This window comes from Crinia signifera, chromosome 4, assembly GCF_055691185.1.
Source record: "Crinia signifera chromosome 4, ASM5569118v1, whole genome shotgun sequence".
Taxonomy (NCBI): domain Eukaryota; kingdom Metazoa; phylum Chordata; class Amphibia; order Anura; family Myobatrachidae; genus Crinia; species Crinia signifera.
The window spans coordinates 102,887,071-103,031,249 of NC_139220.1; the positions used below are offsets into that span (position 1 = coordinate 102,887,071).

Below are 144,179 nucleotides of genomic sequence, written 5' to 3' on the forward strand. Positions count from 1 at the left end.
GATGATGTGTTTGGCCCCTTCAAGCCAATGACGCCACTCCTCGAAAGCCCACTTAATGGCCAACAATTCACGATTCCCGACATCATAGTTCCTTTCGGCAGTGGAGAACTTGCGGGAGAAGAAGGCGCAAGGATGAATCTTCTGATCATGAAGGTCCTTCTGGGAAAGGACCGCTCCAGCCCCTACATCCGAGGCGTCAACCTCCACAAGAAAAGGAACTCTGGGGTCTGGGTGATGTAAGACGGGAGCCGAACAAAAGGCTTTCTTTACCTTATGAAAGGATTCGATGGCCTGTGGGGACCAAACTTCCGGATTGGCTCCTTTGCGAGTCAACTCTACAATGGGGGCGACAATGTCAGAAAACGAACGGATGAATCTCCGATAATAATTAGAGAATCCTAAAAATCTCTGGATAGCCTTAAGGTTGGTAGGACGAGCCCAGGCCATGATGGCCTGAACCTTACTGGGGTCCATGAAAAAACCCTTGGGAGAGATGACATAACCCAGAAATGAGACTTGAGAGATTTCGAATTCGCACTTTTCGAGTTTGGCGTATAGTTGATTCTCACGCAATTTCTGAAGGATCAAGCGGACGTGTTGCCGATGTTCAGGAAGTGACTTGGAAAAAATCAAAATGTCGTCTAAGTAAACCACAGCAAATACCCCCAGGTAGGGCCGGAGAACCTCATTGATAAAATCCTGAAAGACTGCAGGAGCATTGGCCAAGCCAAACGGCATTACAAGGTACTCGTAGTGGCCTGAATGCGTATTAAAGGCAGTCTTCCACTCATCACCTTTTCTAATCCTGATGAGGTTATATGCTCCTCTAAGGTCGATCTTGGAAAAAACTACCGCCTCCCGGATTTGGTCGAACAAGACAGAGATGAGTGGTAACGGATAGGAATTTTTTATGGTAATTTTGTTCAAGGCCCGAAAGTCTATACAGGGACGTAAAGATCCATCTTTTTTTTTCAACAAAAAAAACCCCTGCGCCTACGGGAGACTTAGAAGGACGAATGAATCCTTTTTCAAGACTCTCATTAATGTATGAATCCATGGCCTGGGATTCAGGTGCGGAGAGGGCATAAAGGCGTCCCTTGGGCAATCTGGCATTGGGGACTAGGTCTATGGCACAATCGAAGGGACAGTGAGGGGGCAACGTATCTGCTTCTTTCTTGGAAAACACATCGGCAAAGTCTCTGTAGGGTAAAGGTATGGGAGACAAAACAGGAAGAACAAGACGAAGAGGAAGGGAGAGACAATGGTCAGAACAGGAGGGGCCCCAACGTGTGATTTCTCCTGTGGTCCAATCAATACTGGGATTGTGCTTCCTAAGCCATGGTAACCCCAGGACGAGTGGCGTGAGAGGACAGTGAAACAAAAAAAAGGAAATCTCTTCCGAATGAAGAGCCCCCACCGAAAGCTGAAGAGAAGGAGTGCATGCGGTAACACTGCCGTTGGAGAGTGACTGACCATCAAGGCCACAAACCGACAAAGAATTGACCAAGGGAATGGGCTCGAGCCCCAACGAATGAAGCAGACTCTTGTCAATAAAATTGCCGGCTGCGCCGCAATCAACAAAGGCAGTGGTATCGACGGTACAGTTATTACAGGAGACAGAAACCTGAATAATTATCGAGTCTAGGGGAGAAAAACAAGATAGGCCCAAGTGAGTTTCCCCAACCACACTTAGGCCCTGTCTTTTCCCGCCTTCAACGGGCAGACAACCGCACGGTGACCCTGGCCTCCACAATACAGGCAGAGACCCTTCAGCCTCCTGCGATTTTTTTCTGCAGCTGACAAACGCGTAGCCCCAATCTGCATGGGTTCGTCACCAGCACTCTCCGAGGTTTCCCCTAGTGAAGATGAGGGAAATATCCCGGACTCCCTCTCCCTCTGGCGTTCCCGGAACCTCCGATCTACCTTGATGGCTAATTCCATAATTTCATCAAGGGAGGTCGGGGTAGGGTAGTGAACTAATGCATCTTTCAACGTTTCAGAAAGACCAATTCTAAACTGGCTGCGGAGTGCTGGGTCATTCCAACCAGAATCAATGGCCCACCTCCTAAATTGGGTACAATAAGCCTCTGCGTTACCCTGACCCTGCCGTAGTGCCCTCAGGTTGGCTTCGGCTGAGGCAGCACGGTCCGGGTCGTCGTAAAGTAACCCCATGGCAGAAAAAAAAGCATTCACAGAGGTAAGGGCCTCAGACCCTGCGGGAAGGCCGAAAGCCCAGGTCTGTGGGTCCCCCTGTAACAAGGAGATAACCATTCCCACCCACTGGGATTCCAAGCCGGAGGAGACCGGGCGGAGTTTAAAGTAAAGCTTGCAAGATTCCCTAAAGTTAAAAAACTGGGAACGCTCCCCGGAAAACCGGTCCGGGAGACTCAACTTGGGTTCGGGGTTTCTGGATGAGGATAAGACCCCTTGCACCCGTTCCTCTTGTGAGTTCACCCGGAGAGTCAATTTCTGGAGCTCTTGTGTCAGAGTATGCATCTGTCCCGCCAAAGCGTGACTAGCGGCCTGCTGGGCCGGATCCATGACAGCTGACTGAAAGCTAGGTGAAGTATGGGCCGGCTATAATGTTAGGGACACGGGAGATCTCGCCAACCCTAACTCCGTTGTCACCTCTTGGAGTTGGCGGATGCGTGCTAAGCTAACCTTCACCAATAATAGCCGCGTTCGTGGGAGCCCGTTAGTCAGGCTCCCACCCCGATGCCACCTGGTCTTACTAGTGACAACGCAGCCGCCAAGGCCCGAGGTAAACAAGGGGAAAGCTAACTAACAACAAGAGGCGAGAACTACCCTGCCCTACGGAGGAGGGTGCTAGTGGATAACACACAAAGCTGGAACCCCCTAGGCAAACGCTGTTGGCAGCGGGTGAAACAATACACAGTAGCCAAACTGACAGGTGTAACAATACACAAGGTGCTGACACAATAAGAACTGCTGACGGGTGTAACAATACACAGTATGCTGACACAATAAGAACTGCTGACGGGTGTAACAATACACAGTATGTTGACACAATAAGAACTGCTGACGGGTGTAACAATACACAGTATGATGACGCAATAAGAAAATAGTAGTACTGAGACCAAGAGTGGGAATCTCCCAACTTATCTGGAAACAGGAGGATCTGCAGGCAGGAGCAGGACAAGAATCCTGGAAGCAGCTGGGACCAGGTCACTGGAACGAGAGCCAACGCAGGGTAGGAGCCTGGAACCGGGAACACTCTAGACACCAGGTCAAGAACTATAGCCGGCGTCTGAGTGTCCCGGCCAGGCAGTTTAAATAGCGCGCCAAGCATTATTCAGATGCTGCGTGCGGCGTGGTATCCACCCCTTCCTCCCTGCGGCCGCCAGGCGTCCCCCGTCGCCTTGGCAACCGCTGCGGCAGGGGAGGAAGGGGTTGCATCCGGGCTGCCTGACGCCCGTCACCGTCCGCCGGAAGCTCCCGGCTGGTGACGCGACGGCGTCGTGGTAACCCAGCAACCGCTGGGACGGAACTAGTGGAGACTGCCGGGCGAGCGGAGGCGCTGCCCGTGCAGCTCCTAACATGGTCATTCTGAAGTTACTGTGCCTGGGATTGGTTTAAAATCCCGGCGGTCGGAATCCCGGCCGTCAAAATCCTGACATGCTCTTAGAAGCACCCATGCGAAGCGCAGAAAAATTGAGGCAGTGTCAAAAGTGGAGCCCTCAACAGTACTCAGAGCCTGATTCATGTTTGCACTGTACACATGCTACACAGTAGACTGTAGTACATGCTTAGGCTATAGTATTGCTAACCCTTGCAAAGTAATTTCACATCTGCTTACAGATACATAGCCTATACGCAATGGCGAGGAACATAGACTGCTTGGGCAACATGCAAAAGCAGCTAGTGTACCCTGTACAAAAAATTTCACCCAAATCTAAATCTCTCTGCACATTACATCTGCCCCACCTGCTGTGCAACATGATCACCAGACAATAATGACTTATGAATTTGGGAATTTTTACTTTATTGTATGCCTGATGTGTTGGCCGTATTTTCTGTGTAAGAGAGCTGATTGGCATTTTTGGTCACAGATCAAGTACAAGTGGAAGAATTCAGTGTACATCGCAAAGCAACATGCAAGCGCAAGCATTTAGATCAGGCATGTCCAATGTTGGCCCTCCAGATGTTGTGAAACTACACATCCCAGCATGCTTTGCCACAGTTTTGCTATTAGAGAATGCTACAACTATTGCAAAGCATGCTGGGATGTGTAGTTTCACAACATCTGGAGGGCCAACGTTGGACATGCCTGATTTAGATGTTCCCACTGCAGTAGGAGTGAGCGCTGCTGTTACCTGGCCTGGGAAGGAGATGATGTCCCCAGCTGTAAGGAAACCTCATATTCACCTATTTGGTCTAATGTTACAAATGTATTAGAAAAATATATACATCTCAGCTAGAGGCGCAATCATTTTCCAGAGACATATGTTATTTACATAAGCCTTGTGCACATTTTGTATGTAAAACCCATAATATTTCTACACTCTTTGTGGGCCTTACATTCAGAACTGGTGCCCTGGCGCAGGAAGGCTTCCCCTTGCTTATATTCTCCATCTTGCAACTGCTCCTGAGGCAGGTGAGCTGTGATGTGAGAATAAAGCCACCTGGAAGTGAGGAGAGATCCGCTATTGTGGAATGTACAGTATCACTGCGTCATTAGCATAATGCAACTGAACAATAAAGCAACATAAATCACAAATTCACTATGTCATGGACTGAGCTCTCATTCCGAAGCTACTGGGCCTTTCTATAATACTTTTATGTGTTGTCACTTCCACAGATTCCAGTAGATGACCCATCCACAGAACCACCCCCTGCGAAGTGCAGAAAAATTGAGGCTGTGTCAAAAGAGGAGCCCTCAACAGTGACATATAATAACATTACTACGGAGGAAGACATTCATGAAGTAAGGGTTAAGTGAAAATTAGAGTTTTTTGGCAATTGTAGTATACTGTCCAAACCAGGATGGCATTACAGAAATTAGCATTGCCAATTAAAGCAATAGTATCTATATCATTTTAGCATTTAAAATGATTTTATTTTATTGTCATACCAGCCGGTGTAAAATTGTTATTTGCTTATATGTGATTTGTGTCTATTTAATAAATTGTTTCAATTCCAGCCATCAACAATGACCTATAACATTAATAAAGTAAGTGTGTTAAGTGAAAATTAGAGTTTTTTGGCAATCATAGTATATACTGGTCAAACCAAGACTGCCTTAAAGAGATTCGCACTGACAATTAACCCCTTCAGTGGTGTTTTTTTGGGGGGTAACGCTCCCCACTGGGCGAGTGTTTTAGGGGGAGCAGAGCACTACCGAAGCTGGACAGCGCTGCTGAGGACTACATCAGCCGCTGCCCTGCCCCTCGGCAACCCGGCGTGACGTTGCAGCACATTGCACACTGCCATCAGCTCAGCGGCACTGCCCAGCGCTAAGCAGCGGCAATCCTAAGAGTTTTCCGGGTTTGCTAGTCTGACCACTGAAGTATAGCCAGGAAAATTTTGGTTAAAGAAGAAGTGTCTATATAATTTTAGTATTAATAAGGATTTTATGTTATTGTCATACCAGCCAGTGTAATATTGTTATTTATATGCTGATATGTGATTTGTGTCTTTTTAATAAATTGTTTCAATTCCATTAGCGCTCTTTTCAGTTTTTGAGTATTGGTCATTCTGGCTGGGATTGGTTTGAAATCCCGGCGGTCGAAATCCCGGTGGTCGGAATCCCGGCGGTCAAAATCCCGATGCCGGAATCCCAACCGCCGAAATCCCGACAAGGGGGGGTGATCCACGCTCGCAGCGGACCCGGTGCCTCGCTACGTTCGGCACACTTATTTATTCTACCTCTATGGGTGTCAGGATTTTGACCCCTGGGATTTCGACCGCCGGGATTTCAACTGCATCCCCTGTGCCTTTCTAAAATACATTTATGTGTTGTCACTTCCACAGATTGCAGTTATTGATCCGCCTAGAAAACTAGCCACTCTGAAGTGCAAAAACACAGTAGATTGCCCGCCCACAGAAGCACCCACTGCGAAGCTCAGAAAAATTGAGACAGTGTCAAAAGTGGAGCCCTCAACAGTGACATACAATGAAGTTGATATGAAGGAAGACATTATTAAAGTAAGTGCGTTAAGTGAAAATTTTAGTTTTTTGCAATCATAGTACACTGTCCAAACCAGGACTGCATTAAATAAATTAGCACTTCCAATTAACCCCTTCAGTGGTGTTTTTTTTTTAGGTAGTGCTCCCCACTGGGCAAGTTTTTTTAGGGGGAGCGCTCCCAGGGCCGGGCAGTGTCAAAACAGGAGCCATCAACATTTACATACAATGATGTTGATATGGAAGATAACAATAGTGAAGATGACTTCCTCAGTGTCCAAAGAGGAGCCATCAACATTGACCTATAATGGCATTGATATTAGGGTGGCCAATCCCGGGATCGGGATCGGCGGGATCCCGGGATTTGGCCCCCAAAACGCCGGGATTTCAATCCCGGGATTGGAATTTCCAATCCCGGGATTTCGGGATTAAACTGCGCATGCGCAGTTTAATGCCGGGCAGCGTCTGAGCACTCAGACGCTGCCCGGCTTCTCCCATACCCCGCAGTGCGCAGCGTGACGAGGTCACGCTGCGAGGTCACGCCCGCACATCCACGGCTGCCCGCCCAGCGCTCCCGGCCAAATGCCCGCCCACCCACCCAGCGCTGACGGACGGCCGGCCGGCCAAATGCACTCACGGCCGGCAAAGCGCTCACCGGCGCCCAGCGCTCCCTGCCACCCGCCCAGCGCTCGGGCGCCCCGAGGTGACCGCCCACCCACCCAGCGCTCGGGCGCCCCGGGGTGATTGCAGGTATTTACCGGATTCCCAGCAGTCAGGGGGACTCCAGTACTGTATCTCTCTCCTCCTCTGTGTGCTCCCCATGTGCCCCCACAATTAGGGAAGCCAATCCCGGGATCCCGGGAATCCCGGGATTGAGCATTTTTCAATCCCGAATCCCGGGATTGAAAAAATGCCCCGGGATTGGCATCCCTAATTGATATGAAGGAAGACATTAATAAAGTACCGTATATATACTCGAGTATAAGTCGACCCAAATATAAGCCGAGGAACCTAATTTTACAAAAAAAAAAAACTGGTAAAACTTATTGACTCAAGTGGGACCCTCACTTGAGTATAAGCCGAGGTGGACTTTTTCAGCATAAAAATGTTCTGAAAAAGTAGGCTTATACTCGAGCATATATGGTAAGTGTGTTAAGTGAACATTTGAGTTTTTGGCAATTATAGTATATACTGTTCAAACTAGGACTGCATTAAAGAAATTCACACTGCCACTTAACCCCTTCAGTGGTGTTTTTTTTTAGGTAACGCTCCCAACTGGGTGAGTTTTTTTAGGGGGGCACTCCCGGGGCCGGGCAGGGCTGCTGAGGACTACGTCAGCCTGGCAACCTGGGGTGACGTTGCAGCACATTGCACACTGTCACAAAGCCAGGCAAGACGGGACAGGGGGGGAGGGCACACTCGGCTGAGCAGCGGAAGCCATACGGCGCTGAAGCTGAGTTCAGCCATCAGCTAACGGCGCTAACCAGTGGCAATCCCAAGAATTTTCCTGGCTTGCCAGTCTGGGCACTGAAGCATAGCCTGGAAAAGTCTCGGGATTACCACTGAAAGGGTTAAAACAGAAGTGTCTATATAATTTTAGTATTAATGATTTTATTTTATTGTCATTCCAGCCGATTTTGTTATATATTGTTATTTATGTGTTTATATGTGATTTGTGACATTTTATATAAATTGCTTCAATTCTATTAGCGCTCTTTTTTTAGTTTTTGAGTATTGGTCATTCTGAAGTTACTGGGCCTTTCTAAAATACGTTTATGTGTTGTCACTTCCACAGATTCCAGTAATTGATCCATGTACAAAAATACCCAATCTGAAGCGCAAAAACACAGTAGTTGACCTGCTCTTAGAAGCACCCACTGTGAAGCTCCGAAAAATTGAGGCAGTGTCAAAACAGGAGCCATCAACATTTACATACAATGATGTTGATATGGATGATAACAATAGTAAAGATGACTTCCCCATGGACCTGTTTTAACGAACTAAAACAGCCTGCCGGCTGACTAAAGTTCTATATAGACGGGTTTGCGTCTAAATTTTAGTCAGCCGGCAGGAGCCCTGGACCAGCCCCGGAACCAAGGCACCGGACCGGACCCAGGGACCTACCGACGGGCCCAAGATAGGTAAGTATCAGTATGTATTGGCTTTGGATGTATTAAAGTTTTATTTTTCGTGTGTGTCAGTGTGTTTATTTGACTATTTTTATTACTGTGGAACTACAAGTGCCAGCGGGCCCTTTAATGCCCCGCATGCTGGGACTTGTCGCTCTCCAAGTCTCAGCATGCGGGGGAGGCTTGCTGGGACTCATAGTTCCACAGTAAAAGACAATAGTTTTTATTCTATTTTTTTTTACACTTCAATAAGCCTGGTGACCACCGCACAAGGTCAGCGGGGACAGCACCAGGCTTCAGCCTGGTGAGGTAAGTCCTGGAGGGGGGGACCCCTTTATTGGGGGGGTCCCCACTTCCCCAGGACCCCTGACCAGGCTGACCGGTCAGGGGCTGAATGCTTTGGCCGGGGGGACTTGTATAAACAGTCTCCCCCGGCTGTGGCATTACCCTGCTGGCTGGTTTGGCCTGGGGCTGGTTCTTAAAATACGGGAGACCCCTAGTCATTTTGTCCCCCGTATTTTGGGAACCAGCCCTGGACCTGGAGCCTGGGGCTGGTTTTAGAAAATCAGCGAAGCCCTATTTGTCGGGTTTCCTGATTTTTTAATATGTGTTTTTTTTTAATGGGTAAAAGGGTGACTAAAATGTAGACGCATAACCCGTCTATATAGAAGTTTAGTCACCCTGCCGGCTTCTTAAAATTTAGACGCAAACCCGTCTATATGTGCTGTAGGTGAGATCATGCAGCCCATGGGCGTTCCAGCTTTGGCAGTATAGTTGCAAGGACGGCCAGCATATCGATCGAACGTGCGTACACACTGCACTTTTGTTCCGATATAGGGCCGTCCTGTCGGATGAAAATTAAACAGCAAAGAACCTTCGACCGACCGAGTATGGACAGACAAGACCATTTTTTGCCGTTTATCGCTCGTACGGGACGACGTACACACCTATACAATTGAACGGCCGTCCGACCCAGAATGGAAGAACGGCCCGACGATTGTATATATGTGTACCCAGCTTAAGCGTCAAGAGAAAAATTAGTGTCCCAAATAAACATCTAGGGACAAGTTATATACATTTGCGACTGGGGCTCAAGCCAGGTCTTGCGAAAGAACATAGTTTCATCATAAATAAATATTTCATAGTGTTAAGGAACCCTGTGTTGAGTTATCATTATTCCTCTTCTCCGGATGTGAACTATTTTTAGTAATCTACTTAATGTCTGCTCTTTATATAATACAGAATTGATAAAATGTATATATATATATATATATATATATTCCTGCGGTGGTGCGGCACTCAAGTAACAGGTCACACAGCAGGGTTACCAAAACATTTCAGTTCCTGTATTTGAACTTATGTTTTCTATTAATTTAAATATAATTTAACTATTTAAACTCTAGTATTGCCCACATTTAATAAGGACCTATCGGATTATAGAGGATGTGAGGTCACTCACTCACACACTATAAATAGAGAAACGGCCCATAGCCTAGCATTCAGATTGCTAACACTGCACAGGAAGGAGCTCCAGTTTAAAGGTAAAACAGCCCAATTGCCTATTTTCATTTGAGTTAAAAAGCCTTGCATCTGGATCTGCATCTTTATATCATTGGCTGTTATGTTTTTTGCAGCTTTAAAAAGTTTTTAATATAGATTTTTATTTGATTTACTAACAATACTAATAAACATATGCCCCTTTCCCACTGCAGGCTTTACACAGTAAAATTTTTTAGCCTTTTTAAATGGCTAGAGCTGCAGTGGGAAAGCTCCAGGTTGCTTTACACGGGTAACAAATACCGGTATTTGTTAACCGGGTAAAAAGCAGTGTTTTTACCGTGTAAGAGCCGTTTTTTCGGCAGTGGGAAAGGGGTAGCCCTTTACCCGTTAAAAAAAAACCGGCATGGGGTCCCCCCCCACTGCCGTAACCAGCACCAGGCTGAAGGAGCCGGGGCTGGTATTAAAAAAATCAGGAAACCCGACAATAGCGGCCAATCAGGAGCCGCTAGGCCGCAAGGCGGCCAATAGCGGCATTCGGGAGGTGGAGCCGCACGATGTACACAAACACCGTGCGGCTCCCTGCTGTCCGGGCTGGTTTCGCGTTCTCGGTTTGTTTTTTTGCAAAGACCCTTACCTGGACTACGTCGCGCTGGGACAGGTGAGTATGGTTTCCTTCCATAGGTTCCCACATGGATTTCTTCGGACTCCGGACCGCCGACGCCGTCGCCGACAGGGATGCCGACATGGATACAGACGCCGACACGGACCAGGACATCAGGACCAGGGCTACCTACGGGCTCAAGATAGGTAAGTATCAGTATGTATGTGTTATGTATGTATTACACTTTTATTTTTCACGTGAGTCAGTGTGTTTATTGTACTATTTCTTTTACTGTGGAACTACAAGACCCAGCGGGCCCTTTAATGCCCCGCAGGCTGGAACTTGTGGTTCTCCAAGTCCCAGCTTGCGGGGGAGGCTTGCTGGGACTCATAGTTCACCAGTAAAAGACAATAGTTTTTATTCTATTTTTTACACCATTCCATCAGCCCGATGCCCACCGCCCAGGGGCATCGGGGACAGCACCAGGCTTCAGCATGATGATTACTATTTTGAACTAAAATGTAAAAATGAAGAATGTGCTTTGTGTAATGTATACAAAGTACTGTATATTATGATTTTATATTGACTACAATTTTTACGTTCATAGATTTGTTGTACAATCCCCTGATGAAGTCACTGGTGACGAAACGCGTTGGTATTCTCTGTATTGTTGACATCTGAAGAAAACTTTTAATAAACACATCTTGTGGTGATGAACGTCTTTTCTTAAGGTGCTTATACACTAGTACAGGGGTTCTCAAACTACTTGCTCTGGAACCCCGTCAGATAATAAAAAATATTACAGGACCCCAGCAAGTTACCACAGAATGGTCGCCACATGTGTGGTCAGTGAAGTGAAGTACCCGCTATTGTGACAGGGAGGCAGTGGGTAATGAGGAGATGGAAAAGGGGGAAAGGGGGATGGAAGAAGGAAGCAGAGGATGTTTACTTAATGAGTTATCCCCTGTCCGCCCCTTTACAGACACATTAATCTGATGGTCAGCAACATGGAGTCGTGACCCCATTCTGAGGTGGTCAGGACCCACTTTGGGGTCAGGACCCACAGTTTGAGAACCACTGCACTAGTAAGATTTATCTTCAGATCTGACTAGTTGGAACAAAAACATGGGGCCTTATTTTGGTTCATTCTTTCTGACAAAATCCTTCTTAGATGGGCAAAACCATGTGCACTGCAGGTGGGGCAGATGTAACATGTGCAGAGAGAATTAGATTTGGGTGTGGTTTTACTTCAAAGTGAGATCTATATTGCAGTGTACAAATAAAGCAGTCAGTATTTTCCCTGCACAGAAACAAAATTACTCACCCAAATCTAATTCTCTCTGCACAAGTAACATCTGCCCCCCTGCAGTGCACATGGTTTTGTCCATCTAAGAAGGATTTTGTCAGAAAGAATGAACCAAAATAAGGCCCATGGTTATGGATGAGTGACAGTTTGTCAGTTTTCCAGGATCTCCAAGGTAATGGTCAACTGTCATTTTCTCTCATCCATAACCAAGATTTTGTTCCAACCAGCCAGATCTGAAGATAAATCTGTGTGTGTATGGCCACCTCTACTTTGCTGGAGATTATGAACAATCCCTGTAAATCTTGTAATATTTAACTATTTGTTTAGGCGCCAGATCACTATTGGGTCATAGATAGATATATATATATATATATATATATATATATATATCCCTGTTTTATCCCTTAGTAAGCTAAGCTAGACGTTCAAAATATAATCAGAACTCAACACAGGATTGATGCTGTCGCGCTTTTCTCAGTGAGCTGTCTCAAGGCCTTGAGAAAGCTCACTGCGAAACACGCAAACTGTACACAGTATGCCAGATGAGGTTGTACCAATGACCTATACAGTGGCATTATTTCTTCTTTCTTTCTGTTTCTGATTCCTCTCCCTATGCAACCAAGCTTCTTCATTCTGCATTGCTTAGCTTCAGTGGTGCGCCAAATCTCTGCCCTCCAGTCACGGCAGTCCGCAGCATGCTACATAGCGACGGCAGATGCCTGCATTGATTTGACTGCGGCACATAGACTGAGACACGCTGTGGTTCACACTACACCCTGAACAACATGACATACAGGCTCCAGCTGTACGGCAGCGGTCGACCTGAGCTGATTACTTACACAGGGTAGATAGGACGATTCCTACCCCTGGTGTCCGTAAGCTTAATAGGACATAGCGCCTTAGCCTATATCCTACATTTGTCCTTCACCACTGCCAGGACATTGCCCGCACCTAGTCTCCCTGTTCATTATTATTTATCTGATTGGAGATGATAACTAGGGACACGGATCCCACAGTAGCACACATCATACACATAATCATCTCCAACAAAGCACAGCCTGACCACTGGATACACTGTAATCCATTGGCAGTGTGTGTAACAAGTGTAACATATGACTAAAAACACAGATAAATATACACTTCGGCGCTACTCAGCAGAATTTTTAACAGTATGTCTTGTCTTGCTGGACTCTATTCCTCCTGGTTTTCCTATTGTATGCAACGTCTTAAGGAAGGAAACGTCTATAGGAAAACCAGGAGGAATAGAGTCCAGCAAGACAAGACATAGGCCCTTATTCTGGTTGGTGCGGCCAGAGCCGCACACGGGGCTCCGGCCGCACAAACCAATCCCCGCCCACCCTACGGATCGCCACGGCCGTCCGTACACGGACGGCTGGCGATCCGCATAAAAATGGTGGAGGCGTACGCCTCCACCATGGTGGGAGCTGCCCCCTGCATTCGATGGTCGTCGACCATCGAAGGCAGGTCCGCACGCCCCGGCAGCTCCCGCAAGCTGAGACCACACGGACAATCGTCCGTGTGGTAGCTTGTATGGGGGCTGAAAGCTGACATCCGGCGACGTCAGCTTTCCGCCCCCATGAGTTGCGTCATGCCCTCATTACCATGCATACGCCCCGCGTTTGCATGGGAACGCCCATGAAACGCGGGGCGTACACATAGGGAAATGAGGGCATGAAGCCTCTCACGCCCCTATACGCCCCCTTTGCGGCGGACGAAATACGTCTGCGGCGAAGGGGGCTGCACATGCGCAGATTGACCTCTGCGCATGTGCAGAAGAAAAACATCGGCGGTACGGCCGCACGCGGGCCGTACCGTCCGAATTAGAATAAGGGCCATACTGTTAAAAATTCTGCTGAGTAGCGCCGAAGTGTATATTTATCTGTGTTTTTTGAACGTGTACTCGAGGGGAGCTAGTGCCCCACAAATATACCCACGGCTGCAACTCTTGGCGCCGCCAACCTCTCTATACCTTTCTATTTCCTGTAACATATGACTGTTTACATCAGTGATTCTTTCATTTTCATGCACCACGCATTCTTTAAGTCTTTAATTGTATTAAAAGACCAGAGACGCATGAACCCCGCCACGTCAGGATTGTTATATCCTTTTTAGATTTGTCTTTTCACATCTTTATATGTTAAGTGTTTGCTTTTATATTCTGAAAGTATTTTAATTTGACAAATTAATAAAAGTTACATTTTATTAGCTTTTCTTTGTGCACCGCCGATAGACTTTTTCTCTCTTTTCCCCTGAATTGTCTCCTCTATTGTCTAGTAGTAACACACCTTAACATTATATGGACCTGAGTCCTCATGTTTACAAAGAGGTAATTTGAATAACTGACACCAATCATATATTTCCAGTGCGACCGACAATTTTCTTCCTAGGTATACACTGTACTGTTAAAGTCGAGTTGCACACACGCCATTTTAGGATAGTATGGCCGCCATTTTGGTTCGCAGAGTTGCGCTAATAAAGTATACATACCCGAGTCTGTGTGACAAAGTGGACCAGAAGCGCAGCCATACTATTACACATAAATTCATAATACCATACTTACACCAAATAAAATATAGTTAATTAAAGGTTTAGAGCACTACACATAGTTTAATCAGCATTACATACTTCTGTCTGTATAATGTTTAGTATCGTTATGTTCCGTTTCTCATGCGCAGCACTCCGGTCGTTGCGAATACTTCGCAACTCACATGGTCCGATAATTACGGACAAAATCCATATTTCAAGGATGTTTTCTGCTAAACTGTGTGAGACAAAGGAATCCAGTTATAACCGGTTCCTGTTGCTGTTTACGACCCCCGACGACGATGCCAACACACAAAGGACACCAAAGTACACTCCACCTGCACCAATCCAAATCAAGTGTAATACTTTGCTCCAATCACTGAGGACTGGACATTCTAACCCCTGACCAATTGCAAACGGCCTTTGACCTCCCCCTTCTGACCCTATAAGATAGCTAACCCTGGGCTGCCTCGGTCACTTTGGCATTGCTGTTATCCCCTCACCATTGAGCCGGGCTATAGTTCTATTTGAATATAATGAGCTCCGACCGGACTGCGCTGCGCTATTCCATGACGGTAACATTTGTATTCCAGTTTCTGTGTAAATGTGGCTGATTATATTTATATCTGTTTCTGTTCCTCTGTTAGTGTTTTAAAGTATACTTATTATTGTTAGATAAATGTATCACGTGTTATCCTGTATTTTCTTCTTTCTGTAATCCCCTTTTGTCCGCTAGGGACTAAATACACTATTTGGGAGGATCTATCTCCTCACTTGTTATATCGTGGTCTCGTCTATTATTCGCATCTAGCGATAACGTACATTACGGACCATGGGGCAGATGTATGATCCGTCGATATGGGGGAGAAGGGGTATTAGCGCACGTTATGTGCGCTGATACCGCTTCTCCCCCATGTATGAAGCAGCCAGCGTGTGGTAATGGACAGGGGCGCTATGCGCCCCTGTCCATATCGGCGCTGCTATCAAAATGATAGCAGGCCGAATGTATGAACGGTCAGCATCGCTGACCGTTCCGCACGAAGCCTGCTTTGGCTTCGCCAGCATCAGGCTGGCGAAGCCCTATCTAAACAGCAGGGACAGCGCTGTCCCTGCTGTCAGCTGTGGGCTGCGCTGGGGATCTCGCGTGAACAGCGAGATCCCGCGCATGCCCAGTGCGGCCGGCCGGGGGACAGGAGATAGCGCATCAGTATTAACTGATGCGCTATCTCCAGAAAGGGACATCGCTGAAGGGGGGAGTTAACGCTCCCCCGCTTCGGCAGACAAGATGTTAATACATCTTGTCGATGTCCCTTCCTGCTTCGCCTCGCTATTGAGGCGAAGCAGGAAGTATCATAGCGGCGCGATAAGCGCTGCTATGATACATCTGCCCCATTGTCCTTAAAAGGTATTCGCAGATTAGAGACTAAGTACTGCAAAGGGATCTTCTATTACTGCATTGATTCAAGCGTGTACAATACACGGTAAAGGTACGCTACGCTTTGTTCACACGTAGCTAGGAATAAAGGGTATGCAAGTTACGGAATGAGTACGTAAACTGCACATTTCACTTATTGTTCTTTGGCTATATAATTATCAACATTGATAGTAACCACACGTGTGAGTGATATATAATTGTCAGGGGATTTGGGAGGGGGGTTTCTAGGGGGTCACGCTGGATAGGAGGCGACATAGTTATTGAGCAGTCAATGTCTCAGCTGGACACTGACTGCCTCAGCAGGAGGGAGAAGAGGGCCCAGGGCGGCTTGCCTGGCAGAATGGATGTGTTGTGACAGTGGCCTGGCAGCCACTCAGGAGCCACCTCTGCTGCTTCTGATTGGCTGCCAGGCTGTGAGCTCCAAATGGCTGGTGACCCAGTGCAAGATTTCAAATAGCTGCTGACCCCCTTTGAAGACAGCTAGAAAAGCCCACAGCTCTCTGCCCGGCTGTCACACTGGATCAATTCTGCTGCTGTGCACTGCTATAAAGACTAGCCAGGCAGCGCACGGCTCTTCATGTCCAGCTGTCATTTTAAAATGTGTGTGCCGGCGGTCTAATGGGTGGTCCGGTGCACCCCCGGACCACCCCTTAGATTCGCCTATGAAAGACTCTACCACAAAATTATCACTATTACCAAAGAGCGCCTGTAGATACTATATACTGTAGTCCTTGTATTTTCTGTATTTCCTGTAGGGAAATTACTCCTTTTACTTTACTTCTTTCTCCATATATCAGTTGAATGTCCATATAAAGGGATAAGAAAAGGAAAGAGGATATGGTGTAGTAGTCCTTAATAATTGAAAAAATTATATTGCAGAGGGTACTGTGTAGTGGTTGTACCGTACTCACACATAGGTGGAGTAAATACTACATATAGCGGTATCTTTTATAACGGGTAGGATGTTCTAGACTAGATGCGTACAGTACTCACACTTCAAAAAATTGGATTACTCTCATAAAGGTATCTTTTCTGTACACATACGTTATATATATTTTTTAAATAAATTGCGGATATCACCAAACAATCAGACACGGCCCCGCCTGCAGCACTGTCACATGGTGGTTTCCACTTCACTCACACATCCAGGCCACTGCTATAAAGACAGCCAGGCAGCCCGCCACTCTCTGCCCGGCTGTCAAATTGCTTCCTTTCTGCCAGGCTGGTGGCTGTCACCACGAGCCTATCTCTCCTGTGACAATGAGTATGAAACCCTCTTGGCAGAGCATAAAACCCGTTGGATTAGGTTGGATAATATGCGTGATAACTTGGGTCAGTCTGGTAGCCAAGACCTTTGCAAGGATCTTGATATCTGCAAGTAATAAGAAACAAGATGATACAGTATGATTGGATGACACAGCACTGCGGTAAGAAGCCTATAGGCTTCTATAGGGAATCATCAGCAAAATCTGGAAATTCCCTCCACATCGCTGACCAGGTGGAGGGGCATTGGATAATATGGAAATGCGGTAAAAACCCTGACAACAGGGTATTTACTGCATTTCTGTTTTAGAGCATCTCGCCCAATGTGAGGGAAGAATGATCAGAAATACCCCAACTCTCATATTTGGAGTGACACACCCTACATAGCATATTTTGTGTAATGAGGGCCAAATCTATTCTGGAGAATGAAGACTGGGAATGGGAAAAGCATGAGTATTGTCTATCGGTGGGATGTTTAAACTGCCATCTACTAAACCCAATGCTGTCACTATACATGCAAAAAGGGTATGACTTTGGTTGCTAAAGCAGAGGTTTCATAGATATACCGTCTAGAGTGGGATCAAGCAAATTATTAAAATCCCCAAGTAACTAGTGGAGGCCCCTGGGGAAGATGTCATAAACTCAGAAACCTTTTTTAGCACAAAGGGAGAATAAGGAGGTGGGATGTAGATTACCAAAAGGAGTATAGGGATGGAGTGTATGAGGAACATAATAAACACATATCTATCCCACAGGTCTGTCTGGACTGCGTCTAGGGAAAATGAGACAGATTTCTTAATAAGAACAGACACCCACTGGATGAGGAGGTATGGGTAGAGTGGTAGGCCCAACCTACCCAGGGCTTCTTTAGTGAGAGAACCTTACTACCCTTAAGATGAGTCTCCACGAGACAGATGACAGATAATTTTTTCATTAAGGCCTCTCACATTTCATGATAGAAAACGAAGTGAACCCATTGAAAAGTAAATAGCTATAGAGTAAGGGCATCCTAGTCAGCCAATAACAAGACCATTTCCAGATATAACAATCCAACCATCCATAGACAATGAAAGAGAACCACACAGGTACAATACATAAAATAAAACAAAAACAGAGCATAATACATAAAAAAATGTAAATCCCAACTCTCCCACGCCATATACCATTACCCAACTGTGGCATAGCTAGAGCCTGAAAAATAGTGATGTAAACTCTAAATAGGGTAAATTACCAAGAAAACATTAGCTATCTAACCCAACAGGGGACAACAAAGAATTGTATGGCAATTAGGCTGGTAAGCTCCCCAATGTAAAAAAAAAAATATAGTTATAGCCTCCTGGAGGGACCAAAATATAGTACAGGTGGAACATATGTATGTAGCCATAGCAATCCCCACTATAAAGATAGTAAAATAACACTAAGAAAGTGGAATAGGTAGGGGAAAAAAATAAAAAATACACAAAAACCCACTATGACTATACCACAGTTATAATTGTTTATAAAGGCAAAGCAGTGAATACAATCCTGAAAATCAAGAATCAATGAAATTGCACACAAATACAGTAGAGCATTGAAAACAAAGAAAGAAAGGATAAGGATAACTACATGGCAATATAAAACAAACAACAAGAAGTGTGCAAATACTCATCAAAAGATGCAACAGGAGAACATGTGGAATTACTCAGGTGCAAGGGCGTGCCACTGCGGTCTGGGTCTGTCAAGCCAGGCCGCCGCCTCTTGTGGTGTCTTTCCATTAGCAACCACCCTCAGCTTTGATGGAAAGAGCATAGAGTAGGAAATATTTAGTTCTCGCAGCCTCCTTTTTATTTATTTTGATGGGAACAAATTCAAAGTCTGGGAATATTGAAATTGGAGATCCATTCCACTTGAGTGGACCTTTGTTGCGGGTCTGAAGATTGTATCACAATCTCGGTAATGCAAGAATATGGCAATAAAGGTACGTGGTGAGAGCCAGATGGGAGCTGGCGCATAGGGATCCTATGCACATGTTCCATGGCAAAGTGGGCTGAAAATATCTCAGATCCAAAAAAACTAAGAAAGCCACTTCTCCAGTAATTGTTCCAGGACACTGCCCTCCTCTATTTCGGGCAAGCCCACAAAACTAATATTGTTGCGCAGACGGCATCCCTCCATATCCGTCAAATTTTATGGACTCCTTGGAGCATCGAGGATTCTTTGAATGGTTCAATTGGGGGGACTCACGCTGTGGGTCTTCAGGAGGTTTAGATTGCGGGGGCGGTTTCCTGGAGAACCTCTCCAGTTTTGCCGCTGTTGCAGCTTGGTGATGGTGTTTCCCCCATTATATCGGCAAAAATCAACAGAACGGGAAGGGAGCACACAAGTGCAAATCAAATGCAGGCCTGTAGTGACCAGTTATAGTATACAGAGGCAGGAGTCAGACTGAGAAAGGTCAGAGTTCTAGGAAAGGCAGGATGCAAATACTCAATAAATTTGAGGCAGGTAGATAATGCAATATGCAGGCAAAAGCTGAAATGTACCTTGTCCTTATGAGCCAATAGGTAGGTCACCCCAGCAGGGCAGAGACAGGATGAAAGATGGCCACCAGATTGGTATACATTGGCCTAGGGCAGGTGTTGGGTTAAGCTATGCCTCCAAGCACCTCCGAGCAAAATGGTGGCTCACGTGTCACTGGTTAGTTAGCAGGCTGCAGCGCTACCCTCAGCCAATGCACCAGAATGGGGCCAGTATAGAGAGGAAGGGGGCACCAGATGCTCCAAGCGGTCCACCACCAGAGGAGCTGGTAATACCCCAGGAGGGCACCACAGGATGGGTAATCAGGAGGTTGGAAGGAGGAGAGCTAAGCCCAATGCATGCTACTCCATGCCGGTCTTGGCCCTGCCCTATTTGGGTAATTAGACTAGCTTGGTATGTTATGCATACGCGTCATCCGATCTGACCATTATCCATAGTAGGCCAATTCCACTCCTCAAGACTTCACCTGCTGCACATAACCGCATAAGCCTGGAGCAAATGGCCTAAAATAGCAGTTTGGAATCACAATGAAGGTAAATTGTTGTTCACTCTTATAACTGCTCCACTGTCGAGGCATAAATACTCCTCTATACTTTAGGCCAAATATCTATTATATATATATACTATTAATTCTACTATACATATGTAAATAATAAATTCCATTAAAGTTTCATAAATTAGGTATTTTTATTGTTGTTCATTAAAAGACAAAGAACAAATATACAAATACAATTATATAATGTCCCCTCTGTGGCTTGGCAAGCTGTGATCTGCAGCATTCTTTATGACATATTCAGAATGTTGGTACCACAGATGCATTTTTAGAGCTTTTCTGTGATTAATTATTTTCTCAAACATTCCAAACCAATTTCATCCATTAGATGTGGAAATCTATATTTAACAACTGAAACCTCATGCATTGCTCTCCAATGCCTTAAACATAATAGACGCCCTGTATAAAAGCTGCAATATGTGCTCATCTAAACTATTATCCTGTGTTTTAGGTTGACACAAGGCATATATCAATTACTCATTTATCTATGCTATTAGTGGTGTTAAAACGGGGCTGCAAGGGATGCAGACTGAACCCAGATGTCATCCTTCCAGAGGGCAACACCACAATGCCAACTCCTACTGCAGCCATCAGATCTGCTCGCTAGACTGCATCTTCTCACAGCCTTCCAAACAGGTTAATGCCACCCCACCGAAAGCACAACCCCCCCCCCCCCCTGCATGTGTAATAATCTGGAAAGTATATTAATTCCCCTTTCCTTTTTTTCTAGCAGGTAAGTGTATTAACTTTAGGAATGTCCATGGCAATGTTTCTTTCTTTTATATATCAGGTATGTTATTTTACAAGTTAAAACATTAAAAGGTGTATGTAATAAACATTACATTAATACAGTAACAAAGATAGTTACGATTATGATAGACACAAAACACAGAAATAAGACAATTTTATTAAATTGGAGCTGGAACGAAGCATCTCATCCCTGGGAGTTTCTTTCTTCAGGCTGTCTGTAACAAATCTTAATTTACTTGCAAACTTGTATCTTATCTAATAATGAACAAGATATGTATATATAGATATTCAACATCGATATACTTTTACCATTTTCACATGACATCAAAATGACAATATTATCAGTATTATATGATAAAATACTTATTTATTATTGCGCAATAATATACCTGCTGCAGCTATAAACTTTTACTTAGTCTCTCTATTTATTAGGTAGTGACTATAACCAAAGTGTCTATTTTAGTTTTGTAGATTGGAGTCCCACACTGAGTATCCTGGCAATGGGCTTACTGTATTTGTAATCCACAAGTGAAAGTGAATCAGGTAATAATTGCTGGCTTTCTCACAATGGCCCTTATTCTGAATCGTGCGGTACGGCCCGCGTGCGGCCGTACCGATGATGTTTTCAGTCTGCACATGCGCAGAGGTCAATCTGCGCATGTGCAGCCCAATTCGCCGCAGACGTAGTTCGTCCGCCGCAAAGGGGGCGTATAGGGGCGTGAGGGGCTTCATACCCTCATTTCCCTATGCATACGCCCCGCGTTTCATGGGCGTTCCCATGCAAACGCGGGGCGTATGCATGCTAATGAGGGTATGACGCCAGTGATGGGGGCGGGAAGCTGACGTCGCCGGATGTCAGCTCTCAGCCCCCATACAAGCTATCACACGGACGATTGTCCGTGTGGTCTCAGCTTGCGGGACCTGGTGGGGCGTGCGGCCCTGCCTTCGATGGTCGCCGACCATCGAATGCAGGGGGCAGCTCCCACCATGGTGGAGGCGTACGCCCCACCATTTTCTTGCGGATCGCCAGCCGTCCGTGTACGGACGGCCGTGGCGATCCGTATCGTGGGCGGGGATTGGTTTGTGCGGCCGGAGCACCGTGTGCGGCTCCGGCCGCACAGATCTGAATAAGGGCCAATGTAACAAAACTGTAACAACACTGTAACAACACTGTATATATCCTCTCTCCACTTTTCTTCATATCCTTTGCCTAAGCGTGTAACGCACTGTAGCATGAAGCAAACTGTATAAAGTCTTTACACCATATTGCTTGTTACAGTCACTATTTCTCCAACAAATAATATTAGTCAGGGAAAATGATGACTTATCTCCTTCTGATGAGGAACCAAATAAATGTCTGCCTGTTGTACAGTTATCATCTGAGGTAAATGCAGTCTCTGTGTTACCCATGCATTATGGTGTTCGCGTCTTTTTACCTTCCTGGGATAGTACATCTTTCATTATATACATTTGGGTGAGAGAAGAGCGTATTACAGCCTTTCTGAGGTAAAATGTCTGTTTTCTGTCTGCGGCTGTGCATAAATAGAGCAGACTTTAGCTATCTGAGGTAAAATGTCTTTAAAATGTATACAGCTGTGTAGGTAATTATAGGAACACCTCTTTTCTGGACTGGTACAGGTATGTATGTATTTTGGTGCTGGACTCAACACACCTCTCCTTTTATCATTTACAGTCCGACAGGTCACAGCGAAAACTTGAGAGGGAATCCCAGCAACTGATGAGCCATTGCTGCATACCCCCAGTAAGTATAATGGTGCCCATACACGGTCCGTTAAACGGATCCGTTTGGGTCTTAATTAGCATGCATCGTATCGGATCGCATGCCTAGTGCATGCCTAGTGCATGCAATGCGATCCGATACGATGTTTAGCTAGTACAAAAAGTATGTGCAGCACATACTTTTTGTACCGTACTATGGCCCTTATTCTGATCGGTGCGGATATTCCCGCTTGCGTACGGCCCGCCGATGTTTATCGTCTGCGCATGTGCAGAGGTCACTCTGCGCATGTGCAGGCGATTTCGCCGCATGGATTCTTTATACGCCGCACAGGGGGCGTAGAGGGGCGTGAGGGGCTACTTAGCCTCATTACCCTATGCATACGCCCCGCGTTTCATGGGCGTTCCCATGCAAACGCGGGGCGTATGCATGGTAATGAGGCCGTGACGCGTGGGTACGGGGCGGGCATCTGACATCGCCGGATGTCAGCTGCCCGCCCCCATACATGATTTCACACGGACAAGTGTCCGTGTGGTCTTGTGTTGCGGGACCTGGTGGAGCGTGCGGCCCTGCATTCGATGTTCGACGACCATCGAATGCAGGGGCAGCTCCCAAGACGGAGGAGGCGTATCCCCGTCCAATTTCATGCGGATCGCCACATATCCGCGTACGGACGGCAGGTGGCGATCCGTATGGAAGGCGGGGATTCGCCTGCACGGTTGCGGCCGCATATTCTGATCGGGCCGCACCGATCAGAATAAGGGCCTATGTGATGCGCGGGAGCGCGCATCGCATAGTACAAAACGGACGGTCCGAGAACGGACCGTCTATGGGTACCTTAAGCATCCTCTGTGCTCCCACTGTCTGCAGCACTTTCTCCCTGGACTTCTCCCTACAGACTGCACTGCCCAACTGTTGCTCACTCTCCTTCTGACACTGGTCGTGTGACATGCTACTGACTGTTTTATTTGCCCAGCTGCCGAGGCTGCTGGGAATTATTCACCACTGTAAACAAATTCACTATAGCCTGCTTTATCATGACAGGTATAACAGGTTATTACACATGAATCTCTGTGCAGGGATGCAAATGTATGTGTATGTGTACACACCTGTCCACATACTTGCCATCAAATTACTTCTTCTCCTCTGCCCAGCACTCGCAGCCACAGCGTGATTCAGGAGTCACTCGGCAGCTGCACGGATTGCCCCCATCCCGGGAAGAAATCGGCCTGTCCGCGTACCCATGGGGACGCCCAGTATTTTAATGGGGACATGAATAAAATGCTGGTCGTGCCCATGGGCAAGCCCCATATCCGCCACCGTATGCCCCTGCCCCGATGTTTGTAAACGTCTATGCAAGACGCCAAAGCTGTACACAAAGGTGAGCTGCACATGCGCACAATAGACCATGCACGTGCACAGCCCCCAAAACATCGGGACAGGGCCGAACTAGCTATATAGCAAGTGAATCAGAATGACCCCCTTTGTGCTATGTTATTTTGACTATATAGTCAAAATTGCTAGTGCAAATCGCACCATGTGTCCACAGCATTGGAGATACAAATTCATAAAAGATGGACCGCCATATCCAGGGCCAGGATCTCAGGTCTATAGTTGCTTTCCTAAAGCTTTGTGGAGACATACTGGGGGAAATTTACGAATGAAATAGGCGTATTGGTATAAAAGAATATGCCTGTTTTATGCATATTTGTATTTTCGGCATTTAATATGCCGAAAATATCTCAGTTCGTATTCGTATTCATGGCACATTCTTATTCCTATTTACAAATATGAATCTATACGCCATTAAAAGAATACGACTAGAAATCACCATTCATTCGAATGGCGATTCCTAATTTACTAAGCAGCCGTATGTAACATACGGATGCTAATTGCTGGTAATTAGTGGGATACGGCCGCTAATTGCCAGTAAACTATGCCTGGAAAATACACTTCATTTCCAGGCGTATTTGGCAGAAGCCTGCACGGATCATTCAGATCCGTGCAGGCTTCAGTGTAAAAAGATCATTTTTAAAAATGGAGTGGTGTCCCCCCACCCACGGCCATAACCAACCCCAGGCTCAAAGGGGCAGATGTATTAAGCCTTAACAAGAGATAAATCCAAGGGTGATAAAGAGAGATCAACGTCCAGCCAATCAGCTCCTTACTGACTTTTTTTTTCAAACACAGCCTGTAACATGGCAGTTAGCAGGTGATTGGCTGGATGTTTATCTCTCTTTATCAGCTTTGCATTTATCTCTTGTTAAGGCTTATTACATCTGCCCCAAAGAGCCAGTCCTGGTTTAAAAAAATCAAGGAACAAAACAAATAGAGGTTCCCCATATTTTTTAAAACCAGCACCAGGCCCAAGGGCCGGTCCTGGTTCCCAAAATACACAGGACAAAACGAGTAGGGGCCCCTTGTATTTTGTGAACCAGCACCAGGCCCAACCAGCCAAAGCATTAACCCCCTAACCGGTCAGCCTGGACAGGGATCCTGGGGAAGTGGGGTGAATCCCCTGCACCCTCTACATTTTTATTTACATTTGTATATACTTATCCCGGACCCTGCTACCGCAGGCCGGGTGGGAACAGAGAATGAAGGAGGAAAGCAGAGTTTCAGAATCCAGAAGCGGCGCTGGCGGTGTGTGGCTGACTGATTGTAATTATACAGCCTATCAGACGCACACCCCAGTGCCACTACAGCAGGCACCTTACAGCAGGCGGATTGGTGGCTGCTGCCGAAGCAGGAAGGGAGGTATAGAGGCTACTACACAAGGGAGCCAGAGGAGCAGGGAGAGAGAGGCTGCGCTGCAGGGGAAAGGCAGAGAAGTAGAGAGAGGCTGCTGCAGGAGGAGCAGGAAGAAGAGAGAGGGAGAAGGTGCTGTGTGGGGAGGGAGGCTGCTGCAAGGGAGGAGGCGATCTGGCCTGTAGGACTGCTGAGGGCTGCTGGTGAGGCTGCAGTAATGATTGATACATAGCTGCTGGGTCCTCCACATCGTGGCCAAATCCCTGTTACAGTCTTGAGCCTCTGCGGAAACTGCCTAGTAAATTGCTGTTTAGATTATAGTGCTCAGTCTATTTATCTGTCCGTCTGTACCCCATCCTGTCCTTCCACACGACTATGTCCCCTCCCATCCATCTACCCACCCATCTATGCCCCTCCCGTTCATCTGTCTATGCTCCTTTCATCTTCTCTTTCTTTACCTCCTCCTGTCTATTCCTCTGTCTATGGTTCTTTTGTCAGTCTGTCTCTCCATGCCTCCTGCTGTCCCTACTTCTTTGCCCTGTCCACCTTTATATGCTCCTTCCTTCCATCTATGCCCCTTCTAATCTGTCCATTTACGCTATCTCCTATCCATCTGTCTATGCTTCTTCCAACCGTCTATGCTCCCTCCCATCCATTCATCTATGCTCCCTCCCATCTATCATCTATGCTCCCTCCCATCTATAATCTATGCTCCCTCCCATCTATCATCTATGCTCCCTCCCATCTATCATCTATGCTCCCTCCCATCTATCCATCTATGCTCTTTCCCGCCCATTCATCTATGCTCCCTTCCATCTATCATCTATGCTCCCTTCCATCTATCATCTATGCTCCCTCCCATCTATCATCTATGCTCCCTCCCATCCATTCATCTATGCTCCCTCCCATCCATCCATCTATGCTCTTTCCCACCCATTCATCTATGCTCCCTCCCATCTATCATCTATGCTCCCTTCCATCTATCATCTATGCTCCCTTCCATCTATCATCTATGCTCCCTCCCATCCATTCATCTATGCTCCCTCCCATCCGTCTATGTTCCTTCCATCCGTCTCTGCTCTTTCCATCTGTCTATGCTCCCTCCCTCCCATCCATCCATCCATCCATCCATCTATCTATTCCGTCAGTCCATGCCCCCTCCTACCTGTCCATGTATGAAAGAAAGAAGGTATTTTCATCCATCTGTCTATGCCCCTCCAGTTTGTCTGTCTATGCTTTAATATGATACTCTATCATCCATATGTCCATATATGCCCCCCATCTATCTCACCATCTATGCCTCAACCCCCTGCCACCTTTATCCCTCTCTCTTTCTCTTGTTCCTCTAGTTCTCTCTCACTAACACTGTCTCTCTTTCTCTCATTCCCTCCTTTTCCATGTAAACACTCTCTATTTTACTCTCTTTCTCTTTTACATGCTCCCACCTCTCCCTCTCTTGTAGTGATAAAGGTTGGGGGGGGGCTTTTAAAAATTTGCTATGGGGCCCGCAAACTTCTAGTTACGCCCCTGGCCAGTCGTATCCATTCATATTAAGAATACGATAGTAAATTTCCCCCACTGTGCACATGGGCTGCCCATGGATATGCAGTAACCGCACTGGAAGGAAGTCACAGCCATTCTGTCAGTGCTAGTTTGCATCTGTCAAGGGACTTACAGGATAATTACTGCCCGTCTGCATGTTTATGTCTCCAGCTTACAGGATCATCTGTTAAATGTAGATTCAGTCTAAAAGAATCTATTGTAATTGTTCCCATCTCAAGATACACAGAGATCAATTCATATTTGATATTGTTGAATTCAATATCACAGGACCCCATAAGGAAAGGGGGATTTCTTAATGAGATTGATTTTGAAACCGTTTGTCTGCGTATGCCATTCTCTCCATTTACAGCAGACATTCCTAGGATTCCATGTTCTCAGACATGCTGTTTAGTATGCCGCCCTCTCTGCCTTGTAACCTCGCTGAGAACCTTGGTAACAACATTATTATCAAACCTAGAAGACATAATAAAGCTAGTATTAAAAGAGCTCATGTGTACTAGCATAGCAGATAGAAAGCCGATGACCTTACAGCTTGCATTCCCCTCGCCCTGGCTTGTAGCAGATGCAAAAGAGAATTTCCAGGTTAGGTCCTTGAGACAGACAGACTGCTCATTATATTCACCACTCCAATTGTTTTTCCTCAGAATAGGTTTATGAGCTGCTAGCTATCCTCAGTGCCCGAGAAGCCTGTTCTTCCACACATGCTCCTCTTAAGGTTTTGTTTTATAAAGAGCAAAAATTGTGGCAGCAAACTGTACTAAATAATATTTTCTAGTATTAACATTTGTTCAAATTAAATAAAATAGATTGCCACAGTAATCTATCAATCTACAGTATATCGAACAATAGGTAGGAAGCATCATGTAGCCTTTCTGGAAATGTTTTTGTAATACCCTACATTGTGCTGTTGCCAAAATCTTCTACATCAGGGTTTTGTCTCATTGTAAAAAAAATAACAAACTAAAAAACAATTAACCTCTTCAGTGGTGGCGTTTTTGTAAGGTAGCGTTCCCCACTGGGCGAGTTTTTTGGGGAGAGCGCTACCTAAAAAAAAAACACCACACTGTGTGTAGGGTCCAGGCAGCGCCACTGAACACTATGTCAGCTGCTGCCCAGCCCTACGCCTCGGCCCTGCATGCGGCAACCCGGCTTGTCATAAGCCGGCGCCGCAGGCTGTAATACCTGCCAGGGGGCAGGGTGAGGCGGAGACACGGTGGAGGAGAGGGAGCCGGCCATAAACACTGGCAATCCCGAGAATTTTCCAGGCTTGCCAGTCTGGGCATTAAGGAGTAGCCCAGAAAATTCTCGGGATTACCAGTGAAGGGGTTAAAACAGAAATGAAAATATGTCTCACACTTTTTCCCCCATCAAGACACACACACACACAAAAAACACACTAGGTTGACACCAAAAGGTCAACATACACTATAAAAAAGGTCGACACAAACCAAAGACAAACATATGAAAAGGTTGACATGGTTTTTTTCACATTTTTTTCCTAGTCAATGTGACACCTGAGCATGTGGAGGTCCAATTAATGTACGGCTTCACTGGCCATGCTTCCAGTCAGGTGCATTGGTCTGCTACCGTTCGGCACACTTTATCATTCCCAATAGGAGTCCATGTGGATGGTAAACCTAAAAAAAATGTTTTAAAAATCCTGAAAACTTTTGTTGACCTTTTCATAGGTTGACCATAGTCATGTTAACCTATTGCTTGTGGGGACCTTTTGACCATGTTGACCATACTGTACATATGTCAACACTACATTGTCAACAGTGGCGTAATTGTAATGGGTGCATTGTGATCAATGCACACGGGCCGCTGAGTCCAAGGGGACCCACAGTGCACGACCTGCGCCCATTTTTCCAATACCCACCCTCTGGAGTCCAACGACAGGAGTGCTGACAAAATTACTGAAATATAGCGTGGCGGCCATTTTTCTAACAATCTGCACATGCGCAGTGGCGTCTAAGCGCTCTACTGATCAGATCCTACTACAGATAGCTGCTCTCGGCAGAGAGGTGGGGCCTGGCCGGAGGAGGCCGCACACGGGATTTCTCCTCTATTAAAACGCTTCCTGGTTGTCAACCTATTGGGCAGATGTACTTAGCTTGAAAAGTGATAAAATGGAGAGTGATAAACCACCAGCCAATCAGATCCTACCTGTCATGTCACAGGCTGTGTTTGAAAAATGACAGGTAGTAGCTGATTGGTTGGGGGTTAATCACTCACCATTTTATCACTTTTGAAGGCTCAGTACATCTTGACTTAGACATTGTCTGTCAGCCATCTGGATACCGTACACACCAAAGTCAGTGTAGAGTGAGACTGACTTATATTTGCGGGCTTCCGGCCAAACACAGGCCGGATGGCTGATGCCATGTGACATCAGCCACCCGCCCCGGCACATCTCCTCCCACCCGCAATCCCATGGGAACGCCAACCGTTTTCATGAGGAAGCCCATGAAATGCTGGGCGTTCCCATGGGCGACACCCGATTCTGCTGCCCCAAGCCCCCGGCCCAGATCGGCGACTGTGCAAGTCACCAAGTCCATTGGCCCATAAATCATTATGCACGTGCGCAGATTGCCCGTGCGAAAGTAAATCAACCAAAATGACCCCCAAGTGCCCTGAGGCAGACAGACAGAAAGGATCACTGACCACTGGCGAATCTAGAAATGTGCTAATGGGTGGTCCCAATTGCAACTACTGCTGCAGAAGGGCAGGGACCCTCGCGCACGCCAAAAAGGGGACATGTTTCACTGAACGGGTGTTTTAGCAGGGATGCCCTATATATAATTCATTTTTTCCACCCCCGCCTTATAAAATATATTTGATTATAATAACCCCTTCCCCCACCCCCCATACTTTTATAAACGAATCTCTGCAGGTCCTGGTCTCCGCAGCTCCAAGCGCCGGCGTCTTGTCCGCAGAAATTATATCAGTACATGCCGCTGCCAGGAATCTGCCGCCTGCAGGGAACCCTACAGAAGCTCTGCAGCATGGTGATGGGGTTGGGGCAGCGCTTGTGTCATCACAGCGCGGATGTGCTGAGAGACAAACTGTACTGTGCCTTGCTGTGCCGCAGCTAACACTCGCTCCGGCCAGCACACCTTGGGCCTTATTCTAGTTCACTCTTTCTGACAAACTCCTTCTTAGATGGACAAAACCATGTGCACTGCAGGGGGCAGATGTAAAATGTGCAGAGAGAATTAGATTTGGGTGAGTTATTTTGTTTCTGTGCAGAGTAAATACTGGCTGCTTTATTTTTACACTGCAATATAGATCTCACTTTGAAGTAAAACCCCACCCAAATCTAATTCTCTCTGCACAAGTAACATCTGCCCCCCTGCAGTGCACATGGTTTTGTCCATCTAAGAAGGATTTTGTCAGAAAGAGTGAACTAGAATAAGGCCCCTTGCGAGCAGGCGGTTCAGACCTCAGAAGTATGTCATGCCCTACCATCCACTAGGGCATGGTGGGAGAATAAAATAGTGTGCCGAGCGTACCGTGGCACCGTGCCTGATGCATTGCAAACGCATCAAGCGATGCGAGGGGATGCGGTGCACTTTAAACTGTGTCCATGTCGACTGTGTTGGCATTAAAAAACTGTGAAAAAACCCATGTCGACATTTTGACTGTCGACCTAGACATTGTCGACTAATGACCTGTCGAACTAATGACCTTTCGACCTAGAACCATGTCGACCTTTTCCCATGTCGAACTAGACCATGTCAACCTTTTCTCATGGAGAAGGCAGCCATAGCCAGGGGAGAAGGCAGCAATAGCCAGGGGAGAATGCAGCTATAGCCAGGGGAGAAGGCAGCCAAAGCCAGGGGAGAAGGCAGCCATAGCCAGGGGAGAAGGCAGCCATAGCCAGGGGAGAAGGCAGCCATAGCCAGGGGAGAAGGCAGCCATAGTCAGGGGAGAAGGCACCTATGGCTGGGAAACGGTCATCTGTCAGATCACACTTAGGTCGACAGTCATTAGGTCGACCCCGGAAGGTCGAATGGCCCCAAGGTCGACAGGGTTAAAGGTCGACATGTCTTAAGGTCGACATGACTTAAGGTCGACATGGGTTTAGGTCGACAGTCATTAGGTCGACATGAGTTTTCACTGTTTTTTGAGCCGACATGTGCCGACAGGCGGTATTTCATGCCCTACCATCCACTAGGGCGTGCTGGGAGAATAATATTGTGCCGAGCATAGCACGGCACCGTGCCCAAAGCATTGCGAGCGAAGCGAGCAATGCAAGGGCTGCGGTTCAACTCCAACTGTGTCCATGTCGACTGTGTCGACATTCGGGTAAAAAAACAATGAGCCAATGACAGGGGAGAGGGCAGACATAACCAGTGGAGAAGGCAGCTATAGCCAGGGGGAAGGGCAACCATAGTCAGGAACCGCAGTAATCTGTGTATTTTCTATCATTTCCCCTCTGTACTGGAGGATCCCTGCTCTCATTAATACCATTCACTGTTGTCCATGGCACATGGTGGTTTATAAGCAGAAACGTATCCTCCAAACACACACAACACATACAGAGAACGGCTTTCTCTTTTCTTATACATGCTTGCATATTTGAATGTGTTAGTTGATTATAACATTGTGATGTATTAATAAATATGATATGGTATGATTGCCCTTATTGATTGGTACCTATTATGTGTTGTATACCGTGTGTGTTATTTGGGATATGTTCTTCTGAATTAATTGGTTTCTAGTATTTACTATATATCTTGCAGGGTTTTAGGAAATGTTCCTCAATTGTATAAAGGTTTCTGGATTTCGTGGCTGTTTTCCGATAATTTATACCAGTTGGTTATACTGTCCTCCATGTAACCGACTACCCCTCAGAGGCCTAAACAACATGCATGATACTATTAAATGAGAAATTCTATCTCTGAATGTGACAAATTATTTGTCTTTAATAATAATTAGGTTAAGTTATTACTATTCATAGAACATCAAAAAGTGCCCCAATAATGTTGCTTTCTTGGGTTGGGTTAACCCTGTAGCCTTCATTATGCTAATGGTGCTATTTAATTTATAAAAGTTTTTCTGAGAATCCGGTCTATAGCGATGTTGAAGAGCATGGTCTATATTATGCAATCTTGCCTGACACCAGTTGAGATTGGGAATGGTTGGCCCACACACTTAACTTGGTTTAATTAATTGTTGTAGAGCGCATGAAGCACCTTAATAGTGCCCATACACTTATGTTCCAACGGATGTCCCATCGCATTCAATCACATCTTATGGCGCAAAATGTGCCCTCTTTCCGCACCCGATGTCTGCGACGGCACATCGGGTGCTGGAAGAGGGCGGGCGGCGGAGTAGCGTAGTGCTGTGAAGTAGTGCTGGAGGGTGGCGGGGGTCAGCGTTTAAAAAAAAAAAGTACACTCTGTGGACCTCTGCTCAGAGGGTCGCCCAGTGTTTTAAACTGGTTTTTTTTTTGTCATATACTGCCGCCACTGACCCCCACCTCCCGGCTAGCTCTCCTTCACAGCACCACGCTACTCCAACGGTTGATGCCAGTGCTCCTTCTCCCCGGAAGCGATCCCTTTGCCTCCCATCCACTAATTGGCACACTATTCTATTCTCCCTCCACGCCCTAGTGGATTGAAGGGCATGAAATCCTGCCTGTTGCCACAAAAAAAAATGTGAACAACCCATGTCGACTTTTTGAAGGTTGATCTTGCCCACGTCAACCTAATGACCCTGTCGACCTAAAGCCATGTTGATATTTTGAAGGTGTCGAGCTTCAGTGGTTGACCTAATGAATGCCAACCTTCCTTAGGTCTACCTAGTGACGTATATCAGGCAGACAACAGGTTGACATGCTCAAAAGGTCGACATGACAATGGTTGACAGATGTCGATATGGACACAAAAACCCAAGAAAAACGAATGTTGTCCTTTTCATATGTCGTCTATTTCCATGACATTTTGCTTGTGTCGACCTAGGGCATGTCCACATTTTCTTTGTCAACCAATAGTGGTCGACAGTCATTGTTAAGGTCCACTTAATGATCCACACCTGTCCCTAAGTGGGTTTACTCTCCTCCTGTTTTTAAAGCTTTTCTTGGGTGGGTGCTTTTCCATATTTCAACTTTTTATTTGCTCGTCTAATTTCAACTTAAGTTTTCAGGCCTGGGAAATATAATTGGCGCTTAAAGTGCAAGAGGAATGGAATGGATTTGCAGAATAATCATTGTAATCTAAACAAGTAGACTTCTCACACATACAGTACATGGTTTGCATTAATACAGTTCAGTCCTTGGAGGGATAGAATTGTAATGATCCAAGCGTCATCCTGGCAGCTCTTTCTGATTTAGGAGTTGCCTGTAACTATGCCTTTGATTACTAATAACTTTCAGGAGGAAAATGTGGATCCATAAACATAATGCACAATCATTCTGTATCCAGTAATAATTACATTGTGTCTTTTATATTGTGAAATTTGACCCCGTGTTTCTCTCACCAGTGGCTGGGGAAAACACAAGATTTCCAGTGGGAGGGCGGAAGGAGTTTCCAATTGGTTGATATCCAAAATGGTCATCTGCGGATCAATGTGATGCAACAGTGTAATGGTTAGCACAGTACTGAGATCATTGGTTTGATTCCCACCATGGCCCTAACTGTGTGGAGTTTGTATATTCTCCCCGCACCTTTGTGGGTTTCCTACCATATTCCAAAAATATACTGGTAGGTTATTGGCTCCCAACAAAATGAACCCTAGAATTAATGTGTGTGTACATGTAATAGGGAATATAGATTGTAAGTTCTACTAGGGGAAGGCCTGATTTGAATGTTTCAATATTCTCTGTAAAATGTGCGCTCTATAAATAACTGGTAATGATAAGAATGTGATGTGATGTGAAGGTTCTTTTTGGTGATATAGTCAGGTGCTGTTTTACTATACACCCCTTATTTTGCTATAGTTAACAATGCCAGTAAAAGAAGCCTTGGTACTTGTTTCCTAGCACGGCCACACCGATTTGCATCGGGGTGGTCGTGTCGGAAAAATTGCGTCGGTCGCATGCGACCAAATCGCATGCGATGCGACCGACCCGATTTTTAAATTGAATCAAATGTGAATAGGGTCCCTGGGACCCTATTTTACATTGGATTGAATGTAAAATATTCCCCAGACCCCCAATTTTACCCCCTCAACGTCGCCACCCCACGATTGACGCCAACCCGAAGCGTGGCGAGCGCAGCGAGCCCGCGAGGGGCAGCGGTGCGCGTCCTCCGACCTTTTCATACCCCTACTATCCACGTCGGCGTGGAGTTGAGAATATAAAGTGTGGCGAGCGCAGCGAGCCCCCGAGCCCGAAGCGTGATGAGCGCAGCGCGCCCCGCGAGGGGACGCGTATAACTTCACAGGTAAAAGCGTCCGCTCGCCACGCTTCGGGCTCGGTGGCTCGCTACACTTTATATTCTCAACTCCACGCCGATGTGGATAGTAGGGGTATGAAAAGGTCGCACCGCGGCCCCTCGCGGGCTTGATGCGCTCGCCACGCTTCGGGTTGGCGTCAATAGTGGGGTGACGATGGGGCCATATACAATGTGAAATGGGTCATATTGGCCCATTTCACATTGTTTCCTATGTGAGATGGACTTGATTAAGTCCATCTCAACTTGTGCCATTATAATGGCACAAGACCGACGCGATGCTCCCGATTTCTATGTTAAAAAATATTTTAACATTGAAGCCTATGGCAAAATCGCGGGCATCGCGTCGGGGGCTATGTTAATGGCCGCGACCGACGCGATGCCCCCGATTTTGCCTTTGACGGTAAAATGGACCTGGTTTCAAAGGAAATCGGGTCCATCGCGGGCATCGTGTACCTTAAATTTAAGGTACACGATGCCCGCGATTGTGGCCGTTCTAGGAAACAAGTACCGAAGCCTTCAGTAATATCAGGTTTTTTATCAGTTCGACCAGTACATAAGCAGATCCAGAAAAAAATGACCGGGAGCTGGGAGAGAGAAGGTCCCAGAGGCTGCGGGAGAGATGTTGTGATGGGACCCAGAAGCTGCGGGAGAGCGAGGGATGCGACTCTGAGTACAGTCCTCTCCTGTCCCGAAAAATCACAGGGGTTGCACTTGCCTGTGTGCCCCTCCTTGCAACTGAACCAATGTTTCACATAGTATAAACTGGTAAACTTCTACTGTAAATGTATTGATGTCCGAGTGGTATTTACTCCATTTTCTGGACCAGGGTCTTAAAACTGAAAGAATTTCACTTGTTTAAAAGGCATAGATGAAAGTCCCATATTTGCACATTCACCCACATCTCAAGCTGTCAATCTTTTCTCCATTTTGTTCAGCTTTCCCCACTCCTATTATGTACTTTTTAGTGGACAGGTGGAGTGGCCCTGCACCCACTAGTCGAGCAGAGCCTGCTGATTGGTCTTGGGGGAAGAATTAACATGCATGCTATAGTTGTATGATTGGAGTTGGTCTGGGCATTCTTCATACCCTTCATATTTGGGACTTTGGGGGTTATGCTGGTCCATTCGCATTGACAGTACAGTGCATGGGGACTGATGTTTGGCGCATGCGCAGCCGCATTTCTGCGCATGTGCATACACTGGTTGCACGTGGCCACGGCAAACAGACTGTTTGTTGGGTGCACATACCCAACATTGCAAGTGTGGGGCGTTGGGCGGCAGCGGATAGTCGTATTCCCATGAAAACCCTGGGTGTTTCCATGGCAATTTCCTGGTGACTTGGGCGGGCAGCTGACATCACCGGATGTCAGCTGCCCGCGCACTTCCTTCTGAATGCCCACGCACATCTAAAAGGTACATCAGAGTAACCTTAGATGTGTGTGTGCCTTCCACATCATTGATGTGGGTGTTCCCCCACATACTGTGAATGGATGTTTATGTAAAACATCCATACGCAGCCAGAGCAAGCGTACGCAGCATGCGAGAGAGAGAGGGGGGGGGGGGGTGAATGCCAGAATAAGGTCCTTTACGTAGGGTTTAGGTTTCTGGATGATTTGATATCCTGATTGTTCAGTGTTGCAGAGTTTTGCAGTACCATGATATTGTTCTCTATATAGCACCTTTCATTTCTTTTCATAGGTAAATGTTTTCATCATTGTACAAATGTTTTATTCTGAAAGAAAAAAGTATACATTTTGGTAATATAAACCTTAGCGTGTTGATTTCTGTATAATGACATATGAGGGTGATGAGTTGGCTGTTTGGAGGGCTACCAGTTATCATTGGCTAAACAGAGAGTTTGTCAAACAGGATCACATTATTTTATCGTTATGATAAACGGAGTGCACTAGTTTATACTAATTGAACTAATTATATATTTAGTAACTCCGTTTTAGTTGTATTATTACTTTGATGCCACAGTACTTTGCTGCTTTGTATTCATGGCATGGTGTTGTAGCATTTCCACATGTCCTAAACGTTGGATTTGGTATTGCCTGTTCAGAAAATGTACTTAGCAATGTGCTCCGATCATCGGGCGAAATGTGACACTGCTGTACAGAACCATGTAAAAAATGAATAGAATCCAACAAGTAGATCACACGGATATCTTTGCCCATCAATGAAGAAGCATTTATTAATAAGCATTACATTAGAGCAGAGTGAATGAAGTGAGATCTTGAAGATACAATTAAGCGATTCACAGCACATCATTCAGGTGAGATTTTGCATCATCATTACAATGGTGTAAACCGTTGGTTCTCAACATCGGTCCTCAGGACTCCCCAACACTTTGCATTTTTTCAGGTCTCCACATAAAAACAAAGGTAAATTAATTAGCTCCACCTGTGATCTTATAAAATGTGTCAGTGAATAATGAGTGCACCTGCCATGTGACCTGGAAAACGTGCAATGTTGGGGGTACTTGAGGATCGAGGTTGAGAACCACTGGTATAAACATTCCTATTGAAGCACAGTCACACAGGTGCGTACAGACCTCTGAAGAATACCTCACTGAAATGGATTTATCAGAAGAAACAATTATATTATGGGTAGTATCCAATGATGGCGGTGAGGGGGTTAAATAGTGGGGATGGCAGAAAACCAGCGATCCTCGCTGTTTATCCCCGTCACCGGCTGCTCACCCTATTCTATGTTCCGGGGAAATCCTTGCCATCACAGAACAGCGAGGATTCCCCCAAACAGCGAGAGCCGCGGCTAATGCAGGGAGCCTGCTGCATTTAGCCGCGGGTCTCGGTGCTTCTGGCATACCCCGGCATAGAATACTACCCTATTTCTTCGGTGTTATACGTAGGGATGCACCAAGTGCACAGGATTCAATCTATAGATGCTGCTGGAAACAAATGGAACATGGAACTGAATATATAAATTAAACAGGAAGGCCAAATAATTGTATCTGTAATTTTAGCTCCCTTAAGTATGCACCAAGGTCATAGGAAATCCAATAGCTGTATCCCAAGGACTCGCCTAAAGCTAAAACTTTTCATTTACATGGTCGTTGTGAATTCATTTTACAAGCGGTACAGCGAAGGTTCACTGGCTGCATTAGTTCTGCTTATAAAGTACACAGATTTGTAGAGATAATGGACTCGGTAACACAGAATAAAGGTCACAGCACTGGGAACGCTTCTATTACAGTGCTAGCGGGCCATAGACCTCAGTAGAATCAGTTATCCGTGGGTCTTTAGTCATAGTAGACATGTGGTGTGACTGCCCTGACCACACTGCTTTTAGAGCTGATGCAAACCCACTGTGTGAGCAAGTGCGGTGCATCCCTACTAACAGCATCTATTGTACAATGAGGGGACATCCAACTGTGGAACCCTAAGGCCTCTAGCTGTGCTAAGCCATACTGAAGGCAGCTCTATACAGTTACCTCAGTCTATGCGAATTGCTTTTCTGCCTGGCATCATGAAAATGTAACAGGTGTCCTCCATATATAATGTACATACTTTATATATCTATATACAAAAAGGTCAAATCAAAATAGTATTTTGTGTACATATATTGTAAACTGCGCCTATGTAAACGTCCCCCTCTATAGGATCGCCTTCAGCATCAATTTGTTTACCTCATAACTTGTAAACTATCTGAAGATCTCCGCTAAGTATGTAAACGTTCCAACTCTCAGTCATGATCCCATCTGGCTCATGCCTTGTTTACCTGCCTCAGCTGAGGTACTCTATGGAGTGTAAATATGAGCTCTGTCTTATAATACAAGCACTGACTTCTTTTTCTTCAAAATACTGAATTAAAAAGAGAAAACTAACAAAAAAAAATTACAAAAACAACCGAGACTAAAATATAGGCGGCATATACGCCTGGTACAAGTGACGGTGTTGTCTTCTGCTTCAAAGTGTCAGTGCTCATGGCAACCAAAGACATTTTTTTATACATTTTTCATGACCAGTCATCTAGTACAAAACTATTGTCAACTATGTGGAGATTCCATATAACTTTTGTTCTTTTATCCTCTTAAAAAAAATCCAAAATATAACATATCAGAAACACAATAGATTGTAGGATGTAAGCCTCATCTATTGAATAACTGAATAGCACCTGAAGTTATAATGAAGTCACATTTCAGTTGCAAGCTGAAATGTAATAGAACACAATATCCCGACAGTTTGGGCAGTTTGAAACACATAACGGAATTATGTATCGGGCCACCAATAAGCTGGATGACACAGAGGCTCCTCTGTTCGGTTGCTCCATGCAGGCTGCAGGCAGCTGTGGTGTGGATGAGGTGTGCAGGTCTGTGAGGTTGTGCAGGTGGGGAGGCTGCTCAGACGTTGGAGAAGGCATGGGTCTTGCAAAGAGGCTTATCTTTTTTGGAGTAAAACGTCTTGCCTTCAAGGTTAATCTGGCAGATCTAAATAAAGCATGGGAGAGAGTCAGTTTGTATAGCCATACACTAGAAATGTATCTCACAGGTAGGGAAAGAAGCATCAAGACACATAAATAACTGTAGCAACAGAAGATGTGTTCTTCAGCATTCACCAACTGAGAGTATTGGCATTGAAGTAGGAATATGTAACGCTTTACACTCAATAATTGCACTGAATATAGCAAAATAAAGTTCTTGCAGTAGAAGAGTAAAGCTGCACTGACCGCACACACAAAGCAGGTGTCATGCCAGCTGAATCCCAGAGCTTCTAAGAAACGATCACCAGCATCAATCTTAAAATCGCAACCACGGCACTTGGTACCAAACATCTTCTCATAATCTGTGATACAGAACAGCCATTTGCAAAGAACCAGGACTATTACATAGCCTCAGTTATACTATATAGGTATGTGACCATGTCAGCATTCTGTGCCCTTCTTACCTCTTTCACAGTACGGCTGCCCCTCCTCCATATAAAAGGCACGGTTACGAATGGGTGTCTTACAGAAAGCACAGGTAAAACACTGGACATGCCATGTCATCTTCAAAGCGTGCATTATCTCCTGGGAAAAGGACAAAGAGTCAGCGCACAGTAGGACATGTCGCACAGAGAATACAATACAGGCGCTCAAGTCAAAGAACAAGCAAGTAAAAAGGCAAATCACAGAAAGACAACCAGTATACACTGCTACCCACAGATTAAGCAGATCACTGGTTACCCAGACAGCAACACAAACACACACACACACACACACACACACGCACGCACACACGCACACACACACACACACACACACACACACACACACACACTGGGGTTAGTAAAAAAAAAAAAAACTTTCTAAAATGTCTCATTTTTAAATGTACCTTTTTGTAATGTATCTTTTCTGCTCATCTTCAAGCTATATATAGTACAGTACATTATGCATATTCACTAATATATAGACACTATATACATACACCTATGTTATATATATATATATACATATATATATACATACATACATACATACACACACACACACACACACACACACACAGCTCACTCATGCCATGTCGACCTTTTGGCTGTCGACCTAATGCATGTGTCAACCTAATGACCCTGTTGACCTAATCCCATGTCAACTTTCAGGCATGTCAACCTTGATGCATGACGATGTTCAGTGGTCAATCTTCCCCTTGTCGACCCTATGACCCGTACCCAATACATCTGTCCCTCTGTGTGGTATATTGAGGTTAGATGTAGAAGGACACATCTGTAATACAACAAATCTCTATCTCAGACATGCAGATGCTAGGGCAGCATTTGGCGTAAAGGATTAGGAATCCATGGATCCATCCTGCCTTGTGTGGAGAATGTTTGCCACACATTCGGTCCCTTAAGATCAAATGAGCATTGTTTGAAATGTCCCCGTCTAGAAGGAGTGTTGTTTCTAACCATGTGCATTCTTTTATAACAATCATCTTCTCATGTTCCCTAGCTATTTCCAGCACAGTGACCGATTATCGATGAACAGCGCATGCGTATAGGCCGCAATGCACGTGTGCGATGCCTGCTACATTCTACCTTTCGCTAGCTGTTGGAAAGGTGAGTGACAGGAACTAGGCATCCGGGGTGATAACTGGCCACTAAGTGGGAGTGCAAAGAAAAATGCTGGGTGTCCCTAGGAAACCGCAGGCGTGCCCAAGCATTTAAGGGGCGTGTGTGTGACATCAGCTCCAGGACGGATATGCCTGTATTCATCACAGCCACTGAGTAAGTACCTGGATACTTCTAGCTTGCGATGACTGGTGCCCAGTGGGAAAATCATTTGATGGTGAGCAGCTTGCAATGGGAGTTGGACATTTTCACATGGCTGCAAATTCGTCACTAGCACATTCATTGGCAGGGCAAGATTTCACTCTAGCAGGGCCGCTGCTAATTCACTCAGCAATGATCTGGTTTGAATCGGGCCCGATGTTAAGCAGAACAAGTCATCTCATGCTGCTTAAACAAACAGGACAATAAGCTTTGTGTATACAAGTGGTCACCACAATGACCAATGTGTTGATTGTGATGACCACTTGTCTACACAAGACTCATTGTCCTGTCAAAAGCCAATAGGGTACAATCGGGATGTGGTGGAACAGGAAGGGGCAGAATGAACATGCAGCCAACAGGCTTGATGCTGAATCTCTGGCCTAGTCTAGCTCCTAGTACTAGAATGCGGCATTCAACAAAGTTTTACTTAATATTTTATATGGCATTTGGATTCAATGGAGGAAAGGAGTGAATATTGCAATAAATACAAGGCCACCCTTAGAAACAGATTTATACACTTATCCTGTTATATATATTGTGTATTAGGGTGTGTATATTAGTTTGTGATGTCTGTGTGTAAAGGCGTTTAAATAAACAAGCAGGATATATACTGTAAGTGATGCCCTAATAAAGGCCAGCTCCTATTGCGTCAGCACTTGGCTCTGCAGATGCACAGAATGGAACAATATATATATACACTTACCCCTGTAATCTTCTTTTTACACTTTGCACAATTGGGGGCAAACCGGACATCATAGCAGAGTGGGCAGAATATGGATCCCTTCTCCTCGAAGAACCCTCCTTCCTCCAGCACTTTGCGGCACTGTGAACATGTAAACTCCTCGGGGTGATAGTAGCGCCCCAGTGCCAGCAGGTACCGCCCTCTGTTGAGACACAATGCCACACAGCACATAAACTACAGTTATGCTTCATAATGGACAGTAACACATTACTGGGGGCAATAGTGGTTTCAGTAATGAATTGAAACTACTGTCCCCCCCTCTATGTACTGGCTGATGATGATACTGATGGAATAGAAATCACCACACACAGGAAAGCTTTAGGCATAGCAGGCTGTGCCTTTGATCTGCAGCACACTCACCGGATGACTTTGTTGCACTGAGAACAGATTGGAGTCTTGTCCCCAGTGGAGGCGGGCTGAGCTGCCTGCAGAATGGAACTGCGGTTCTGGGCAGGAGTGGGGGTCGCGGGCTGACTGTGCTTAGTCATTACAGTGGTAGTTTTATCAGGAGCATAGCGCTCAGCAAAGGAAGGATCTGTGGTCCAAGGAGGGCGAACTGCAGGCCCAGATATAGGCGGAGGAGGTGCTGGGAAATCAGTGTAATCTGAAAAAGGTAATAACAGAGCTTAAAGCCACACTGACTTCTAACAACATGCAGAACAACTCCTACCCCTTATATACCGATGGCAACTTACAGTACATCCATGCTCACATTACGTTATTTCATGTATTAACAATGAACCATTTTAATTAGCAAATTACACTATACAATATTCTGCAAAATGTTACAAATATTGCAATACAGGCCACCTAGCCCACCATCATCTAGGCACATAGTGTGTATAGCGTGATGAATACAAATGGGAGGATGTGTATTTGCCATGAAAGTATCTGTGCAGGCCTCGGTCTTGTATTCCTTGGAAACTTGTGAGATGTGACCACTTTAGCATATTTTGCTGTAGTCTCAATGCTATCTTGTAGCCACATTTTGCTGGGTGGCGGGGCGGGATGTGGCTGCTGAATATTTTGAAATGAGTGGCCGGACCCTGCTTGGCTGAGAGAATTCTCTCAGCCAATCAGTGATCTCCCATCTAAGCCAATCAACGTCTGGCCAGTCATTTAAAAATATTCAGCAGCCGCATCCCGCCCCGCCGCCTGTCAAAATGCTGCTTCAAGCTCCCAGCCGCCGACACTGCTCGGACGGACCCCGCTGCTTGCCACTAGGAGCCCACCCTATGCTGCCCACCCCCGCTGCACGGGGAGGGAGGACCCAGGTCGGGTGGACGGATGGCCAGCAAGTCTGACCACCAGTTCAGGTCTGATTCGCACGGGACCACACATCGGACCTGAGGGGACATCAAACTGATCCGATTTGGGCCGATTTCACAGCCCGATTAATTGGAAACGGTCCAAATTGGCTCAGTGTATGGGCACCTTAAGATGCCCTCTTCTACCACCCCCTCCCCCCCAGCACCCCAGATCCGCCAGTGGACTCAGGCCCAACATGAGCAGAAGTAAAGCAGCAGCTTACACGCTGCAATCTCTTTCCTATGTGTGATAGCAAATGGCCATGAGAAAGCTATGAGCAATTCCTTGGCAAGTGTGTGCTAGATTTCATGGACAGAGCAGGAGTAGATAGCAGGATACAGAGGGTGCATAGTTAGGGGCCGGAGTGAATGTCTCTTTTAACTCTAACAAGTCTAATCTATTGCAAAACTCAACCATTACGCAGTCTTCAGGTTGTGTCCTATACCCAATACTGGGACTCATTTTATGCTTGTACTGCCACCAAGGAAATGGCTTTCTATGTGCTCTACCAGCAATGAAGAAAGCATGCTCGTAATTAATTGAAGTCTGATCCCTTTAAATATGATGTAGTCTAAGATTTATGTCAAATAATTCTACTTGAAAAAAAGCAGGGAGGCAATCAAGAACACTGAAAAAGAGAAGGCTCATTAATAGTTAAATAGAAGTATATAAGATTTCCGAAGTACAAATATATGTGTCACTCTGCACTACCCCTGGCACTGGCTGATGTCGGCATCCTGACAGTAATGCTGTTATTGAGTACTGTGATATCTCTGTAATTGTAACTCATGTCTCAGAGGAATTTCACCTCTGCCTGGCATCTGGATGGTGCCTACAGCTGTAACTGCAGCACTGCTTGCATACAGGATAGCTAATGGTATATCTAGATGCTGGCTTCAGTACAAACTGACAAGATATTGCCTACCAGGCGTTCTTTATAATATGTTAACTCTGTGTTAACCCAGTGCTGGGGCCTACACGTGGCGAGATTTCAGGGCATTTTCTAAGCGATCTGACTAGATGTCCCTACATCGCTCCGTATGGTGGGGCCATAGTGGGATGCGTATCGTAATCGCCCAGTGATTAATATCCTGTATTCTTAGCACACATCGCTGACACATTGCTGTGAAGTGCTGTGTGCTGAGCGATCTTACTGAGCAAAAGGACACATGATAGGTGCCCCTTAAGTAGGATGAAGTATTTCTATTGACTGATCAAAATGCACCAATTTGTGTGTTGTATATGGTGTCCCAGGAGGTTCAAAAGGTGTCTGATTGAAAGTCTAGATTGAAGTCTCAAATTCCCAGGACCCAACACAGTTCATGTTTTCCAGGTCCCCTGTTCATTCATTACGGACTGACACATTTTAAAATCCACAGGAGGAGCTAATTATTTCACTTGATTCTTTGAGGAGACCTGCAAAACATGTGTGGGGTCCTGGGGACCGACTTTGAGAACATGTGAACTATAGTGATTGTGCTACCTCCTTTGGCAATCAGTAAAAACATATGCGCGAGGCCTGCACTTTGAACCTGATGACACAGCCCCAACGCAAAATTGGCGGTCCGGGGAAAATCGTCGAAGTTGACGAGAGCCTGTTCGTGCAGAGAAAGAACCATGTTGGACGGATGCTGCCTCAGCAGTGGATATTCGGAGGCATTTGCAGGGAGACCAGTACAAAGACGTGATGCCAGTACCCTGATGGCCGCTATCGAGAGGCACATTGAACCAGGGACACACATCTACTCGAATTGCCGGCGTGCCTACAATACAGAGCAGCTGGAGCTGGCAGGGTACCACCATGCTCAGATGAACCACCGGTACAACTTTGTGGATCCGGAGACTGGGGTTCACACCCAGAACATCGAGAGCCTTTGGGGATCCTGCAAGTGGCGCATCAAACGCCAAAGGGGCACTGCGCGCCATCATCTCGACTCCTACTTGCAGGAGTTCATATGGAGAAAGACTGTGGGCGCAGAAAACACATTTGGACGTATCCTCCATGCACTAAACCTGCTCCCCCAGGCTGAGAAAGGCGACTGCGCAGAGGCAGAGACAAGTGCATCCACTTCGGATGCTGTGTCTGCCAATGCAATTTCTGAAGAATGACTGATTTATTATTTTCTTTTCTCACGATTAATTGATTTTATTCTTATTTGTTAATGTGATCTTTTCTCCTTTATTATTAACTAAAATCCAGTTAACAGTTAACACTTGTTGTCATTACCGTCTCAATGGATTATATGGCAGGTGTGAATGTGTTCCTGAAACACCCTCACTATCCACGTCATCCCGAAGCGTGGCGGGCGCAGCGAGCCCTGCGAGGGGACGCGTTATGCGTCCTTCACACCTGTTCATACCCCAACTATACACATCTGCATTGAGTCGATTTTAAAAAGTGTGGCGAGCGCAGCCAGCCACCGAGCCTGAAGCGTGGCGAGCGCAGCGAATCCCACGAGGGGACGCAGATTACTTCACATGTTCCACGTTCTATCGCGGGGCTCGCCACACTTTATAAAATCAACTCCACGCCGACATGGATAGTGGGGGTATGAACAGGTCGGGAGGACGCGTAACGTGTCCGTTCGCCAAGCTTCGGGATGATGTGGATAGTGGGGGTTTAAAAATGCCTCCTTTATTGTGCATAGGACGCACTTGCGTCCGCATACCCCCTTTATGCATGAGGCGCACATGCTAATAATTACTGAGACGCAGGAGCGTATGAGACGCAGGTGCGTCTCAGACAGCTGGAGCGCCTCTCCACCGGCGCCTGCATGATCTCCTCTCCGCCGGCGTCCGCCAGCGCAGGGGATCTGGCGGTTACCAGCGCTGTGTGAGAGGCGCTCACTACACTTGGCATGGACCCCGGGGACATGGATGTCGTGGAGTGACTACGCTAACTATGCTAGGCAGCTCTTGGGCAGCCACGGAGTGACTACGCTAGGCAGCGTAGCTAGCCTACGCCTGCATACGTATGCTAATTGGGTGCCCAGCTAATACACAAGCACCCAACTCACTCCCCTTCACTTGCTGGTTTCCTTTGGCGAGGTGGAAACAGCGAATGTGGCCATTAAAGAGGCGGGGCTCACCACAAAATGCAGCAAACTCACTGCATTTGCAGCAAACCTTGATGGCCTCTAACGGCAAGGATTCTGGCCAAACATTGAACGGCGAGGGGGTTTGACGGCGTAGAAAACACCCTCACAGCGGCCTTAAATACCTCCTTTAGTGATAGTGCTGTATAGCTGTTTGTAATAGATGCATCCTGCAGCAGTAGGGATCCGACCTGCCACCTACTATGCAGCATTGGATCGCTCACTCACCAAGCCATCCGTCGCAGAGCCCACAAAGATCCCTGGCCTCTTCCATACTCCTAAACAACGGTGACATGCCACCCCTAAATGGCCTCAGACTGTCAATCACAGATTCTGTCTATCGTTTTTCCAACTTCACCACTCGTCTGTTTTAGGAGGTTTAATAAATCTTCCCCTAAGTCGTGGTTAAAGTCTCACCCCAAATGGTGACCTAATGCAGTGGTTCTCAACCTCGGTCCACAAGGACCCCCCAACAGCGCATGTTTTGCAGGTCACCTGTGGTGATATAGCTTTCTTATCACTTAACCTGTTCAACACAGGTGATGGCAATCACACATTAGGAGGGAAGTCCAGGAGCAGAGCATTGTGTCCCTCCTGGAGAGGGTCATGTTGGGAGTTATGCCTAATGCACTGCACAGCTGTTGGTACAGAAAGAACATAACCTATCTGCATATTTGGGTGTGGATTGTATGGTCGACCTCGACCCTAGGTCGTGCTGCCTGTCAACAGGGTTCTATTTCGACAGGTGTCTAGGTCGACATGGGTTAGGTCGACAGGGTACGAGGTCGACATGGGGTTTTTCACAGTTTTTTTTTTTACCCGAATGTCAACACAGTTAACATGGACACCATTGGAAGTCAACCACAGCCCCTCACTTCACTCGCAATGCTGCGGGCACTATTTTATTCTCCCACCATGCCCTAGTGGAGGGCAGGGCATGAAAAACTGCCTGTCGGCACACAAAAAACAGTGAAAAGACCCATGTCGACCTTGCAACTTGTCGACCTAACCCATGTCGACCTCCCACCCTGTCGACCTAACCCATGTCGACCTAGACACCTGTCGACCTTCATCCATGTCGACCTAGAACCCGGTCGACCTGGTTGCCTGTTGACCCAACGGTGTCGACCTAAGTCAGATCGACAATATGACCGTATCCCATATATTTAGCATAGTAGTTTATAAAACCCTCTCCTACAGCAGCTCCAGCAATGATGCAGTTTCTTAGAGCAATGCGGAGACGTGTACTTGATGTACAGAACTATTAAGGGTTATCTCCAGGGTGTCACCAAGCCACTAGAACTTGCATATTATGGGGATTTCATCAGTATTGTAGTAATTGCGAATCAAAGACAAATGTCACATGTGGGAGAGGCTGCAGCAGATGGAACAGAATGAATAGATTTAGTAGAGGATGTGGACATAGTAATTAATGTGCATTTCTGACAAATAGCAGTGCTCACTCATTACTCTGGGCCTGATTAAAGGGCAGAGCCTAAACAGAGAACTAGAATGAGACCCTGTTGGCTGTAGGTAGGGTACATGCATCCGTATGGTGGGAAATGTTACTTCTGTCAGAAACAAATATGTTTCTTATTATCTTTACTCATTTCTTCTAACAAACATTTTAGAGACTATGGGCTAGATGCACTAAGCTTCAAAAGTGATAAAATGGAGAGTGATAAACACCCAGCCAATCAGCTCCTGTCTGACAGTTTTCAAACATGTCTGTGACATGGCAGGTAGGAGCTGATTGGCTGGCTGTTTATCACTCTCCATTTTATCACTTTTGAAGCTTAGAGAACCTGGCCCTAAGATAAAGCGAAGCAGATATTTGGCCACTGGACAGGGTTCTCCCACCTAGAAAGCCATTAGTAGCTGCCTCTCCTGAAACATGAAAATAATCCTCACATAGAATACTTCCCTAACACACGGCACAGATAGAGACTGAGCTCAGCCACTTACCCTGGCCAGGGTCCGACATCATAGTGCTCCTCTCTTGCCTGTCAGGGGGTAAAGATCCAAGGTTAATAATGCATTATGTAATTAAGGTAAAAGGCCATTTCATGTTGCATGGAAATCAGAATAATATACTTAATACTGTAAGATGAATAAATATTGGCATAATGTGTGCTTCTGCTAGCACAGGGGCTGATTCAGACCTGTTTGCACAGGTTCAAATTCGTCAATGCACATGTGCAGGTTGCCTTAGGCTAAGTTTCAGTTCCAGGGTGGTGGGCGTGCCCATACAAATGCTTGGTGCACCCCAGCGAATGCAGGCGTTCCTCTGCCTGCCCTGGGAGGGCAGATGATGTCAGTGCGCAACCCAAAATAGTGTCGATCCTTGCAGCTGCCGCGCGACTCCTGGGTCACACGGCGCCTGCCAGCACCGGGCACAGTAGGAGAAAATATTTGATTGTAAGTAACCATGGAATGATTTCTCCTGTGTGCGGCTGCATGCAAACTCGTACACATCTGCTCGCATCCCTGCACAGGGATTCGCATGGCTGGGGGCGTGCATTCAGCAGGGTGGTGTTAACCTGCTTGCTAAGCTGCGAAAAAACAGGCAGCCTAACGAGCAGTTCTGAATCGGGCCCAAAGGGCCTTTCTTTACATAGAGGGCTACTTATCATGGCGATTACCCCATTTTCAGCCATTTCTAGAAGAAATGGGGTTATCACCGGTACACCACATAATTTACAAGGCATATTGTAAATTGGGGCAGACTAGATGGGCCAAGTGGTTTTTATGGCTGCCGTCAAATTCTATATCATGGAGCATCACAGATTTCCACAGTGGCACCTCTTTTTGGTGGGCATTGAATGTATTAAGCAATGAAAACGTCTTCTTGAGTTTTCCTGCAAATGCGTGACCTTTGTCTTGCATATTATGAAGTAGGAAAAAGCAGTGGATATACAGTCACTAGGTCTACAATAACAGGTAGACACCACTAGGTCGACATGCATGAAGGTCGATATGACCAAATGTCGACATTGGGTTAGGTCGACACAGTCATTAGGTTAACATGGGGAAGGTCAACAGTCAAAAGATCAACATGGGGAATGCGGTGCACTTCATCATGTGTCCATGTCAACTGTGTCGTCATTCGGGTAAAAAAACCTGTGACAAACCCCATGTCGACCCTTTGACTGTCTACCTAATGCTTGTGTCAACCTAATGACCTGTCGACCTTGTCCCATGTTGACCTTTCAGCATGTTAACCTAGTGGTGTCGACCTAATGACGGTTGGCCATATGATCCATTCCCTGTCTGTATTGAGAGACGTACTTAACCAGTGTCTGAGACTCCAGTCCAACATACATTCAGTATCGCCTGATAGACTCTTCACTGATCTACAGCACTACAGTGTTATTTTGGCATAACGGCACACAACACTGCTTCATAATTCATATAGAACATATATTGCTCATCACTGTCAATCAGCATCGAGCAATAGTCCATGGAAATAAAATCTGACTTCATAACTGATCAATATAATCTGTGTATGGGATGTCTATTTCTGTGTGAATTGACATTTACCTTTTACGGCAAAAAGCAAAGAACAATATAGGTTTAATAAAGAAAAAAAAAGGAAAAAAACCTTCAGGCCTGGCTTGAAATCAAGTGGCTATTACTGCAGATTGTGAGCCAAGGGAAAGCATAGCCATACACCCCCTGCACCAGCAGACATCTGTCACCAGCCACAGTAAGAGCAGAAATCGCATTAGACTGTGCTATGTCTTGGAGCTCAGTCATTACATGTATTAAAGGCACGTATTGCTCTATTTGAGGTAGAACATAATACAGTACCCCAGATCTTCCGTCTATGCCTTTAAATACATAAAACACTACTATAGTATCTTGAACTGTATAGATCTGACATAATCCTGCCCTCCATCCCACTACGTGATTGCTGAAGCACTGCAATTTCAGTGAATTTATGTAGGTTGGGACAGGTCACACTGCTGAGATCAGCATGTTCCTGCAGAATACTAAGTTATATCGACATTGAGAGAATAGTTACTCTAGTCTAAGCCAATCATTCATCAGCAGGCTATACAGGAATCTATCAAAAGTGCAGCTGTATACGTGGGTTTAAAATCCAGGCCACATTATAAACTGTTTTTGCTAAATTGCATCCACTGTGTGGTGGTTTTAAGCAATGTAAACCTCATGTCATCATCTATTTACTGTATATGTCTAGTGTCCTTTTGTGTGTCTCCGAAAAACTGCCATCTGTTGGCAGCTAGTGAAACTACATCTCTTTCTCTCTCACACATGCACAAATACAGAGGCAATCACAAAGTAGCAGACTAGCTTTCGAAGCATTAGCTTCGAGTGGCCTTACTAGTAGATTATAAGAAACCGCTAGGTTGTAACCAGAAAACTCTCTGGGGTAAATTTACTTAAATGGGAGTTGTAAATTGGGATTTTGCCCAATCAAAATCTACTTCGTATTTATCTAGAACCTTATAGAAGATAATAGATAGAATCGGATTGGTTGCCCATAGCAACATCACATATTCAATAGAACTCCCATCTTAGTAAATAAATCCCTAAGTGCCTAATATAGATTGTTTAATGTATACATTACATCAGTTTGGTTACGCTGCTTATGCACAGAATTTATAACCCCTATGATCAGGGATAGATTACATTTGTGCGGGTCAGTAATGATATGCAGATAGTTGACATCACATCCTTTGTGAGGAATCCTATATTTGGTGTCATACAAATGATAGATATTTATATATACTGTAGTATTAAGCACCTGATTCAGATTCACATGCAATTTTCATGGCGTTGAGCTATTTTTCTGGATACGGTGTGTGTGAGAGAATTCTGAAAAACTGGCACATCACATGCGGTACCTCGGGGTTATGCTGGTCCGTTTGCATGAACCGTATGCTTGCACGGGGTCCGATGTTTGGCTATGCGCTGCTGCATTTCTGCGCATGTACATATGCTGGGTACGTGTGGCCAGGGTGAACAGACTGTTCACTGGGTGCACGCACCCAACATTGTGGGAAGAGGGAGTGGGTGGATAGACACACTCATGGGAACGGCCAGTGTTTCAAAATTGTCTGTTGATGTGGACACCGGGGCCGGGCAGCTGACATCCCCGGATGTCAGTTGCCCGCCCACTTCCTTCTGAATGCCCACGCACAGCTAAGGATACCTCAGAGTAACCTTAGATGTGCATGTGACTTTCACGTCATTCGATAGTGGTGACCATCGAATGATGTTACATGTGCCATATTCCTGGGGGTATTGTATAACCTCTACGGGTGTTGGTATTCCAACGGTCATTTCTCTGACATCGGAATCCCGACTGGCAGGAGCCTGACAATGGTGCGAGTGCATTTAAGCCCCTTGTGGGCTCGCTGCGCTTGCCACTCTGTGGACTCTGTGACTCGCCACCTATTCTATTCTCCCTCTATGGGGGTTTGTGCACAAGGGAAAATAGGGTACTTGTGTAGTTTCACGGCGCCAGCATGGCTACTTCCGGGTTCTATGGGTTCTACGCTCGCCACAAAGTATGTTAAAAAAAGTAACTTAACTCCATGCCAACATGGATAGTTCATACCTCCACTATCCATGTTGGCATGGAGTTGATTTTAAATAGCATGGCAAGCGTAGCGAGCCACCGAGCCCGCAGCATGGGCGAGCGAAACGAGCCCCGCAAGGGGACTCAGACGCACAGCGCCATGCTGGTACCGAAAATAGCCCCTGTAAGTTGGAGAAACAACTGTCATAAGTTATCATTGCATCGCAATCGCAGGAAAAAGTCATGTGATGTAATGCTTTTCATGGGATCCATCACATTCATTTGTTGGAATTGCGTGAAATGTGCTCATACCGCACTAGTGGATGGGGCCTTAAGATACCAGCCCAAGTGGCCACTTTTTTACTATCAACTAAGAAAATAAAAACCCACATGCATCTTGCATTTTTTCTTGTGACTTCTGTTTGATACATTGCCGGATATGTATAATGGGCATAATTAAGGTACCAGCGGTCCTCAGCGTATTTGCACCGGGACCACTGTTTTCACTGTGCGCAAGCATTTATGCTAATATTCACATGTGCAGGGCTGCTGTGCGGACACCTTTGGCAACTTGTACAGTTGCCCAAGCCTTCAAACAGGGATGGGCGGGATGGAGGCGGTCAGGGGGATGGCGCATGGGAACGCCTAGGTTTTTATGGGCATTCCCATGGGTACGAGTATAGGCCGATGCCTGCTGGGGGCGGGACGTCAGCTTCCAGTCCCTTTCTCAGAGCCGCACGCCGTAAATATAGGTCAGTCAAGGGATAGGAAGCATCGAATGATTTTGCCTCGTACCTACCTTGCGAATGGATGTTATGCTGTAAATACATTTGCAATGCGGCGGGGATGTCCGCACAGTGTAGGGGATGGTTAACGTTAGATGACTCACTAAGCAGCGAATTTACGCAGTTTAGCAAGTCAAAATGAATCAGGCCCACATGGCATTGCGGTTTCTACATTGCAGTTCTGAAAAATAATAATCTCAGTGTTTACTTTGATAAACTGCACTTTAAAAACAAGCAAAACAAGAAACATTTAAGATTGGATTGTGGCAAAAAATGCTCCTGGATATGTCCCACCTACAGATTTTTCTACTGTGCGTAACGGTGTAATATATCCAGGCTAGGGTTTGTTTCGGTTCTGAAAAGCCATCTGCTCTGGAGGTATACATCTTGATCCCCAGTGCAGACACATCAGAGCACAGGTTTACACTATGCTCTGGTTTTGTTAAACTGCAAATTCCATTTGATGTCAAACTCAAAATGCACATGTAAATACGCACCAATAACATGCATTGATATGGGAAACTAGTGCCAAGGTCGTCCTTGTGTACTGCAGAACAGCGCCACCTTGGGTTCAGGGGAGAGGCAGAAATGCAGGCTGCTGCATAGATTTTGCTTTACATACATGCTGATTCAACAATTCCTTTGTCTGGGGTGCAGCAACACTGTTATCAAGTGCAGATCTCCCTTAGGTCCTCACAGAATGTTTGTACACAGCTAGAATAGCTACACTGCTTGAAAGGGGCATACACGCAGTGCAATTTTGACTAAACTTTCCTTACGATTTTGACTACCGGTATATAGTCAAAATTGTAAGAAAAGTTAGTCTAAATCACACATTGTTAAGGGGTTTGCTATACCGATGCATGGCCACGCAAGGTCGTTATCATAAGTAAAAATCGACAGTGCAGTCTATCTTTACTATGGAGCGGATCATTTAGGAGGGCCATGCTGCAGAATACCCCCCCTTCCCCCCCCCCCCGCACCCAATTGGCAAGTATGCATGCACTGGTCGATACCGGCATCCTGCCGTGTCCTTGTGGCCACCAATATCTGCAGCTGCATGGATCACTTTGTGAGTATCCCACTTATATTAAGTGGGTACATGACAAAACTGATTAGTAATATAAATGATATCTTACGAGACAAAGAATCAGATAGCAATGAACTGGCACACCAGAGATTGTAGTAATATAAATGATATCTTACGAGACAAAGAATCAGATAGCAATGAACTGGCACACCAGAGATTGCATATTCAGTAGTATGAATGAAGACTGAAAATTGCTTAAATGCACAATAATAATGTAACATTATTATTATTATTATTATAGTTTATTTATATGGTGCCACAAGGGTTCCGTAGTGCCTGACAATACATAGATGAGCAAAAAACATATAACGAATGGCAGTACAAGACAATTTAGGACAAGTACGTGGTAAATAAGGATAGTTACATCAGGGGACAAGACACTGAAGCAATCATCAGGGTGGCAGAGATGTATATATTCTAAGAAAGGTACATGAGGAGAGAGGGCCCTGCTCGTGAGATCTTACATTCTAAAGGGAGCAGTGAGCATACATAGACTGTTAGGATGAAAGATGGTTGGGCTTTATGAGGGAGGGTGGGAAGATGATCAGTTCAGTGTTACACATTTTAAGTATAAGAAAGCGCTGGATCGTCCAAGAATAGATAGCAGATACAAAGTTGGAAATTAGTGAGGATAGAGGGAGAAAGATCAGGAAAGGAGAGGTAGTGGGGAGTATTATCAGCATAAAAGTGATATTTGAAGTCGAGTGAGAGAATGAGGAGGGAGAGAGAGAGAGAGAGAGAGAGAAGAAGAGGACCAAGAACAGAACCTTGGGAGACACCTACTGACATTGGAAGTGCAGGACAGGTGGAGGCATTAAAAAGGTACAGCTGGGTATTTTCAAGACTGACAGTGCAAATACAAGCATTAATGGTTACAGTGAATGTAATACCGCGTCCCCTCGCATGTGAATGCAATGCTTCGGGCACGGTGCATCGCTACCCTCGGCACACTATTTTATTCTCCCCCCACGCCCTAGTGGATGGTAGGGCATGAAATACCGCCTGTAGGCACATGTTGTGTTGAAATGGACACTGAAATGTACAACTGCGTCCCCTCGCATGGCTCGCTACGCTCACCATGCTTCGGGCACGGTACCTCGCCCTGGTTAGGGGTCCTCCTCAAACAATCCATAACATTATATTTGTGCTGCTGGTGGCATTGATACAGTACCTTGGCGCATGCACATTTAAAGTAAACGGATTCATACAGGGAAAGCAACCATTTTGTGTGGCCATATATTTTCATCCTATCAAAGAACATCAAAGGGACTTTGGGAGTGTGTGCAGGTCTATGTGGTGTCATGACGCCATATGGTAGTCACACAATGCTCCTCCTCTTGGAATGTTTTGGACTGCCAATATATCTTTATGGGTCCCCTAGGACCTCCTGAGCCCTAGGCAGGTGCCAAGGTTGCCTTCTGGAAAATTCTCCTTTGGCTGACAGGTGTGTGCCACCAGTTTAGGTGACAGACTGCATGCCACAATTTATTTTTAGAAAAAAAAAACAGTACAAAGAACAAACCAGCTTCTTGTTTCCATAAGAGCAGTGTTAAATCCACTTCTGTTAATCCATTTGAAATTGCTCATGTTAGTGGCCCCGCCTAATATACAGTATAGCATGTAGGCAATGACATCATGTAGGGTCTAGATATTGTGTCCCTTCTTTCTGGAAGGGTGGGGGTTAATTGACCATCAGCCTGCATCCTAATCAACCGACATCTGTGCAACATCTGTTGGGCTTCTGGACAGGAGGAGTGTGGGGGCAGACAAGATTACCTCTTAGCAGGAGAATCTGAACACAAAGGCTTGAGCTCTCAGCTGCCCTGGGCAGTACATAGAAAGGAGAATTATTTGTCACTGCTGGATCTTGTACAGAGCCAAAGCTTAACCCCTTAAACCTTTATTTGGCATAGGTACTTGGGAACAGGCGGCCACACACCAAGTGCGATAATAAGCTGGAAGAAATGTTGTAAAGCAATGGATGCCACAGGTAGCATAGGGTTAAATAGCTTCCCACCTGAGATTTCTTAATACATTTCCAATTATACATCTAAAAGACTAACTGTAAACGCACAATGACTAGTTTCATACTAAGCACAGCGCAAGCTGTTTGTCAGCATTGTTAGCTATTGAAATACCCACTGTTAAAGATAAGTCACCATTTCAGTTCAACATATAGAACATTTTTTTTGTGTGAATCTCACTCTCAAATGCCAGCAATTTGTCTGCTACATTGCAATGCCCATATAGAACTTGCTTTCATCAAAAACCACAGGGGCATAATAATAGAACTTATACCAAATATACATGTGCCAAATACATTACTCACTATGCAGTGATGAAACTAGTTACCAAAGATGATCTTCCAATAGTCTGCAGGACTCCAAGGTCATTAATGTTAATGAATTGTCCTTTGACAATGCATAGGATAGTACTCCATAGGCATAACATTCCCAAGCAACAGCTGGTACCTGTTGCGTTGTGTATTTTAGAAGCTATTATGATACACTAGCTATTCCCGCTCGAAGCAAAAGCTTTGAAAGTTAGTCTGCTACCTTGTGATTGCCTCTGTGTTTCTGTATGTGTAAAAGAGAAAGATTCACTTGCTGCCAGCAGATGCTGCAGACAATTGCTCTGCTTGCTCCATATCTATATTTCCATATATTATTTCAGATGTTATGTATTTGTGCTATAAAGAATATTTTTCAATGTTCTGATCTTGTTAGAAGATCCTATTCGGTATATAATTATAGCCCCCTTTTTTCTTTCTGTATCACCCATAGTTGTACCCCTGATGAAGTCGTTTTTGATGAAACAGTTTAGATAGCTTGCGGGTCAATATTTAACTGACCCCTCTTTACTCTCTGTTTCCACCTCACTGGGTCTATTCAGCGAGGTGAAAATGGTGAGTGCAGCCGTCAAAACAACGAGGTTCACCGCTATATACAGTGGTCTTGCTGCATTTGCTGTAAACCTCGCTGTTCCGGGATTTCCCCAGAACGTTGAACATGGCGGGCAGCTGGGGAGTGACTGGATGGCGAGGATGCCTTTTCCTTGCCAAAAAAGCCATCCTCACCATCCAAACACCCCTCCCTGAGCAGCATTGTATACAGCCCTATGTATAGAGGGTTATAGACCTCATTTATGAGTTGGCTGTAAAGCGGTACTTTTGTATGTGAGCAAATTAAGTTGCACACATAAAATACACTAGCACATTAAGATAATCTATCATAGTGCACACTGATGTTTCCAAAAGAAAGATGAGGTTTATGGATGCACCAACATTCTGATTCCTCCCATAAAAGTCACCTGTAAGTTGTAACCCAACAAAATCCGCATAAGAAACGGGATAGAGTTGTATCAGCACACCCTCACTGGTATGCACTTGTACATGACTGCTACTGGCCTAGCTCCTAATGTGCATGGGGCCAGAAATGGAGAAACTATATAGCATGCTGTACAGAACATGCATTGGCAACGTGCTTCTGCACTCACATGCACCTGGGCACGCTGTGCTGTGACATTCCATATGTGCACACAATGCTGGTATGATGGCGTGAGGTAGGAAATAGGATGTGCTTGCGTCTTTACTGTACTGACTCCGTTATGTGCTACAACAGAGAAAAGCTTAGTCACAGAAGCACTGCAAATTGTGCGCACGTCATATTCCTCTTTCATTGTGAGACAATGTGATTGAAAGGAGTGATAATCGAGAGATACAAGTGCAGGCGCTAGAAGCATTTCGAACACTCTCATTTATTTATACACAGACCCAGGTGACTTTTTATATTTTTAACGTTAAGGGAAACAACATGTTAATTTTACGTCATTTTAAGGATTTCATACAGTAAGACTTGAGCTGTGTACACATGCATTGGATTTTTCCCTGTTTTCTATTCAATTTTGCTTATAGAAGCAAAATCTAATAGAAACCTAATCGAAAATCGAAAGGTTTTTAGGACACTTTCGACTGGCATTCGATTCGATGCGCGCTCCCGTTTTCTCTATATTGAAAAGAAAAATAGACTGTGCAGGCAAGGAAATATTGAATACAATCTATTAAATCGAATGTGTACACTGTGAAACTGATATCAAATTGAATGTAAAAGTACAGATCTAATGGAAAGATCTAATGCCAGATCTAATAGAAAATCTAATCTAACATCGAATCTAAAGCAAATCAAAGTGTGTGTACACATCTACAAATACACTGTATTAGGTAAATGTGTTCAGCTTTAGACTCACATCCTACTTTCTCAACACCATGGGAATATACCAGGAAGCCGTGTAAATTATAAGTATACTTCCTGGATCACCAGGTATCCTGTGCAGATGTAGAATACACTACTCTTATGTGAGACATCCACAAAGAGGACCACAAGAAAATCATAGATTTGAGTCAGTTCTGTTCATATTTCAGCCATCATACCTCCCAAAACTGGAGGGTAAGCCGACGTGTACAGGTGAGGTGGCCTAGCCAAGGAGTGGCAGCAAATTGAACGGACATACCTTCCAATTCTTCAGCTATTAGGACTTTCCCACTGGACCTGGGAAGTATACTGCATAATTATAGATTACCTACTGGATCATACATATTGCACAGCAGCATATTGGTCATCAATGCTTTTTACTGTGTAGCCACAGTTTTGATGCTACACAGTAAACTCCACTGTTACCGGCATTGATGTGCAGAATTTTTTTTTTTTATTCTCTGGTTGAACAATTTATGTCAGTGCTATAGAAATCATATAAAAAAGGAGAAATCCTTGGCTGTGGTTGGATAAGGAGCAAGAAAAACAAAACACACTAGAAATACAAATGTGCCTTTGTCCAACAGCTACATGCTCGAGTTCGTCTATGGTGAAGATTCAAGTCTCTGAGAATTGCCGTGACTGCGTATACTACGGGAGACCTCAACATCGCTAATATATCCTGTGCACCTTCATCCGCCAGATCCGGTGGCACTGTGCGACCAAGTGATTTTCCCCCTAAGAACTAAGTCTCGTTCATTAACTTATTGATGACACTAGTTCTATATCCCTTTCCACCCTGGATAATCCACTCTATTAACCGTTCTATATATACTAAGCAGAGGTTAAGCCAGAAAAATAACGTGTACAAAGTCATCTTGGATCATTATTACCCTACTAATGCAAAGCCAGTCAAAATGATGGCTGTTCTGAATTTCGCAGTAAGTCGACATGGACATCATATCAGTGTGCTACGCTCGCTATGCATTGGGCGCGGGGCCACACTGTGCTCGGTACACCATTATATTCTCCCTCCACGTCTGGTTTTGGAAAAAATAATTAAAAACTCATGTCGACCTCTTGACTGTCGACCCTACGACCCTGTCGACCTTAGCCATGTAAACCTATTTAATGTGTAGTGGTTGACCTAATGTATGTCGACCTTCATAGTGTCCACCTGGTGGCCGTATATATATATATATATATATATATATATATATATATATATATATATATATACACATACACACACATACAGCATGTTCAAATATTATAGAAACTTACCTGCTGTATATGCTTAAAAATAGTGCGTGACTTTAGTAAAAAATAAAACCATAATGTATCCTGCAACCTAGACCTTAACATTCATTTCTTCCCACCACATAAAAGTGACCCTCTCAATGACAAATAAATGAGGAGACATTTTGTATGAAGTACCGGTATTTGGAATAGCAGGCGCACTGTATAAAAACAAACATAATGAAACACTGCAACAAAAAAAGAAATACATCAAATATATTTATTGTGTCTATGCGTCATCTTCTCTCATCCACATAAAAGCAAACCCCGGATCACTCCCGATAACATTGCAGCTACTATGAAGAACCCTCTATACATACACACTCTGTTTCACACTAAGGCAGGCACTAGCTGAAAGGTAGTTTGTGTCACAGTATTATCTCCATATGGAGAGTGGCAGTGTGGTGTACCGGATCTATCTCCGCTTCCTTGTGTATTCATAGGACAATGCTTCCCACAAAACCAGAATGCTACAGAGCAAGGACAGGAAATACAGAAATAAATAACATGACAGGGATAGGATGTGCAATAATCACACAACGCTTACTGTAGTTCGCAATGTGTGCACATGAAATGGAAATGTACAGCATTATTGCTTACAGTAAGGTAGTGATATCTATATTCGCTGCTCTTTGGCATTGTTTAGTCAGATTGTGTTCATGTATGATGAGAACAGAAAGAAAAATATAGAAAGAAAAAAAAAAAAAAGACTAGATAAGATGCATTGTAAATGTAGAGAAAATGATATGCCGGTAGGGAGATGTATGATGTATTTACAAATGCTGAAACAAGGAAAGGTTGTGGGCAACACAACATTTGTGACAAAAGAATATGTATGACATCATAGGATAGAAGCGCATCAGCTTCCCTGTCCTGTTTTCTGAATATTCTTCCCCACCTGGTCCCGCCCCTCTTTTATCTGCTCAAGGCTTCACATTTAGGGAGCAGGCCGATCTCTCGTGGTGCCAGTCACGCAGGCGGGTATATCGGGGGCTCTGAAGCTCGGTGATGAACTTTTCCCTGTGCCATGGGAAGAGGGAAGAGATAGATAAGGGGGGGGGGGGGGGGGGAGAGAGACAGAACAAGAAAATATAAGAAAGAAGAAAAAAGTAGACAAAAAGAATAGTAGATAAAAGCAAGTTCAGAGCTATTCAGCAAGCTTTGAAATTATCATCAATGGCCATATTTTAATGAGCCCGCGGAGGGCATGAGAAAAGTACTTCAGAGGCTGCAGCCTGCCACATTCCATCTACTGCATCTCCAAAAGTGAGGAGGTCAAAAGATGGAAAATTCCTAAGCTCTAGTAGTTGCCACTTGCAGCATCCAATAGTAAATGTGACAAGGCTGTAACCTGCACAGGGATCTAATGAATACGGCGCAAGAAAGGTCAGGACCTAAAGACTGCATTTAATTTCGTAGCCAGAAATGTATTTTATTATTTAAAAATGAGCTTGGAAACACAGATTCCCAATAAAATTATTATCCCCATTGCTGCACCATTTACTTGTGATCAAAATATACAGGGAGAACACTGAAGGACAGTGGTAGTAGTGCTTGAAAGAGCCGTGCAGCTGAACTGTAGCTGCTGCAGCATTTAGTGTGTCTGCTCAGACATTATTTATATGATCCAGGTGCTGGTATTGCACTTAAAAGTTTGTAATTAATACAATCTAGCTAAAACTATCATTTAAAGATTAGCTACTGTATATAGTAACTAGAAACGCATGATTTAACAGAAAACTGTTAAAGGAGCACTGTTTTTGCATTTAGAGGAGCACTTCAGCACCAGCACGCCCAATTGTGTGTGTGTGTGTGTGGGGGGGGGGGGGGGGGGAGATTTAGTTGTGAGTCCCCCCTGTCCAGCACTGCAGAAACGTCAGTTGTTTATCAGCAGAACAGAAAATATATGAATTTTTATTATTATTATTTTTTTTTTTTTATTATTATTATTATTATTATTTGAAGCTCCTTGTTCAATAGCCACACTAAAATCTATCTACAGCAAGGAGGTGCTTCTCCCCCGGAGGCCTTTGCTCTGAGATTGGAGCTAATATTTCACCTTATATACAAGTAAAGCAGTAGATAAAATATCCAAAATGTTATATTATTTCTGCCATTCAAGTCTTCCCCAATAAGAAAATACATATTTTCAAGACAGGTTGAGCCCTGTACTGATTTTCTATAAATTAATCTTATGGTATTGTGGAAGTACAAGGACTGCCACAATATCCCATAAATAGGATCCTCTATACCAGGGATGGGGAACCTTTAAGGCCCCCATACACTAGGGCAACTTGTCCTTAGGACAAGTCGCCCCTGACTTCCCCCTGACCTTCCCCGGCTGCTCCCCGGGGGAGCTTGATTAGATTGGCACTTGATGTGCCATTTTTTACATGTGATAAATCGTCTCGATTTATCACATGTAAAAAACCCGGGGAGCAGGGGGGGGGGGGGGCTTCAGAGCAGGGCTGCTGGTGGGAGCAGGGGGGGCTGGGGACGCTGCGGGGGACACAGGCGGCACATAGAGACACAGGCGGCACATAGAGCCGGGCAGCGGGAGCCGGGAGCTGTCAGTGCTAGAAAAAAGCCTATACAATGAATGGGCAGCCTGTGATTGGCTGAGCGCTCTCTCAGCCAATTGCTGACTGGCTGAGAGAGCGCTCAGCCAATCACAGGCCGCCCATTCATTGTATGGGCTTTTTTTTTTTATTCAGTGCTGACAGCTCCCGGCTCCCCCTGCCCGGCTCTATGCCGCCTGTGTCACCCGAAGCGCAGCCGCTGCGTACCCAGCGTCCCGCAGCGTCCCCAGCCGCTGCGTACCCAGCGTCCCGCAGCGTACCCAGCGTCCTGCAGCGTCCCCCGCTCCCTCCACCGCCGCCCCACTAGGTCCCAAGTCGGGTGGTTGGACGTGCAGCAGGTCCGACCACCCGACGCAGATCCGATGCGCACGGGACCGCGCATCGGATCTGAGGGGACATCAAAACTAGCCGATTTTGGTCTGATTTCGCCCAGATCCGACTGATCTGGCCGAAATCTGACCAAAATTGGCTAGTGTATGGGGGCCTTTAGTCCTCCAGCTGTTGTTGAACTACGCATCCCAGCATGCTGTGCAACAGTTTGGCATGGCATAGGTTCCCCAGCCCTGATGATGTTGCCATTAAAGAAAGCCATCACTAGTGAGAACAAGAAACCGGATATAGGTCCAAAATTGAGCACACTACAAGGGTGTTCTCTATGAAATGTATGTCACCAGTAGCTCTTATAGAAAGCAACTTGTATTTTAGGTTTAGTGGTCTTTTAACAGAAGGTAGACCATATATTAATTCTCTTTTATAGGCCACAGCAGGTGACGGATGCTTACCTCACCCTTTTCATGTGCTCATCATCAGGGTCTTGCACTGTAATCAGTGATAACAGAAAGAGGGATAGGGCAAAGGAAGAAATTGAGGATGAAAATAGTTCAAGGAACAAAAGGTAAAGTGCTAAGCTGTGAACAGGCAGAACAGTGCAGATGATATTTCCATTTGTATTTAAACAAAAAATGTTCTAGACAATGTGAATTCTGTAATATTGTTTTTTCACTGTCAGAGCAGCTGTGTTTATTCACTGTCCAATGCCATAGTTCTTACACAGCAGTGTGCAGAGTTGTTCATATTCCATATGTAGATAAAAAGCATACAGAAGGTGCCGGTATGAGGGAGATTAATAGTAATAATAAATGATCAAGTGGTTTATTTTATATTTAAGCTAGCACATGATCATCTGGGCATCACAGACGGTGTAATGGTTAGCATTACTGCCTCACAGCGCCGGGGTCATGGGTTCGACATACACCATAACCCTAACTGTGTGGAGTTTGTATATTCTCCCTGTGCTTGCGTGAGATTACTCCGGGTACTCTGGTTTCCTCCCACAATCCAAAAATATACTGTAGGTTAATTGGCTCCCAACAAATTAACTCTAGAATGTCTGTGTGCGTGTACATGTGGTAGGGAATATAGATTGTAAGCTCCACTGGGGCAGGGACTGATATGAATGTTCAAATATTCTCTGTAAAGCGCTGCAGAATATGTGTGCGCTATATAAGAAACTGTTAATAAATAAATAGCTGAGCATGCATGACTTGATTTAGTTGAAAAGTTCTCGCGTGGATACAAAAAACACACAAGCTACACTATTATAAGCAATAATTCTAGCTGTACAAATGACAGCCTTCGTTGTGGCACATTATGTGAGGTCTGTCATCGGGCTGTATCACATGTGTTGTATTAAGGATAGAACATAAGGTTAGTTATAGTGTTAGCATCAATAAGTACCCAGGGACGGAGTGTTCAACAGCTGATCACAGAACACATAAAAGTCCTTTTTTTTATGTTGTTTAGGTTGTTTGCGGGTAAGACATGAAAATAATGTAATACAATGCCTCAAATGCCAGTTCAATAATCATATTGTGATATCTGCACCAGCTAAGCAGGGCCACTTACTGAAATCTGTGCCAGTGAGCTGTGCCAGGATGCGAAAAGAGCGGGACTGTGTGGTCCCTGTTCGAGGTTTCCAGTCCTCAGTGTCCTCTACCAAGCGCTTTTTACTGGAGTCATTGGAGAGGAAGGCAGGTTGCGATTCCATCCTAAGTGAATGCCTGGTGTATGGTATAATACAGAGGGTGGGGGTGGGGAGGGCACAGGTAGGAATGATAAGGGATTTAGTGTTACTCACAAAGCAACACAGCCACCTTTATAAAAGTCTGGAATTTCAGGCTGCAGCACTGGCTGCGCGCTCTATCACAGTGCCGGACTTACTGATCGTCTAAAAGAAAAGCGTTGAGAGAGGATTGGGTCAGTCCGTTGACAGCGTTGGGCACGTTCTGCTCTTTGGGGTTTTTGGCAACCCTGCGAGAGCAAAGAAGGATAAATGCACAGAAAGGCTGTGTGTGCCTACACAACAGAGGTATCAAACATCCCACAACTAGTGGGTATGGGCCATAGGGTTGACACAATGGGTCGACATACATTAGTTTGACTACTAAAAGCTGACAGGGCTTAGGTTTACAAATGAAATAGGTTGACATGGAGAAGGTTGACGCAAGCATTAAGTTGACAATGGTAAGGTCGGCAGTCAAAACGTCAACATGAGTTTTTCACGTTTTTTGGTATGAATTTTGCCGTAAGTCGACATGGACACCGAATCAGTGTACCGCTGCACTTGCCATGCTTTGGGCACGGTGCCTTGCTGCACTGGGCACACTATTATATTCTCCCTCCATGCCCTACTGGATGGTAGGGTATGAAAAACCGCATGTCGGCACAAAAAATCTAAATGTAAAAAGACCTTTTGACTTTCGACCTTCCCATTGTCAGCCTAATGCTTAGTGTCGACCTTCGTCATGTCGACCTAAAGACCGTATGCCCAACTAGTATGCTTCCTAAACATGCAGACAAATACTGTGAGGGAAAGACTCATAGCAGGAAAAAAGCCAACACAAACATAGAGACACACACAACGCGGAGTGCTTACTGACTTTTCTATGTTCTCCACCTGTAAGGAAACAGAGGGACAGAAGAAAGGAGAACAAGGTAGTTAGGGAAGTATAGGAAAAGAGCAAAAGCCCAGAGCAGAGAGCTAAGCCGATTATATTACAAAGCAGGAAAGGCTAGTTGTCATTCCCCTCTCGCACACACATCACTCCCAGTCACACACAGATATGTATTCACAAAATGCCATTGCTACCATCCTTACATGTCAAAATTGTAATAATTCGTAAACTGACGCGACTCTAAGTTGAGCGTAACATGGACATCTTATGTGATTGTTCTAGAATGATGCCGGATTAAACGTGGACAGATTGTTGAGAGTTCAGTAAAAACTAACTGAGCCGCCTGCACCCACCCACCTCTGTGCAACTGGATATAGAAAGAAATTCTAAGCTGTAAAACTGTACCATGAGGGACTGAATAGCTAATCTGCTGTTCAGTGCAACATCACATTTTTTTTTGTTTTGTTTTTTCAAAACTTCCAGATCTTGGTGCTCAGCGAGAACTAAATAGTAATTTGCCCATTTGTGAGCCATCCGATAAAGGAAGCTTTAACACTCTCTGAAGCAGCTACTAATCCAGAGAGTCTCCTGTGCTAGGCACTGGTCTGCTTTTACAATGGGATTGAAATCACCTGCACAAACAGCAAAGTATTCAAATATACTATCCAGCAATATAAAATACATAAGGATCCCACATTTTGCAATAAAATACCCCAAATACCTGCCTGGATAGAGGAATGATGTTACCAGTTCCAGTATGTGCAGAGCATCTGTCACTGACCCTTTCTCCTGACAGCCCCAATATAGCCCCAGGTCAGGTTACTCCAGTCCTAGTAAGGATCTGGCAGGCGGTTGCAGTGCAGTCCACCACCCCTTACACACTGATTAGAACATACAGAGGAGGGGTACAAGACGCTGCTTCCAATTACACTGCGATTTCCACAGTAAACAAGACAGCTTCCAATGTTCTAAAAGACACCTGCTGTACACAGTCTGGGCATAGAGCCTCACATTACAGTACATTCAAGTTTGTACAATTTAATAGGTACATGTACAAGCAATTGATGTCAAAGTATGATGGAACAGCAGACAACATGACAAGAAGGAAACGGTTTTTATCTTAAGGTGGGTGTGTCTGGAGGTGTTAAGAAGTCCGAAGAGCAGACATACACAGAACCATTAGTACCCCCTGGTGGCCGATCTGATAATTACAGTGTTTATGATGAAATGACAATGCCGCTGTATACCCAACTTCATTGGGTTTCATTAGTATCTGGTTTCTGATCACTCATTTAATAACTCATCATTAAATAATAATTCCAATTTAACATGGTTTTGCCAGCTTTCATTAGAAATTACAGCAACTTTCTCCAGCATTTTTAGGGGAAGATGTATGAAGCAGTGATAAGGGAGGAGAAGTTATAAAGTGCCTGGGATTTTATCACCGGCCAATCACTGTTAAGTTACAGGCTGGGTTTAAAAAGGGACAGTTAGGAGCTGATTGGCCTGTGATAAAGTACCAGACACTTTTTCACTTCTCCTCCATTATCACAGCTTCATATATCTATTCCTTAAATAGTTGTGAGATAACAAATAACTTAAATTATTTCCAACAAACAGCTGTAACATCTTCCGCATTTCCGTGGAATACACAGGGTCCCTTACTGCAAGCTGCCTTTCCCTTTTCTCTAGGTCTTATTTGCAGCAGTGGCTGGGCCTCCAACCAGCTGGAAATCTTTATCACTTCAAATGATAACTTGTCATTGCTCACAGTATAAGGTGGCCATACACTAATGCGACCTCTCACAGCAGTGTATGGCTATCCGATCCCACTGGAGCCGTTCAGGACCTTCCCAGATGGCAGGATAGCATGCGATATATCACATGCAGTCCTTTTGCATGTTATGTATTGCATGCGACCTCATTCCCTCCACTGGAAGGGGGTTCGAGTAGGAGGTTGAATGTGCGAACAGGTCCAACATCTGTATCCTATCTGATGCTCACAGGGCTGTGCTTCAGATTGGAAGTCAAACCTGCGATTTTGCCCAATTTCACCCGATTTCTTGACGCGGTCTGTCAGAATCGGGTGAAATTGGCCCAAATCGCATAAATGTATGGATCCTGAGTTAGTTTTACTAAAGTTCTAAAGATAAACAGTGGTTGTGTTGCTGATAACAAGGATCTATAAAAAAAAAAAAAGTTAATGACAGGTAGTGACCATTTGGGGGAGATACAGGGGGTGGTTAGAACAATGCAGGCATGTTGTCACTGTTTTCTGGGCATGTACTAGTCAGCCACTGTGAATTATTTCACACTTGGGCTGGCCCCAGTGTCTAGTGGAGACAGACATTCTAGACATCATAGTGTTGATCAGAAGTTCAATGGTGCAACTGATATCCCAGATGTCATTTGTACATAAACATCAGATCTATACACAAATATCAGATCTATACACAAGACAGCCACTGGGTCAAAACCATATCTTGCAAGACATGCACAATGTCCTCCCATGTCTTGGTCCCGGACTTAAGTTTCTGCTACCAATCCATGTGGCTTTACATTTCAGTTTTTATCACCTACAATTAGGACAACATGATTGACAAAGATGTCAGCATCACAGCTCTATCATGCGTTCAATTCCGGACCAAAGCAATATCTGTATAGAGTTTGTATGTTCTCCCCATGTTTGCATTGGTTTTCTGCAGTTGTCATGGGCAGACAAGATGGACCAAACCATTCTTATCTGCCATAAAATTCTAAGTTCTAATTGCCTCCCACAGCCAAAAAACAAACCGGGGGGGGGGGGGGGTTAACTGGCATCTAATTACACATTGATAACTCTACTGTGTATGCGCACCTATGTAGTTGGGAATATAAATTGTAAGCTGCAATGGAGCATTTTACAATGCAAAGCGCTGTATAGCATGTGCGCTATATAAACATTTGCCCTTTTTTATAAATGGCGTCTTATTTCTACACGCATGCATATGGTATAAACTTTGCACAATTCTGACATTACCAAGGATGCAAAAATAAAACCTAGAAGTATTAGCTACTTTATAGCCTCAGCATAGTCTACAAAAGGTGCAATAGGATATGCACAGAGGCAAAGCTTGGAGACACAGTAACCGTTTCATGGCTGCTGGAAGCTGGGGGCTGTAAATAAACTGCTTTCCATTCCTTCTGGCATGACCTACTTCATTAGTCACACAATGCTCTTCTCACTGTTCCCACTTATTTTCCAGTATCCAAAACACAATGGACATTCGAAGCACTTGGATTTTGCAGATTTTGTCTGGGCGATTTAAAAGACCAATAAAACTTTATGCAGAACCAAATTGATTTCACATTTACTACTATTGCCCTTTTAAATATGCCAAATCTGCGAAGATTGTAGGCTTGGAAAATCCACTGCATAGCAAATATATCACTTCATCTTCATCTTCAATCTGTAGATTTGTATAGTCAGATATTTACATTTTAATATTATCATGTGTTACCAAGCCCAGATTTTGCACCATGCAAATAAAAAGGAAAAATAGATATACAATTCTAAAGTATGGGTGCGTTAACTTCTTCAGTCAGCAATGCATGCTGTTATCATAACAAACGTCCAGTGTGTAATAAACACAGATTGTATTTCCTGTGATAAACACGGTGGCTGGGATGTCCCCTGCAACCTTGCTGTCAAATACACAAGAAGGACAGTGACAGAGGAAGGACTGCTGCCAAGGGACTGCATTGCACTGCTCAAAATGAATGTGTAACCTGCTAACCAAACCCTCACGTCCACAGGACATTAAGATGAGGAGACAGTGCCTCCAGGTGGTCGTCAATGGAACCACAATGATTAACAATCAGGTATTTAGAAAGAAAGTGTTCCCTCAAAATGACCATTAGGTTTTTACATGTGTAATATACTGTTGATATTAGGTGGCAAGATTGTAAGCTTGCAGCAGGGCCCTCCAACCTCTAGGTCTGTCTGTTTTACCTAGTTTGTTCTTTCAGTGTTGTCAACATTTGTTAACAACACAGGGATGCCCTGGGTTGAAGGTTCCGGACCAATTCAAATAATTTATGGTCAATTTAACAGGCAAAACCATTGCTGGTAGTTGCAAATGGCCTAGGGGGTGCTAGGATTTAAAAAAGTTTGGGAACCACTGAACTAGTGTATATGTAAGTATTCACTGTAAAACGATTACCCAACTACCAGACAGTGATGTCAGGCACAGATTAAACACACATGCTGACTCACCATCACAAAGTCTGATTATATCCCTGTGGTGACTCCATAGACTGCCGTCCCTACTGTACTGTGCATAAATGGACTATAAACTGTGCCTTAATGCAAAGCCTGTGGTCCTAAATGGCTACTGGATTCTGGATCGGGCAGTCCAGTCAGGCAACAGTGTATCAAATTACAGATAATATGAATCAGGGACCAAAGATGGCTACAGAAGGCCTATCCATATGTCATTGCCTGCTGCAAACAGGGTGAGAAGTCTCCAAATTGCTTAGGAATAAAGTGATTGGACAGGTCACATGTTCTGATAGAACAAGTTTTTAATTATGTCATGAAGATGGAAGGTTGAGGATTTGGAGACAGCGCTATAACACTTCCTGCTTTGCAATATTAAGCATATCTTTTTTGCCTTGAAAAAGCGGGGAGCGAAACGCACGCCGGCAGCACGGCCGTGTGGGTGTACTACTGTGTGCACCGTCTCTCCTGTATTGAACCTATTATATGTGTATTTTAGCATCATTCATCTCTTAGGGCTGTAATTATCCTATAACTGTGTGTATCCATTGCCTGAGATAGCGGCGGGTAGACTCTACATGTACTTCCGCTGCTAACCCAGTGATAGATAGTAAGCAGACACGCTACCGATTAGCGTGTACCGCTTGACCTCACTGGTGCTATAGGGACTATCGAGTATTGCCTGACCACACTAATGCATGCGCAGTGTACCTAATATTTCTGATGTGCTGACAGTTTGCTCAGCAAACAATATCAGGGTTATCATCAGTTACTTTAATATAGAAGCTACTGTTCATGCTTCCTGTCACATGCGCATTGCATTAACCCATAAGTGTGTATCGCTGTATGTGCTTGCAATTTGCCCTATATTACTAATAATGGATATTGGAACAATCATCAGTCTTTGCCTGATTATATTGCTACAAGCAAATACTGTAGCAGCCAAGGGTTTCACACCATACGGGCATTGCATTTAAGCACTACCTAATAAGGCATCTATAATACCTCCAGTCCCACAGCAACATCATCGACACAACGTGTCGACATATCAGTACTAACAACTTCATTGACAATAGACACACAGTTTCGGAATAAAGTGCAAACAGTACACCTATATGGCAATAAACAGTTGCAACAAACGTAACAAGAGGAAGTTTTCCCACATTTGAAGCTGTTACTGGTTTGTCAAGACGCTACATTGTACAATTATAATATTTAAGAGACCTATCTCAGACACACAAGTAGTCCCCACACGTGCTGTTTTTAAACACGCACTACTTTTCACTTTGTTTGTCATTTGTGTTTATTTGATATTTCGCAGTTTTAGAACAATCAATTAAAAGTTAAATTTTATTGGCATCAATTAATTATTTTTGGTGCACCACACCAAGACACACTTGGCGGAATAATCAGCGCTGCTGACTGTTCATACATCTGCCCTGCATATCGGCCTGCTATCCTTTACATTTGTCATTTGTGGCACACATATAGGGCCCAATTCTGACCGAATTCGCCCGCTATCCAATGTTATTAACAATGCACATGTGCAGGGCTTGGGTGCGAGCGCCTTCGGCAAAATCTTTGTTTGCCGAAAGCAAACCTGCCTGAGTGATGGGGTGGGTGTACCCACAAAAACAGTGGCCATGCCCAATGAAATGTTGGGAGTGCGCGGCAAAAGGCAGGTGTGCTTATGCCTGCTAGGGACGGGCACATGAGGTTGGCGTCTGCCCGGAAGCCCCAGTTTTCCTTGCAGCCGCCAAGTCCTAGGCTATGCAGCAACTGCGAGCGGCAGGGAGGAGGAGAATCATTTGATGCATGTAAGTAAACATCAAATGACTTTTCCTCTGAGCGGGCACTTGCAAACAGATGTGTACCCATACACATCCATTCACAGCCCAGCAAATCCCCTTGTAAGGCGGGATTTCTCAGGGCAGGGGGGGTGGTGGCTACCTGCTCACTGGCCTCAGAACACTCGCAGCCCAGTGAGCACGTCTGAATGGGGCCCATAGTGTTCTTGTATATTGGTCCATTGGTAATGGATAGAGTGCTTAATGAACCTACTGTAAAGTTATCTGCCATTCCCTCTTGTATGTATTGGCTGGGAAATAGCTGGACTGGTGCTTAGGACAAGACCTGCTGTGTTCTGTCAGCATTATGAAAGATGACAGAGTGGAATCAGCTGATTTCCCTAGAAGCGAGGAGCACGAAAAGGTTATAAAGCTACAATGAGATTCCTGCGCTGACGTTTTACTACTACTACTACAAACTACTATCAGAGGTTGTTGGTGAGTTTGGGAAGGTTACATAGCTCCAGTACAATGGTGGCAACTTGCATAACACATAAATGAGTCAATTACTCTGACTGTTATTATTTTAATGTTAATGACATGAAAACATTTTCCCGTATATATTGTTTCCATATGTGTGAAGAGACTTGGTTTGGTTTAAATCAAGTTGACATGAGCAAATGTTCAACTCCAGATAAATGATAAGGTCTGCTCACAATTTATAATGGAATTTCAAAAACACAAATCATCAGCATCTCATATAAATTTTATTTGCATTCAACCATTCATTTGTAAGCTATTTGTTAATGAACAAACTCCAAAAAAAACAAAAACAATAAGAAAAGTCCCCAGCAGAGAATGGCTCTGCCCCTTCCCACATTATATGATCCTTGATCCTTATTAGCAATCAGACATCACAACATTCTATTGATGTATGCAGAGCCTGATTAACCAATAGGCTGGTTAGGCTGCAGCCTATGGTGCCAGGACTGGGGGGCACCTTGCTTGTTAGCAATCACCCATCCCGATATACTGTGGGTGGTAAAGTTATTAATGTGACTGCCAGATGTCTGCCAATGTAACTTACTGATGGAACCATTACTTTATGCACATTGGCATACTTCCCAACTGTCCCGTTTACCTTCAGGGACGTACCCGCGTCCCTCCCGGAGCCTGCAGTGTCCCGCGGGGGGGGGGGGGACACAATGTCACTGGCTGAGCAGCGCTTAAGAGATTCTGTGCGTCTATTCCCACAGCCAGAGGGGCTGGGGGCATGGCAAGAACCTCACAGAGCCTCTGGGCCACTCCCCCACCGCAGAAAAATGGGGCGTGGCCTCGCAGGATGAAGCAAATTATAGACCACGCTCCCTTTTCAGAAGGTCACACCCCCTGATTTCGGGAGTTGGGAGGTATGCATTTGTGCTACACCGCCAGCTGGGCAGCATAAAGCCAAAGTATCCTTCACACACCACAAGCATTAGATCATACATACCAGGTAATTAACCTTTGTTACAGAGGCAGAACTCTGGGAGGCAATGGAGTCATCTGCCGCCGGGCTCCTGCTCTCAAGGGGGCACCTCTCCACCACTGCCAGTTTAATTCCATTAATTGAAAGCCATCAAAATCACTTCTGTGGCTAAGTTCTGAAAAATATATGTGTTCTCCCTCTCTTTCTGTATATACATACAGTATATAATATATATTTTATAACAGACTATATATATTTTCAATAACATTGTGTGTGTGTGTGAATCAATATTCATCTTGCCTCCGGGCAACTGGGACAAACTTACGCCACTGCTTTGTTACATGCACATGGGCAGTTTGAATGGCAAACAGCAATTTTCTGAGCACCCATACATGTGTGTCTAACATCATTACAAGCGGAGCTACATGTGTACTAACCTAGGGCATGTGGAACCTTTATTCAGGCCCTGGATGTATGTTTAGCAGTGATTACATCACACAGTTCCCTGGCAGTAGTTCTGCATTGCTATCCATGTAACCTAATGATGTCCCTTGCTCTGTTGACAAGAAGTATTATGTTTGTTACAGCACCAAAAGGGTGAGAAATGGGACATTGCCCTACTGGAAGATTACCGAGTCAAGTTTCAGGTACAATATATTGCCGTTATGTAAACACACAAAGGTGCAGCCTTTGTTAAAAATGTGGATTAAATCTCAATATGAGATTTGTACCTGACAAACAAACCAATTAAGTGTGTGACTTGCCGCACTTTGCCATTACAGGATACTTTCATTTATGTTGCATTGGCGGGACAGCCTGAAAAGCAGGTGCCTTATAAATCCCGAGCATTACCACATTGACACCAATGCTAGCAGTAAATATTTACAGTGCCGGGAATAGATTTTGCGCATATATGACCTTAGGCCATGCATGCTGTGAGGGCTGGAAGAAGCACTGTTCTTAATGGATGCCACTTTGCAGTCCGGTTCTCCTTCCTATATGAATGACTAAGGCTCAGTGGGCTAACGCAGTCTGTCATCAGTTCCCACAGCAAAGCGGAGAAAACTTTTAGCTTTCAGAGTTTGATGAATAGTTGTCCTTATAGTATTTGGAGACGGCATGCTACTTCTGGTCTCTAATGGATATCAGGCTATTCTGCAAGCACAATGGTAGTTCAAAATATTCCACATATGTGAAATAGTTTTGAAAAGATTTTGTTTTAGATTATTTACAGCAGTTTGATTTATTGAATAGATCCCCACTTTAAATTGTCATGAAAACAAATAACATAATGGTCACAATTCCTCCCCATCTCCATATATTATTATTATTATATTATAGGTTTTTAAATACTCTGTTTGGGAAGAAGTACAAAAGGGGTGTGGCTGCAGAACAATGGGGTGTAGTCACACCCCTGTGGGCCTGCTTATCGCTTCTGATGTGATAGGACACTCCAAACACTACTCCCTTAAAAATCACACCAACCATGTTGCACACCAATGAGTGACCCCACCTCCAGAGCAGGGGGACAGATACAACCTCCTAATATTCTGACCACAAGGATAAAACAATAAGGTCAAGCAAAGTCAGTTACATTTTAAACTATTTAAAAACCAAACCTTAACCAAAAAGAAAAGTATTAGAACATACCCAAGGAGAATAGAGGACAAGAAAACTTTTCACATATACTGTATATCACTGTACTCTTTGAAGAAAGCCATTGCTATTTAGTGTATGGAAATGGGGGAAAAAAGAGCATGAATCACTGTATTAGTGAGCCTTTACATATACTTATTATGCTCTTTTGAACCTGGTCGATATATAAGGAGGAGGCCAGTTGCAGGGTGTAGCCACAACTGCTGATTCAGCGCCAAAATGTATAGGAAGTGGCCCGCATATACATACACACACACACACATTCATGCATTTAATTGAAACAGTGTATAGTTAGGGGGGTTGTTTGAATTCTCATGACATAGTATGAATTACATTCCCCAAGCCCTCACCCATTATTTAAGAAGTTCTGACGCGCTAAATGTAATCCTTTAAATGTGTGAATTTACACAGATGGCTGACAGGCTTCCTTGCCCTACAAGCTCAAACTCCGTTCAATCCACTGTGTTGCAAGGAATATTTCTTGCATCACATTTTAATGTTACTGTAGGACACTCCCATAGGAATTACTACATCTCATTGTAAAATAACACAAACTGCACTTACAGATCAATTACACATAAATCTTTCTTTACATTTCAAGCCTGTACTGGACTGCCTGATATAGTGATATCCAGGCCTGCAAAGGCAAGATACTCGGAGACGTTCTGTGTAGACATGATGTGGGTTTTATAAAACCAAAGAAAACTGCAAAAACAGCCCTTATAAACATCTTCACAGCTCGCTGTGTGCTGAGCGATCTGTCAGGGCCGGTGTTCTCCGGTGAGAACACTGGCTATCTAAATGGATTTATCCAGCATGCTGGATCTTAATCGCCGGGCCATAGCGACGTGCTATCGCTATGGCCCCTACACACGGTGCAATGTAAGGGAATTTTCTAAGCGATCTAGTCAAATTTAATCATGTAGCTTACAAAATGCGTAGGCCCCATTAGTCCCAGCATAGTGGATATAAAGTTCTATTAAATCTAAAAATAAAAAACAACTACAAAGGGAAACCCTGGTGGATGAGATGATACAAGGCCTGGTTTCAGAGGTGGATGCCATTATGATTGGATGGAGTGGAGCGATGTTTTGTTACTGTACATGTGCAGCGGCAAATTACCAAAAACGTATGCACAGAGGATTTGTTTGCAAAAAGTGAGTGACAGTAGTCAGCATTGCAAAGAGGTAATAGTGGTGGCTAGAAAAACACAGGGGTGTCTGGACCGTTTTCTGCTGCAGTCTGCCACTATGAATTGGTACACAGCTGGGCCGGCCCAGGTGTCCTAGATGAGACACTCATTCTGAGACAGAACAGAACTGATCCAAGGGTCCATGAAGCAAATTATGGGCCATGCAACTGCTTCCTCTCATATGCTGCGGTTCACTCAGCATGCGGTTCCTGCATTGCAGTCGCAGCAGTAAGGGTAGCCCCTGCCTTCTCAGCCAGACAGATGCAACGCCATCATTTTTCAGCTGTGCGTGACATCATGCAAACACCCCGAAATGGATCCGGACACGCCTGTGCTGTCAGGACCACGCCCCTAAACATCCCGTCACAGCCCCCCCTCGCTGTCCATCATGTCCTTCTTGGGTGCGATCGCACTTCTAGGTTCACGCATGCGTGCTGTGGGCGCTGCCGCCGCCACATGAAGAAGTGCGAAAAATGACTGATAGTGATATCCGCCCATATGGGCCCTATGTTTCTCAATAAACAAGGTGACTGTGTACATGTTATCTGCGTACAAAACAGCACATGTAACAGCCTCACCTCTGAACCAGGCCCACAGTGTGGTGAATAACAGGGATACATTTTCAAACATGTAATGTTACATCTTAATAGCCTGATATATAAACATTTACATTTCTGGATGTTACAAGATGGATTTTCCAAGAGTATAAACATGCATTATAGATTTAGCAGCCATTTACCTTAAACTCTGTGAATGTATTTACAGAGGCTTCATTGCTATTTATCACCACTTACTGTAATCTCTGCTTGGTATGTTTAAGCAAACAGCTGTGAGCTTATAAATATTAATACATATTTAGACAAGAAAAACAAAAACATCTGTTGTGTAATACACAGTGTTCTGTAGAGACCATGAGACTTGCAGGGTATCCCCTGCTCATTGACATCACTGCAATAAGGCATTCACATACCCGTTCTGATGCTGGGCTCGGGGTGTCGGACTGTTGGTATAGGATGGCGGAGGGGGGTTGTATGTCACTGGCTTGGTGACCTGAGCTGGCCGAGAGTTGTCTGGGGGTGGTGTCCCAGCACCAAATGGCCGGGCGGTTTTGTTGAGAGCTGTGCTCGGTGCAAAGTTATACTTCATGCCTTGGGCATCAGGAGAATGCGCGCCCTTTGGGAGAAGACAAGGGGACAAACCAGGCATCATGCAGCTATACTGAGCATTCTGTGCCCCAACCCCCTCACTTCACACATCCTCAAAATTTGGCGACAATGCTATCAGAGGAGCGGCTGGCGCCAGAGAGGGGATTAGTGCGTGCAAGGTTAGAGGTGAAACATACACACACATACCCCATATAATAAATGGGTAAAAGGAAAGAAATAGAAAATATTGTATGTGTAACAAACACTGTGATTTGTTATCAAACATTTGCCATTAAAGGGGCTTTCTCACAAAGGGGGAACTAAAAGTTCTATTTCACACAGTATGTTGCTATGGGCAACCAATCAGCATTTACTTCTTATTTATTTAGCATCCTCTAGAACTGGGGTAGCCAACCCTGGTCCTCGAGAGCTACCAACAGTGCATGTTTTGCAGGTCTCCTCACAGAATCACAAGTGAGCTAATCAGCTCCATCTGTGGATCTTTTAAAATGTGTCAGTGATTAATGAGTGCAGCTGTGCAGCAGCTAGGTTGTCTGGAAAATGTGAACTGTTGGTAGCTCTCGAAGGCTAGGGTTGGCTACCACTGCTCTAGAATATAATAAACAGGTTCTGATTGGTTGCCCATAGCAACATCCCATGTGAAAGCTAACTCCCCCAATGAGGCTCAAGGGTAACAAGCAGATGAAAAAAGGCACAGCAAAATATCACAGGCAAATGAAAATTTATCCACATAATGATCACAGTATATTAGAACTAACATAAAGCTCCTACATAATCTTCTTTCATAATATAATATGCCTCATCCTTTCCAGCTGGTCACAGCCAGTGTCACTAATTTTAGAGATAGAAGATTTTTTAATTGCTTGATGTTATTGGGAATTTAGAGACTTCTGTAACAGTACGTTACAAGGGCAAGTATTCAACAACGCACAAAAACCATCATGGCGAAAAATGGATGTTTCTCCACATATTTTCCCAATGTTCAGCTGGTGCTTATTTGGGCTATCCAATTTAGTCACCTTTTCAAAAACATCCCATGTTTTTAGTTTAAAAAGCCTCTGTTTTGTTCAAAAACTAGGCTGTTTTCGGGGATTTTGCTTTGCCTATCGGGAGCAGGTGAAACAAAAGCCCTGATAAGCCATGGCACATGCCGGATAGCCCAGAAGCTAGACGTTTACCTCTGATCATACCGGCCATGGTCTTCGTTTACAGTGAGTGTATCCTCTGCACGGACTAGAGGTGAGGAGTACCTCCCTCCCCTGAGGTATTCTGCTCTATATGGAGAGGCATTTGTGGGCTACGTTACTGATATAGGGGTTTATGACAGAATTATACTTGTATTCCTCTAAGCCGGCACTTAGCAGGGATTTGTTATGGGATACACTGATGTTTAGAAAAAAAATATTCCTGATAAATGCCCTGTTTTTGGGACTAATCGCTAAAACACATAGGTCTGTGTCTATGTGTCTGTGCTATTGCCTGAAAACAGGTACGTTTTTTAGGCCCTAATAATTGGCTTTAATTGTAAAGTCCCAATGTTACCGCCCTACAAATTCCTGTTGGCAATTGAATTCAAATTCAATTAAAATTATTAAACATCATCTCTATTTTAAAAAAAATACTCCGGGCTGGAAGAGAAAGCTGTGCCGCATACAAAAATACTAGCTTACCTAATATGCGCAATCATTATAACTACAAAATCCATGGTGATTATGATTACATACTGTAGAGCAGATAAGTCCTTGGCTGAGGAATTACACGTTTACAGAACTAGGTTATGTTCCTTTAACCAAGAATGACTTCTGTATAGTAGGAATAAACTACACAGCGTCTAGGTATGTGCATACATTTCTAAAATCTCCTAGTTATTTGTCTGTAATACCTTTTAGGAACTAGGTTAGCACAAGTGACAGCCTAGTTAATAGGTTAGTGATAATTCATCTTCTTCAAGTGCTGTGTTCCCATGAGCTCACCAGATACATTCCAGCAGCTTAGAATAACCTAGCTTCTGTTTACCCTGCAGGGCACATGCAGCTCCAGGAATAGAGTGTGGCAGAGGGGGAGCGTGTACTTCATGCAGACAGAGAGGAGCCCAGGAGTTTGGTGCCAGGCTAGCCACAGCCAGAGGCAAAAAGGGCCACAGGAAAAAGGAAATAGTTTAACATTTAAAAAAAAGAAGGGAAATAGGCAACGTCAGTGTGCGGATGTGTATGAAGTGACTGCGCAGATCAGGAGAGGAGAATAAAGCAGACAGGTTGAAAATCCCACTCAAATGAATAAAGCGAGGACAGATACAAATATACAGATACTAATGGATAAAAATAACCACATCCAAGACAACCGCAGACTCTTCCTCATTCTTCTCTATACCTCCCGCACACAACACCCACACACCATTCATGTAGAATGATGACAGAAGCGTACCTTTTGCTGATTATTCAATCCGGTTAGGAATCTGCAGAGAGAAAGCAAAAAGGTCATTTTACTTTGTTCTAGCAGCCAAACATTAAATTGGCAAAACAAGGTGCTATAATTAGTGAAGCCACATCATAATGCATTCAATGGGTTTTATTTATGAAGGCAAAATCCTATTTGGTGACAAAAATAGCCTGTTTGCTTGTAACGAAGTACTTAGAGCCTTATTCAGGCCTGACCGCATGGCAGCAAATTAGCAGCACCCTGCGATCACCATGTGAATAGTTAGCTGCCACTCTGCCAGAGTGTAATCCCACCTTTGCAAGTCTTTGAATGGGTAGCGAAGATGTCGCTGTCCAGCATAAAGCTGCATATACATTTCACCACTGTGCCCAGCCTGTGCGAAGCCCTGGACTTACTAGGCGGCTCCGATGAAATCACCGCGGTCAAGGCATGGGCTGATGTCACACACCCTCCCTCCAAGTGCTTAGGCACACCTGCGGTTTTTTTCTGCCAATCAAATAAAACGGGCGGTTACCACCCCCAAATGCCGGCTTCCTGTCAGTCACCAGTGATTTAAAAAAGTAGCAGGATTTCATTTCATGCATACTGTGACCCGTACGCATGCACATTCTATCAATAATTGGTGGAAATTCGCACAGCAGCTATCAGGACTGAATCAGGCCCCTAGTGCATTGTTTTACATTGGCATCGGTTAATGGAAAACGTGGTATGGAGTATGCACACCGGTACTCCTAGTTTAGTGGAGTAGTGCAGAAATGAAGTTACAGAAGCAACTTAAAGCAGTGGAAACCACACTGTGGCCCTTATTCTGGTTCACTCGCTAAGGCAAATTCCTTCTCAAATAGACAAAACCATGTGCACTGCAGGTGGGGCAGATGTAAAATGTGCAGAGAGAATTAGATTTGGGTGGGGTTTTACTTCAAAGTTACATATATATTGCAGTGTAAAATTAAAGCAGCTAGTATTTTCTTTGCACAGAAACAAAATAACTCACCCAATTCTAATTCTCTGCACAAGTTACAACTGCCCTATCTGCAGTGCACATGGGGCCTTATTCTGGTTGGTTCGGACGGATGCGTATTTGCGGACTGGAGTGTTCTTAGCCCCGCCTTCCGTATGGATCGCTCACACCGTCCGAATGTGGTAAGACGCCGACCGAATGAACCGCAAGTGGATTTTCCATGTGAACACCTCCTCCATCTGTGAGAACCTCCCCCATCCTCCGATAGTCGCCGACCATCGAATGCTGGACCGAGTGGTCAGGCAGCACCGAGACCACTCTGGCATTTCTCCGTTCAAAAGCAGGGATATGGGCGGGCAGCTGGCATCCGGATATGCCATATGTCTGCCCCCCCACATGTGCATCACGGCTGCATTACCATACAAACGCCCAGCATTTTCATGGGAACGCCCATGAAACGCGGGGCGTACGCATATGGTAATGAGCCCAAACAGCCCTTCACGCCCCTCTCCACCCCCTGTTCGGATTGTACAGAATTCACGCCGTATTCGGAGTTTATACATGCGCAGATACGCCTCTGCACATGTGCAAACACCAACCATCGGCCGTCCATACGTATTCGGAGCCATCTGAACCAACCAGAATAAGGCCCACGGTTTTGTCTATTTGAGAAGTAATTTGCCTTTGCGAGTGATCCAGAACAAGGGACTGTGTGCATTGTATCTAGGCAACCTATGGCTACAGTGATACGGCCACAAGTCGCAACATATCCTGCCAAGCATAATGGTACTAGTAGCTACAACAGCCAACCAATTGCCACACCTTGTGTTTGAGGGTTAATCAAACCTGATCGAAGCTGTGTGAAATTATAGAGCCCTGCAATCAGATAGTTGCTGCCCAGACAGAGTTGAATACTGTGCAAGTCTGCTAATGGCTTGAGAAAATATTGCCGATCTTCATACAGCTGCAAATCCATACGCAACTCACTCACTATGGAAGTCATACAGAAGCGGTCTGCTCTGAATAACCCCCTTATGTCTAATGTGCTCTTTTCCTTACCTGCTCAGAATTAGGCTTAATTTATTGCTGCAGGCTCGAATCTTGTTCTGGGCCTCAATGTGAGTCATGCTTGTGGTGTTTTCGCCATCAATCTGTAGTAACCAGTCCCCCACACTCACTCCAGCCAACTCAGCCTTTCCCGCCGGTGTCAGCTGTAACAAAGAGTTTATAGGTTACCATCAACCAAAATGCTTTATATACAGATGAGTTGCATTCATTATTATCTCTATAGCATGTATTCAATCATTTTATGTTATTTGGTGGCAAAAGCCTGAAGCCCCATACACACTAGGGGACAGATGTATCAAGCTTCACAAAGTGATCAAATGGAGAGTGATCAACAACCAGCTCCTACCTGTCATTTTTCAGCCCCAGCCTGTAACATGACAGTTAGGAACTAGTTGGCTGGCTGTTTATCACTCTTCATTTGAGAAATTTTTAAAGCTTGATACATCTGGCCACATCAACAACTTAGGGACAGAACCTGCCATCTTGTAGCACCAGAGCTCATATATATGCATAAGGCCCCCACACACTAGAACGATTTTTTGACAGACTGTCCGATTTCCAACCGATCATCCGATGTATTGGTCGATTTTTACCGCTAATCAGCAATAATCAGCCGATTATTGCTGATTATCAGTTAAAATCGGCCGATATATCGGCCGGAAATCGGACAGTCGGCCACAAAATCGTTCTATTGTGTGAGGGCCTATAGACATTAGCAGTCCACATTCAACAGGGGCCACATAAGCGATCCCCTGTACAGTTTTTCTTGGCCTCGCAAGTTGCCCTGTGACTGCAAGTCTGAGAGTAAGGTCAGACTTACTCAGGCTACAGTCGCAGATGGATATCGGAATCGATGGTCATAATGTTGCTCTAGAACTGCAAACTCAGTTTTAAGCAATCACAACTGCAGCTCCTCATGCATTTGCATTGCTATGGATGGCATATGATAAGCTGCTAAGTGCAATATACTGTATGCGATCCATGCTGAATCAGGACGTAAGTGCATTCTTAAGGCCTGCTAAATCCAATAGTGGTAAATTGGGTATAATAGGATAGCCCAATAATACCATCAGGCTAAGATCAACCATACCGGCCCATCTTTTCTGTGTGGTAAACTACCGTAGTCAATTGGATACCAAACTATGAAGCTATATATATTTTTTTATTTTAATGATGCAGAGTGCCAGAGAAGACAATAGCGTAAAGATTCCTAGCAAGCCAACATTTGTCGAAAAACGCAAATGTGTTTATTAGGCTTAAAGCATAGCTAAAGATATCAGCCACATAGCTACGCCCTTTATAAAGCAGAGTTATGCCAGAAATGCTGCTTACATCTTTGGCTATGCTTTAAGCCTAATAAACACATTGACATTCTTCTACATGCTGGAGCGCCTGCATCATTCTACTATATACAAATCTCTCGCACCCTAAACTGATGTATCTGCTAAGCAGAGAGCTCATAGCTATGTATCTATATCCTTACCTATCCCTTTAAACCGGGACACCTATAACTTACACACGTTCTGTTATTGCTGAACCTTGTTAAATCTGCCGCAGAACCAGTGTAATCCATGAGAGGGATATGGGCCCATCGCATATTCAATGTGATCTGTGCAGGATCTTCCCACCCAGGATTGCACTGCAATATGCAGTTCTATAAGAGACCTGAATTGCTGGCTGCACATGGCATCACCTTCATATATGCAACAGGTACTTAACATTAGCGGCTAAACCTCATAAATGGGAGTTTTCAGGGATATAGATGCTAATATACTATGATGAATGAGCCCCATAGTGTAGTAAGACTATTTTTTTTATATTAAGATTCAAAAAGGTACTGCTCCCAGAATGGTCCAGCCCTGAGGCTGCAGAAAAGGCCCAGGATTCCTGTATCTCATCCAAGGCTCAAATGTAATGTGCTGATTTATCTGTATGCTAGGTATGTGTACTGACCAATTTACACTGTAGCTCTGCACTAGAGGACGCTTGTTTCTCACTCTCTTTTATACGGATATACAGTATTTAGAAAAGATATGCATTTACATGTCAGTAGTAGTGTCAGCTGCCATGCCGCACTGCTGTAATACCGTAGGCCATAGGTGCAAATTAATCACTGCTCCTGACAATAATGATCGCTCTCCAACACCATATTGAATGCAGTCCATATACAGACTGTGCACATTTAAACCAGTGTACGTCCTAACCCTGAGTGCCAAGTGATTTTGTCAAAATAGGTGTGAAAATTGCACAAGTAAACATTTTTATTCATCATGAATCCCGGTCATGTTTACCTTCTATTGGAAATATAATCTTTTTTTTGCATTTAATATAAATATAAACATTTTTTATTTGAGTTTATATAACACACGTGAGCGACGCTGGCATTTTTAGTGGATATTTTGAACATCTCTCACAGAGATTTTGGCACTCAAAGGGTTAAGACAGCTTAAACCATGACTTCTGGAGAGAAGTAGGCAGCGAGTGGGAAACACGAAGCTGCTCCATAACCTGTGTGCGTGAGCTGGGAAGAGGGGCTAGCACTCTATTTATAACTCCGAATTATACAGTCTCAGCACTTCTACTGAGCAGCCACATGACCGCACTGGGGCCCCCTTACACCTGTCCCCTTCATTCACAGCAAGCCCCCTTCCTTGTCAAATCACATTCTAAACAACCTGTCCAACACTAAACGGATTAATAAAATATCATTAATCAACCAGGCATAAAAATAATGAGCCACATTCCTAGGAATTTATAGCTATGGAAGCATGCTCTGGGCTTACTGCACACTTAGCTTTTTTACCTGTCATACAATATAATGTACTGCGAGCGTAGTCATTGAACCAATATCCATTTAAAAAAAGATTCTGTGAGCAGACTGATCATCATAACGTAAGAAATGTGTTTTGTTTTTTTATTGCTTTTAGGGTCTAGTGCAGTGGTCTCCAACCTTTTTTGGGCATGAGCCACATAGCGCAATGCCCCAGACAATAATGCCACACACTGCAATGTCCAATATGCCACATACATACCTCCAAACACTGGAGGCAGAGTAGTAGGGACATCTGCGCATGCCGAAGGGGGCACACTGTGTGTCTCTCCTTCCCCTCACTTCCCTGTGACTGGGCCGTCACCCAATCGGAGCTCGCGGGCTGTCAGCCACAATGAGGGGAAGGAGAGGCACGTGATGCGCTCTCCTCCCCTCAGAAGGGAAGCTACAGCGGGCAGTGGAGGGAGGGATGGGCGGGCAGCTGCAGCGGTCGAGCCATCTGGATCTCTACCACGACGGCTTGGCGACCACTGGTCTAGAGGGTACACACATTGAGATATGCACTAGTTTTCTACACGATTTTGCTTATATAAGCAAAATCAAATAGAAAATCAAATAGAAAATCAAATGCGTACCATTTGATTGAAACCCGATCGATCCAAACCGTGTGAACCCACTACAAGGCATTGTATATAATATTTACATTCCATTTATACAACTATTTGTCTATTTTTAGGCTTGATCTAATCTTTGTGTGCATTGGTGACTTCACCTGGATTCCAGCGTTACGCCTCAGCAAACCCATCTCTCCCCACTGACAGCTGCTCCCATTCAGGCAGTATTGGGCCCAGGCTCAATGCATTGGGGATAGTCAGCACAGGACTGTTGACCTAGTAGTCCTAGTAATTTATACTGGTACATGATACAGGGCCTGACCTCAGATGTACAGTACATGATGTTTATGGCATATGGTCAGTAGGTCGACATACATTGGGTCGACCACTGGAAGTCAACGGGGCTTAGGTCGACACCTGAAATAAGTACACATGGCTACGATCAACAGGGTTGGAGGGTCGACACAAGCATTAGGTTGACATGCGTTTTCCATGGGGGGGGGGGGGGGTTTGAGCCGACAGGCGGTATTTCATACTCTACCATCCACTATGGCATGGTGGGAGAATATAATAGTGCTCCTGAAGAATGGTGAGCGCTGGGAGCCATGCGAGGGGACGTGGTGCACATAGACAGTGTCCATATCGAATATGTAGACATTCGACACACAAAAAAACATGAAAAACTCATGTCAACCTTCCCAGTGCGTGTCGACCCTCCAACCTATTTCAGGTGTCGACCTAAATAGAGTCAACCCAATGAACCATACCAGATGATGTTTCTGATCATTTTTGATCTGCACATAAATTACAGCTTGAGGGTGTAGACAGCGTGGTGACCGGCATTGTTCAGGAGGTGGGGGTGTCAAACCAGTTTTCAAGGTGTGCTGAGGCCAGTGTCTGCGCCCCAAAAACAGCTTCACTGAACCAGAGATGTGAATTTCAAGGTTCTCAGGGAATATGGTCCCTGGATCATGCTGGGACATTCCCGGGTTGGCCCCTTTCACTCCGGCCTAGTCCCTGCATTTTCTGATATGAGGGGGCAGTGAGGTCCAGGTGGCAGGGTCCGGGGTCCGGGCAACAGGTGGCGGGGTCCGGGGTCCAAACTGCGGGGATCTGGCAACGGCGGTTGGGCGCTTGTAGTGCTATTTGCCAGGCAGCAGGGTGGGACAATTTGACAAAATTCTGAAAAGACTGGCCGGACGCTGATTGGCTGAGAGCGTCCGGCCAGCCTTTTCAAATCCAGCAGCGCTTCCCAGCCCGCTGCCCGGCAAATAGCACTACAAGCACCCAGCCGCCGCTGCCCAGATGGAAGCAAGTCAGGATGCCAGTTAAGTACCTTTAACACCGGCCTGTTTCCCGGGAGCAACCCTGCTATCTAGCACGGTTGAATACCTGGTAAATTTTCCAGGCTAGTGTGAAAGGGGTATAAGTAACTCAAGGGTTAATGACAGGTGTTCAAACAGATAACTAGACAACGATCAGCGAAGGCGGAGTCTATTTACACAAGACACCTCCTGCGGCATTTACATATTACAGCACAGCAGCTGCAAATAAAGAGGCAGCTGCTGTGTCTTCTGTGTCCATCATTTAATCATGATGTACAGTATATATATTTTATCTCTACATACAGTATATTGTGGTGTATGTGTATTTTAGGATCTATACACATCCAACATTCATTATTTTGCTGATTATCATATGAGGATGCTCATGTTTTCAACTATTATTTTTTCACTTAAAACCACCCTCAGAGATTTTGTACACCCACCATCATGAACCTGTATTACATCAGAAGATTATGTTCAATGAAATGTTGTATAGAGCGCTAGCTTTGTTCTGTGTTTCCAGGCAGATATATAGAGGCAAAGTGATATTAAAAATGCAGCACTCAGATCCTGAGCTGAGGCACCCCTCCCATCTCTTTGAAGTACCCAAGGGGTAATGTGGCAAAGGTTTCTGTACCCTTTAATAAATGATGAGTATGGTAGTACAGACCATTCTATTATACCTACTGTACATCCTTTAGGTTCAATTGTAGGATAAGCACACAGAAATTCTCTTCTGCGGCCCTATAGACTACTCCTGACCACTCCCTGTAAGGCACAGTATAACAACAGGTTTGAATCAATATAACACACTGTCCTCAAGGGGCTCGCTGGACACAAATAAAGCCAAACACATCAGCCAAATGTTTTAATAGTAGATATAAACTGATGAATGAAAAAGATAAGGGCAACGGAGTCTGTGCTGTGATCTCTAACATGTTAATTAAAGACACACACACAAGACGCTTGGAGGACAGATGTAGTGTGACTTTAACGTGTGATTTTATAGCATGTCTTGAGTGGGTGGCAAGGAAAAGGAACAAGCTGTACACACTGCAGCTCCCAGAGGAAGAGATATTAATAGGAAGCATATTGAGGTGCTTGAACTGTTAAATCCAGTTAACTAAAAATATCAAACATATTTGTTGTTTAGTTAGGATTGTTAAGTTAGGATCAAGAAGCAGAGGAGGATTATGAGGTCATTGAGCAAATATATGAAGAACAGCGCTGTTTGAGGTGGAATAATCACCATGGGATGTAGAATTAAAATGAATTTATTATAAAAACACATAAACCTAGTACATTTACTGATAATGAATAAAGTTCAGATAATAAAATTGTATAAAATCTCACTGTCAGGAAGGATGTTGGAGCCACCAAGATTTCGGACTTGGATCTGAGTCCTGATGGTAGGTGTACTTTACCGTGGTCAATAAACTGTATTTCCACTGTTTGGAATGTGTGGTACTGGAAAATCCTGATAGGGCCGTCAGAGATGGATGGAGTTGAAGTGGCGGAAGTTGGGGGTCAAATCTCTGTTGGGGGGGGGGGGGGGTTCTGGGGCCAGCCGTGGTGATAATGCACCTGTAGATGTCCAAAGGTGATGATGATCCTTAAAGTTGCCCCGTGGGGGGGACTTGACTAGAACAGGTGGCTGGGGTGGATTTGCCTACCCAGAGTAGTCTCTGTCAGTGGTCCCGTGCTGTTGTCCTCGATGGAGGTTGTAGCAACAGATGGCTGGGTGGTTCTCAAATTGGCCCAGGGGGGAACTTGACTTGAACAGGTGGCTGAGATGTATGAGCCCACCTGGAGAGAACTCTGTCAGTGGTCCCGTACTGGTGTTTTTGATGGGGAATGCCCCAACAGGTGGCTCACCTGGAGATGGATCTCAAGGAGGGGTCCCAGTAACAAAGGTGGTGGTATGCTGAGTGGATGTCCAGATTGGCAATAAGGGAAAGGAGTGGCTTGGGTCCAATCCTGGAAGTGAGAGGGTCTCAGCCTGACGAGTTTCGCCAGATCAACTGGCTTTATCAATTTATTATCTGAACTTTATTCATTATCAGTAAATGTACTAGGTTTATGTGTTTTATAATAAATTCATTTTAATTCTACATCCCATGGTGATTATTCCTCCTCAAACAGCGCTGTGCTTCTCTTGTTGTTTCTTCCTTTTTTGTTGGTGGGATTAACTACCCCACTCTTGCACAGCAGCTGGGATCTGAACCAATACCAGCGCCTGTCAGTAAGCTTGCAAGCAAGGCCCTTCTACCACTTGACTGTTTGTAACTACCCAGTTTGATTTATCCCTATTTCTAATTGTAAAGCGCAGCAAAACCTGCTGCGCTGTATAAGAAACGGTTAATAAATAACTTAATTTAAAAATAAATAAATATATATATATATATATATATATATATATAAATAAAAGTGTCAGAACTGGGGGCCCCAAAACATTGGCGAGGCGCCAGTCAATGTACTGGATATAATTATTAGGGAACCTGCGGCTGCATAACATCCATTCATGACAGAACGGGCCTTGCAATCTTACCCCCACTTTCCCTCTGCTCCCTGATTGACAGGAGTGTGTACCCAGAAATGGGGTGTCAACCCCATTTTCTGGAAGGAGAGAGCCAGGGGGTCTGCGTTATTATTTTACCATGCAGACTTCCTGTCCTCATAGCCCCCACTGAAATGGACGAGATGTTTGATCCCAGTTTGCAACTTCTGTCGCAGTGCCCAGATTACAGCTACATGCAGGAAGCATCTCTTCTACCGACAGGTCACCTGTATGCCTGCAATGGGAGTAAAAGGTCTCAAAACATAGATAAATAATAAATTTAAAAAAAGCTTTTAGCTCTGCCCATATGTCAAACCAGAATCATTTGAGGATAGGTCTTCCTCCAGTCATCATCTTTAGCATGTAGGAGTAGATACATGCATGTTCCTGCAGGTGCATGTGAGACGTGATTTGCAAAAAACAGCATAACCCTATATTAGAACAAACCTTCCCTCCACGGTTCGACTTTCTCATGTGCAGGCGGTCGTAAATATCAGATGCATGCAGGTATGCAATTGCGTATATACGTTCTGTGCATGCTCATAGAGAACTTACATAGCATATGCTATGCTAAATGGCATCGTGTTTTCTGCATTAGCCCTGGAGACAGATGCTTGCCGACAGAACAAATTGGCTCCCTTAATCACAGAAAGTTAGTACAAATGGAGGTTCCAGTAAATAAAACTTTAACTCCGGGAATGTATTTCTTATTAGGTACAGTCTGAGAGGCCCCCACTCTAGCGTTCTTCAAAAACAGACTTAAGACATATCTGTTTACTTCAGCATTTCACTAATGTTCCATCTATATAATAAGTTGAAGAGTCTGTGTGCGTGTGTGTGTGTGTGCGTGTCCGACGCATTGCGGACACACCGTGGCACTCAGAGACACCAAATTCATCAACAAGATACCTCTGGACCCGGCGGTGTGCACCTCGAAGCCGTTTTTGGGAAATTTCACTTAGAAATTTAAAAAACACCAAGTTGTAATTTTCCTTCATTGATGTTCTGGGGAAAAGATCGATGATCTGGGAAACCGTTTGCGAAGGAACAACTCCACACCTGATTTCATTGAGTATGAATAACACATTCTAACATTATGGTGAAGGCTTTAAACAATTAGGAAATAATTGAGGATATACATAGACCACACAACACACACACACACACACACACACACACATACACACATTGTACACGCACACACACACACAGTACACCACATACGCACACATAGCACACAACACACACATTTATACGTAGAGCACCTCACACACTTACACATTGGACAGATACACACACAACACACCACATGCAGTACAATACAAATCCATACACACTACAACACACACCCAAAAACAGTACAACAAACACACAGAACACACACACTTAAACATTGCCAGGATACGCAAAGCACACTACACACACATATATACATAGCACACATCACAAACGTACACATTCGGCAGATACACACAACACAACACTCACAGTACAACACACACCCACATTCACTACAACACACACCCAAAAACAGTACAATACACAAAACACACACTTATAAAATGCACAGATACACACAGCACACTACACACACACAGATTTATACATAGCACACCTTACGCACTTACACATAGGGCAGATACACACAACACACACACATAACTTACCTCTAACAGCACAACACACACCCACATTCACCACACACACCCAAAAAACAATACGGCACACACAAAACACACACTTAAACATTGCACAGATACACAAAGACACAACACACACATACTGTATATACGTAGCACACCTCACACACTTACGCATTGGACAGATACATACAATACAACACACACAACCACATACACTACAACACACACACAAAAACAGTACAACACACACAAACACACAGAAAACATAAAAAATAATTTGCCGTTTATTTAACCGTCTGTACCGGCAAATAAAAACTGTACCTAATGTACCGTTTCTACTTTGTTCCCCATATCCGTCTCTCCAGTCCTCCAGCCTGTCACTGCGCTCCCCGGCCAGTTGCACTGAGAAATCTTTGTCCTGGCCAATGCACCCATTGATCAATACAAAGTGGGTACACTGCACTCACCCTGTTAGTCAGTTGGATATCAGGCACTGCTCTGCCTTAAGGGTTTCCCAGACTCTTTTGGTTCATAGATAATGTTTGGTCGATGGGCATGAGCGCTGCATGCATTTGTTTGAATGTTATAAGTGTAAGAAGTTGAAGAATAAGACTGAGATGAAGATTTGTCACGTTATAGTACAATTTACTCAATAAATCGTGAAAAAAATGTGTACATTGAAGTACAGTACAATCAAGAAATGAAAGTAGGATTAAAAAATAAATTCTGATTTAAACTGATAATTGTTTGGATGGCGGTGGGTTGCGAAACAAATCTATAGGTGGAGGGGGTATGGATATTGTCGGCATAATTGGTGTTTGGTACACCTACAGGGGTTCCCCAGTTGATGAGAAATTCTCACTACAGTGTCACCGTATGGGGATTTCCAATTGGGGTTCAGGTGGTCTTTTAGGGACCCCTTTACAATCCCGTTGGTCTCTTCTCCTGGAGCCTACGGTCTCCCTCAGTGATTGAGTATCATTAAGGGAGACTATAAGCTCAAGGAGAAGAGACCTACAGGATTGTAAATGGTCCCTAAAAGACCACCTGGACCCCAATTGGGAATCCCCCTATGGTGACACTGTGACCGTGACACTGTAGTGAAAATACCATCAATTGAGGGCCCCCTGTAGGTGTAACAAACACCAATTATGCCTACAATATCCATACCCCCACCTATAGATTTGTTTCACAACCCACCCCATCCAAACAATTATCAGTTTGAAACAGAACTTTTTTTTTAATCCTACTTTCATTTCTTGATTGTACTTCTATGTACACTTACATTTTTTCACGATTTATTGAGTAAATTGTACACTTTGTAACATGGCAATTCTTTTTCTCAGTCTTATTCTTCAACTTCTTAAACTCCAAACCTTATCAATGCATCCATTGATGATTGTGATGGCTGGATCAGTGGATTGGCCCGGCGGGTGTAGGGAAGAATTTGGCCCATTGCACCCATTCCCAGTGGTGCATTACAGTGGTGCGGATAGTGTGCGTTGCGTCATGACATCATGTGGCCAGGCCCGCGGACCTGCTCCCACACTCAGGGGCTGCCCCACTGTTTGGTAGAGATGCTCGGTGCATGTGCTTTACAGATTCCCAGACCTCAGAGACTGCTGCAGGCAGGTTCGGTGAGGGGAGTGGCAGTGGCAGGGAGCAGTGAATTTTTAATTAATTATGGCGCGGTAAGTAACGCCCACCCCGGACCCCACGCACTTAGCGCCTGTAATTACACACCCTAGAAACTGTACCATTGAAATTATAGAAATTGAGGTGTGGCCATGTCCCTTTCTGATTTTGTACCGATTTCTGACCCTCAGATGTTGGAGGATATGTCATACAGTAGGTGCTAAATCTCAGGAGTGGATATGGAAATCATCAACACATACAAGTTTTCAACTCAGGAGCGTTGTGTTTCAAACAACAACACCACACCTGATTTCATTGCCGTCATTGAGTATCAATGCAAACACATTCTAACATTATGGTGGAATCTATAACAAATTACAATCTTAGGTCTTTGTTACAGCATACTGTAAGATGACATTTTTCAGCAATTTTGGAAATAAAGAAACCCCAAGGTTTTCCCGGGCAACGCCGGGCGGGTCAGCTAGTTTTAAATATTTCTTTACAGGGTATACAATCAGATCGGCTGTAACAAATACTCTCAATTAAACCTGTGTGTTTTTTACACTGCAGTCCCGAAAAGGCAGTGCTTATTGGGGATTTTGCTTCAAATGTCTGAGGCAGGTAAAACAAAATCCTGATAATCCGCGACTGTTGCCAACTTAATGGGGCAAAAAGTATAGCTCCCAGAGAAGCAATTGTATACCATTTTATAAGTCCTATTGGGAGAAAAGTACTAGATAAATATTATTATTATTATTATTATTATTATTACTGGAAGGAATAAAGTTAGCACCTCTGAAGATGGCAAGTAGAAAAGTTCTAGATCAAGGTTCTGGGCAAACAAATTAGATGTATTATCGTCCTTTGCCCCCAGGGCCCAGTATGCCACCACTAAATCCCCCCATCCACTACGCAGACATATCTGAAGCTACAAATCTCAGATTTCCCTTGAACTCTCCCAGATATCTGATCTGACCCTGGGCTGGCAAATTCTTCACTCTATTCACTTCAGATACAGCTGATCAGACCTATGGTAACCTTGTGACAGCTTCAGATCAGATGGATCTTTGGTGCAGCACCAACAATTGTTTTGTCAGATAGATCTGAGACTCAAGACTATATTCAAAGCGGCCAGCAAGGGGGTTAAACGGCGGGGATCGCCGAAAACAAGCAAACCGCGCCATTTAACCCCCACCCGGCCGCTCACCCTATTCTACGTTCTGGGGGAATCCATGCTGTCACAGGACAAGATGATTCCCCCAAACAGAAAGGCTTGTGGCTATTGCAGGGATCCGCTGCATTTAGCCACGAGCCTCGCTGTTTTAGCGGCCGCACACGCCATTTCCCCCTCACTCCGAAAACAGCGAGGGGGAAATGGCGTGTGCAGGGGGTCAGTTGAATTCTGACCCTGCGAGCGGTGACAGCTCGCAAAAACCACTGAATACACCGGTCAGTCCCACATCTGATTTGAGGCGGCTCAGATTTGACCTTTATTCTTCAGATCAGTCTGTCAGATCCATCTGAAGCCTATACATTACATAATGACAGGCTTTGCTTATTACAGTATGCCCTTTATTATTACACATATATATTTATTCACATCTGCTATTATTTAGATATTTGACTGCATGATGCCTCAGCCCATCTCTGAATGCACTGAAGGAACTATCTTAACTATCCTAGACACAACTGGGCGCATTCATTTTATACATACTCAGGGCCGGCAACAGAAATCTTGGGGCCCGGTACACTGATCTATCTGGGCCCCTCCCCCTAACCACATCCCCTTGAGCAGAACATTTTTAGTATACTGCATATTACATGTGTTTTTTTTATTGTTACAAAAGAAACATAATTCATAATCACTAATACTGGAGGGGGGTCAACGTAAGTATCTTTACAGGAATCCAGGCTTGGTGCCTTTATTAACCATTGCTAGGCACTGCACTGCCACAGCAATGCTTACAGCCCCTGAGCCACACAAAACTTTGGGGCCCCTCACAAGCTTGGGGCCCGGTACAGGTGTCCCCTTTGACCCCCCCTGTCGCCTGCCCTGTACATACTCCAGAGGTCTTGTAACTTAAAATACAACTGTATACGCAATTTAAGCCTCAATTATAGCTCCTAGCCCTTGCCATAAGGACAAACTCAGTTAAATTTAGCCCTCACAATTGTACTAGGTTGCTTACGTATGTGCTATCAGCCAGATGCAGTGTCAGTGTGAGGCTTTCATAAGAGTACAGTGCATACACCACTCTGCAACTTAGCATTATTTTCCATTTCAAAGTTTTTTTTCTTAGTTTTTTTTTTTGCAGCTTTATAGCTTTAGTCACCCTGTAGATGTGTCACTGTCCCCCATGATACGCTCTACTTCACACTTATAATCAACTACAGAGCACAAGTGCCTACCATCTAATTTGTGGTATTGGTGACGCAAGTCACACCAGCACATGCTGATCTACGACGAGGACCACCTACTCCACAATGCGAGCGGGGGAGGAGGAAACTTGCCCTTTAAACAGGTCTCCAGGCAACAGTTACCTATTTCATTTAAGCTGTGCCCTTGTCTTCTGGGTTCTAGCATTGCTTGGCTTGAAATAGCTCTGCTCAAAACAGCAACCTGTTGTGCTCTGTGCAACCAAATCTATTTTAAACTGCCAGCAGGAATGCAAATTGACAGAAGGGGTCTAATATTGTGAAAGCACTCTGTTTTGAGTCACCTTCCCTGTAGCATATGTATAAATATGAAAGTTTAGATATATGAAGTCTCTAAAACACAGAGAGGGGGGGGGGGGGGGGGGAATCAACCCTTAAGGTGCCCACACACGCACCGATCCCGGCGGTGCGATGCTATGCGATGGGGTGCGCGCTCCCGCGGCACCTCATCGCACAGTACAAAAAGTATGTGCTGCACATGCTTTTTGTAATACGATGCAATGCTATGTGTGCTAGTTAAGCACAGAACGCACGCCGGGATCAATGCGTCTGTGGGCACCTTTACACTCATTCCAAATGTAATTTTGTATTGTTTAAAGATCAAGAATAAACAATGTTTCTAAAGTTTCATAACCAAGTCCCTGAGCAGGATTTGGGTCACTGAAAAGAACTAGGCAGTCTCTTGCTATGCGAGGCAGGTCTTCACGGCTGCTGTCTGAAGAGAGCGAATGCCGATACTGGCATCCTGAGCCCAGCCACCTGGCAGAATGGGTGGGTGTGGTATATTTCACCGACAGTCGGGATTCTGACAGCCATTACTCAGACGTTGGAATCCTGACTGCACAGTGGGGGGAGCGCAATGAAGCCCCTTGCGGGCTCGCTGCGCTCGCCACACTATTTTATTCTCCCTCTATGGACCCCCACGCAGTCTGGATTCCGACGTCGGAGTAATGACTGTCGGAATCCCGACTGTCGGGGAGCCGTCCGTCACCCGAATGGGTGGGGGTGGTGGACCAGTCTACTCCTAATGCTACCGCTCACACGTGCACGGAAATACCCCAGGATTCTTACATAAAAAGCGAAAGCAGGGTCCGATCTTAAGGCTCATACACACTGGGCAACTTTGAGCTGAAAACTGCTCAAAACAGCCTGTTTTCAGCTCAGAGCCGCCCAGTGTGTATGGCCCAGCGATGAGCGGTGATCGCTGCTGCACACTCTTGCATCATCGCTGGGAAAGCCGCTCATCTGCTGGTAATAGCAGCAGATGAGCGGCATTGAGGACGTCTTTGCATAGCTCTGCGCTATGCAAAACAGTCCTCCCCCCTCCGTCGGCGCCGGGCAGGGGGAAAGCCGCTCAGTGTGTATGCACTGACATTATCGCTGTCCATACGCGCTGGACATAGTCGCCCAGTGTGTATGGACCTTTACTGGCAGGCCGCCACACTAATACCACTGGGGCCAGCGGCCTGCCTGCTTGGCCATTCTATACTGTTTTCTTTCTTGTTGAGAGTATAGATATAGAGGAAAAGAGAAGAGAGTTGGGTAGAGCAGCTGGCTGCCTGTTTTTTATAGATAGGTGCAGAGTGAGAGAAGACCGGGTACATACATAAGCAAAGAAGATCAAGATAGAAAAGTGCAGAAAGGGGAAAAAGAGAAAGGAACAATCTTTCTGTTTTTATTCTCACATCCTCTCCTTCTATGTCACCCCTGTCTGTCTGACCCTCCCCTTTAGAATGTAAGCTCTCACAAGCAGGGCCCTCTCTACTAATGTACTTTTCTTAGAATATAGAAACCTCTGTCACCCTGATGATTGCTTCAGTATCCTATCCCCTGATGCAACTCCATTTACTGACCATGTACTTTAATGTTCTAAATTGTCTTGTACTATAACTCGTTATTTGTTTTGATGTTGCTATGAGCAACCAATCAGAATCTACTTATTTGTTTAGCACCTTCTAGAATATAATAGATAGTATCTGATTGGTTGCCCATAGTAACATCCCATGTGAAATAGAACTCCCATCTTAGCAAATTTCCCTTGAAGAGACTGGTAACACTGTATGCTACACAGCATTATAGCTCAGCAGTGCATACTGCATAAAGACATAGGTTCTATTCTGATTGTGTGTGACAATGGGGTAAATGCTTCAAAGCTTGGAGAGAGATAAAAGTAGATGGAGATAAAGTACCAATCAACCGCCTCCTAACTGTCAGGCAAAGCTTTGTACACACTAGACAACACCGCAAATGATTTCCATGGAACTCCCGGGAAATCAATATAGTGCATACATACAGAACAATATTGTTCAGAGACGTCAATCAGCCCCATGCTCAGAACCTACAGTAGTTGATGATATAGTCAACACTGAGCTCCATGTACAGATGAGGTCGATAATGACCTGGAGGAGTGCGCACCTTTAATGATATAGGGGGTTATTCTGGTTGATTTGTTTGGATGCGAGTTTGTTAGTCAGCCTGATCCCGCCTTGTGAACGGTGGTGCGCTTGCCCACCATTCACACGGCATGTATGTTCACACACCATGCAAATAGATGTTTTACATACAGTATACATCCATTTGCAGACTGCGGGTGAACACCTACATGATTTGATGGTCTCCGACCATCGAATAATGTGGAACGTGCACGCAGATGTAAGGTTGCTCAGGGCAAACTTACATCTGCGTGAACATTCTGAGAAAAGTTGTCTGGTGATGTCAGCTTCCCGCACTCCGCGTCATCGGTCCATTAGCACGAGAACGCCCAGCGTTCTCATAGGAGCACCCATGAAACAGGACATTCCCATATGCTAATGCGCTCGCAAGAATGGGACAGTTTGTTCGCCGTGGGCGCACGCACCCTGCATCTGCAAATGCGCAGATGCAAAACATCAGGGTTCGTAAGAACAGACCTGAAAAATATCCATAGTGTGCACACCCTAGACCTGGGGTAGCCAACCCTAGTCCTCGAGAGCTACCAACAGTGCATGTTTTGCAGGTCTCCTCACAGAATCACAAGTGAGCTAATTAGCTCCATCTGTGTATCTTTTAAAATGTGTCAGTGATTAATGAGTGCAGCTGTGCAGCAGCTAGGTTGTCTGGAAAATGTGAACTGTTGGTAGCTCTCGAGGGCTAGGGTTGGCTACCACTGCCCTAGACATTTTACATGATACATCGTTAACGATATCCTTGACGTGCATATCGTTAACGATTAATCATCTAATGCAGTGGCTCCCAAACTAACTTAATATTTTTTTTTATTTTTATTAAATTATCTTTGGGGTGCCCAGAAAACAATGCGAATACTATAGAGTTCTGTGATTCAAAAATGTTTGGGAACCAGTGATCTAGTGTGTACACAGCTTTACAGCCAGTGTTTGATAGATTACAGGAGCTGAATGGTGGTAGTTAATCTCTCTCCAAGCTTTGATACATATCACTCTGTGGGTGGGATTCTCTAATAACCCCCGCCGCACATCGCCAGCATTTGCATTGTTAATAATCGCATATGCAGTAACATATGCGATTATTAACTCAAAGGCGATGGTCGGCGATATGCAAGCAGGTTCCCTCCTCCCTCCCTGCACCTTTACCCGGCTGTGAGGACTCCCTGCACCTGGAAGCTGTGCAGGGAGGAGGAGGTCACTGGTCCGGGCAGCACAGCAGGAGACGCGAAGGAAAGCCCATAGGCTTCCATGGAGTTACACCATCTAGAACTGGCGTAACCCCCCGCAGCGAAGCCCCGGTGGTGGGGTTTTGCTGCATATGAAAATGCTGTAAAAACCCCGAAAACTGTGTTTTTACGGCATTTTTAGTTTGGTGCATCTCACCCCCGGACTGATCTATAGGGGCGGGGGTGGAGTGTGCCTATTTTGCCCCACAAACTCTAATGGCAGAATTGCAGCTCTATAATCTATATACAGTATATATACTGTGCATTTTACTGTAAGCCATCACTAAGCAGAAGCAGTCTCAGAGGAGAGGGCTTTTGTTGGAGCGCTATGTACAGTAATCCCATGCATGGTAAGTGGCAGCACAAGTATAACCTGTATCGCTGTAAGTGACAATACTTAGCTCTGAATACTGATAAATAAACCCCTATATCTCTTTGAATTAAAGATTTTTAGTGATGTTCAATGTAATCAGAAATGACATTTGTTGTATATTACATATAACTATTATTATCCTATGCATAATGTTTATGATTGCTTTTCCATAAATAAAATTAAAAGTCACAGGCAAACACACCAACTGGGAAAGTCACTGCCTGAGAGCAGGAAGTCACAAGATGTCGCTGTTTTCTTTCTAATACAAAAATCATGCTCAGACACTTATAACTGACAGCTGTCAAAACACTTCCCGTTTATCAAACCTCTTATATCTAAACCCACCGGAACAGAACGTTTAGAATACTGTACTCTGAATACATGCACACCAGTTATCTGGTCACCACTATTTTCATTTAACTAAACAATAAAATAAACATCTGCTCTTTTAATACTATTGAGTAACTGCGTATTTGTGATTGCTGAGAACTGTGAGCACTCATTCCTTCTTAATAGCTATAAATACATGGTCAAAATACTTTCAATAACCAGCTGGTGACTTTAAATAAACAAACAGTGACTTTAGGAGGAAGCCTGCAATATTGTGGATTAAATAGATTACATATTAACATGTGGAAGAAGATAATACATAAACATGAGTAATATAAAGGTGTAGTAACGTCACATCAGTCTGCGGCCTCCCACCTGTCTGTCACTACTACACTCTCTAACACAGGGTTCCTCAAACTATTTTGCTATGGGACCCTATCCAACAATAAAAATAATTACAGGACCCCAGCAAGTTACTGCAGAAGGTCATCACATCACATGTGTAGTCAGCAGACAGCACATACATGGCAGCATTGTGGAGGCACAGAGTGATGGGAGGAGTCTAAAATAACAGACAATTCAATGGATTATTCAAACTCCTTAAATCACTGAATAGGATTAGAAAATTCACAGCCTGATGGTCAGCAACATGGAGTCGCGACCCGCTTTGGGGTCAGGACCCACAGTTTGAGAACCACTGCTCTTACACTACATAACAGGGCATATTCCACCTTGTGCTCATTTTTTTAAAAGTCAAAATTCGACATGAGTTTTCCATGGTTTTTTTGTCCCAAATTTCAATGCAAGTCGGCATGGACACCATATCAGTGTACCGCTGCACTCGCCATGCTTTGGGCATTATATTCTCCCTCTGCACCCTAGTGGATGGTAGGGTACGAAATGCCACCTGTCGGCACAAGTCTGTTCATCAAAAAAAAAAAAATATTCAAAAACTCATGTTGACCTTTTGACCTTCCCATTCTTGACCTAATGCTTGTGTCGACCTTAGCCATGTTAGCCTATTTCATGTGTCGACCTCTAGTGGCCAACCTTATGTATGTCGAACCTTCATAGTGTTGACCTAGGGACCGTAGGCATATCCCCATGCTCTAAAGCGTTGTATACACCTATACAATGGTTGGACCGATTTATTGTGTAGGTGTGTATAACACTCCTGCAATGGTTGGGACCGGGAGAACGCATCTCACTACTGAACCCCTGATCCATTTAGAGAAGCTGCTCCTTTCCTCACTGCTGCTGCCTCCTCAGAGGAGTCACAGTGTGATAAACACCGCCTGGCTGATTGGGAACATTTAACCCGATGAGCCGGGGATTGTACAGGTATTGGTGTGTACACACTATCGATTTGGCTTGCGATGCGATCCTGATGCAATCTAACCCTTTTAAAAACTTGTCTAGTGTTTAACACTCTAAAATAACTTTGATATATACAAGTTACATGCTGCATTCATGTGGATTGTTGCGATAGGATATAAATACAGACTAAATTTGAGCTCAAAATCTCAGAGTGTGTGGTAGGGGTGATGGGCATTGAGCACTGATGCCTACTCCCGCATCATCGCCGGCTATTGTCCTGTTTGACCAGCTGCGTCAATCACTCGCCTACTGTTGAAAGCGGTTCACCCCCCTCCCCACTAAAAATCTCTGGGTTGGGTGACAATAACTGACTGTGTATGCACTGGGCGATTTATCGGCCAGAGATTTTCACACGATCGCTCAGCGTACACACTGGGCAGAAACACCCAGTGGTTATGCACCTTTACAGTGACCTGAAGAGGGAGTTGATAAACATTATTTACATTCCTGCCTGAAAAATAACCTATGTATAAATGCTATTCCAAAACAGGTAAATCAACAAGTTCCTTTTAAAATGAATTCATTGCTAATAAAAAGGTGTCCGCTGTCAGGCTTAAATATGAAAGGACTGCAATCGTGCTCATCAAAGACAAGAGGTAGGGGATACTGCGCATTAGGGAGATTTACAACGTAGTTATAGTTGGGTGTGTTTCCTATTAAATGTCATCTCACATTGTATTATTGCTTATAATGCAATAAGCTGCTGTACAGTATGTAGGATAACAATAGGAATGGGTCTAAAAGGTGCTGTAACCAATAGAAACAAGACGTCTTTGATCTTCTATTAGATCCTTGCATCCGAATTAATTGTGAAGAATAACAGAATTTTTGCAGTTACTTTTGCCCGTTTTCAGAAATGTGCCACAAAGTTCTACTGAACTGACCAGAACTACATACATGATATTATTTTATGACTACTGTAAAATTTATATATAAATAAAATATATATTTTTAATTATGTAATTTGCTAAAAAAATAATAATATAGTTATATTAATATAACTAATAGCGTCTGCAGTGTCTAGTCAAAATTTCTTGCCTGCACCATACAAATGTGGTGTATTTATTGATGGATAGGAAAGCAATATTTCATAGAGATTTTACTTTTTCTTCATGGACTGATAAAAGTAGTGTGTCCTCGGAATGTCAATGCACTGGGGACTTGCACACATGTAGCAAAGACATGTCACTGGGGCCACACAGACAGGGCTAGCAACAGAATGTAAGGAGCCATAAAGCTGGAAAGACAAACACAGCTGTGTGTCACCCTGGCTGGAAAGCTGATATTTATACCCTCATTCATTGGAATCAATTTCAAGAACCCCTACACTTTAAAACAGTTATTTTACACAGTGATTAATAGCAGTAACAAAACTCTCCAGCAGACTGATGGTCCTGCTTTTATTCTAGGGGATACGTGGCTAGGTCGACAGTATGAAGGTTGAACAGTTCAACAGGGCTATGGTCGACAGGGTTAGACAGTTGACACAAGCATTAGGTCAACAATGGGTAGGTCGACGGTCAGAAAGTTGACATGATTTTTTCACATTTTTATTTTTTTTAAACAGGCAGTATTTCATACAGGGCATGGAGAGAGAAGAAATAGTGTGCTGAGTGCAGCGAGGTACCGTGCCCAAAGCAAGGCGAGGGCAGCAATACACTTATACGGTGTCCATGTCGACTTACGTTGACAGACACGAAAAACATGGAAAAAATCATGTCGGCCTTCCCATTGTTGACCGAAATGTTTGTGTCGACTTTCCAATCCTGTCGACTTTCATACTGTCAACCCTATGACCTATACCCTATTCTAATGAATACTTTCTGTAGCACAAGCTTTAGGCTTTATCCCTGAAAAACAAATGTACCATCCACATTGCTCTGCCAAGGTGACTGATGCACTGCAGCATGTGGGGTGTGTGTACTGACTGCAACTCTCCAACAGGTTTTGCCCACAGGATGTAACATTTTTAAAATAATAAATCAGGCATATAACTGCCACTTTACTGCTTCTCTGTCTGATCCTGGGGAGAGCTCTCATAGAAAATAATAACGGTTCAAGGGCAAACTTAAGATTTCTAGAGAGGGGGGGTGCTTTTTTAAAACTTACCAAGTCCCCCGATGTCCACGGCGGCGTTCAGGAGCTTCTTCAGTGGTCCCAGGGGTGCATTGCATCGTACATCACCGGCACACCTGCAAACTTGTGCAATGCATTCCTGGGACCGCTGAAGGAGATCCTGAAGGCTGCCGTGGATGCCGAGGGACCCAGGCAAGTATGTTAAAAAAAACAATATGCAAAAAACGTAAAAATCAGAAATGCTTGTGGTCCCGAGCATCACAGATAAGGGATGTTCAACCTGTATAATATTTTATAAATCAAAACAATACAATAGTATACTAGAGAAAAAAAGAAGACTCTTGCTTGGGAGTACTCAACGAATGTATATTGTATGTATATAATACAAGATTACTTGTATTAAGATTCCTTTTAAAATACATAAGAATCTTAGTAAAAGTAACGTTATAATCACAATTACCACTTACTACATATACATTCGTTAAAAGTGCCCCCAAGCAAGAGTCTTCTTTTTTCTCCAGTATACTAATGTCTATTTTCTGACTCCGGGGAACACCACTAGCCCTATAAACTCTACATACATTGAATAATTATTGAAGTGGGTATTGGCAGTTTTCTTTGAAAATTCCCCAGTGTAAATGAGCTGCAGGTTATTATACTTTGTAGTCCTACGGCGGGAAGTCTTGTGTGAACCTTATGAAAAAAACATTCTTTATAGATCAAAACAACTAAACTAATATGAATTGACTCTAAAGAAATCTAAATCATAGAATAACACAAAAAAAAAAGGTTCTATAGGATTGGTTTTGTAATTAGGTCTGAGTTTGTTGAATCAAACATTCTACCAATCTCAGCTGCGGATTTAGGCAGGTATTCAATGCTTTCACGGGGGGAAGGCAGCGAATCCTGTGTAGGATTCTCTGCACATTCCCCCCAATTCTCCATGTAGGGAGATTTGCTGGCCAGCCTCCTGTCTATCCTATTCAACTCGCCACGGGCTCCCCGTCCCTGCGAGCGAATAGGGGGCGAATCAGGAGACCGGGCGGGCGGCGAACGACAGGGCGGAGGGCGGGCGGCAAATGACACAGGGCGCAGGGTGGGCGGTGATAGACAGGGCGCGAGTATGCACAGCGCTGAACTCCCTCCCGCCCTTGTTTAGCGCTCACCTCCTGGCTCTGCTCCACAGCGGGGGAAAGCTCCCCGGAGCCAGGAGGCACAGCATAGCAAATAGGACGGCGGGCGGCGAATGTGACAGGGCGGAGGGAGGGACGGCTGCAGGCAGGGAGATGGAAGCATCCCTGCCTGCGCCGGACACTGTGGGGGTGAAGGAGGGCTGTGGGGGACACAGGGAGAGCCCCCCCAGAGCTGGCAGGGGACTGTGTTAGGGAGCCGCTACACACTGGTCCCGATCGTGCATGTGTAATGATCGGGATCAGTGTGCAGTGAATATATAAATATTAATGAGCGGCTCCCGGCTCGGCCCCCTGCTGGTGAATGTGTAAAATATATATATATTGTTTAAAAAAAATTTGAAAATATATTCATGTGCTGCAAGCAAATGAATAAAAATAGCATACCCCTTCAGAGATAAAAAAAAAAATCTGATTTTTTTGACACCAAAATAAAAATAAAAAACGCTTTATTTTCAAAGATCACATTCCAGTTCTCCAGAAAAAGATGACGAATGTAAAATGGAGAATCCTGGGAAAATCACTGGAGAAAGCAGTTCTCCACTTCAGCATTGAATACACTCTCGGCGAATTCCACTAAAAACCCCATTGAAAACCACTGGCGAATCGCGGAGAATCACAAACAGAGAATCACCAGACATTGTGTCCATTAAATAGGGCGAATTGTTTTTTCTGTGAGAAAATTCCCTGTAAACCTGGGGAATTGTCAGATTTCCTAGGAAATATGGCAAATCAGAGGCATTGGCATATATTCAATGCCGTGGGCGAGAGGTGACTGCGAGCAGGACTTTTTGCTCGCAGTCACCGCTCACCCTGTCAGTATTCAACTGACCCCCCTCATTCGCAAATTCCCCCTCGCTCCGTTTTTTGAGCGAGGGGGAATTTGCGAATGTGCATCCAAAAACTGCGAGAATAGAGGCTAATTACAGCGAGTTTGCTGCACTAGCCTCGGCTCTCGCAGTTTAGGGGAATCCTCGCCGTTCTGTGACTGCGAGGATTCCCCCGGAACGTTGCATAGTGCGAGGGGCCGGCGCAGGGGTTAAACTCACTGGTTTTCTATGATCCTCGCAGTTTAACCCCCTCGCCGGCCGCTCGCACCGGCATTGAATACTTGTCATTGAATACTGGCCTTAAAGAGGAAATAAATGTAAAAGTTAAACCAGCGCGATTTTGAGATTTAAATAATTGACAAAAAAGGGGGAATAAATCTAGCACTACAAAATCGATAAGAATACAGCAATCAAAACAGTAATATTACTAGACCATATATATTTTACCAGACACAACTCTCTAGTCTGGACCAATGCTGCTGTTCTGTTAGGGATTGCTCAATAACCCAAAACCAGAAAATTAGAAAAGAACAGAACTACGCATAGGCTGGAGTTAATTAATCAATAATTACTATTTATTAATTATAAAATAAGACATGAAAACGGTCACTTAGGGCCTTCTTAAACAGCTATAAACAGTTTGTAGAAATGCACCAGGTTGTAAAAATAAAAGCATACATAACTAATAGCGCTGTAATACAAAACAATAAAAGCAAAACAATAAAAGCAGAAGCTTTTCTAATATGTCCATATTAGTTGTTAATAGACAGTCCTGTGTCAACGTGAATATGGCTGCTACTTATATTTATATATGTGTCACTTGTTATCTGGACACCAAGGAGCGAATAGAGCAGGGGTGGGGAACCTCAGGCCCGGGGGCCGTATGCGGCTCCCGTAGCCGGTCTAAGTCCTATTCAGCAGCAGCCGCTGGAGCGTGGGACGGCTGCAGCAGGACAATTTGTAAGAGAATTTTTTACTTATGGCCCGAAGGATTTTTTCCCCATACAAATGGCCCTTTGCACAAATAAGTTCCCCACCCCTGGAGTAGAGGAAATGGAGATTAAACCCATCCCATTCCACAATTAAGTGAATACGTTGTTACAGAACGATTTTCTCTGAAGAGAGCATTATTCTTCCTACTTATATTGTCTACTTATAACTATGAGGTCCTAAAAATCCTCCCATATCCTATCAAGGCCTGCCTTATTAGGAGACCAATAAATATAGAAAATCGCCATACTAAGGAGAGATTAACATTCTACTATTGGAAAATCAGAACAAACTATAGCACCGATGTTCTCATTTGGAGGAGCGAACCAACCAAAAAATTCCAGCTAGTAAATAAGGAGGACTTTAACTCTCTTCTAGATATATACATACTAAAATTGGTTTGAAGGTCAATTATCTTTTCCCCTGGTGATGTTTCTTGTCGAAACGAAATGCGTTGGGTAACTGCTACATATTTTGAATGAAAAACAACTGTTGTACACTGTGAATCACTCCAGCCACAAGGAGCCGTGTAAAATAAATCATTGATTTTTACTGACTTTTAATAAATGCTTTACATGTGAACAAATGTATTTCTCCATGTGAAAATTCTTATTGGGCACTAAGAAAACACTATTGCCTACCCTTCATCTGAAGATCGCCATAATTATCATGCCCTTTTTAGTGTGGTTATGTAAATGTTAAAACTTCAATAAAAATTACGTAAAAAAAAAAAAAAAAAAAAAAAAAAAAACACTATTGGTATTGTACTTCTTACAAGTAGCGACCACCATTTTTAGTATACTGCAATTTTACACTATTAAACAATTGCGCTATTAGTTACGTATGCTTTTATTTTTACAACCGGTTGCATTTCTACAAAGTGTTTATAGCGGTCTAAGAAGGCCCTAAGTGACAGTTTTCATGTCTTATTTTATAATTACTAAATAGTAATTATTGATTAATTCACTATAGCCTATGCGCAGTTATGATATTTTCTTTTTTAAATAATTGACACTGTAAATCAGCAGCTGAAATCACCAAATCGCACTGATTTTGGACACTCTGGGCCAAATGTAATAGGCAGCAATCAATTACACTGCAAAACCAGGTTGATTTTGCCATGTAATTGATTGCTGCTTTAAAAAACATGGGAAAACTCTCCCAAAGTCTCTCACTTTCTGAAACACTCACCCTATTACATTTGGCCCTCTGTATAAAAGAGGTGGTGTTCCCCAGAGCAGCCGCTCCCATCCTTATTCTGCAGTTTAAGGAGTGAAGTGAATGCCACAGTCTGATTTGGACTAAAGCATTCTTCCTGTTCTACACTTTTTATTAATGTCCGGATGGGGTGTAGTGTTTAGTAAGTGAGAAAAGCAAAGCCAGATAGAGAATACTGATAAAATAGTATATACTGATCACAGTAAACACATAACTGCATGCGTTATAGGCAAAACTGCAAAGTGAAACATTTTACCCCCTGGATTACATTTAGCCTACTAGCCTACTCATGTCGGTACTGAAGCTCTATGTGGGGTGGCCCGAAATATATACATTCTGTAGTCATGTGGCGCACACAGAGGACAGTTGACTTTTGATTAAAAAATAATCTTATTCCCATTGAGTGCCAAGTGAATTTATCAAAATGAAGTTTTACACATTTTTTTTATTTAAATTTATTTATTTAACAAATGTGAGCGACACTGGCATTTCTAGTGGATATTTTGCACATATCTCAGAGATGTTGGCACTTAGTACTTTTTGGTGATATAGACTAAAGAATCCATCAAGGTTGATCAGTAATATTTATTTATATATATTGCATGGTGAGCGAAGCAAGTCATGCAATGGTACATAGTATACTAACTGGGGCCTACGTACCCAGGTGTTGCGCATGTCGATCTAGACATTGTTGTGAGCAATACCACACCCCATTATCTATAAACACACACATACCACAAATACACACAAACACGTGTAATCGACTTTCCTCAGTCCAAACTTCCCATGTTTGGCTACATTTCCTTTCTGGAACCCCCCCCCCCTCTAAATTCTGCATTCCCACAACCACTATTGAGAAAGCAGATCGAATAGCAACTTCATTACCAACCAACTCTTCATCAGGCCCTTAGTTATTATACAAGGGGCCATAGGGTGTATTTTCCCACTACTGGGAACAATAATATTATTTATTTACATACAACATAAGCACTATGCTTTGAATGGGAGCACTATGATTTTATTCATTGACAGGGACATTATTATTTGTCTACAGCAGGGATGGCCAAACTGGTCCTCGAGATCTATCTACGCTTTCTACATCACCTAGCTGGACTAACTGTCACATCTTCAAACCTGCTGCATTCATTCCTACTATGGGCCGTATTCAATGCTTTTAACCCCCATGCTGGACGCTCACCCTATTCAATGCGCCGGGGAAATCCTCGCTGTCAGAGGACAGTGAGGATTCCGCCAAACAGCGAGGCTCGCGGCTAATGCAGGGAGCCGCTGCATTTAGCAGCAAGACTTGCTGTTTGAGCTGCTTCATAGGTTTCCCCTTCGCTCCACAAACCTAGCGAGGGGGAAACAGCGTGTGCAGGGGGTCAGTTCAATTCTGACCCTATGAGCTGTCACAGCTCGCAAAAAGCATTGAATACACTCCTATAGATCCACAGGTTGTCTGAAAAACATGAACTGTTGATAGATCTTGAGGACAGGTTTGGCCACAACTGGTCTGTGGGAGACACTGTTGACCCTATGATCCATACTCCTACCGGAGGTGTGAGGCCAAGGGGGGAGATTTCCTCAGACCTCCGACTGTCAGGAGGCCTCAAACATTGCATTGTGTACTGACACATACATATACATATATATATATATATATATATATATATATATATATATATATATATATATATATATTAGTTGCAGATGGCCGCACTCCCAATAAATAAAGTATTTATTGGGAGTGCGGCCATCTGCAACTACTATTGGGTACCCACACTGGGGATACTTTAGACCGGCACCCTTAAAGTTACTGTTTTTGGCGGTGTTGCTGCTTCTATCGCAACTATATATATATATACATATATATATATATATATATATATATATATATATATATATATATATATAGAGAGACTGTCTGGCCCGGCACACCTCCTGTGTATGCAGCTGGCTGGGTGCCTTCACACAAATAGTGTATATCGAACGGTTTCCAGTGTGGCACTCCAAGATAAATGACAATAACTTCAGTAAGCTTCAACCATTTATTGGGAAGCTTAGCAGCTGCTAAGCTTCCCAATAAATGGTTGAAGCTTACTGAAGTTATTGTCATTTATCTTGGAGTGCCGCACTGGAAACCGTTCGATATATATATATATATATATATATATCTATCACACACACACACGTGTATTTATTACTTAGCAAATTTTAATTACAATTAAATGTTATTTATTTTTTTTATAAAAATAGAGGGGGGGGGGGGGGCTTCTTAATTTATCATCACATCACGTGGATTTCCAGTGCCTGCTTTGGGGTATTTAGGATTATCAGATATGCAATACATAAGGAACGCCCTGTCATAGGTAATGCGAGGTGTCCCAGGGGTCCCATACCGCATACACTGCACCCACATGAATACCGCATACACTGCACCCATTTTAATACTTCTCCTACGTAGTCAGCAAAGCCAAAAATAAAAGTTCTGCACATGCGCGGTAGGTTCTGAGCCCTCTAGTGCTCTACTGTGCTGTGTACTAGAGCAGCGCTGGCCAGGAGAGAGGAGTCCCGAACTGAGGAGGCTGCACACAGGACTCCTCCTATCTTAAAGTGCCTCTGCACTTAGGGGTATTGGGCCAGATGTATTACGCCTGGCGAAGAGATAAACCGGAGATAAATTGGAAGGAGATAACGCACCAGCCAAGCAACTCCCAACTGTCATATTTCAAACACAGTTCATTGGCTGGTGCGTTATCTCCTTCCACTTTATCTCAAATTTATCTCTTCGCCAGGCTCAATACATCTGCCCCATAGTTACTAAAGTGTAGGGTCTCATATGTGGAGATGTTGCCCATAGAAACCAAAAACATTCTAGCTAATATCTTGCAAATGATGCTACATAAATGGGGTGCCGGATGATGCTCCGACAGTGGGGATCTCGACAGTCAGTATCCCAACGTCGGGATCCCGACTGCCGGATCTCCGACAGGGGGGATCCCAACTCACAGGGGCTAGTCTCCCTTGTGGGGGTCCACGACCCCCATAGAGGCATAATAGAACCTGTGGCGAGCGTAGCGAGCCACCAGGACAGCAGCATGGCGAGCGCTGCAAGCCTGCAAGGAGCTTCTTTGCGCTCACCCACCTGTCGGAGCACCGACAGTCGGGATACTGACTGTCTGGATCCCCACTGTCGGATGCGCACACGACACCACATAAATGTAAAGTAGAATCTGATATGTTGTTATGTACAATAGCTCCCATTCTAAAAACCTGCACTTTAGTTATGAACAATGTTATAGATTCTTTTCATCCCAAGTAACAGAACATATCTCAGTCCAGGTAGAAACCGGCAGCATTTCACGGTCATGGAAAATTCTTTCCATGGAACCTTATGTTGGAAAAAAAAAAAACGGAGGAACTGAACACTTCCTGTTCTGAAACACAATGTAGTGTCCCGTTACAGAACAGTAATTGCTTCCTAGAAATGTCCTAGATATATCATATAAAGTATGTATTAGGATAGTGCGAGTTTACGGAACACCTTGGTTCAGTATCTTCTGGATTGTAGAACACAGCAGCCAATTAGGGGATTCCATATTATCCAGGATCAGTTTCAGATAGAATATGATGGGTTGCTATGGGCAACAATGCATCTTTAATAGAACCCCATCTTAGTAAATGTACCCTACTTATTTATCTAGCTACTCTAGAGGACAATAGCTAGAATCTGATGGGTTGCTATGAGCAACATCTCTCACTTCTAAAATCTTAAGCCCAAACACACAAGGCAATTTTTTCTACTCTTCATGCTGAGTGATGCAGGCTCGGGAAATCGCCCTTGTGCTTCCCGTAGTGATGTGTGTATGGGCTATCTGTGCCAACCGGTGTTCTCTGGTTAGAACACTGGGGATCTGACTAGATCCGGTCCTCACGTACACATGGAGCAATCTATGCTTCATTTCTAAGCAAAATAGACAGAATTCCGGATTTTTCAACATTGGCAGCATTGAATCGACTCCCAGGGCTGCCACCATTCTGATAAGGCGGTAGCCATTGTAGTCTATGGGCTACAAATCGCACTGCTGGTGGGGCAGTGTGGCCAGCACGGGTCAGTGCTAATACCCCTTTCACACCAGCCTAAATTCCGGGGTTGGGCCCCTGGGAAAATTTCCCGGGATTTCAACACGGCTATGGAGCAGGGTTGTTCCCGAGTTCATCCCGGGAACCTGGCCTGTGTGAAAGGGGTAGGGGTACTTACCCGGTTGCCGGTCCTCTGTGTGCTGTCAGGCTTGGGAACCACACAGGCGGCGGGCGCAGATGACAGGACATGCGGCATATATAGATGACAAAGCTCTCTAGCCTTCACTGCAGCGAGAGAGCTGCATCATCTGCGCCCAACACCTGTGTGGATCCCCGGCATGCACCGAGGACCAGCACCCGGGGTGAGTACTCGCTGCCATCCCACCGCCATCAAGCTGCCTGCATACCTCCTCCCCGCCTCCTGACGGCCTCCTTCCCGCCCCCTACACACACCAGAAAATGCAGGGACTTTTCTGGAGTGAAAGGTGCCAACCCGGGAATGGCCCAGCATGATCCTTGGGCCATATTCCCAGGTGGGTCCCTGCATTTTCTTGTGTGAAAGGGGTATAACAGTGCATGAGCAGACCCCTGGCAACCCTGTACCTGCATTTGCAGAGACATACAATGTGATCCTTGGGTGGTAAGATACCACTCAGATCGCATTGTATATGCGATCCGTAATAAATGGGCCCCCTGGGAGTCCAGCCAGTGAAGGGAGCACATTGCTGTCCCTGCATGTGTCCCTTCATACATCTGCCCAGTGTAATCGCATCCTGCAGTGACAACTTGAGCACTAACCTGGGCCAAGGTAGCGTTAGAAATGTGATAATTGATAAATGGTCTGCTAAATGAGAGGTCCCAATCATTTTATTGGACCCATCTAGATGGCCAAGTCCAATGTGAAGTAGATTGCATTTGTATTCATTTTCTTTGTTATGGTTCTGACAGGGAATAGCGGCAAACAGCAGGCGATGTGAGCTCTCTCTCTCTCACACACACTTTTGCCAGAAACAGAAGCATGCCCTTAGAAAGCCATGCCTAGCTTCAGATAAAACAATAACTTCTTATTTCCTATCATGGGCAAACGACAAGTGCCGCTTTCTGGCATCAATATTTCTGAGGCCTTTGATACAGCAGATGAAATAATACGACATATCAGTAGCAGGCCCTGGGGCTACACCTCCAAACAGCTCCAGACATTTGGGTACAACAATATAACACTGGCATCAACGCTCTTTCTGCCAGGGAAGAACACGAGATAGAATCAAAATCCAAACAGACTTCAAGAAGTTTCTGCCATCCTTTTCTCATGCCTACCCCTAATAACAACACCAAGCAGACGTCTTGTCTGGACAGGACCTCCCCCGAAACAAACATTAGGGCAGAACAATCTGCCTAGCATGAAGGAAAAGGATTGTCTGATTGTGGCACAGAAGCAAAATCAACACAGTTAGGAACAAAAGCCGCCCCACCCAGGGAGGAGGGTGTGAAATAAATGTCAGACACTCAACATCAGGTTTCCAACCTACTGTAATATACAAACCTGAAGTCACCCGTGTGCATAACAATAGCTCTGTGCCCATCTTCCCACAGTTATCACAGACTACCACCCTCCTGCCTACAGATACATAGCCAGCTGTATTAGCCCTGTGGCCATCTTCCTAGAGTTATTATGACAGAATACTACCCTCCTGCCTAGAGACACATAGAGGTAAATTTACTAAAGTGGGAGTTCATATTAAAGATGGGATTTTGCCCATAGCAACCAATCAGATTATATTTAATATCTTCTAGAAAGTGATAAATAAATAAGTAGAAGCTGTTTGGTTGCTATGGGCAACGTTCCATCTTCTATAGAACTCACACATTATCTAGATGCACACAGTGGCCTGCATGTCACTCACTAATCTATTGGCTATTTACCCTTTAAATACAAAGAGGCAACAACCCCCAAGTACTAATATCTGACCGCTGATGTCACAGGTTGAAGAACAGTTTCTTGTACAGTCTCCATCGAAGTATAAGACAGTTACCACTCAGGAACCATCATATACACAAATAAAAATGGTCTCTACAGGATATTTTAATGTACAAAGTACAAATCTTTTGATGCGTCCCAGAAATAGAAGTAAGAATTCTACTTCAAGGAATTCCTGGCATGAAACAGGATACACGCGCACTGCTGCCACACTGCTATTAGTGTCACTTTTACAACTGTTAACCCCTTGCATTCTAGACGGATGATGGATTATACATCACTTTGTGTGTGTGAGAGTACTAGCCAGAGGCCATGCCTGTGACACCAGCAGTCTCTGCTGACAGGAGAGGTCTATTTCAAGGTCACACACACACACACACAGATGTAATGTATGAGTGGAAGCATGGAGCAAGGGCCGCTGGTCTCACTCACCCGGGAGATGGAGAGGGGCATGTTAAAGTCCTTTCCCCCCTGCAGGCGGAAACCCCATGGGGCTGGTCCATCCAAAGTCACTTTGTAATCCTCCATGTCACGAATCTGTAGAGAAGAAATACATATGGTAATGTGTAAGTAGAGGAATCCCCGGCATTCAAGCAAATCCGCCCCCTGGTTACCACCCAGTCAGGTATGTGCTGCCCTGCAGGAGTTATATAGCCTGCTCTCACTCCCATCACTCCCATGCATTACAGCGAGATTACAGTCTATTCATCTATACTAGGAATACACATCCCATCAGCAGCGAGGAGGACGGCAGAGGGTCACCCACTAGCAGCACTTATGGGAGCTCCATGCACTGATCCTGCTGTGTCTCCCCACACTCTCACCCAAGGCAACAGCGGCGTGCGGAAGGAGGACAGGCTGCAGTCCTGCTGCCAGCAGTCCCCGGCTCCCAGGCTATATAAGGAGTGTAAGATGACACCCGGGCCGGGGGATACAGGGAAATGAATCATGGTTTGGTTTGGGAGGGACCAGGACTGCAGCACATACATTCCCAGCTCCCAACCAGGGGGAGCAGCAGCAGCAGCGCCCGGCACATTCCTGAGACAGACATACTAATGCCTCAGCCGCAGGAGCCAATGGGAGCAGCCTGGGGCACACAGTGGCAGCCGTGGGGAGAGTGGGCATTTCTGGCACAGACAGCAGCTGTGGGGATAGTGGGCATTGCTGGCACAGACAGCAGCTGTGGGGATAGTGGGCACTGCTGGCACAGACAGCAGCTGTGGGGTTAGTGGGCATCGCTGGCCCTTACAGCATCTGTAGGGGCAGTGGGCATTGCTGGCACGTAAAGCTGAACCCATGTGGATACTGGAATTGCTGGCACATGCAGCGGCAGCCGTGGAAATAATCAGAATCTGAAGTAATGTTTCATGTAATGTAGGGTAGTTGCTTTACAAAAAAAAAAATATTGATATAAGCACAAAATACAATGTTCACAAGTCCATTTATATTGTTTTTATAAGGGCATATTGTGAGTATTGTCCAAATAAACTGACATGAGAAAGATGAGACATGGTTTCCTATGGCATTATATTTTTAGTATTGGTTTTTATGATGATCAATTTTTATAATGAATTAGTCAGTGTTATATGATGAAGATCACTATAATTATATAGCTGAAAATGATGGTGAGCAACTACTAGTGAACGCTCCACTTGTGGGGTCATTCAGACACGCTCTTTGCAGGCCGAATTCGGTGCCCTAGCTGATGGTGGGGCTATGCATATGCCATATGTGCAAATATGTGCATGAGCCAATGCCTTCAGCAAGTATCACAATCGTCAAGGCATTTCTTCAGTGAGGTGAGCATGCCCATAGAACACTGTTTCCCTCAGAATGCAAGTGCGTCAATGCCTGCTTGGGGCGGGCAGCTGACATCACAAGATGTCAGCACCCACCCTGAATTTGGAGGACAGGGTGGAATTGCAAAGTGACGAGCGACCATCGGATGATTTTCGCCTGTGCGGCCGCATGTGTAAAGTTACACATCCACTCGCATGCAAATGGAGGAATGTCACTGGGGCGGTGTTCACCTGTTTGCTATGCAGCAAATATATGCTGTCTAGCGAACAGGTATGAATCAGGCCCTTAGTATCAAACACTAGTAGCTGGGGTTGTGGCTCCTATGTGGCCTACAACTTAGAGGGCCTTATGTTCCCTGTGAAAGTTGCATTTTTCCCTTAGAAAAATTTGCTATATCCAATTTGACTCCTGTTTGGAGTGTAATAGTATAGCAGTGACCTATAATACAAAGATCATTCTATTGTAGAGTATCATCTTGACCAATATTCACTACAGACAAAGGCCCATACTAGTATCCTAGGCTCCAACTTGGTTTTTCCGCTCGCTCACCCACACCTGTACTCTACCTCTCACCCAGTGTGCAGTGGACGCAGGGCAGCATCTCCAGTTTTTGTGGCTTGACATCATAGCCCAAAGCCACATGCTTAGTCCATTACTAACATGGAGGAGCATTGCACTGCCACTGGTTTCTCTGCATTTGGTGCAAGGAATGGCACCCTGTAGGCTGGAGAGAACTTTCTTGGTGCATCCTTAGAGACGAGGGTTTATAATTTCAGCCCCTATATCATTAATTATTGGCATCACATGTGTTGGTGCAGGTGGTTCATTCGAGAAACTAGCTTATATGCAATACAGAGAGTATTCCACTCATTGCGAATGCCAACTAGAAATACTCTTTACAAATACAGTGATAGTGTTCATTCTAGCACCCGCCAACTTTGAAAACCCATGCAGTTCCTCTTCCCTGCCTGGGGTGTCGCTGTCTGCTGTGATGTTTCTAGCACAGGTCTGGTTTGCATATCAGGGTTTTCAAAGATGGCGAGTGCTAGAATGAACACTACAGTGAGCATTCTGCAATGCTGATCTTCACATTTCTGGTGGATTTACAAAGCAGACATAAAGGCAATAGCCTACGGGAAATAGAAATAAAAGAAGGGGGGGGGGGGGCAGACTCATTGTAATTGCACAGATCAATATATCCCACTAGCTATTGCATTTCCTCCAAGATCTCTGTCTATACAGTGCAGTACCTAGATTTATTTATTTTTAAGTTCCTTATATAGCACACACATATTCCACAGCGCTTTACAGAGAATATTTGAACATTCACATCAGTCCCTGTCCCTTTTTGTTGGGAGCCAGTTAACCTACCAGTATATTTTTGGATTGTGGGAGGAAACCGGATTACCCGGAGGAAACCTAAACAAGCACGGGGAGAATATACAAACTCTGCACAGTCAGGGTCTTCTTAATAGCATTGTAGGCCTGGGCACAGCAATATATTTGGGGCCCCTCCATGGGGAAAAAAAATATAAAACATCCCCCCGGTACTTGTATATTATCAGGGCGCCCATCGCATACCACTAATTAAGGTATACGATGGGACCCAATTTCCGGGACCACAGACCCGCATTAGAAATGGCATGCAATGCGATATTATATTGTACCGACAGGTTTGTTCAGACTGTGGCACTTGCGATGAGCCCTTTTGGGAATGAGGGTGTCAGCAGACCCCTTTGGCTCATTGCAAGTGCAAGAGTCTGACTAAACCTGTCGATACTTCCAGGTATTTTTTTCAAACCACAAAAAGAATGTCCTGCCCAGTAAGGGTCCGAGTCAGACAAAAGTAGAAATGTGGACAGATGTCATGTAGAAAGAACTGACTATGCATTTACATGTATGAAGTTTGCAAGATTGATGGGTATTTCCTATGCAAGACATACATGTAAAGATAAAATTCATTAGGGAAAAGGTTTGTTGGGGGAAGCTGCACTAGGTGATCAAAAAAAGATTAGAAAAAGATTAGTCTAAAGGCCCCCATACACTATGCGATTTTGGGACGATTTCATCCGATTATCGGATGAAATCGGCCCAAAATCGTAGGTATGTGACATTTGATCCGATCCGATGCGCAGTCCCGTGCGCATCGGACCGGATCAGGGAGGTCGGACGGTCTGTACATACGATCACGTCCGACCTCCCTGTATGCATATGCCTGCCACCTGACAGGCATATGCATACAGACACCGGGGGAGTAGTGGGGGCGGCCAGCGGCAGCGGTGGTGGGGACGGCCAGCGGCAGCGGTGGTGGGGGCGGGCAGCGGCGGTGGGGACGGGCGGCGTGTGCGGTGAGCGCAGTGTACTTACACATAGCAGCAGCGGCGGGGACGGGACGCGCAGTGGCGGCTATTATATTTTTAAAATACTTGTCAAATGACCGGCCGCTCTCTGATTGGCTGAGAGCTCTCCGGCCAATCAGAGAGCGGCCGGTCATTTGACAAGTATTTTAAAAATATAATAGCCGCCACTGCGCGTCCCGTCCCCGCCGCTGCTGCTATGTGTAAGTACACTGCGCTCACCGCAAACGCCGCCCGTCGCCGCTGCCCGCCCCCACTACCGCCGCTGGCCGCCCCCACCACCGCTGCCCGTCCCCACTACTGCCGCTGCCCGCCCCCACTACTGCTCACCGCCCTGCAGCTCCCCGGGGTTTTTTTTACATGGGATAAATCGCATGCGATTTATCCCATGTAAAAATGGCACATCAAGTGCCAAATTGTATGTGAGCCTCCCGGGGAGCTGCCGGGCGGCTCGCAGGTAAATTGGGTCCGACTTGTCCCTAGGACAAGTCAGCCTAATGTATGGGGGCCTTTAGTATCAGTTGAATGTATTGGAGATATAACTGACTAATAATGCCAAGGTTAATCCAATGTTAACATCACATCCCATGCTGACCCATGATTAAAATCCTTATCTCAAATCAATTGAGTAAATACCCACAATGCCAATGGGATGTGGGCATTAAGGATATATGATGGTTAGCCTAATCCCAGAGTAATTAATTAAAAATTCGTAGGGACAAAGGCAATAAATTATTTTTGATAATATACTGGACTTTAAAGCCACACAATCAATAAGTTATTATACACAGCATTAAAAAAACATAAAAAATATATAAAACCAATAATAAAATAAAAATTATAAGCATCTTAACTGAACAACTTTAAATTGGGGATTAAGAGTGCACCCCACCCGAGTTTCTTTTTCTCTTTTTTATTCCTAAGATAAAATTCATGTCAGACTGACCTGAAGGAATAGAGGAGATATTTTATTTATTTATTTTTTAACAGTTTCTTATATAGCGCACACATATTCCGCAGCGCTTTACAGAGAATATTTAAACATTCACATCAGTCCCTGTCTCAGTGGAGCTTACAATCTATATTCCCTACCACATGTACACACACACATACACACACAGACATTCACTCGGTTTTTTTTTGTTGGGAGCCAATTAACCTACCAGTATATTTTTTGGAATGTGGGAGGAAACCGGAGTACCCGGAGGAAACCCACGCAAGTATGAGAAGAATATACAAACTCCGCACAGTTAGGGCCATGGTGGGAATCAAACCCATGAGTGCTGTGAGGTGGTAATGCTAACCATTACACCATCCGTACTATCCGTTCGTCGGCTGCGGTAGGGCATAACACTGCCCGATGCGGCCGATATGACATTTTGAAAATATTGAATTGGACAGACATGGTGGACAATCGGCATGTCCAACTGATTGATATTACCGGATCGGTCAATCACATACAGTACACGCTGCAATTATCTCTCTGATCTGGCGGTTTTGGGAAAGATTGGTCAGATAATTGTATGCCACGCATAAGTAGATTCCAGGTGGATGAGTGGAATGGATCCATAACATGGTATTGTATTCGCGTGTATGCCAATGTTGGTGCTGATTTATAGCATGTGCGCTAAGATGGGATTCTAGTTTCTTACAGACCTTTTGCACCAGGCATGGGGTATGTGCACGTCCCGATACGAATGACTGGCAACTGCAGGAGTAACAGCGGCTGCGGAATAGACTTGCAGAAGCATGGGTATTAAGCCTACATGGGCAGATTCTTACATTAGGATAAGCTAGTAAGCAAGCTGTCATGACTGTACGGAGGAGACACGGATGTGTCTGACACGGGATCAGGCCCAAAGTGCACAAAGACATCTATTTGTTCAACAAGTGTATATTATGCCACATACCAACTGGGAACATATTGAGCTGCCTTAATAGCCAGAACACTTTCCAAACATAACTGATGTCTTCTTTTGCATCCATGATAGCCAGAAGTACAGAGTACGCCTGTATTAAATAGCATTACCAGCAATATCGGAGTCTACTACAAAATTTTGAGGGTCAGCATTGCATGTCATGCTTTAGTGGGTCCTGCTTGGGGATTTCAGTTCCTCTATAGCAGTGAAATATATCAGAATTGATAAAGATTTTCTACTTTCAACCCCGGTTGTTTTGAGGATAAGCACAGTTGAGGACCTTACCTGGAAGTATGTTAGTGTTAGGTACAAAGGGCCTTATTCTAGTTCACTCTCTGACAAAATCCTTCTTAGATGGACAAAACCATGTGCACTGCAGGGGGGGGCAGATGTAAAATGTGCAGAGAGAATTAGATTTGGGTGAGTTATTTTGTTTCTGTGCAAGGTAAATACTGGCTGCTTTAATTTTACACTGCAATATAGATCTCACTTTGAAGTAAAACCCCACCCAAATCTAATTCTCTCTGCACAAGTAACATCTGCCCCCCCTGCAGTGCACATGGTTTTGTCCATCTAAGAAGGATTTTGTCAGAAAGAGTGAACTAGAATAAGGCCCAAAATGCTGGCAGTAGGATTCTGACCGTCAGAAGACAGCAGAATCCTATTGAACAGAATCCAAAGAGATCCCAGTAAGTATTTTAACACCATCTTTAACCAGCTTCTCCCATAGTCTATCCCTAACTGGCCTCCCACGCCAGCCTAACTGTTAGGTCCGGATTAAGCCTTGGAGGTGCCCGGGGCACTTAAGACAGAGGTGTCCCGGTGAAAGGTGGAGGGGTGTATATGAGATTGTACATATCTCCCAACATGACCCATTCCAGGAGTAACAAATGATCTCTACCTGGACTTCACTCTTAGGGCCTTATTCAGATCTGAGCTCAGTACAAATTTGTTTGGAAAATGGGCAATATCATGTGCACTGCAGGTGGGGCAAATGTAACAAGTATAGAGAGAGTTAGATTTGTTTGAGTTATTTTGTTTCTGTGCAGGGAAAATACTGGCTGCATTATTTTTACACTGCAATTTAGATTTCAGTTTCAGCACACCCCACCCAAATTTAACTCTCTCTGCACATGTTACATCTGCCCCACCTGCAGTGCACATGGTTTTGCCCATTTTCCAAACAAATTTGTACTGAGCTCAGATCTGAATACGGCCCTTAGTGGGGTATTCAATCCCGGGTCACAACTGTCGATCTGGCTCGACAGCCGTGACCCTGAGACGTTTTCGTGTTATATGACCGCAGGTCGCCAGGTGCAATTCAATGTCCCGCCTGCCGAACGGCGAAAAAAGGGGGCGTGTCCATGTAAAAGGACGTAAATTGTCGAGATTCGGCCGGGATCACGACAATTCACAGCCAAAAATCGACAAAACGGGTTTGACTGCTTTTAAAGTCGGGCCCATTCTGTCGATCTGCCTCTTCAATGCGGTCAGGAAAGATAGCATTGAATAGGCGGTAGCTTCTATTTCCCTATCACAAATAGCGGCCGGGAATGAATACCCCCCTTAATATACTGTATGACTGGCGTCACCTGTTTTAAACTATTTAATTGATAAATTTGTTTGAACACAGATTAATACAATCCAAATGTGTGTCCCTCCTGGAATGTGTCATATTGAGATGTATGGATTGGGTACATTAAATGTAAACCAATGATGTATATTCAATATTTTACTAATAGTTAAAAAATGCTCAGACACCCAGAAAGGGAGGAGAATAAGGGTGTCGCTTACTGCTCTCTCCACACTCTTATCTCTCCTATGGTCACAAAGCTCCATCTATACCTTATGAGCCTGATACCCTTGTCTGTAATGCATACTGTCCTTCTCCCTTTCGGACTGCTTGGTTCTGCTGCTGCATAAGAGGGACAGCCAGTGGTGTAAACGCACTCCAACTTGGGGGGGTGACAAAGGTGGGCCCAGTATGCCCTGCACCCCCTTCTTAATGACCCATTCCACCAACTGCAAAATGCTCTGTTCCTGATCTTCCTCGACAGGGGCAGTTTCAGTGGCTTTACCGCTGCAGTAAAGACCAAAATTCAAATAGGGGAGTTTTGTACAATTTTATTAATTTATTTTATTAATTTATTTCAACAATATACTGTGTATATAATAGGTGAAAAGAATGGGTGTTTTCTTCCATGTATTTATGTTATTATTTATCTCCAATGTTTCTATTTCAGCATGGGAACACTAAACAGTGGTGGAAAGGGATACGAAAAAACCTGAAAAACTCATGTCGACCTTTTCACTGTCAACAGTGACACCACTGCTCCAGATACTCAACTAGCTCAAAGGAAGGCCAATTGTATAGCTTCTCTAATGAGCAAACCCATTTTCAGCTGTGCTAACATAATTGCACAAGGGTGTATACATTTTCTAATCATCTATTAGACTTCTAATGTGATTAGCAAACACAATGTTCCATTACACCATTGGAGTGATGGTTGCTGGAAATGGTATATAAGAATATAATCATTTACCACATTAACAAATGTATAGAGTGTATTTCAGATTCATTTAATGTTATCTTCACTCTAGTTTGAGAAAGGTCCTCAACTGGCAGCTTCATTAAATGTTACCAGCAAAACGCCAGTGTCAAAGTCTAAAAGTCTTCATTGAAAAAAACAGTGCTTTTCTTTAAAAAATAAAGGACATTTCTTAGCGACCCCAAACTTTTGAATGGTAGTGTACAAATATATTTGTGAATGTTATTAGCACAGCTTTAAAATAACCCAACTTGTAGTGTAGTTTTAGTTGATCTTTAACACATTCTGCTTTGCCAGTCTATTAGTTCATGGATTATAAATATCTAGCAGATCATTGCCTCTCAAGGAAAGTTTCCATGCTCTGGTGGTCACACAGGAAATGTACACAACATAAGATACATGTGCATTTAAACGCCATGCAGAGGGCTACAGAACAACCGTGTAATCTGGTCATATACAGTAGGAGTTACACATTTTGCAATACTGCACCATTTTTCTGGGACTGTACCACATCCGACCTGGGGCTGGCAGTGTCGCGGTAGGGGGAGGCAATTGGGAGTCCCCCCAGTCAGTGCAGTGAAGACAGGTGCACAGCATCTCACAGAGTGGTGCCTATGCCCCCTACAGCCGCAAAATTGTGGTGTGGCCTCATGGGAATGGAACAATTATAGGCCATGCCCCCTGGCCACAAGGTCATGACCCCAAATTTTAGGCATCCCTCCATTCATCAGTACAAAGTTGGGAAGTATGCTAGAACACACATGTGCAAAGAAGCTTTGACAAACAGGTATAATAATCATGCATACAGGTGCAAGGAAAAAATCCCACTGCTCAGTCTGTTACAGTAGATGCAGCCCCAGTCAGCTAAGCCTCATAGCACAGCTAGATCAAAAGTCCCTGGCACTAAGGCAAATCTGACCTACTTGTACCCCTTCCACATTGCAAATTTGGACACCGGTCCATCCAGTCAATAAGCCGAGTCATTGATGTCATCGGGGTGGGGCAAAATCGGGGGCAGGCGAGGAGGTAGCTCTTGGAGCTGACGTTGCCTCCTCCCTCCTTCCAAATATAGTGTGAATGGGACCCAGGTCGCTTGACCAGGGTAACCTGTTCACACTACCCATTAACGGGTTACTGGACTCAGGATTTTTCAAAAGACCTTTCACAGTGCAGAATGACCCAGGTTGACCAGGCAACAATCCAGGTCAGACCTGGGTTATTTGTGTGGTGTGAAAGTGGTATTGTGGATTCTTAGTCAGTGTACAAAGCAATGAGCGGATGACAGTTTCAAACCCTTCCACACATTCAATGATGTTTCCAGCTGAACTTGTGCAACATAGGAAACACAGAATTCCAAATCTCCACTGCTGACTGTGCATGTACAAGTGTGGAGTTTGCAACATTTATGAGTATGTCTTATGTTGGGCATACACGTACAGAAAAAATGTCTGTCAGCCCGAAGTGAAAGCCGCAATTGGGCATACACTGCCCGATGTGGCCGACGTGACACTTTGAAAATATTGATTTGGACAGAACAGCTGGCCAAACCGGCATATCCGACTGATTGATATTACCAGACAGTCACCCACATACACACTGCAATTAACTCTCCGATCCAGTGAATTCAGGCAGATAACTGTAGCGTGTATGCCCAGCAAAATTGAAGTCATGTGGTGCACAGAACGGATCCAAACCGGTGTATTGTCAGGTAAATGCCGCAAATTGCCACCTATGAATTTGCAGCCGTGCACATGGGGAGAAAACCATTAAGGATAACTCACCATTGAATGCTTTCCCCCTCTTTTGGCAGCAGCGACTAAGCCAGGACTTATGCAGGGTACACACCATGACGACCCGCTCACGATGCACATTGTGAGCGGGTCGTCAGTGTTTCTTCAGACCCGCTCACGATGATGCGGGGGGGCACGACCCGCTCACGATGTGCACCATGAGCGGGTCCGATCCAATGGCGACCCGCACCCGGCAGTATGGTCGTTATTCAGATCCTACCTGCAGCAGGTAGAATCACCCTGCGAGCAGCCAGCGACGGTTAGCCATTGCTGTACTGGGGGTGTCCTGTCCGAGGGGGCTGCCTATGATGGCTGTCATCAGGGAGAGGAGGAGAGGGAGACTAAAGCCTGCCTGTAGGGTCCGGGCTTGTAGCAATAAAATGGAACAGTCCGGACCACACGGGGAGGCTGTAAACTCCCCTTCCCCATGTCCCTGGTGAGAGCTATCACAGGCATCCGTACGGACAAGACATTATCCGGATGGGAAACTACAAGCTCCAGAATGCCCGGTGTTCCGGGTTCTTGTCTGGTTCCGGTTTCTACTTAGTCCCAGAGGATGTAGTATTTATCATCCCATAAACTGCCATTGCTGTATCTTCTGGCATACAAATGTGCTTATTTTCTATGGAAAACAAGGTTACATTGACATATTCTAGAAATATATGGTGCTAGTTTATTTCTTGGATTGGCAATCTCATATTATATAGACTCATGAACACAGTATGACATTCATAATATTCAGCTTGCAGGAGAACCTTTTACAATCTGTACTAGGTAAGATGCATTAAAATATTACATCCGTATAAGTTGTCTTTGAATCCCAAAGAATATATATTAAATTCCCAATTGATTTTGCTGCTCTTACTCAGATAATAGAATTTATGATTGCTAACAGCTTGAGAGCCCAAATAGACTTCTGAGTCAGGCACAAGTCTTTGATTCCTTTGTTTTGTACTGTATAATGTAGAAATGTGTTTGTGCTTGCAGGCTTTGTTTCCTCTGAATGGAGACATCTTACTCTACTGGAAGTGTTCACACCTATTTTTGTGCACAACAATTATACATAATTTCTTCACCTGGCCACAATTTACAAAAATTGTGCACTGAGTAAAAAGAACAGGCCTGCAATGTCATCAATTATCTGATGCAGTGGTGAGTGGGTGATGACTGTAGCAAGCTTCAGTTGACTACAAAGGACGTTGTTCTTGAAATGCTGGTTCCACTGGCAGTCTCAGCCTTGTGACTCAAAATGGCTGGCCTCATACCACTGTCTTGTCCTTTTTCTATCTTATGCTTCCCCAGAGCCGGCCCTAGGCATAGCCTAGGGCAGGCTCAGACTTAGGGGCGCATTTATCATTAGAGAGCGATGCCGGCGTGGAGACATAGCCGGACATCGCATTGCTGTATCCTGCAATACCGCTGGGATTTATCATCTGGCAGGCGCAGGGACAGGGCTCAGAAAAGAGCCCATCCCTGCGATGCCCGGAGCCAGAAGCTGGGGGGCCTGCGCATGTGCGGTTACACGCTGCCCCTCCTTCCAGCGTCCACCCGCCCGCTTCTCACACCAGCGCTGTTGCTTGGCCTCTCTTAGTCTTACAGCAGTCTGAGCAGCCCAATGATGGTGACCCGGCAGGGTGTCTGATGATCCTCCTGTGGTGAGGTAAGGGAGGTGACAGACCTATCACATACTGGCTGCTTATATATACTTCACATGTCTGCTGTTTTTTCATGCCCGGTGCTATACTTGTGGACCCATCTATATATTTATCTATGCATAATACTTTTAAGTAAAAAAAAATATACATTTTATAAATATATATATATATATATATATATATATATATATATATATATATATATAAATATGGTGCTACGGTGCTCTGCATTAGCATCCACATCGGGTGCTGTCACTGGTCCCCTTGCTTCTGCCGCTGAAGTCCCATGTGGGGTACATCCAGCTATCATCCCCGCCATCCCTGGAGACACACTAGGCCCCGCCATCACTGCTTCTGCATCCCCGCCGTCCTCTCTCTGAATTTTTGCTCATTCTGAATTTTGCCTTAATTTGTGTGGCATAATGTGAATTTTGGCTCAAACCTTGTGCCATAGGGTGAATTTTGGCTCATTCTGTGTGAATTTTGGCTAATTCCATAAGGCATAATGTGTAAGGGGTAAGAATAAATGGGGTTTACTATTGTGTATAAGGGGTGGCCACACTCCTTCAATGTGTTTTTTAAGTCAGAATAGGACTTGAAAAAATGGCACAAAAGGTGCTGAAATGTTGTCTACCAAGTTTCCGCTTTCAGTATTTTTTAAGTTTGGAGTACCACCTCATGTCCCACCGACGCACCTTTGGAGGGGGCACCAGCCAAAATCTTGCATAGGGCATCAAATTGGTTAGGGCCGGCTCTGTGCTTCCCGAACAATTTATTATGAATAAAAATACATTTTTTATAAGTTTTATCGGTTCTTGTGTAATATCTGGGCGCCTGATTTTTTCATTGTATTGCATCACATTGCATTGCATGCAATATAGTGGCATACAATTCATGCAATGCGATTTTTCATTGTAAACACCAGATTTTTAAGTGTATAGTCATCCATGGGTGATTTCATACCCCCACTATCCAACTACGCATGGAGTTGAATTTATATAGCATGGCGAGCGCAGCGAGCCACCGAGCCCGAAGCGTGGCGACGCAGAATACATGTAAAGTAATCCGCGGGGCTCGCTACACTATATAAAAGCAACTCCATGCGTAGCTGGATAGTAGGGGTATGAAATCACCCATGGTTGACTATACAATTAAAAATCAGGTCTTTACAATGAAAAAGCATGCCTTAAGTAGTGGCATGCAATGAAAAAATTCGGGAGCCCAGATAATACACAATTACCGTTTTATCTTGCCTGATCTCCCACCAACAGTGAAGGAAGATTACAGGGAGATATTAAATTGCTGTTTTAACTGGCATGTCACACCCAAACAAACCGGGCATATCGTGAAAAGTGTAATTTGGGTGCCCAAACATTAATCGCACATTTCAGCTCACCACCACAGGGGGCTGCAAACTAAAAAAAAAAAAAAAAAGAATCTCCCCGTGGCTTTTCTGGTTCACAGTTGACTAAAGTGCGTTGTTCCTGAAATGCTGGTTCCACCAGCAGCTTCAGCCTTGTGACTCTGAATGGATGGTCTCCTACCATTGTCTTGCCCTTTTTCTGATTTATGTGTTTTTAACAATTTTTCCTATCAATAGTTGCAACTCCGCTCTGCATGCTAAAAGTTGTCTCCCCGCAGCTAATTGCTTCCGAACAGTACAACAATACCACAATTGATTGCTCGGTTAGGCAACAGCTAGTGGTGGCCACAGTGAAAAACAATTGAATTCCCCACAATGTGTTCTATCAGTTATGCCCCCACCACTACTACTGCGACTTCTCAGAGGGAAGGAGTCACAGACAATCCCCTCTTGAGTAGGGTGACCACCTCATCCCTTTAATTCTGGACACATATTAATTAAGCAGGTTCTGTGGCTGGCTGATTTAAGACTCCATTTCACCTGGTTTTAATCAGCCACAGAACCTGTATAATTAATATGTGTCCAGAATTAAAGGGATGAGGTGGTAACCCTACCCTTGAGCAAGGTCCCTGGCAGCAGGATCACATGATCTATATCGAATGCAGTCCTTTTGCATGTGATATATCGCATGCAATCCCATTCCCGCTGCAGGATCCGATGGATCCTTGGTGAAGCACCAATCCGATGTGCCAGATGCCTCAGTATCGGATGAAAAGGGCCTAAATCGCACAAGTGGATGGGGGTCTTTACAGCCTCAATGCCAGGCATTCCCAACCACGGTCCTCAAGGCACACCAACAGTGCAGGTTTTAGTGATATCCAGGGTTCAGCACAGATGGTTTACTAATAATACTAATTAAGTCACCTGTGCTCAAGCCTGGATATATAGAAAACCTGCACTGTTGGTGTGCCTTGAGGACCGTGGTTGGAAATGCCTGCTCTTTGGGGTTTATTTGGTGATGGGAGTTCTATTGAAGATGGAATGGTCAACCAAACAGATTCTATATATTATCTTCTATCTAGAAGGTGCTAAATAAATAAGCAGTAAATTCAGATTGGTTGCTATGGGCAACATCTGCTATTCAATAAAAATCCCATCATGTCTCTACTTAGCATCTTCCTTTCTATATTGATTGTCTCTATTTTCTATTTATCAGATTATGATTCTCTCATTTGACTTTTGAGCTTTGATATCTCTATACAATGCTTTAATATACCCTTAAAAAATATATATAATTTTTTTGTCCATAATATTATTCCTATAGTGCCACCATTTCATGCAGCACAGAACAGAACTTACTGGGGGAGATTTACTAAGCCTTAGAGCAGGCATGTCCAACATTGGCCCTCCAGATGTTGTGAAACTACACCTCCCAGCATGCTTTGCCACAGTTTTGTTATTAGAGAATGCTAAAACTATTGAAAAGCATGCTGGGATGTGTAGTTTCAAAACATCTGGAGGGCCAACGTTGGACATGCCTGCCTTAGAGAGTGGTAAGGTGGATAGAGATAAGATTCTAGCTAATATGATACTACCTGTATGTTACAGGCTGGGTTTGAAAAATAGTACTTTATCTCTTTCTCCACTTTGCTTCTCCAAGGCTTAGTCATCTGACCTACAGTCTAAACTCTAAAGCCCTGTACACATGCATCGATTTTTCACGATTTTCTATTTGATTTTGCTTCTAGAAGCAAAATCGATTCCTAAACGAAATCGAATGGTTTGTGTCACTTTCGATCCCGTTTTCACAAAATCGAACAGAAAAATCTACTGTGCAGCCAAGGAAATATCGAATTCGATCTAGTAAATGGAATATATATATATATATATATATATATATATATATATCGAATTCGATATCTAATGCAAAAGTACAGATCTAATGCCAAATCAAATGGAAAGATCTAATAGAAAATCAAATCTAACATCGAATCAAAAGCAAATCAATGTGTGTGTACAGGGCTTAACACACAAGCACGCCACTGACACATTTTGGTCATATACCAATTAACTACCAGTAGAGAGTGTGCGCAAGGAAACCAAAGTTCCCATAGGAAACCCCTGCAATCACAGATAGAAATAATGCGGTACTTGTGTACTAGCACGGCGCCCATCGCATCACAGACCATAAGGCATGCAATGGTATGCGATGCGATGCGCTGTTATACAATTTTAAATTGTATACCATCGAATTGTATGGCATTGTATGCCATTCTATCTCATATACAATGGTATGCGATTTAAAATTGTATAAGCACCCTAAAGGGTTTTCCCATGTTAAAAGTGGCCCCTATAAGTTAATAAACGTGTTGGGTGCTTACTATGTTAAAAGCACCCCCAACGGCACCCCCACTATCAACGCCAACCCGAAGCGTGGCGAGCGCAGTGATCCCGCGAGGGGCGGCGGTACGCGTCCTACAACCTTTTCATACCCCCACTATCCACGTCGGCGTGGACTTGATTTATACAGTGTGGCGAACCACCGAGCCCGAAGCATGGCGAGCCCCGGAATACATGTAAAGTAATACGCGTCCGCTCGCCACGCTTCGGGCTCGGTGGCTCACTGCACTATATAAAATCAACTTCACGCCGACGTGGATAGTGGGGGTATGAAAAGGTCTTAGGACGCGTACCGCTGCGCTCGCCACGCTTTGGGTTGACGTTCATAGTGGGGGTGGCGTGGGGGTGCTTTTAACATTGTAAGCACCCATTAGGGTGCTTATACAATTAAGTATTGTATAGGGGGCTTATACAATTTAAAATCGCATCGCAGTGCATCGGGTGTATGGCATGCGATGCGATGATATGTCGTGCGACCTAATATCGTGGGCGCCGTGCTAGTACACAAGTACCAATAATGCCCCGAACACAGGTTACATTCTGACTATATGGTCAAAATCAAATAGAAATCGAATAGACATTAAACGTTTTTCAGCCACAATCGATGCCGATTCGATCCCGATGCGCGGCGGCATCGAAATCAAATAGAAAAATAGACTTTTCAGGCAAGACTATATAGTACAGATCTGTTCTATATAGTCAAAATCGTATGCGTTTTGCTTACCTGCGATTCGATCCCAATCAAATAGCAAGGCAATTTCACAGTGTGTACACCCAAGGGCACCGACAGGTCAGCCGGGCCCCAGTAAAATTGAGGGAGGGTGTCCACCGGGTGGGGGCGGGGCCCCCAAAAATAAAATGAGAGGGAGAGAAATGACAGGCTGCCGCTAATGGCACTGAGCAGTGTGTGCTGAGCTCGGGAGAGAGGCTGTGCTGTGGCTGCAACCTGACAGCTCTCTCCTCACCCTGCTCTCCCCACAAGGGGGGGGGAGCAAGACCCAGGCCCCCCAAGCAGACCTGGGCACAGGTAAAAAGTACCCCCCCCCTTCGATGCCACTGGGTACACCCCTATACCATACCTCCCAACATGACCCTCTCCAGGAGGGACACAACACTCTGCTCCTGGACATCCCAGGTAATTTATGATTGCCATCACCTGTGGGGAAACACCTTTCTTGTCCATTAGCCTGTTTAAAACAGGTGATGGCAATCCTACATTAAAAGGGATGTCCAGGAACAGAGCATTGTGTCCCTCCTGGAGAGGGTCATGTTGGGAGGTATGCTATACAACTGCCACACAGATAGTCCATACTTGCCTACCTGACCCTCTCCATGTGGAAGAAAATGCTCTGTTCCTGGACTTCGCTGGTAATGTATGATTGCCATCACCTGTGGGGAGCTAGGTGTTTCACCACAGGTGATGGCAATCAAACATTACCAGGGAAGTCAAGGAACAGAGCATTTTCTCCCTCATGGAGAGGGTCAGGTAGGCAAGTATGAGATAGTCTCTGGTTGGGAAATTAACTCATCATACCAATGTACTGCAAGTGATTGTGTATCCCTCAGTGAAAGTACACTTCTTTTTATATAAAATTTTACATTTCCTACATTTTGCAAGAAGCTAAAAAGCCAAGCTTCTATAGGGTAAATCAGGCATTCCCAACCACAGTCCTCAAGGCACACCAAACAGTGCAGGTTTTGTAGATATCCAGGCTTGAGCACAGGTGACTTAATTAGTATCTGGGGGATTCTGACCATCTGTGCTGAAGCCTGGGTATCACTAGTAAAACCTGCACTGTTGGTGTGCAACTTTCCTCCAACTAGTTGCATACCTCCCAACATGACCCTCTCCAGGAGGAACACAATGCTCTGTTTCTGGACTTCCTCTTAATGTATAATTACCAGCACCTGTATTGAACAGGTTAAGTGATAAGAAAGGTGCTTCGACACAGGTGATGGCAATCATAAATTAAGAGGAAAGTCCAGGAATAGAGCATTGTGTCCCTCCTGGAGAGGGCCATGTTGGGAGGTATGTAGTTGGTTGTACTGAAAATCTGACACTTTGTGGTAGCAAAGGACATTCAGCAATTTGCTCACGAACCCTGGAAAATGGACAAAAACTTTGTCAAATATGTTAAATCAAACAAATTTAACCACAGAACTTTGTTGGTCCATTTCCAGCTTTTTGGAGCAGATAACTGAATTACAAATTACATTTGCTCCCATCCAGTACCTAATTTTTATTCCATCCAACAAACTAGTTGTAAGGTTGCATGAAAGTGGTCTAGTGTGTAGCCAGCATTAGCCTTTTAGAGTGTGATAAAGTGGAGAGACAATTTTTCCTCCCCAACACTTCCTCCCTTTCTTTTAAAATTTCTTCAGTCTAATAATATGTTCCTTGATGTTCTAAATAAATCCGGTACTTGTTTCCTAGCACGGCCACAAATCTTGGCCATCGGGGGTAATTTGAGTGGTCTGCGACGCGACCGACGCGATGCCCCCGATTTTTCCATTGAAATGCATTGAAAACAGTGAAAAATCGGGTCGGTCGCGTCGTGTGCACCTAAAAATGCTTAAATGGTCCAGACGCGATGCCCCCGATTTCCCTATAGGGAACAATGTTAAATGCCTCAATTTACCCGCGATGATCACGATTTCCCATAGGAAACAATGTTAAATGGATCAATTTACCCAAATCAGCATAGGGAAGAATGGTAAATGGGCCAGAAACCCCAAAAAAAACCACAGAGCAGTGGAATGTCCCCCCAAAAGTAGTTGACGCCACCCCGCCATCAACGTGAACCCGAAGCGTGGCGAGCGCAGCGGTACGCGTCCTCCGACCTTTTCATGCCCTACTATCCACGTCGGCGTGGAGTTGAGAATAGAATAGTATGGCGAGAGCAGCGAGCCACCGAGCCCGAAGCGTGGCGAGCGCAGCGGATACCTTCACAGGTAAACGCGTCCCTTCGCGGGCTTCCCAGGTGTCCGCGTCGCCATGGACACCTGGGAAGCCCGCGAGGGGACGCGTATAACTGTGAAGGTATCCGCGTCCCCTCGCGGGGCTCGCCACGCTTCGGGCTCGGTGGCTCGCTGCACTCGCCACACTATTTTATTCTCAACTCCACGCCGACGTGGATAGTAGGGCATGAAAAGGTCGGAGGACGCGTACCGCTGCGCTCGCCACGCTTCGGGTTCACGTTGATCGCGGGGTGGCGTATAGTACTTTTGGGGGGACATTTTTATGTTCAGGGGTGTTTTGGGCCCATTTACCATTGTTCCCTATAATAATTTGGGTAAATTGATCCATTTCACATTGTTTCCTATGGGAAATCGGGGTCATCGCGGGTAAATTGAGCCATTTAACATTGTTCTCTATGGGGAAATCGCGGGCATCGCGTCTGGCCCATCGCACCCGATTTTTTAGCGGCCGCGATGCCCGCGATTTTACCCCCGATGACCGCGATTATGATCGTTGTGGCCGTGCTAGGAAACAAGTACCATAGATTCAAATATTCTGCAATTACTGCTCTGGTTTGCACCTTCCAATTGTTTCATTTATTGTACTGATTTGCTCATTTAATAAGTATTGTCCTTTACTTATTGTTGCTGCGGTTTATTCATACCTCCCAACTTCTGTGTTGGGGAAATAGGGCGCCCGAAAAGGGGGCGGGGTATATGCAAATGAGGGTGCGGCTTATGCTAATTAGCCGCAACCTCATTTTCATACGAGAATAGACGCTGTGCGCATGCACACAGCGTCTATTCTATTAGATTGGGGGGGCTCCCAACTGCCACCCCCCGCAGCGGGACAATGCCTGCCGCGGGTGGGACAGCGGGACAGTTGGGAGGTATGGTTTATTTGAAACAAAAAAAAAAAGTATTTAAAAGAAAATGGCAGGGATAGAGAGAAAGCTACAAATCATTCCACTTCTAACTGTCATTTTTTTAAAAACAGTTCCTGCTTCCTTGTTAATCGCAAATGCAAAATCTTTCTCAAATTTATTTATTTATTTACAGTTTCTTATATAGCGCAGCAGATTCCGTTGCGCTTTACAATAGTAGACAGTGATAAGACAAACTGGGTAACAACAGACAGACTTGGAGATAGGAGGGCCCTGCTGCAAGCTTACAATCTATAGGGAAATGGACAAAACCATGTGCACTGCAGGTGGGGCAGATGTAACATGTGCAGAGAGAGTTATATTTGGGTGAGTTACTTTGTTTCTGTGTAGGGTAAACATTGGCTGCTTTATTTTTAAACTGAAATTTAGATTTCAGTTCGAAAAACACCCCATCCAAATCTAAAGGCCCATACATACTAGTGGCTGGTTGGAATGAAAATCTGGAAATTTCTGGGAACATATTACAATCAACTGTTTGCTCCCAAATGCTGGAAAATGGACAAAACTGTTTAACTTGATGTAACCAATTTGTTTGTAGGACATATTTTTGTCTGTTTTCCATGTTTAGGAGCAAATGGTCAATTGCTATTTGCTCCCCAAAATTTCCGATTTTGATTCCAACTAGCCAGATTGGAAAGATAATCTTCTAGTGTGTATGGGCCTTTACTCTCTCTGCACATGGTTTTGCCCATGTTTAAACACACCCCACCCAAATTTAACTCTCTCGCATGGTTTGCCCATTTAAGAATGATTTTGTGATGAGCGTATTGGCTGGTACTTTATCTCTCTCCACTTTATCACTCTCCAAGACTTAGTACATCTGACTCTATGACTATGACTGGTCCCATGTTTCAGAATAAGATATAATATATATTTATAATAGGTGTAGTATACACGCAGCACTTCAAAAACCTGACACAGGGACCATTTTTGCATAATTTTGAATGACAGTAGAGAAATTACTGGGAAAATGTCCACCACACCTGTTTACCGATGATCTGTGCATGTGCATTAGAATCCAAGCCCTTTTTATCTAGTTTGCATCAACTTCCTTATGCACCATACTTGCCTACCTGACCCTCTCCATGAGGGAGAAAATGCTCTGTTCCTGGACTTCCCTGATAATGTATGATTGCCATCACCTGTGGTGAAACACCTTTCTTATCAATTACCTAGCTCCCCACAGGTGATGGCAATCCTACATTACCAGGGAAGTCCAGGAACAGAACATTTTCTCCCTCATGGAGAGGGTCAGGTAGGCAAGTATGTTATGCGCCCTTTACGGCTGTCCCAAAATGGACAAACACTATGAAGTGGTGTCGTCGCTAGGTAATGGTAACTTGAGACTGTGCTACCTCGACTTTGCTTATAGACGGCAATGGGGACCTTATAACATACAAAATCAACCCAAGGCACTTTAGAGGAACTAGTATTCCAACTATTAATTGTATAATTAACCACAGTTGTACCAAGCAGCTGTTGAAGGTTACAAGCCTTAAAATAACACCAGAACAACAGCAGCAGTGCTGTATATAGATATAATGATGTTGGAACAAGTTACTGTGTCAGTGCTTCTAATGAAATCATTTTATTAGAAACTAAACACATCATTTTCCCAATATGAAGCATAACTGTGTGTAGCGCTGCTGTCATACTTTCCAGGCAATGGGGACCAGCAAAGCATCCCTGGCTCCTCAGGATCCCCACAGGGTTAAATATCACTGGCATACAAAAAACATTATTATCCAGCACCAGTCTGTATAGTTTGATAAAAATGGATTGTTTTACCTTTTCCTTGACCCAGTGGATAGATATATTTTGTAATCTTTTCCTATCATCACGGGTGCTAACAATGGCTCCAGTTTACAATTAAGATAAACAGAAAAACAGAAAATGTAGCTTACAGTTAAAACATAAATTGTATGTCATAAACTTTACAAAAAAAAAGTTAAATCCTTTAACAATTATTCAGAAATGAAGGTAAAATATTTAAAGAAAAGTGATAGTGTGTTAAGCCCCAAACACAATAACTGACATGCTATGTCAGCAGTGCCTCCTTGTCAGCTTCCCGGGCAAAAAATAGTAAGCATACACACCATACTTGCCTACAAGACCCTCTCCATGAGGGAGAAAATGCTCTGCTCCTGGACTTCCCTGGTAATGTATGATTGCCATCACCTGTGGTGAAACACCTTCACCTAGCTCCCCACAGGTGATGGCAATCATACATTACCAGGGAAGTCCAGAAACAGAGCCTTTTCTCCCTCATGGAGAGGGTCAGGTAGGCAAGTATGCCTAACCCTTGTCGACCTAATGACCCTGTGGACCTAAAGCAGCCCATACACGCTGCTATGAGAGCTGACCCGATGTGTGCTTTGAGGTGCGCGCTCCCGCGCACCTCATCGCACAGTACAAAAAGTATGTGCTTGCACATACGTTTTGTACCTAGTTCTCATCAAATCGCATCGCATTGCATGCACAACGTGTGCACATGCAATGCAATGCGATTTGATCCGTGCTAGTACAGCACGGAAAGCACGCTAACAAAGCAGCGTGTATGGGCAGCATTACCCATGTCGACCTAATGACTGTCTAACAACTTGCTGGTGACCCAATGACCGCATCCCGTTTCACCACAGGTCATACATTACCAGGGAATCCAGGAACAGAGCATTTTCTCCCTCATGGAGAGGGTCAGGTAGGCATCCCTGAATAATAACAGTGAAATAAATATATAACAATAATATGTGAAGGGCATTAACATAATTACAAATATACTTTAAATGTTTCCTTGTGATGAATATTTTTATCCTGAAGAGTTTATTCCTCTTTTTTCCAGATTAAGGTTGAAATTTACCAAGATGAATTCGTAAAAAAAAATTCGTATTTTCATAGGAAAATACAATTTTTGGGGGCGTATTAGTATTTTTGGCATTCACTATGACAAAAATTAGAGTTTTCGTATTCGTATTGATGGGACATTCGTATTTGTATTTACAAATACGAATGAATACACCATCGAAAGAATCTGACAGTAATCACCATTCAAAAGAATGGTGATTCCGGATTTAGTAAGCGGCCGTCTTGAAAATATGGCCGCTATTTGATGTAAAACGGCCGTGAATGGCCGGGCAAATACGCCAGGAAAATACACTTTATTTTCCTGTCGTATTTGGCTTTAGCCTGCACGATCAGTCAGATCCGTGCAGGCTTCAGTGTGTAAAAAATAGAAAAATAAATAAATAAATTTGAAAAAATGTCGTGGGGTCCCCCCCCCCCCACAGCCGTAACCAGCACCAGGCTGAAAGAGTAATAAAAAAAAAAAAAAAACAGGAAACCTGGCAAATACGGGTTCCCCGATTTTTAAAAACCAGCCCCAGGCTCCAGGGCCAGGGCTGGTTCCCAAAATACGGGGGACAAAATGACTAGGGGTCCCGCCCGTATTTTAAGAACGAGCCCCAGGCCAAACCAGCCAGCAGCGTAATGCCACAGCCAGGGGGAGACTTTTTATACAATTTCCCCGACCAAAGAATTCATCCCTACGGACCAGTCAGCCTGCCCTCCAATCCAGGACTTACCTGACCAGGCTGAAGCCTGGTGCTGTCGCCGGTGACCCTGGAGTGGTGGTCACCGGCTGATTCAGTGTAAAAAAATAATCAACTATTGTTTAATACTGTGGAACTATGAGTCCCAGCAAGCCTCCCCTGCAAGCTAGGACTTGGAGAACCACAAGTCCCAGCATGCGGGGCAGTAAAGAACAGTATTAAAAATAGTAAAATAAACACACACTGACACATGAAAAATAAAACTTTAATACATCCAAAGCCCACACATACTGATACTTACCTATCTTGATCCCGTCGGTAGGTCCCGGGGTCTGGTGCTCCAGGGTCAGGTGTCCGGTGCTCCAGGGTCCGGGACTCCATGGTCCAGGCCAGGGTCCGGTGCCTTAGTTCCTGGGTCCGGAGCTGGTCTGGGGCTCCAGGGCTGCAGAGTCCGGGGTCCAGGATCTGAAGAAACCCATAGGGGTACTTGTGGAAGGAAATCCAACTCACCAAGGTCCTCCGGCGAAGATCACGTCCTCTTCTGTCCGATGCAGTACGCATCGCATCGCACCGCACGTATATGGGGGCCTTAGTAGCCCCCTGCCTGCCATTTTCCGTCTTGTCTTTGTCATGACCTGTCCCAAAAACTGTCCAGACACGCCTGCATTATCCGAACAGCTCCCTTCCAACACTCGAAATGCGACTGGATCCTTTAAGGGTGCGACTACGGTTTGCACTTTGTGCGTGCCCACTGCGATTGGCACACGTGCAGAATTGCGACAATCGTCAAACATCAATTTTCAGACTTTTGTGGGCTGTATTGAAACATGCCCAATATTTTGAAGAGTGGCTTTGGTTTCCTGTCAGTTCAGGCTTTAGTAAATCAATGGAATGTTAAACAGAAAGAAAACGCCAAAAAGATGTTTATTACCTTATCAACTTTAGGTAGTTGCAGTACATGTTTCACCTTACCAGGTCATGTTTCATAGAAAGAAATACAAACAATGCAGTTTACTATATGTAATATTTGTTTCTGCACAAAATACAGGTAAAAAATGAACTCTTTTAATTTATTTGTTTAGCTTTTTTTTTAAGCTTACAATGCTGTATGGAGTTATTTACTTTTTACATATCTCTTCTACAAGTATAAACAGCTGTGGTTACACAGCCGGAGAGACTTATGAGGAAACTTACACGATTGGATACTTCTCTCTTGGAGGTGAAAATAAATAATAAAGAAAAACCATGACTAACATATTACATAAAGTCATGGTTAAGGACAAAACACATCAGTTGGTCTAATGCAAAAGAAGAGCGGAAAAAAATGACATGATAATGAAGTGTCCTGTGTTATTGGGCCTAATTCAGACTTGATTACAAGGTAAATGTGTACTGAAAATGGGAAAACCCATGCTGCACTGCAGGTGGGGCAGATGTAACATGTGCAGAGAGAGTTAGATTTGGGTGAGGGGTGTTCAAACTCAAATCTAAATTGCAGTGTAAAAATCAAGCTGACAGTATTTATCCTGCACAGAAACAATGTAACCGACCTAATTATAAAGCTGGGTACACACTGGTAGATATACAGTATCTACAATTTAATTGAACTACAGACGGATCGGGCAGCGTATTTTGCATACACACTGCCCGATCTATCGGGACTGACATGTGAAATGGCCAGGAGCATTTGCATGCGCCCACCCACCGAGCTCTCAATCACGACAGGTCCCGTATGAGCGGTCAGCAGATCACCCGCACAAACAGCACAATGTGCCAATATATCTTTAGCTATATCGGGCATCGGCTGTGCACAGATATATCGATGGTACTAATTGGCTGATGGAGCATCGATATATTGGCCGTTCAATTGAACAGCCAATATATTGGTCAGTGTGTACCTACCTTAACTCTATGCACATGTTACATTTACCACACCTGCAGTTCATGCACCTGGTTTTGATTATTTTCTGAACAAATTTGTGCTGCGAGCTGGTATGAATTAGGCATATTGTATTAACTACTGTACTAATCTGTAATCTGTATGGTTTTATTTATATTTAAGCCTTTTCTTCTCTTTTACCTTGGCCAGTTAACGGTTCTGATAACTGCAGTTGTTTTTTGACCAAGGCATTGTGGTAATATTATAAGTCAGCTTTATTACAAGTGATACACAAATGGCAGTTGGTCAATTAATTTATTGGGCCATCCCAGGGGCATATATGGGAGGGCTAATCTACACAAATTCCGGTACTTGTGAGTTATCCGGGCTGCCGATTTCTAAATCGGGTCGGATCGGGCGCATCGCATCGCATGCGACCATCGGATGCGATGCGATGACCCGATTTTTCCATAGGAATCAATGTTAAAATGGACTGAGTCCATTTTAACATGGAATTCAATGGGAAAAAGGGGTCCTTTTCATACCCCTACTATCCAAGTGGGCATGGAGTTGGATATAAACCTGTGGCGAGCGTAGCGAGCCACCGAGCCTGAAGCGTGGCGAGCCCCGCGAGGGGACACAGAATACCGTCCCCTCGCGGGGCTCGCTTCGCTCGCCACGCTTCGGGCTCGGTGGCTCGCTACGCTCGCCACAGGTTTATATCCAACTCCATGCCCACTTGGATAGTAGGGGTATGAAAAGGACCCCTTTTTCCCATTGAATTCCATGTTAAAATGGACTCAGTCAATTTTAACATTGATTCCTATGGAAAAATCGGGTCATCGCATCCGATGGTCGCATGCGATGCGATGCGATGCGATATCGCATCGCATCGCATCTGATTGTATGCCTTAACTTAAGGCATACAATCAAAAAATCGGCAGCCCGGATAACTCACAAGTACCCAAATTCCCCCAGTGCACTGCAATGGACCATCAAAGGAGTCACATCTTACATCCTGCAGCCCATATCATCACCCTCGGACCGGGGCCTCGTCTCCCCTGCTGCAGCATCTGATACCATTGCTGAGCAACCATATTGCAATATTTCATGTGCTGTGGGAGATAAACCGGCGGACGCAGGGCCGGCGCCACCACTAGGCAGCTCTAGGCATCACCCGACACCCCCTGCCCCTGGCGACCCCCTGTAGAATGATGCTGCAGCCTGTCGCCGCAATACCCGCAACCCCCAATGTGGAGCGGCACCCCTCCCCCCCCCCAGGGGGAGTGAGTGAGCACCGGAGCAGCCCCCCCCTGGAATGACGCTGCGGTAGCGCAAACACGGCCTAATCTTCAATCTTCAGTGGATTCTCCTTCAGCGGCGGTCGGGAGGCGGAGACAGAAGGTCCACCCGGAGCTGAGGAGAGAACAGCGGCGGACAGTCCTGGCAGACAGTCCATTTCAGATGGGCGGCCCGGCGGTGAGTAGGGGGCTGATACAATGACACTGCCAGGGCACCGGAGCGCCCCCCCCCCCCCCCCATATACAATGAAACCGCCAGGGCACCTGAGCGCCCTTTCCCCTCCCCGCCTAGGGCGCTCCGGTGCCTTGCACCGGCCCTGGGCAGACGTGCACTCCCGCTGCCAGCCCCTCATGTTCACTGGTCGCAGGAGCATACTCTTGCGATTATGGCTAAAAATCACAAAACAATGCACTGTGCACCAGCGACCAGCGATTTCTAGTCAAAAGGAGGTAGAAACAGAATGAGACAGAATAGCTTGCAATTTTCAGCCAAAAACACTGGTCGCTGATGATTGAGCAATATATTGGCAGTACAAGGAGCAATATATTGCTGAGCGATTTTAAGCCAAAATCGTTCAGCGACCAAATCACACCGCGTGTACACAGCTTTATACACATGTGCAGAGCTCTTTAAAAAAAAAAAAAAAAAAATCCGTCCGACTTGCACTGCGATTCTGCATGATGTTGATACCTATGAGGGAAGCAGCTGGTGCGGGGAAGGACGGATGTCAGCAGGGATCGAAGATTCCCGCTGTGGTCCCTCTGTGATACATGTGGGGGATACTTAATATTTGAGGCTTACCCTCGAAAACGGGTGTTTTGGGGGAATTAGCCACACATATTAAATAGTAAATGAACCCCACAGCCTGCTGCTAAATGAGTGTTGATGATTGTGGGGCAAGGCTGAGAAATGTGCACTCATCATAATCGCTGCCAGTGTGTGTGCCTTGCACTGTGCCCTCTGACCCATGCTTTTGTCTGGTGGTGACTTGATGTGTATGAGGCATCAGCCCGGGCTGTGCAGGCATGTGGTGAGCATGGAGCCTGTGCAAAAGGAAGGGAAAGCCAACCCACATGCAGACTGCCAACCTCTGCGCCAAACGCTTGTACTGGTAAATAATAGTGTGTGCCTTGTGTTACTGCTCTGTCTATGCTGGCTAGCAGAAAGGGGACACCGCTGCCTGTAACACCTCATACTGGTGTTAGGCATAATAATGTCAGTGTTAATTCTATGGGTAAGGTGTTATTATGTCAGAATATCACACTTTCCCCAGGTGACAGGGCTGCAGTTTGATCATTGCTGTTATTTCCCTTCCTCAGCTAATCATGTGTGACATGCCAGCTCCTTTCCTCACACACCAACACCTGTTACCAGTGCCAGCCTGTACTACTTCCCCAAATCATCTTCATCAGAAGAGAACATCAAAATATTTCATGTTGTGTTGTGTGTGTGTCTTTTTAACCAAACATAAATATTTACTGAAATGTTAGGAAGCAGTCAAGTACATAAAACTTACATTACAATCAGTATGTACTGATTAGTTAATACCAATTTTTACAAATCATTTACGATTCCATTGTATCTGGTTAATCAAAAGTAGGGTACATACTAGATGTATGGATGATGTTTGTTCTGCAGCTGATTGCACCAACTGTTATACAGTGTGTACCCAGGGCCAGTTCAAGCTTATTTTTCAGGTAAGCGAATCTACATTTTGACACCCAAAATCTTAAATGTACAGTGTGCACCAAAGGCATATCTCAAAAAAGGCCAGACAATAGTACCCCAAGGGTACAGGGAGATAGTATGTGACAGGAAGTTAGGAATATAGGCCCTTATTCTGATCGGTGCGGCCGGATCCGATTATGCGGCCAGGACCGTGCGTGCGAAACCCCGCCTTCCATACGGATCGCCAACTCCGTCCGTACGCGGTAAGAAGCTGGCCGAACGGACCGCACGTGTATTTTTTACGGAATACGCCTCCTCCATCTAAGGGAACCTCCCCCATCATTCGATGGTCGCAGACCATCGAATGCAGGACCGAGTGCTCCACCAGCTCCCGCAACCTCAGACCACACGGACATTTTTCCGTACAAAAGCAGGGATCTGGGCGGGCAGCTGACATCCGGCGATGTCATATGTCCGCCCCCTACATGTGCATCACGGCCGCATTACCATACGTACGCCCAGCGTTTGCATGGGAACGCCCATGAAACGTGGGGCATATGCATATGGTAATGAGCCCAAATAGCCCTTCACACCCCTCTCCACCCCCTGTTCGGAGTGTTCACATATCATGCGGGTTTTGGCCGTACGCCCCGCTCGCACATGCGCAGAGACGCCTCTGCACATGCGCAGACACAAAACATCGGCAGGCCGAACGCACGCGGATATATCCGCACCGACCAGAATAAGGGCCATAGAGTGTGGCTTGGGAGGCTGGGGTGACGGAGATAGTAGTTGACTGGGAAGGCTGGGGTGACAGGCAAGGCACTGGTAACAGTGAGATGGATAGTGGGTGACTGCAATCCAGCTGTGTGTTGTCATGTCACCCTACTGCACCAATAATAAAAAAAATTACTTTATTCTCATGGCTGACATGCTCCTACTGCCTCTCCATTTCCTGAGCTCTGGGCCCTCAGTCCCTCTTCATACTGCAGATGCTGGGCTCCCAGTCTCTCCTTATACTGTGGATGCTGGGCTCCCAGTCTCTCCTTATACTGCGGATGCTGGGCTCCCAGTCTCTCTTTATACTGCGAATTCTGGGCTCCCAGTCTCTCTTTATGCTACAGATGCTGGGCTCCCAGTCTCTCTTTATGCTACAGATGCTGGGCTCCCAGTCTCTCTTTATACTGCGAATTCTGGGCTCCCAGTCTCTCTCTTTATACTGCAGATGCTGGGCTCCCAGTCTCTCCTTATACTGCAGATGCTGGGCTCCCAGTCTCTCTTTGGGCCTTATTTTGGTTCATTCTTTCTGACAAAATCCTTCTTAGATGGGCAAAACCATGTGCACTGCAGGGGGGGCAGGTGTTACTTGTGCAGAGAGAATTAGATTTGGGTGGGGTTTTACTTCAAAGTGAGATCTATATTGCAGTGTAAAAATAAAGCAGTCAGTATTTTCCCTGCACAGAAACAAAATTACTCACCCAAATCTAATTCTCTCTGCACATGTTACATCTGCCCCCCTGCAGTGCACATGGTTTTGTCCATCTAAGAAGGATTTTGTCAGAAAGAATGAACCAAAATAAGGCCCTTTATGCTAAAGATGTTGGGCTCCCAGTCTCTCCTTATACTGCAGATGCTGGGCTCCCAGTCTCTCTTTATGCTAAAGATGTTGGGCTCCCAGTCTCTCCTTATACTGCAGATGCTGGGCTCCCAGTCTCTCCTTATACTGCAGATGCTGGGCTCCCAGTCTCTCCTTATACTGCAGATGCTGGGCTCCCAGTCTCTCTTTATGCTAAAGATGTTGGGCTCCCAGTCTCTCTTTATGCTAAAGATGTTGGGCTCCCAGTCTCTCCTTATACTGCAGATGCTGGGCTCCCAGTCTCTCCTTATACTGCAGATGCTGGGCTCCCAGTCTCTCCTTATACTGCAGATGCTGGGCTCCCAGTCTCTCCTTATACTGCAGATGCTGGGCTCCCAGTCTCTCCTTATACTGCAGATGCTGGGCTCCCAGTCTCTCTTTATGCTAAAGATGTTGGGCTCCCAGTCTCTCTTTATGCTAAAGATGTTGGGCTCCCAGTCTCTCCTTATACTGCAGATGCTGGGCTCCCAGTCTCTCCTTATACTGCAGATGCTGGGCTCCCAGTCTCTCCTTATACTGCAGATGCTGGGCTCCCAGTCTCTCTTTATGCTAAAGATGTTGGGCTCCCAGTCCTTCTACATGCTGCGGATGTTTTGCTCCCAGTCCCTTTTCATGTCATAACACTATTATCTATGTTTCATAGTTAATACTAAAATCGTGTGGCGCTTAATAATATAGGAAACAATAAGTAAAAACACACAATTTATTAACCAATCATAAGCACAATAAATAATTAACTATTGAAAAATAAACCTCCCGGGTGTATTAAATTAAATGAAAACATATAAATCACCATGTGGATGTCCTTATGTATCAATAAAATACTGCTCTGAATATGTTGGTTGAAGTTTTATATCCAAATGGTAAACTAGTTTGTAGGCAGTACTTTATATTATTGAATTCACAACAATGTGAAAGCTACTCAATCAAACTAGTAATGCCCGTCAGGTGCTGCAAGGGAGGGGGATTTAACCCCCAGCACACCAAAGGGCATTAGTAATAAGATTTGAATAAACTACATAATAGAGGTAATTCAGAGATCTTAGTTACATATATCTTCATCTTGCAAAAGATATGATAAGCTTCCGGGCCTTGTCAAGGCTTCTCTGATGCCGGAAGTCCTACACTGCATGATAACAGTACCTAGTCTGGGCCATATAATTGTCTATTGTAAGGCTACATGATAAGTTGAGGGCCAGCCTATCAGGAGTTACCCCTAAATCCTCCTTGTGGCACTACAGGAACCAGCATGCCCTCCAAATGCAGGTCCCAACAAATGCCTCTTATAAAAACAACAATGTGAGAGCTGCTCAATCAAACTAGTAATGCCCCTCAGGGGCTGCAAGGGAGGGGGATTTAACCCCCAACACACCAAAGGGCATTAGTAATAAGATTATTGAATCTTAATATTGAATTCACATAAATAGCCTTGGATAATACCAGGGTTAATACCCCTCATTGTGGCCATGCACCAGTATTGATACATATGTTTAGAAGGTATTTCAGCCTCAATCTCTGCTGTCTAAGGCAGCGTTCTGTAGCTCTCTGCCCCTAGAGGCTCACACGGCTGGCCATGATGGATGCTGCTCCGTGTTTAGAGAATCGGCGTCCTCTCTGTCCCGATCCCCAAACTCAAATAGTCGATCAGAGGGTTCCCGCTGCTTGGTGTGCTTGTAGGCCAGCTATTATTGTTTAGCCACTGGGATATATGCTCCGTCAGTGTATTTCTGGTCACAGATTAGGCAGAACGGTCCCTGGAGGTGCAGTGGTCCGTAAAAGTCATACTTGCCTTCTTTTGGAAAAGCACGTCATGGAGATTGTGAAGGTGATACCTGTAAGAGTGAACGTGCACTGCTACTTCTGAGAGGCTGTTATAAATTGACTTTTATTTAAAGCTTCTTCCCAATAGCTGTCCACCAACTGGAGACTCCTGCCGCTCCTTGCTTGGGAATTGGATTCCACTTCTTGTTTCCAACCATATTCACCGGACCTTCTATATCCGCACAAATTAGTAAGAAATACTGTACTTGGGGCTTTTTTTTACACCGAACAGAACGTCACCAAGGGTCTGGTGAGCTTATTTATTCCAATTTCCCTGCAAGGATTACAGTATATTGACAACAGTGAATGCTTTCTAGACTTTTTTTAGACTGTATAATTTTTTATTATATATATTTTCATGGGAAAAATTTCTTTTCACCATATATTTGACTTTTAATAAAGGAATTGTTTACATTTTCAAAAGGATTGTGGAAAAGATCATCATTATATACATTCTTCCTATTTTTTCATCGAATACTAAACATATTGTCCAGCGGTGCAGACTCAATCCTATATTCTTTAACCTCAATATTGTACTTCTATTAAGGCTTTGTATTATAAATATAACAAATGTGTATCCCGGTATTTTTTATCCAGGATAATGTGCTAAATAATATGTGCAGTATTTTTTAAAGTATTTTTTTTAAGCTAAAACTATGTTTACCTATATTGCTTATCTTGTAGGGCCATCATGCCCACAGCCATCTAGACCAGTGGTTCTCAACCTTGATCATCAAGTACCCAACAACAGTGCACAGTTTCCAGGTCTCCGCACAGAATCACAAGTGAAATCATTGGCTCCACCTGTGGATCTTTTAAAATGTGTCAGTGAGCAATAAATGAACCTGTGCACCTGCCGGGTGTCCTGGAAAACGTGAACTGTTAGGTTGAGAACCACTGATCTAGACCACCTGTTGTTGGGTGTGATGAAGCAGCTGTGGATCAAGTGCTGATTTTGACACTAATAGATACACTTGTGTCGGCAGAGGAAACCAGCAGATGTTGGTAATGATGACAACCAGCAACAACAAATCATATCACCAGAAACACACACCTACACCAAAGCAGAGTGTTGCATTGCCACTAGAAAGTTTCAGAATTCCCAGTTGGCAGTCATGAAGGAACCAACTGAACAAATGGTCAGCATGATGTGTCACGTGAGCAAACAAACCATTACTTCTTGAGCAGCCCATGGTGCATGAATGAGAGTGAGCCACAATATAGAGTCTCCAAGACCTTAACCAAACTATTAGGTGCTAAATCCAAAACCTCACACAAACAATTCAGGCACAAACTAATGTCCTTGTAAATGTACACACAGAATTACTTACACAAAGGCTGAGAAAAGAGGGTGCATCAACTACTAATATTAGTAGCAACCTTACTTCATCTGTGTCACC

The 144,179-nt window shown here is 44.6% G+C and overlaps 1 protein-coding gene across 6 annotated transcripts; it reads right to left on the reverse strand.

Annotated features, from left to right (window-relative positions):
• Positions 1 to 36,363: 36,363 nt before the first annotated feature.
• Positions 36,364 to 112,199, reverse strand: PDLIM7 (PDZ and LIM domain 7). Of its 6 annotated transcripts, none has more exons than XM_083182094.1 (11): positions 112,181 to 112,199; positions 111,626 to 111,730; positions 80,090 to 80,241; positions 78,055 to 78,085; positions 75,435 to 75,637; positions 47,564 to 47,601; positions 41,556 to 41,799; positions 41,157 to 41,337; positions 39,095 to 39,215; positions 38,877 to 38,992; positions 36,364 to 38,637 (listed from the first exon to the last, which is right to left on the reverse strand). In XM_083182094.1, the coding sequence occupies exons 2-11, from the start codon at positions 111,719 to 111,721 to the stop codon at positions 38,551 to 38,553; spliced, it is 1,269 nt and encodes a 422-aa protein (XP_083038220.1). In that variant the 5' UTR covers positions 111,722 to 111,730; positions 112,181 to 112,199; the 3' UTR covers positions 36,364 to 38,550. The 6 variants fall into 6 exon arrangements, with proteins under 6 accessions (XP_083038220.1, XP_083038216.1, XP_083038218.1 ...); XM_083182090.1 differs by lacking the exon at positions 112,181 to 112,199 and adding an exon at positions 112,018 to 112,171; XM_083182092.1 differs by lacking the exon at positions 112,181 to 112,199 and adding an exon at positions 111,960 to 112,082.
• Between the last annotated feature and the right edge of the window lie 31,980 nt (positions 112,200 to 144,179).

Bases quoted from the DNA above. Each gene is read 5' to 3' on its own strand.
- PDLIM7 (XM_083182090.1), bottom strand. From the start codon at position 112,143: ATGATTCATTTCCCTGTATCCCCCGGCCCGGGTGTCATCTTACACTCC. The intron at 41,338-41,555 runs GTGAGTGTGCTG...GTGTCTCAACAG, and splicing joins CAGTGCAACAAAGTCATCCG to AGGGCGGTACCTGCTGGCAC. The intron at 38,993-39,094 runs GTAAGAAGGGCA...TCTGTATCACAG, and splicing joins GCAGCCGTACTGTGAAAGAG to ATTATGAGAAGATGTTTGGT.